The sequence below is a fragment of the Adiantum capillus-veneris genome, chromosome 1, assembly GCF_014529385.1.
Source record: "Adiantum capillus-veneris isolate H3 chromosome 1, ASM1452938v2, whole genome shotgun sequence".
NCBI lineage: Eukaryota > Viridiplantae > Streptophyta > Polypodiopsida > Polypodiales > Pteridaceae > Adiantum > Adiantum capillus-veneris.
This window is the reverse complement of record NC_140931.1, coordinates 75,662,273-75,806,451: the sequence shown is the minus strand read 5'-3', so window position 1 is coordinate 75,806,451 and position 144,179 is coordinate 75,662,273. Positions and strand designations below refer to the sequence as shown.

The following is a 144,179-nucleotide window of genomic DNA, read 5'->3' as shown; positions in this document are numbered from 1 at the left end:
TTATTGAGCTATAAGAAGTCCGGAAGGAGCTATCCCTCGGCAATTCTGTTATGTTAAACCCACCCCACTACTCTCTATAATTAACCAATTTGAGCCATGGGTGTAGATACTTAAGTGCTTATTTTCAAAGGCTAAGAGGAGTAGCAACTAAGGTTTTGAATTGCCAAAGGATACAATAAGTAAACACATAAGTATTATAATTAACATGGCTAACAATAACCAAGAGAGTAGAATGAACATTGATAACTTTGATTTTGCACATGAAGGTGCTAATGATGATGCTCCATGTTTATCAATTATCTTGTTACTAGGCTGCATCAAGCTATGGGCAACCCTACTTTGCAAGCCGAAGTTACCCAATAACTTCATGCTTATGGTATTTCCCTTGTTCTCTAAGAGGAGAGAGATTTTAGGAGGTCTCTTGATGAGACTCCCAAAAGAAGACTCTCTCCCATAAGAGAGGAGGAATCTAAAGAACGAGAAAGAAGTGAATCCCTAAGTTCTTCTAAAGATGTGGCTCCATGAAGACGGCGGTCTAGACTATCGTCAACTCTTCCCAAGAGGAAACGGTCAACCCATAGTCCTTCTCCTCGTCATTCCGAAAGGGAAGAGAGAAAACAAAGGAAGAAAAGGCAAGAAAGAGGTCACCCTCTTCTCCTTCTTCTTCTTCACCTTCTTTTGTAGGCGGATAAAGGATAGATACACATGTTGTTATAGTTCCCATTCATAGTACAGAACAATCTTTATACACAAGTGTTGAAATCAAGGGCCAAAATATATAATAGTCCGTCATCTTCAAGCCAAGGAACTTTGAAAACCATAGTTGAGAAGGTAACCCTCACCTTCACCCATGGAACCAACACAACTTTCAGTTAGCATTGGCATCGTATGCAGGCGATGCATGGGTATCCCACATGTTATAGATGTCACCCAACTAAATTGTTTTCAAATATCAATAATAAGAAATGTGAAGCTACTCATATATTTAGAGATGTTTTCATATACAAGGGGAAAAAACCATCTGGAGCCCATTTAGCTTTGCAAGCTCTCATGAGATAAGGCTAGACCATACAAGCCGTTGTTTTACAACCCACAAGTGTGTCAAGCCCACTATATAGGGTCATACACCAGATATTTAGGCAAAACCTCTATCAATACACACCTTTCAAAGAAAATCCTTTCAAGGTCATATTTAAGAAGATACAACCTATCAAAGCTTCTTTATATGCTTATAACAAACCGTAGAAATGCATCGACAAATATCCCTACACTAAAAAGTGAATTTTAAACCAAAATCATAGACACCGAAAGGGTGTTCATATACATGCATATGATAGGAAAAAGCAATTCCTAACTCACAAGGTGAGTAAAAAACCAGTGTTGTAAATACAAAAACATCTCAAAAACCAGTGTTGTAAATACAAAAACATCTCAGGAGAAGTTGCCATTTAAGTACCTCTACCGTCATATGCATGAGAGTTTTCCCATACCAACACATGAATCACAACCCATCAATTAGTTTGGAGAACATTCCATTCCAATGCCAGAACGTCACTTGAGATTGAGTGGGAGCAACCAGCTCCACAATAGCTTGCTTATCCTTTCCCTTTGCCGTAGATCGGACACTTAACATTACCTCTTGCAGGTAAAACCTTCACAGTTCTAATGTACAAACAACAACTCCCAAGAACACACACAACCAATGCTAAGTGATCATGTAAAGCTCACCTTTTTATAGGGTTTCGAGTAGATAGCCACCGTTCTTCACAGCCGAATGGCGGGCCCGGTTTCAAGAGGGGACGCCGCCTTGCATAGAGAGAGGGGGGGAAAGGAGAGAGAGAGAGAGAGAGAGAGAGAGAGAGAGAGCTAAGGACGCAGTATTGCAGACCTGTCAGGAGGGAGCCACCTCGCTATTAAGCAAAGGACAACTTCATTTACAAAGTCGGGTAGCCCACCCATAAACCCTTTAATAACTAAGGGTTAGGTCCCATTAAGGTACCACCTAAAAAGTAAATAAATAAATTCTAGTGAATTTAAGACTATTATTCATCAAAGGTACCCCAGGCCAATGGTTCCAAAGAATTATACCAAGGAAATGGCAACACGTAAACTAGCCATATGAGTGTGTGTGTGTGTGTGTGTGTGTGTGTGTGTGTGTGTGTGTGTGTGTGTGCCATTACCAATACCATTACAGTCCAATAGTAGCAGTAAGTACCAATACCAGTACAACCAGTATTACCAATACAAGTATAGCACTATCAGTATCAGTAGTGTGTAGTACCATTACCAACACCAGTATAGTTTAGTAGTACCAGTCAGTACCAAAGGTACCCCAGACCAACAGTTCTAGCGAATTATACTAGGGAAATGGAAACACGCAATAACCAGCTATGTGTGTGTAAGCAGATCCAGTATGTACAGTACTAGTACAACAAATCAGTACCAGTACTATTATAGCAGTATAACAGTATCAGTATCAGTAGTGTATAGTGTCATTACCAGTACTAGTATAGTCCATTAGTACCAGTTAGTACCAAAGGTATTCCAGGCCAGCAGTTCCAGCGAATTATACTAGGGAAATGGCAACAAGAAATAACCAGCCACGTGTGTGTATGTGTGTACCAGTATCAGTTCCAGTATAGTCCAGTAGGATTAGTAAGTATCAGTACTAGTACCAATATATACAGTTCCTAGTGAATTTGAGTGAATTATTCACTAAAGGTACCCCATGCCAACAGTTCCAGCAAAATTATACCAGGGAAATAGCAACACACTATAATCATGCATGTGTGTGTGTGTGTGTGTGTGTGTGTGTGTGTGTGTGTGTGTGTGTGTGTGTGTGTGTGTGTGTGTGTGTGTGTGTGTGCGTGTGCGCGCGCGAAAGAGAGAGAGAGAGAGAGAGAGAGAGAGAGAGAGAGAGAGAGAGAGAGACAGAGAGAGAGAGAATTAGAGAATTGTCATCTTCTTGGAGTGATCACAAGGACTACAATCCACCCTCTCCACTTGTGTGCATACGCACAATCACACACCTATGAATGGGGGGGGTTACCCAATGGCCATGCTTTTCTTAGCCACAACAACACGCGGGTCACGCACTAGTCCACTTCAATAGTATGTCTTCCATTCCCACTTCATTAGTAGTGTGCAAAAGTCCCATTTTAGTAGGTTCAATGATTTGTCAATGCAAGTAGCCTCCCCCATATCATACCATACATAGGTAGTAGAGCAAGAAAAGGCCAGATTAGTACTTCACAAGGTCAGATTAGAATCTAAGCCAATGCTTTTTTTTTAAAATACCAGTTTATGTATGAAGCCAAACCAAGAAAAATCCAAACCATGTTTTAATCCTTCAAAACCATAGAGGCCAGTAAAAGGATTTAACAACAGTTTAGAGAAGAAATCGCTAGAGTAAGAGAGGTGTCAGAGAAGTGCCAACCAGAGCGAGAGCCAAAGCAGCAATGTTTCAGATATTTTGTAAATTGAATGTATCATAACCAGATAAGCAACTACAACATTCCAAATTCAGATTTTGGTAGCATAACCAGCAATGCCACTATACTCACCATGAGTATCAAATTTAATGTAAAGAAAAATCAAATTTTCAATAGTTTCCATGATAAGTTTCCATGTTAAAAACCAGTAATGCCACTAGGCTTTTAGAAAAAGTACCAAAAAAACCATAGCAGTGTCGGTCAGATTTCATGTCAACTAGAGTATGTATGTATAAAGTCTACATACATTTTAAGGCAGTATCCCTAAGAGTCAGATGAATTAGAATATTTTATGCATGAAAATGGTCAGATCTTAGCCAGATAGCCAATGCCAACCAGTAACCAGTCCCTGGTTGTAGTTAAATCAAAGGCAACAAGCACACCATATAAGTTTACAGAAAAAAATCCTATTTTGTGCTTCAAGTCATCAGTGAGCATGTAGTTTCACAAGTCCTACTGCAATAGTTGTAATAATGCTAGCAAATATCAGTAGTAAAATACATTATTTCATTGCCTTCAGCAACCAAAAGGGACATAGAGCATCCCCCTTCTAGGAATCAAAGTTCCAAGGTAAGAACCAGAAGTTGTAGTACAGTCAAAACAGTCTCCCCCATATTACAATATCACAAAAGCCCAGTTAGACCAAGCCAAATCAACAAGTATTAACTCCCTTTTTTTTCCAACTTTGAATGTTACATAAACAACTACGACTATCAGAATATGGCAGTATTAAAAAGACCATCTTTTATACATTAACAGAAAAAGCTCTGTCACGGAAAAAGGCAATGTGGAAAAAATGCAAAGTATACCCTAAAGATAGTGAACAGAAAACCTTGAAATAGAAGCCCTCCAATAGTCAACACAGTAGCAGCAAAAAACAGTTCTTACTATAGAGCCAAACATTAGCTTGTCTTGTAGACTATCCTATACACCAAGAAAGTAAGCACCAAGACCTTGTCTAAGTGAGGGGAAGAGCCCCTCACCCTATATGCTAGAGGAGGCAGGGAGGATTGCCAAAAGTACTCATTTGCGGGGGTGCTGCATCAGCCAAGAATCAATTATCCATAGTAAAAGTGTAGGAGATATAATAGCTACACATCCCTCCAGGTGAGGTAGGCAAAGAACTCAGGCCAAGTAACCCTAACTTCCAGCGCGGTTAACAGAGCAGGTGTTATGCACGCCGTGACATAATGACAAAGAAATGCATCGATCAAAACTAAAATCACCACACACTCCGAGGTAAGGGCCCTAAAAGGGTTTTAAGTGAAATTGGTAGGAGCTGGGTAAGAGGTGATACCCATATGGTATCATTTTACTCAACCATGCAAAAAGTAGGTTAGCAGTACCATTTTCGAGTTTTTTTTCCCTTTTCCCCATGGAAATCTTTAGGCTATGAGTTGGTTAACCATGGTCAATTGCTGCAAAAAAGTGTGTGTGTGTGTGTGTGTGTGTGTGTGTGTGTGTGTGTGTGTGTGTGTGTGTGTGTGTGTGTGTGTGTGTGTGTGTGTGTGTGTGAGAGAGTGAAAGAGAGTAGGATCAAAAAAGCTTTTGAATCTTGCTTTCTTTTAAGAAGAGTAAAAGTAAACAACCATTACAACAGCCCAAATCTTTATTCTCATCTAGAAGCAGTGACAAATATCTCAAATAGATAACTAAAAATTGAACAAGTTATGGAGAGATGATGACTTCCTTTTCTTGATGCATTAGAGGTAGAGAAAAGAGAGTCATGTTACCTGCCACCATCACCCACAAAAAAACATTCAAGTTAGTCTATAAGGTGGAAGGCAGGTGGTGTGAGTGGATGCTCTTACTTGTTATCAATGTCACTCTATCTCAAATAAATAAAAAACGAAACAAAAAGTTACACCATCTACACCTGGTTAGAAGGGTCCATGGATGATCTTGGGTAAAAAGTGTGCAGCCTTTTTGCAAAAGTAGGTGTTTGTCTTTTTTGGGTGAGAGTCTTGAGCCTTATATAGAATCTCTCCTACTTGATAACCTCCAAGATTTTTTTGTTCGTGAAGAGGAGGGAGTGGTGGGTACTCAAAACAAGGTGAGTGGGGAGTCAGAAAAAAGGGAGTGGTGTATTAAATTGTGAGTAGTGGGGTATCCTCTAGACCCAAGAAAAGATCACACGCATCTTTGTTTTGACTCAAATTTTTTGTAAGGTTTGGGGGGTATGAGTAAAGTACCGAAAATTAGAGATTTTGGGATTGTTTCCATAAGGGTTTTTTTGTCGTTAGAGAGATCGAGAGGAACCCTCCTCCACCCACACTAGGAACAAGAGGTTTGTATTTTCCCTGGATTCACTCTAGGGGGCACTAGGCCCCCTAAGCGGTCCTAGTGCCCTCCAATCATAAGATGCTCTAAGACTTCTTCTACTGAGCAAGTGTAAGATGAAGCTGCAAACTTTTGAAGGTGCCCTCTAACCAGTCTCCATAACCTGGCTTTTTCAAAGCCATTGTAACAAAAAGCTTGGATGAGAGATTTAATATTTTGGGCTGCTTTTGTGGGGTGGATGTTGCAAAAAAGGATGGGCTTAATTTGGGAGAGTATGACCTTATGGGCCCAATCTAAGGGTCTATTACTAGCCCTTTTTAGGTATTTGATGGGTTGGTATGGAAGGTTATCATCTTTGTTGTGGAGACTCTTGATGAGGAAATTATTATGGATTGCAAGGTTGAGATTAAGAAATTTTGTATTGTGCCCTACTTCACTTTCAATTGAGAGGCAATCAGGGTAGATGGATGTTTTTCCATAAAGAGGTGAGGGTTTTTAGAATCTATGATGAGGATGTCATCAAAGTATCTAAAGGGGATTCCCAGTTGGGAAAGGAGAGGTTTTGGGTTGGGTGAGTTAAGCGTGGTGGAAAGAAATTCAAACTCTAAAGAATGGAGATAGAGATTACACCATAGGGGGGAGCAAGCTAGCCCCATAGGTATACCATTAGATTGTCTGAAGCCTGAGTCTTGATGTTGTATAAACATGTTGTTTATGAGCCAAGAGTTAAGGTCAACCATTTGTTGTTCATTAAAAGAGAGTCCTGATTTGTAGGAGTAGGCTGACCAAGTGCCTTCCAAGCAACGGAAGGGGAGCTTTTTAAAAGAGATGAAGGGGAGGTGAGACAGGGAGAAGGCTACTTTTATGATTTTAGAAATGTGAGCTATAAGGCCGAGTGGGCCTTCATGGGGGATATTCTTGTAACACTTTTTTATGTCTCCTGAATAGAGAGAGTGAGCTTGAATTGGGAGGTTGAGGACACAATCGTAGATTGAATCCACAATCCACCAAGATTGGAGGTGAAGGTTGTGGCAAAGGAGAGCTTTTTGATTGAGATGTTTTGCTCTTTGTTTTCCATTAGTAGGGAGATTTCTGAGTAGCAGCAAGATGAGCCACAAGTTATCCATCTAAAGGTGTTTTTCTGGCTTTTGAATGATGCCGAAATAAAGGGGAGAGATAGATGTTGAATAGTGAGAAGGGAAGAGAGGTAAGATTGAATAACAGTTAGCATGGAGTCAACCTTCATAGCACAAGGTTTAAAATCCAGGCTCTGGAGTCTTTTTTTGGCTTCCGAGATGATGAGTTGTTTACATATAATTACCGGGTTATTAGCCGCCTTATCGAGGTAAGTTACCAAGAACTGCTTTTTGAGAGTATCAATTTTGAGCGATATGTTTGGGTATTGGTTGTGCTGCTTTTTGGAGGGTAAGAAGTTTGAGCAATAACCATAAAGGGCTTGGTCAATTTCATCCTTAGTTAGGATTGGGGGGGTTTTTATGCAACCCAGCCAAGTAAGGTGCTCCAACACATTGGATAATACTGAGCAAGCTTCAGTGAGGTTTGGGGGTTGATTGGGGATGTGACCTAGTCCGTTTGACAGGGTTTTATCAAGAGCAGGACTAGTAAAGAGAGAGTAGTCCAAAGTTAGGACATGGCCGAAATGAGGGTTAATGCCTTGCTGAAAAAGATAACAATTACATTTCTTGGAGTCCTCAGTAAAGCATGATAAAACTGCTCTTGCATTGCATAAATTTAGTTTCAAAGGAGGAGTGAACGCCCAAGTGAAAACTACCTCTTCCCAGGTTGGGGTGGTAGTAATATTAAGGCCAAAATAGAACAAGAGAAAGAACTGCCTTACATTAGGGATATCCAGAAGGGGATTTGCAAAAAAGATGGGAACAAAAAGCGAACTTGGGAGGGGTTTTTTTGAGAGGGAGAAGCGCCCATGAGATTCTCTGCAGATCTGCGAACGAGAATTGCAGCCAAAAAAAACTTTTAAGATCAAGACCATGAGAGGGGTTGCATCTAAATAAACCTATAGAAAGGTTATAGCGCTGAAATTCTTGCGCTCAAAAATTGAATTCAGAAAGAAACATTCAGAACCCGAATAAACAAGGGTTAAGCGCTGTAATTCTGCGCTCCAAAATTTGCTGCCAAAAAATAACCTTCAGGACCCGCACAGGGAGGGTATATGCTCAAAAATCGAAGCCGAAAAAAACCCTACAGAACCCGAACTGCAGAACGATTGAGCTGGTTTAATCATAAAGTAAGGACTTGGCGCTGGAAGCAGAGTTCTGTGATAGTAATGATCTGATTTTAGCAACCGGGGTAGAGGGTTGAGAGGAGAAGGCGGGGTAGGAGGGTGAGGGTTGGGGGGTATAACTGCTGTGGGAGGAATCTGCAGGAATTCGATGAGGAGAGGGTGAGTATCTTCCGTGACCCCTAAAGTGGTGAGAGGGTTCGGGCCGTTGTTTCTGTCCAGATCGAAGATCCCCACCTCTGAGCAGGGCAATTGCTTGCATGATGAATTTCTCTACTTCCAAAGAGAGGTTTGCAGAGGGTGCCTGCTGGTTGAAAAGCACAGAACTTTTGATTGCTTCTTTTAATTTTTGCCTGTAAAAGAGGTGAATTAATGTTAACCCTCACGGCACACTGACACCCTATGATCTATAAACGTTGTATTGTTTAGAGTCAGGTACCGGGCTTGTCGAACCAATAGGAACAGGGTAAGGGTGATCGCCGATGACAGGCGCACTCTAACTGGAATATTCAAGGAGTTAGTTGGCTAAGTATGGGCGCCCAAGTGTGAATGGGGTGAGCTCATATAAAAGCCACTAAACCTAATTTTTACTCATTCTCTCATTGTGCAATAGAAGCTGCTCTTGCTCCATCTCCACCATCTCCTTGTGTGTGTGTGTGTGTATATGTGAGAGAGAGTGTGTGAGAGTGTGTGTGTGATCGAGCATTGCGGCGGCACGACGGCGGCGAGGCGGTTGAGCGCGGCGTAGCGGCGTCTCCCTCTTCTTCGCAGCGCAGGAATCCTTCATTCGCAACTACGCAAGAAGGTGAGTGACACACCATTCTTCCTTGTGAGCTTGTTTGTTGTATGACTGTGTGCTAGGAGCCTTTGTGGCTCGCACACGGCGTGTAGCAAGTCCCCAGTCTTGACATTTTTGGCGCCGCTACCGGGGAGCTGCTGCGCGTGAAGCTCCAATGGCGACCCGTAAATTGTATTGAAGCTATTTTTTATGTAGGAAAGGCGCGGCTTAAGTTTGATTATTGTTGTTATGCAAAAAACAGTAGAGAAAGACACAATGTTGTTGATTGCATTCAAGTTTTATGTGTTCTGTTAAGCTCTGATTTCAGCTTTCATAGTTAGCATTTCTTGCGTTTTCTGCATTTTCTGGTTTGCACTGCAGAGTTCTGTCATGTTTCAATTTTCTGCATTTTCTGTGTTTTCTGGTTTGTGCACAGTTAGGCGCACAGTTAGTTAATTAAGTAGGTTAGTAATTAGGTGAACCACTGATTAGCAGGTCAGTAGGTAGGTGAGACAGTAAATAGTTAGGTGAGGTCAACGCGCACCAAAACGCGTACCAAATAATATCCAAATAATAATAATAATAATAATAATATAATTTCAAAAAAATTTCAAAAAATAAAAAATAAAAAAACGAAAAATAAAAACGCGAGTGAGAGATCATTTCCCCAAGCCCAAGCCCAAGCCCAAGCCCAGGCCTCAGTCCTCAATCTTATGATATATACTAGACTCACTCTTATATATATACCCTACCCCCTCAAGAGGGAATGAGAGCATGTGGGGTAAGTCCTCCACTCTCCTCCCTTCTCTTCCCACTTGCACCCTTAGACTTGCTATTTGGAGCCTAGTTCCCCAGCTAGGAAAAGACTGTTTCGGGCTTTTCTGGAGCAAAATAGAACCAAACGGTGGGCTGTAAAGCACAGTGCGTCCCTCCTAGCGATACGCTTGTTTCGAGCTATCACACGGCCCATTCCACGACACGCTCTAAAAAATCTAGCAAAAAAACAAACAAAAAACACGCAAAAAACTAGTCACAAGGCCTCCTAGAGCAGCTTTTTGACACCTTAGGGTATCAAAAGCACATGCACTTACGCTCTGGGCGGGTGCTAGAACACGAGCATATTGAGGGTGCCTCTGTTCATACGGACAACCATTACCCATCCACGATAGGCTATAGATCCTCATCGGGGACACAAGGTAGCACCACCCAAGACCCTAAAATAGCAGCTAGTGATTCCTCCTCCGGCTCAAAAATCATGGAAGCATACCCTACCCAAAACACTGAGAGAGAAGGCCATGCACCTCCCGAAGCTCCACAGCCTAGTACTAGTATGTTTAGCCGTTTCATGGAAACATTAGGTAGAGCTACTCGCTCGGAACCTGATGCAAATGAAGCACACGAAGGGGGTGGGGAAGTGGACTCTCCTTTCACATCTCACGTGGACCCCACACCCCCAAAGAGTGTCCATGTGGATATCCTGCCAACTTCTTACCAAGAAGGCCCTGTTGAGCTGCCTCCTTCAGAAGTTCCCTCTAGAGTACCGTTGGTGACAAGTAAAACCACGGGGAGCAACATTGCTTCTACCTCACAAGAAACCGTTAACACGTCGACTCTAGAAGGATTGTTCATTAATGATCATTGGACATACGACCTCCACACTGAGGTGTTGACGGATCTACACTCTGGCCACGCCTACCATGTAGGATGGATAGAGATTGTACAATCCACCTCTAGTGCCACGAGCATCGAAGATCAACAGAAAATGATCTGTAATGTTATCCATGGCATTATTCAATCAGAAAGGCAAAACCGAGGGGTAAATATACTCTCAACTGGCCCCATGAGATTTCTGGATACGAGCAAGGCTCAACAGCCTACTCTATCACAAATGGAGACTCCTCTAATGAGTCTCATGGACCCATCTTACGTCATTTCACCTGGGGTCTCTATGCAATCTGAGCCTCCGAGCGACAACTTTAGCTTCCCTAACTTGGCTCAACCCTCTATTAAGGAAAACACAGTGCTCACTCCAGGGATAGGCGTGACAGAGAATGTACCGATGACATCTACGATTAGCGCAGTGCCACTACCTAGTGTCGTAGTACCTAATATGGGGCCTCGACCGTATGTGCCTCTAGCCCCTTATGCACACATGGCCCCCACACCTCCAATTGTACCACTTGTTTATGCTCCTCAAGTGCCGCTCCCTAGCCCTTATCCGAGTGGACCTATGCCCGGTTATGTTCCATATCCTGCATCATCCACACATATGCCAAGACCGATACCCGTCCCTCTCCCACATATGATTCCAAGAGTACCTCCACCGGCCCTGCCTCCTCACATAGGTGACTTGGCAGCGTTTGCTCAAACCATAGGTCGATGTATCGCGGAAAATATGCGTCATGCATCTGATAGTGAGCCTAGAAGTAAGGCAGTACAAATTGCCAAACTCACGCAAAAATTCAATGGGGATGAAGATGCTAGAAAACACATTGAAGTGTTTGAACAAATATGTGATTCCTTAGGGGAACGCAACGAACTACATAAGTGCAATGCCTTAAGCTTGACATTAAGTGGGAAGGTTGGAGATTGGTATAGAACCCTAAGGGTGGACGAGAAAACAATCTACCCTACCCTTCAAAGGTTGTTTCTAAAGGAGTACATACGAGAAGGTGTGCTTTGGGGTGTAGCATCTCAGCTAGAGAAGGCCGAACGTAAGGAAGGAGAGTCAGTAAGGGACTTCATTAGTCGTCTAAAGCACTTAAACTCTCGCTGCCCTGTAAATGAGCGCTTCAACAATAACCAACTGCTTGATCGATTCATTCGAGGGTTGAGGAATGAAGGAATCTATAATGGACTAGTGATTAGAGGTATCACAACCTGGGAAGATGTCACTGCCAATGCAATCCAATTAGAGGACAACTTGATGATAGCAGGCATGAGGGTGTCTACTAACACGAGATCCACTAGCTCACAAGCCATTGAGTATGAACCCATGACTGCAAAGCCCATTGCCAATGAGCCAAAGGTATTTGAGACATTCTTGACAGACCTCACCAAGGCAATCCAAGAGTCTCTTAAGGATAATCGACCCCCTCAAAATAGTCACATGTATCCAAGAAGGGAGCAACAATGGTGTTCCATTTGCTTAGGTCCACATAGCACTAGTGAGTGCCCTACGTTTAGAGTAAAATTTAATGGAACTTGCAACGCATGTGGTAGGTATGGTCACCAAGCTAAGGATTGTTTAATGATCAAACGTATGATGGCAAATAGACCACCTGTAGCCTGGACGGATGCACCTCGAGCTCCTGTATTGATGCCTGCTCCACCTGTTGAGCAACTACCGCAACACATGGTCCCTAGATCTCAAAATGTTGTACAAGCTACACCGCTACCACCTCCTGTGCTAGGACCGTAGCCCCCGCATCCAAGAGTCGCCCCTATGAACCAAGTGGGTTGTGAGCCATCTAATGCTTATGCAGATGGCTGTGAGGAGGAAATAGACACTAGTATTGCCTACGGACTTGATACATTGGAAGAGTGTCCTATATACTACATGGAAGATTGTTGGGGGCAAGTCAAGCCGGTTTATCAAGATGCTGCTCTCGCATCCAGAGGTCAAAATATCAACACCCAGGCTAGGAGGCCACCTCTTCAATGCTACGAGTGTGGTGGACCACATCGGGCAGCAGAGTGCCCTATTAGGCTGCAAAAGAATGTTGCACAGATACAAATGAATCAAGGGAGCACGTCTGCAATGCCAATACTCACATGTAATCGTTGTGGCATAGATCACTTGATTGCCCAATGCCCCTATAACCCAAATGCACCTAAAATCACACCCCTAAATTTGGTTGAAATTGCTAGTGTGACATCGCCAATACCACCCGTCGCACCCGCTTATGCGATTACACGGTCCATGCTTCAAGGGCCAGGCCATATCCTCGAAGAGAGAGATACCGCGTCAGTTATCCAAGCAAAGAAAAAGAAGACACGAAGGAAGAGGTCGCAGAATACGGGAAATTCAAAGCCAAGTTCCAAAACAAACATAGGAACAGGGGATGACCCCGTGTATATGAATGACCTCGAGGATGATTCAGATTCAATCAAGACAATGGAGACTAGACCCAATACCACAAAGGGAAAGACCGACAAAGAAAACCGTAACATGGAACCAAATGAAAACCGAATAAGAGAAAACCATAAAGAGCCTCTGAAAACACCACAAGTGTTTCCAAATCCAATCCAAGACCCCCAAGATAAACCGCAGGGGCAAAAAGGGAAGAATCGTAAAAAGAAGATTGGGACGTACCCAAACCCAGTAGACGAGATTGAGCAGGTGAAACATCTAAGAGGTTTAGTGGAGGAGACTCAAAGGAAACTGGAACCAGAACCCATGCATGTCAAAATTCATGACACAATGTTTTTCACGCAAGTTCATCCACCCCACATGAACCATAGACCGTTAGCCATATCTAGTATCATCCAAGAAGGGAGTGAGGACGGGACATCAGAAAGTGGGCATACACCTTTCTTGTTGGAAAGGATGTTTAACGAAGGTATACCTGATCCCATTGAGGAATATGAGATTCATCCTCACCAGTTCCTAGTCAAGGACCTACACCCTGCAAAATGCCAATGAATGTTGCCAAACTAGTGGACTTCATGTCTTCTGAGGTCCGAACCACGATCATAGCAAAGTTGTATGGAGATCCTGAGTTATTCTTTGCACTTCGAGCATTCCTTAACGGAGAGCTACAAACGGGATTACCGCAGTTTGCGCAACCAAATAGGCCTGACTTGATTATGATTGATGAGGAAAATCATGTGCAATCACTTGACTTAGATGGACACGAGTCTGTGATCGAGGTACCCATTAACGAATTAGGGCAGTATTTTGAAGGCGACGAGTCTAATGCGACCCTACCCATCACTACCAAGGGATTAACTATAAAGGGAATTCTTGATGGTGGTGCGGGAGTTAGCATCGTTACAAAAGATTGTTGGGAATCCATGGGAAAACCCCGCCTCAGTGTTACTAACATTGTGGTAAAGATGGCAAATGGTACCATAGCCAAACCTATGGGGATGCTCAAGGATCTTAAGATCAAAGTTCTAGGACACAAGGTACGACATACGTTCATTGTAATGGATTTCTCTAAACACCTTATGTCATATGAAATGATTTTAGGATGACCATTCATGAGGGAAGCACAAATGGTTCATGATTGGTCTAAAAAGTATGTCTATTTGCAATTCCAAGACTCTGTCCTTAGAGTGGATTTGGTGACTGGTAAGGTACACCCCTTAGGGAGTAAAACCATTATTGATCATCGCTCTGACACCACAGTTCACTCAGCCCCACTACAATATTGTTACACTTGTAAGAAGGATACAGACATTGGCCAAGATTCTCCTTACATGGATGTGTTACCGGGTATGACGGAATCAGACAACGTAGACTGGGTACACCTAGGTGCAACCATAGATACCTGGGGAAATAGAGGAACCACTTGGGTCACACCAGAGGGGGAAGATGTTGGGTTCAAGCCCTTATTGGTCAGCTTATTGGTCAGCCCGTAACAAGTCTCAAGGCATGCAGGTATAGACCATTAGTTAGTTGAGTTTGCATGTGGAAAAAGGTGAGGTAGACATCATCTTCCAAAGGCTATGTAAAGGATTCCATTAATAAAAATTAGTATAGCGTGTTCTTTTGCTTCAAGCTGTGTCGAGATCTCTCTCTCTCTCTCTCTCTCTCTCTCTCTCTCTCTCTCTCTCTCTCTCTCTCTCTCTCTCTCTCTCTCTCTCTCTCTCTCTCTCTCTCTCTCTCTCTCTCTCTCTCTCGCCTTCTGCTATGCTCAGCACCACGCCATGGCCCTTAGGCTGCATCCCCCATAGCCTTAGGTTCCAACAACTAGTATCAGAGCTTTGGCTCAAACCTCGGCTCTCGACTCGACACGGCGTGGGTACAGCTGCTTGCAGAGAAGCAACCCGTTTCTGGGTCTGCATGTTTTCCGCCCTGCTCGCCATCAACAGCATCGCCCAGACCTACTGGTCGACCTTCGACACTGTGGCCTCTCCCAACTCGCCCTCTACAGCCTGCTACGACAGTTTTTGCATCGGCGCTGTTCTGCCCGCCATTGCTACAGAGAAAAAGTTTTGTTTTTACACTATTTAATAATAGTGGTCAACCTACAATTACCTTCTAAGCTAGTGGACAGTCACACCTTCCGGTGCCGAGCTCGATGCTCCTTCGAGTAGACAGCCGTTGTTTTGGCATCTTAGCCTACCTTACAGCTGTGATTCTCAAGCTTCAGTGGATTAAATTTTCTGGTTTGAAGCCACAAATCCATGAACCCTTCCTCCTCCAAGCTCTTGTGATCGTGGACAATCTCTTCATACATGCGTGTAATTTAGTGCTAGTGCACATAAAGCTCAAGAAGTCTTCATCATCTCTTAAAGCATGCCTCTTCAGTTGGCAGAGATCTCTTCGAACTATTTCAGTTCGCGATGTGTTGAAGGTTGTTTCGGAAATTTCTCGATTTACATATAAGTTGTGCTGGAGACACATGAAGAAGCGGAGATTTTGGAGCTATGTTGGTATTATGCCTACACATATTGGTATGTATGCAACCTTTCATTGTTCAAGAATTACGAGACATCGATGCTCACAACAACCAAGACACATTTCCTTTGAGATGAATTTACATCGATTTGTTTGGTTTTTCGAAACCGATTATCATCATCATTATTTTTTTTGTCCTATTTTATGTCAGCTTTTCTACAGTCTATTGTAAAAAACAATCATATATTTCCTGTCAAAATCCTTGTAGTCAGTTATTGTCATGCTTTTTCACTATCATGCCAAATTTTGTACGGGTTATAGACACTGCCACAAAGATAAGTGGTAAGACCTCCCATTTTATCAGTTCTCAGCCCATTTTTGCACGCTCATGAGGTTACTGGGTACACCTTAAACCCAAGGTTTGGCAGTGAACCAAAAACTCAATTTTTGGTAGCTAATGTTTTGACCTACACCCTATCTGTTCAAGGGGGGGTTACTGACCTAGCACCAGGTTATGGCTAAACCAAAAATCCTTGGTTGTGAGAAAACCTAAAACTCATTGTTGACGAGTATACCAAAAACTCGAGGTATCATGAGATGCTTGTCCAGTTCGGGCTTGAGGGGGGGATTGTTGGGTTCAAGCCCTTATTGGTCAGCTTATTGGTCAGCCCGTGAGAACAAGTCTCAAGGCATGCAGGTATAGACCATTAGTTAGTTGAGTTTGCATGTGGAAAAAGGTGAGGTAGACATCATCTTCCAAAGGCTATGTAAAGGATTCCATTAATAAAAATTAGTATAGCGTGTTCTTTTGCTTCAAGCTGTGTCGAGATCTCTCTCTCTCTCTCTCTCTCTCTCTCTCTCTCTCTCTCTCTCTCTCTCTCTCTCTCTCTCTCTCTCTCTCTCTCTCTCTCTCTCTCTCTCTCTCTCTCTCTCTCGCCTTCTGCTGTGCTCAGCACCACGCCATGGCCCTTAGGCTGCATCCCCCATAGCCTCAGGTTCCAACAGAAGAGGTACCACAAATTGCACCTCTGAACATGATAAGTGCCATACATGCATCTTCTAAGGGCAAGGCAATTGTGGACCAATTTGACAGTGACACCGATAGCTCAATAGAAGACTTTGACCAACACGACTCAGACACGGACTCTCGGAGTGAAAGGGATTCTGAATCTCATGAATTAGAGAGTGGAGCAAGTTCAGAGTCAAAACATTCGGAAGGACCGAGCACATCAACCGATGATAGCTCCTCCGAGAGTGAAGAGGACACCAACGAGGACTCCTTTAGTGAGCCAGATCTAAATGCAAATCAAAAGCAGGTCTCAAATAAGAAAAAGAAAAACTTTAAGAGGCGTCGATATCGAGCCAATGTACGTGCTAGGATAAAAAAGAAGAGATCCTCAGCAGAATGGCTCAGTTATATAGGAGCATGTGATGCTCATCGAAAATTGGTAGACGATTGGGGTGAATATCTCCAAAATGTTATTTGGTGTACACCACGACCCCATGACATAGCCCAATTAGAGATCATAGACAAGCCAAAGTTGAGCCGCTCTGCAAGGAGGCGTCAAAACCAAGAGTTAGCTCGACAACACAAGAAAGCAGAAATAGAAGCACAGACCAAAGCACAACCAGAATCCACAGACTTGCATCCTGCACCAGAACATTTCAAATCTTACACCACAGGGGAAGCAAAGGTTGTATACACAAAAGCCCAAAGAATACCTATCGATGGGAATAATGGAATCTATGATGGTCCGGCAATAGTTAAAGAAATAGAATTAGCCGACCCCGGTGAAGAATCAAAACCTGTTTTTATTGCCCAAGACCTCACAGAAGTTGAAGAGGCGGTCCTCAAAGAGCTTCTCAAGGAATTCAAGGACATATTCGCTTGGACATACCAGGATATGAAAGGTGTTCCACCTTCTGTGGTCCAACATACAATCCCTATGATTAGCACTGCGAAGCCGGTACAACAAAGACCCTACCCGATGAATCCTAAGTGCAAAGATCATTCAGGAAGAACTAGAAAAGCTTATCAAATGTGGGTTCATATAACCTATTGAACACTCTGAATGGGTGTCTCCAATAGTTATCGTGCCAAAAAAGAATGGAAAACTCAGGGTGTGCGTGGACCTCAAAAAAGTTAACGCAGCTACTAGAAGAGACCATTACCCCCTACCATATTCCGAACATGTACTCGAAAGAGTTGCAGGCAAGGAAGCTTATAGCTTTCTAGATGGGTACTCAGGCTACAACCAAATCACGATAGCGCTAGAGGACCAAGCTAAAACTTCCTTCATCACAGAATTTGGCGTGTTTGCATTTCGTGTGATGGCTTTTGGCTTAACAAATGCCCCTGCTACATTCCAACGATTAATAAACATTGCTTTTAAAGAATATTTGAGAGAGTTTTGTGAAGCTTTCTTAGACGACCTTTGTGTTTACTCTTCTTGGAAAGAACATCTATCATGTTTGCGGAAGGTGTTTGAAAAGTGTAGGTTATATCGTATCTCATTGAACCCGTTCAAATGCCAATTTTGGGTCAAGCATGGAGTTATTTTAGGGCATATAGTATCTAAGAATGGTATCTCAACCGATGAGAGCAAAATTAAAGTGATTCTAGAGTTACCACCACCAACCAATTACAAGGGAGTTCAAAGGTTCATGGGACACGTGGGTTATTATCGACGGTTTATTTTATTTTTCGCTGAGATAGCACGTCCTTTGTACAAGCTTCTCATTGAATTTAAATGGACTGAAGAGTGTGACCAGGCCTATGAACAATTGAAGAAAACACTAGCAAGTGCTCCGATTTTAAGGACACCTAACTGGGATGTCATTTTCCATGTGCATATTGATGCATCAAACTTTGCTATTGGGTGTGTTCTCACTCAACCAGGAGAACATAAATTGGACTATCCCATTAGCTTTGCAAGCCGTCAATTGAACGATGCTGAAAGGAACTACACCACTACAGAGCGAGAAGGTTTGGCAATGGTTTATGCAGTAAAGAAATTTCGCTACTACCTTCTGGCAAACAAGTTTGTATTTTATGTGGATCATCAAGCGTTGTTGTATCTGGTAAACAAGCCATGCTCCACATGAAGAATCACACGATGGTTGTTAATTCTTCTGGAGTTTGATTTCACGATTGTAGTGAGACCCGGTAAAAGGCACGTCATGGCTGATCATTTGTCTCGCATACCCAATGGTGAAGCCCCTACAGGAGTTGATGATGAATTACCCGATACTTCCCTATTCATAGTTGAGACTATGCCTGAATGGAGTGAGAACATTGTTAACTTTTTAGTTAATGGTTTTCCACCCAAGGAACTTCGTAAGGATATCGCTCGAAGGCTAGTAAAAGAATGTGAACCCTATTGTTTGATTGCCGGAACTCTGTATAGACTAGGCAAGGACGATATTCTTAGGCGTTGTGCCCGCGAGGATGAATATTTGTATATCTTGCAAGAAGCACATATGGGCATAGCAGAAGGACATTTTTCAGGAGACCTGACTGCTAGAAAGGTGCTGCAATCAGGCTATTGGTGGCCAGCTTTATTTAAGGATGCATCACTTTTTACAAAAGGGTGTGATGAGTGCCAACGTTACAAGACCACACAACGCAAAGACAGAATGCCCTTACATCCTATTAAAGTAACCCAACCATTTGAAAAATGGGGCTTAGACTTTGTAGGTCCAATTAGTCCCGCAGCTCGCAACACTCAATCTCGATATATTCTAGTTGCTACGGACTATGTAACAAAGTGGGCTGAAGCTAAGGCTTCACAAAAAGCTGACGCGAGGACAACAGCTAAGTTTCTTTTTGAGAACATTATCACAAGATTTGGTTGCCCTTTTGAAATTGTTAGTGATAATGGTACCCATTTTATAAATGAGGTAATAAGAGAGCTTACCACGACCTTTATGATATCCCACCATAAGTCTACACCTTATTACCCGCAAGCTAATGGACAAGCCGAGAGCACCAACAAGACTCTAATCTCTATTTTAACCAAGACGGTAGAAGCTCATCGCACTGATTGGGATTTGAAGTTGACATCTGCTCTATGGGCTTATCGTACTGCTTATAAAGTGGCTATTAATTGTATCCCATTCAAAATGGTATACGGCCAAGAAGCGGTTATGACTTGGGAGTTTGTCATTCCTAGTCTTAGGGTAGCTTCACAGGAAGGATGGAATGGTAACCCCTTAACCGAGCGTTTGTATATCTTAGAAAACTAGAGGAAGAGAGACAGTTGGCTGTGCAAAATGCTCTTGTGGAAAAGGATAGGAGAAAGAAGTGGTTTGATCGCCATGTGAAGAACAAGGACATCAAAGTTGGTGATAAAGTCCTTATGTATGGAGTACGTAAAGAGAAGAAAAAGTTGAAATATGCTGGTAAAGGACCATATAGAGTATGTGAAATTACCCCACAAGGTACCCTTCGTGTGGAAACTCTTGATGGAGTTGAAACCATTGGATTCCTCAATGGGAGTAAATTCAAAAGATATTATGATCCTTTAAGCCAAGAAGAACTACGGGCCATTCATCAAAAGAAGGCTGCCAAAGCACAAACCGAGTTAAAGAAGATACAAGCTCAAGCTGAGGCTAAGGAGCGACAACAACGTAAGACAAAAACGAGAGGCTAACCTTGGAGTCACAAATGCATTCCACGTGGAAATCGAAGAGGATTGGTTGGACTCTGACACACCTCTACGATACCCTATTGAGTTAAATAGTGCCTATGGAAAAGTGCTATATAACGCCTTATTGGACACGGGTGCTAAATATAATCTGCTATCCTATGGGGTGTGGTGTCAGTTAGGGAAGCCACCTCTATCTGAGAGTATTATCCAAGTCAAGGGTGTCAACAAGAAAAAAACTACGGTTTTTGGAATCTGACACACTTCTGTCAGTTATGACAATGGAATTGTAGCTCAAGACTTTTTGGTCATGCCTACTAGAACTATGGAGGGTAATATAAACCTAGGACGCACGTGGATGATAGCCACCAAATGCACTATTGATTGGGGGACTGGGGGTGTCACAACGCAAAAACCAACTCTTATCCCTACCACTCAAGCCATAGTCCCTGAGATATTGCCTAAGGAAATAAAACCCAAGACATTGCATGTCCAGGAGGTTGAACCATACGTCCCCATAGCCCAACTCTCTAGATCTTCAACTGATGTAGTTGAAAGAAAGCTTGAGACACACAAGAACCATCCTAATATAACAAAGAAAGCATACAAGTGGGTCCCTAAAGCTTCTTTAGTAACCATGGCTGATGCTAAAAAACGGAAGCCTCGTAAGAAACGTCCCACTCACTCCAAGAAATGTAAGAAAACGTGGCGTTGGATTCCTAAACGACTATTAAAAGCCCAAACGTAAATTGTACTCTTACCTGTCACCTGACCCATGTAAACCAAATCCTGTGGCTCCAAACAAATTGAAAATCGTGGAAAGGAAAAAATCACGAAATGCGACACACCTGCTCCAGAGTTAGTTTGGGTACCAAAGAAAGAACGATTTGTTCCACCTAGCTCAGGAACAGGAAAAGCAAATGAAGCTTCTTGCTCTTCATGTAGTTCCTATACGGAAATAGAAGCTTCGACACAACCTCCACCACCATTGTACATATCCATACAAGCAAGAAAGAGTTTGCACCTCCCGTTGTAGATTCACCACCTCCAACAATGTTGCAAATAAAATCATGGGAGAGTACCTTACCACCCTTGCAACTAGATGAAACACATAGGGTGATCGAAAACTATTGGTTAAAGCCTTTACCCATAACAACTTGGAACAATTGGTTTCAAAAGGTGACGACATCATTCCAAAAGGTATGATCTACCCAAGGAAGGGGGGAGTGTTTGCTAACATCCGTCATTCACTTGCTTCCCTCTCAACCTTCCTCCCTGACCTCTCAATCTCCAATCTTAGGGAATGTATATATAAAGCCTTATACTCACAAAAACAAGATAAAAAAGTAAAAGAGCAAGAGCCATAACACAAAATAATAAAAACAAATTATGCACAAGAACACGACCCTTGTAATATTTGCACTCTAACCATCATCTATTTGCGTGTACAGATATGGCTAGTACGCTAGAGTCATCCACTCCTGCCTTGGGTAAGAGGTACCCTCGTTACTTTTCACAAATATTTCACATGGTCTTTCCAGTGCTTGCATGTGAATGGGACTTGATAGGTACGCTAGCATGTGAGAGGAATTTTGAGGAGTTAGAATGGTTGATACATCTCTTGACCACGTCTGATCCATACTTAGTAGAGAGCGTTTCTCCCATTGCACAAGCCTACCCTTTTGACCAAGATGACTATAGGCGTCTAGTGACCTTCTTAGTAAACATGGGCACCTATGATGAAGAAGAAAATTTACATGACTACACGGATGGCACATATGGTCTCATGGATGATGACTTTGTTTATCTCGACGACGAGGATAGGGGTTTAGCCTTAGGGTTTCCCCCCAACCTCTACAATATCCTATTCCCTTGACTCTTTAGGGGGAGTGCAAATAATTAGGTTAGGGTTCCTTATGTTTTTTGTTGTGTTCAATAAGTGTTGGTACCTTTTCCCACTAATGTGCCTCCTCGAGGTATTCCTTTTGTTTCCTAGTGTGTACAGGAGCGTGTTGCTATTGATAGGATTTGGACCTTCATGGAACCTTTCTCTCGTTCACACTTCAAATCAAGCGCGACCATCAACACAAAGAGGTGTTTTATGTCCATTACCATTGCCCTTATCTTTTTGCATCCATGTTTGTCTGCTTTGATTGTGATTGGTATCATAATATTCAGTGCATTTGCTTAGTATCAAACATTTAATTCAATGTAATGTTTTGTCATAATCACTTGTCTAGGTTTAAAAATCAAGCAGTCCGACTAAGCTAGTTTGACCAAGCTAGGTATTAGAAATCTTCTCTTAATACCATGGGGAATGCCTTAGGTTCTTAATCCGATTTAGGCAGCATTGTGTGAAATGTACTAGGGCTTTCTAGTGGGCTTAACCCTATTGACCTTTAGCTTAAGTATTATAAAGGGAGTTTACTAATGTGATGAGCCTGGGGAGGGTAACAGTGTTATATGACCCCCCAAAGTTACAAAATTAAAATGCTGAAAATGAACAAACAAAAAATCAAAGTGCCACAATGTAAAATTTTAAGCTGGAAGAGAAATCCCTGCTTAAATTGGTACTTCACTCACATGTATCGCCTATGGTACTAGAGCCCTAGAGGTTCCCAGTGTGGGCGCTTTTCCTTGAAAAGCAAAAAACCCAAGGCATACACAATAAGCACACACATCAAAATTGAATCAATGTGAAAAGACTTTGGGGGGTCAAAGAAAAGGTAATCAGTCAGGCGATGATTTCATGAGAAATTCCTTTTATCGTAGCTTAACTACAAGGTCTTCTAGGTATAGCCTCTAGTCAGCCCTCGAACATCAAATACTTGGCTCTCGCGATTAAACAACTTAATTGACCAGAAAAAATTGAGAAGTTACCCATGATATTAATAGTCGAGCTCTAGTGCCTTTTGACCGTTAAATTAGCGACCCCGAACTTGTTTAATTTTTTACCTTTACATATGTTTATGCATTTGATTATATTGCAATTTAATGTTTATTGCTGACAAATTGTCTAAAATTCTGTTACCAATCAATTTGTCTGTCTAAAATTGCATATGATTTTTAATTGTATATGAGAATGCAAATACTGTGGCAATGTTGTTTGATTTTGCAGTGATTGAAGAAGGCTACGCACAACCATGTCGACTACTCTCCCATCTCGACGAACGAGCTTCAATTGGATAGCTTTGGAGGACGGAATCTACATCAGGAAGGGGGGCATGTTAACCCTCACGGCACACGGACACCCTATGATCTATAAACGTTGTATTGTTTAGAGTCAGGTACCGAGCTTGTCGGACCAATAGGAACAGGGTAAGGGTGATCGCCGATGACAGGCGCACTCTAACTGGAATATTCAAGGAGTTAGTTGGCTAAGTATGGGCGCCCAAGTGTGAATGGGGTGAGCTCATATAAAAGCCACTAAACCTAATTTTTACTCATTCTCTCATTGTGCAATAGAAGTTGCTCTTGCTCCATCTCCACCTTCTCCTTCACCATCTCCTTGTGTGTGTGTGTGTGTGTGTGTGTGTGTGTGTGTGTGTGTGTGTGTGTGTGTGTGTGTGTGTGTGTGTGTGTGTGTGTGTGTGTGTGTACGTGTGTGAGAGAGAGAGAGTGTGAGAGTGTGTGTGTGATCAAGCGTTGCGGCGGCACGACGGCGGCGAGGTGGTTGAGCGCGGCGTAGCGGCGTCTCCCTCTTCTTCGCGGTGCGGGAATTCTTCATTCGCAACTACGCAGGAAGGTGAGTGACACACCATTCTTCCTTGTGAGCTTGTCTGTTGTATGACTGTGTGCTAGGAGCCTTTGTGGCTCGCACACGGCGCGTAGCAAGTCCCCAGTCTTGACAATTAACATTGCTTTTATTGCCTCTTGAGCTTCTTTTTTTATCCAACTGAGAAAAGCTATAGTAGACCGTTTGAGGGTAGGGCTAGGGAAGAAGATAGGGAGGTGGTTCATGATCATCCAGAGAGCATGATCAAACCATAAGATGTTCCCATCTTTGCAGAGCTCCGCTTGGCCAACATAATCATAGCCGCATTTGAGGAATGGTCGGTGAATATTCCAGATTTGAGTCGTGTAGTTTGTGTCTCTGTTTGTGGTAAAGATGACACCTTTAACTCCTACCATGCAACCAAATGAAGCTTTGCATCTGTTAGAGTCAAAGCAAGACATGGTAAATGGTGTTGCAACTAGTGAGTTCTCTATTAGATTGGAGGAGTTAGATTCCAAGATCTACTGTAATCCAATCTTCAAGGCCAGTTTGTCTTTGCCATTAAGTAGAGTTAAGAGTAAACCTTCTGATAGAGGAGCCTGCAAAGTGAAATTTCCTAGAGCCCAAGGTTTGTGGTGAGCATCCCCCAAGAGGATTTCCAAGAAGCGGGAGGGGATGTAAGGGTCGGAATATGTTTCCATTGGCTTCTTTTGGATTGAAAAAGAGTCGGTGGTGATGGCAAAGCTTTGGTTAGCTATTTGTTGCTCTTCGTCATCGAGGTCATTGGGGATGAGGGACCTTGAAGCTTCTTCTTGCGGGGAGAGAGAAATTTCATCAAATCCATTGAGCAGGTGTCTTTTTCGTTGGCGGGCGATAGGGTCGTTGCGAAGTTTTCTTCCATGGCTTTCCATAAATCTTCTCATCGGATTTAGAGATTGTTCCATCCACTCCTTCCTTTCTCTGTCATCTTCATCCGCAATGCTTTGGAGGTTTGATGTAGTTCCCTCAAGCGTTTGACAGCATTCCTTGGGTTATCTCTAGCCAAGGAGTATAGCCTAAGCCATGCAGGTAGGTCCAACATGTTTAGGAGAAGCAATTTAGATTCGCTATCTGCCTTTGATGTTGCTTGATCCAAGTCTATTAAGGTGTTATAGAATAGGGGATCTTTGATACAAGTAAGCAGACCCTGGACCATGGATGAAGGCGCACGATTCATGGCACCATAGCCAAGGGAGATAAGGGTCGTCGTATCCCAAGCTTCAGAATTACTCCGTACATAGATGTCAGCAAGAACAGAAGGGGAGTTAGATCACAGCTTGATTAGAGGTATACTTATGGCGTTAAAAGCTATGAAACACATGCGGGAGAAAGGAACCTCTACAGGTGCAGGGGAGCGAAACTGGAACAGAAGTCGATAATGGAATGGAAGTTGAAAGAAAGGAGCAACCAAACTGGGGTGTAGGGGCGACCAGACTAAGGCATAGAAAGAACCTGCATAGGGTTATCCCGAAAGATATCTGGCAAGAAAAATCGAGAGTAGGTAAGGTCTTTTTTTTTTTAAATAAACCTGGACCATTAAAAAACTTCAGAGTATGGCTTTTCAATAAAGACCTGAACATAAGAGTCTAGGTGGTTTAAACGTGAGTAGAAAAAGGCTGTAGCCTACCTTCCATCCAAGATAGAGTTTTTCAAAACAGATGGGATAACTTTAGATTCAGAAAGCCAAGAAATAAAATACTTGAGAAAAAATATAGGTCATAGGGAGGGACCTCAATCCAGAGGGAGACTCCTATACCACCAGAGAGAGAGTAAGATAAAAAAAGCTTTTAAATCTTGCTTTCTTCTAGAAGAGTAAAAATAAACAACCATTACAACAACCCAAATCTTTATTCTCATCCAGAAGCAGTTACAGATATCTCAAATAGATGACTAAATATTATACAAGTTATGGAGAGATGATGACTTCCTTTTCTTGATGCATTAGAGGTAGAGAAAAGAGAGTCCTGTTACCTGCCACCATCACCCACAAAAAAACAGTCAAGTTAGTCTATAAGGTGGAAGACAGGTGTCATTGGATGCTCTTACTTGTTATCGATGTCACTCTATCTCAAATAAATGAAAAAAGGAAACAAAAAGTTACACCATCTACACCTGGTTAGAAGGTTCCATGGATGCTCTTGGGTAAAAAGTGTGCAGCCTTTTTGCAAAAGTAGGTATTTGTCTTTTTTGGGTGAGAGTCTTGAGCCTTCTATAGAGTCTCTCCTACTTGATAACCTCCAAGATTTTTTTGTTCGTGAAGAGGAGGGAGTGGTGGGTACTCAAAACAAGGTGAGTGGGGAGTCAGAAAAAAGGGAGTGGTGTATTAAATTGTGAGTAGTGGGGTATCCTCTAGACCCAAGAAAAGATCACACGCATCTTTGTTTTGACTCAAATTTTTTGTAAGGTTTGGGGGGTATGAGTAAAGTACCAAAAATTAGAGCTTTTGGGTTTGTTTCCATAGGGTTTTTTTTGTCGAGAGAGAGATCGAGAGGAACCCTCCTCCACCCACACTAGGAACAAGAGGTTTTTATTATTCAGAGAGAGAGAGAGAGAGAGAGAGAGAGAGAGAGAGAGAGAGAGAGAGACAGAGAGAGAGAGAGAGAGAGAGAGATAGTTCTATTATCGTCCTCGGAGGTCAAATATGACCTATGCGACCAAATGAACATGTCACATGGTGTGAGTGGAGGTCATAAGTGACTCTCGATGCTCAAAAATGGTTGAAATGAGCGTCGCAATAGAGAGAGAGAGAGAGAGAGAGAGAGAGAGAGAGAATAGAGAATTGTCATCTTCTTGGAGTGATTACAAGGACTACAATCCACCCTCTCCACTTGTGTGCATACGCACAATCACACACCTACGAATGGGGGGGGGGGGGGGGGGGGGGGGGGGGGGGGGGGGGGGGGGGGTTAACCAATGGCCACGCTTTTCTTAGCCACAACAACACACGGGTCACGCACTAGTCCCACTTTAATAGTATGTCTTCCCTTCCCACTTCATTAGTAGTGTGCAAAAGTCCCATTTTAGAAGACACTATGAAAGAATTGCAAGATTGAAGCATTATGAGAGAGCCACTTTTATCAATTAAATGGCATGCGTACATATTGTGGCATGGAAAGAAATCAAGAATTCTTCTCACAAAGTCAAACAGATTGATTCTTGACCATTATGGCTCGATAACTGATTATTTTTTGTTCTTGTTGTTGTTGTTGTCGTCGTCGTCATTGTTGTTGTTGTTGTTGTTGTTGTTGTTGTTGTTGTTGTTGTTGTTGTTGTTGTTGTTGTTGTTGTTGTTGTGTGTGTGTGTGTGTGTTTGAAATGAAAAATCTAACAATAGTTGATAATACAAACTATTGAACCATACAACGGAGTAGATCAGATTAGCCATATGTAGAAGGGTAACGACAAATCAATAATAAGGACATTACATAGCAGGGTAAGTAGATGTATACAACACCATGTCACTTGTTTATCTTATTTGTTTACAATAGCCTGAAATACTAATGGATTTTTTTTATGTAGAACTTTCTTTCTTCCAGTATTACTATTTTTATGTTCCAATTAGAGGATATCCAATCCATAGAGAAAAATCTCCACCAAACCTATAAGGAGAAGATCCGCATCCATACAAAAGCATCCAATGAGAACTGGCTATGCTTGTGGGTATTATAGGTATCAAAATTGGGTCCAGCTATTATCCATGTCACAAATGTAGATTTAGTTTACAGTCTAACCTACGGACTATTATTTTTTCTCACCATATACCAAAGTAAATATATGGTGAATGTATCACTAGAATCAAGAAGTAGTCTTCTTTTCCAAAAAATCCACAGTATCTTGTTTGTATTTTGAAGAAGTTGTCAAAAAGAACCCGCTAATTGCCATCTCTATGGAGACCCTCACAAGAGGATTGAGGCTTTTTTAAATTAAATTGACTATTTTAAATAGTCAAATAATCATTATTTTCTAACTTATTCAATGCCAATCATTATGTTAAAATCCAAGTAACATGTCTAAATTTCCACAAGAGCAGGATACATTCTATGGTCTATTTGTTCAAGTGTAGACTTCCCATTGTTGAAATGTAGCTTCTTGTTTTCTACACAAACGTTAAATTCATACATCTAAGTGTCTATGAAGGCAATTACCTCCAACTAAGGACGTTTTTTACACTAACTAAATTTATCTTAGCACATCATGTTATGACAGAAAGGTAGAGACTTCAATCTTGGAGCACAGCAACCATTATCATCCATTATCCCACAAAAAAATTTATAACCCACATCAGCTGCTGATGTATATTCCAAAAAACATTTGCAAGCATCTTGTTGGTTTTAATGACTAACTGTCAAAAAAGGTTCGGTAGGTATATCTTTAAGCACTCAAGTTCAAACTGATTGTATATCAATATATTTGAAAAGGCCATAATCAAACCAATTTAAGAAAGGATATTTTTTTTTCTATAATAACGTAAAGGTCTGATACCAATCTCATTATGAGGTAGCCATCATATGGTCCCTCAACTTCAACTCAAAGCTGCAATCTAGCTCGTAGGCCACCACTAATGCTCATGCATTCACATGCACATCTCGGTGCTTAGAAAAAAGCGAAAAACCCAGTTTTCAAAACCAGTAGTTGAATGGGAACCAGTTTTTAAAATCAGTAGTTGAATGGGATTCCAAAAGATTGTTGCCTCTTGTTTGATTTAGCAAAAAATTATCAAAAAAAAGAATCAGTACACATAACTTTGATGTGTCGACATCAAGCAGAATGCATAATGTCATATTTGAGCTATTGTAAGGACCATTACACACATCTTTATTGTGTCAGTATCCAGCCGAATACATAACAATGTAATCGAGCTAGTGTAAGGGCCAAAAACTCCATTAAGAGAAAACCATTTTATTTCTTAATATATGAAGATTAGATAACACATGAAGATTAGCTTCAATGTATATTCCAACAGCATTTTGTTTGTAAAAGATATGAATAAAAAATACTCAGTAAGTCTATACAATTTCGGATCTAATGCACAGCCTGTGAGACTAAAATCACCATAAGACATGCATCATGTAATTCCACAAATATAGATTATACCAATCCTACACAAGGAGAATACAAGATGCAAAGTGTCCAGTCACACAAGAATAGCAACCTATATGGTTTAAGTACTCATCTTTTGAGCAGAGCACTCACTTAATGTGCTTAAAAGAGAGCATCAATCACCCAGACAGATCAATATTAACTACCTGATTAAGTCATAAAAAAGCAAGAGTATTCCTAGATGAAATTGTATGCCAAGGATGTAGTGTCTCCAATATTCTCAATAGGCATGGTGGCCTACCTGGTTAGCTGTTGACAATGTCAATCTGCAAGTTAGCCAATGTGTGTTATGATACTTGGGATCCAGATCCTTACAAATGTACACTACCACGTAGCAGCCAAATGTAGTCGTACTAAGCGGACTACACAAATGGGTGCAAGGTTTAGGCACATAGAGAACGATGCGGCCACTCTGCCTCAACCAATATTATCGCAAAAATGTGTGTGTGTGTGTGTGTGTGCGCGTGTGTGTTTGAATTCAAAAATCCATCACTTAGAATCATATATTGAGAGACTTAAATTCTGATTAAAAAGGGCTTTTGTGTAAAGCAACAAAATGAAGCATTTCTTGATTAAAAATTCATTACAAAATACCCTGATACATGGCAAAGTAGGAGCTTAAGCCGGAACTCCTATCACATGAGAGTAGGGATCTTTACCTGCCAACCAACCACAAGTAGAATTAATTAGTATTAATTTGCACTAAATGGGTGACAGGTATATCAAGCAAGTTAACCTTGTCAGAGTACCTCTTTAAAGGATTTTATTTTAGGAATGATCCTTACCTTTTAACCCAGATGTCATAGTGAAATGTTTTTTTTTTTTTTTAAAACCCGTATTTGGGCACTTTATGTAAAAAACCTGCCATTGCATCTGATAATTTTGGTTTTTATGCTACGCTTGCGATGTATAGTTAGTGCATGCTTTTTTTTTTAAATTCGGGTATGATTTTCGTTATGCATTGCATACTCAGTTGTAAAGAAACGACAATATCTTGACCTCGATGTCTTATCGGGCAATGTGCTCATACCTTCCTTGATGTAAACATGGCCATTTTTAGGAAAATAATACCACCTTTATTATTTTAGGGGCACCCCCTTTGCACTAATTCAAGGACCAATGCGATACTATCATTAAAAATTGAGATTTCATTAAAAAAAGGGGGGGGGGGGGGGGGGGGGGGGGGGGGTACCATGTTTTCCCTAGAACCTTGCTCCATGTGTGGGTTTATTATCAAAAAACCATGGCTTTTATTTAGCACACTTGATGTATTGCTTGGGGTCTCCATCTTCTTCCAATCACTACTTGTCATTCGTCTACCAATGAAGTAGTTGCCTATTGCAAAGTTAATTGATTTAATACAATTGTGGTGTCCTAACCTTATGTGCACTTGCATAAGTGTGTGTGTGTGTGCGTGCGTGTGTGTGTGTGTGTGTGTGTGTGTGTGTGTGTGTGTGTGATTGAGTACTAAATGTACACTATTGTGTGTGTTCGTGTGTGTGTGTGTGTGTAGAGAGAGAGAGAGAGGTCCTTATTCTTGACCATTGTGGCTCGATATGTGATTATTTGTGGTTGTGTATATGGAGAGAGGGAGAGAGAGAGAGAGAGAGAGAGAGAGAGAGAGAGAGAGAGACACTTGGCCATCAACTCATATGCCAAGTGGTAGCCAAGGCACAACCAATACCCCTGGATTTGGAGTGGCCCCTCTTGACCTCCTTTGCAGATTTTGTGCGGCAAGATCTAATTACACTAGAGCATATGTCATTGTTTGAAGTTGGCCATCCTCGTCCTCTTACTAAGGCTACATTTTGGTAAAGGTACCGACAAAGGTCTCCTTTTACCTACCTCATTTATCTTCAATCCACAAGGAGGTGGAGGCAATCTTGTGCAAAAGCATTGGGGCTTTGAGGTGTTTTGCACTAAGCAGGGGTGAACTCTTGCCAAGGATTTAATATTTACGTAATTACTTAAAATTTTGTGTGATCTTAAGGTCTTATTGGCATATTTACATAATCACACTTAACATGATCACAAACAAGCCTGTTGAGAGCAACCTTGAAACCCACAAAAAGCCCGCCATGCAATGCAATCTCCTATGTGGGCCCGTCGAGCATCAATGTTTTCTTTGTGGGCCCGTCGGGAAACTCGAGATGCCCGACGGGCCCACAACATAATATATATATATATATGGCCCCGATTGGGCCGTCCGGGTGTTATTTCTTGAGCCACTCTGTGTGTGTGTGTGTATGTGTGTGTGTGTGCGCGCGCTAGAGAGAGAGAGAGATAGAGAGGACTACCTTCACAGGTATGTCGAGAGGAGAGAGGGAGTCGTATGGAAGCATGCTCTCCATAGCAGTGCACGGTAGCAGTGGAGTACTTGACCACACCACCTGGGTGTGTGTTGTGTGCGTGCGTTGTGTAGTAGCATGCCTTTTGTCGCATTGCATAGAAGTCATAAGTTACCTGACCACACAATGTGAGTGTGTGTGTGTGTGTGTGTGTGTGTGTGTGTGTGTGTGTGTGTGTGTGTGTGTAAGCTCTTCTACGGAACAGTGCTTACCACGGGGACATCAGCTTGATCACGCAAGAAATATGGTGTCCTTGTGGTAAGTATTGGCTCACTACGTCGGTAACACGACAATTCTAGTATCCTTATGGTAAGTCAACTTCCCTTCCCCTTTCCCAAAAAAATATCGAAATCGGTCGTTGACGTAGCTATATGATGCTCGCATGCAAGCCTGCGCTTTAGATTCGGGCGGCACTCGATCGGTAACGTGGCTAAGTGAGTGTCCTTTGTTAGAAGCATTTGTTTTTCTATAAATGTGGCGTTCAGGTCGTTGACCTGGCCATATGATTGCCATATAATTTGTATGTGCATGTGCATTTCATTTTTAAAGTATTAAGTGTATGAAATACTTAGTCGGTAATGTGGCCGTGAAGACTATTTCATATACAAATGTTTGAATTGTCTGATATTGTTGTTTTTAAGTGTTCTTGTGAAAATATATACTATCTAATCATATTCAAAAGAATGTTTTATTCATCAATCATCGTTGCTATTTTAAATGCTACATCTACATAAGTTAATATTCACACTATGTTAATTCTCTATGTCTACAAATAGCTAATATACTTTCAATTTAAAAACGTATATGCATACATTTTGCATGTAAAACATTCATTTTAATCTTTTTAAAGAGCAAGATTTTCTCTGCAATTTATGAGTGGTTTGTATACTTCCAATGTTTTAAAATGAGCTAAAATGAAATTGGCAATATGTACAACACGATGCATATGTCTTCTATTGGCAATTCTTTTTCAAGTGATAACGTGCAAAATATAAACTCACGTCTTATATTCTATCTCACTACAACACGTCGCGCAAAAATCGGTGCATATACCGACGAGACAAGCTTTCTTTTTAAAAGTAAAATACGATGGAATAAGCATCATATAATGTCGATATCGAAGCGTCGATATATATACCAGTAATCATCATCGAAATATACGTAGTTATAATCATCGAAATATACATAGTTATATACGCCTGTATACATGCAATTATACGCGCTAGAAATTTTATCTGATATCGACGGTTCTTTCGAGGTCTATAATACCAGCGCATATACCAAACTTTGTTCCGAGACGACCAAACCTGCAAAAACAAAAAGGGTAGAGAGAGCTGGGAACTGATGTTGCATGTACTGGGCAACAGAAAACAGCCCTCTCTACCCAATGGAATAGTGCACAAGCAACCGCACTCCACCTACAAGTTGACACTAAAGAACGGGTGTATGCAGATTAGCAAAACTATAAAAGGAACAAAACCACAAAATCAAAAGCTTAATCATGACAAGTTCTCAAAAGCATAACCTTAACGTCGACTCCCAAGCCATAGGCACAATGGCATAACCATAACCATAACCATAATCTAATTTTTAAACCATAACTATCACATGATTGCCATACCATCACTGAAAACCATAACCATAACTTGATTGTGTTGTCAAACCCTAACCATACCATCATTGCAAAACCATGTTCATAACTTGATTGCCAAACCATGACCAAAATCTATGTGCCATACCATAACCATAACCTCTATGTCATACCATAATTGTGATACAAATCATAATCACAAATGGAATACAAAACCATAAACATAAGCACTACAAAACTGTACATGCAAACAATCACTGAGTCAGACTGTATCAGGAAGACCACAGTTACAAAAAAGACTGTACAAAGAAGACTGTATGAAGATGACTGAGTATGATTGTATCAAGAAGACCGTCATGGTAATGCCTCCCAGTCGATGTCCTCTCCCTTCTCCTACAGCTGGGTCAAAAGGGCCACAAATCCATGCTTGTATCCATACTTCTCATCTCAGCATATCGAAAGGCGCTTCACAGCAACTTCCTACAAAATTATGGTTTAATCATGAGATAATCTTCAAACTTCATATATATTTTCAACAATGCAAAGCATACGTATAATACTTACAAACTCATGTCAAAGTGTATCATAGCCTCCACTCCCAAGATGTGACACTCCAGCAAACTCCAAACGTGCTATGGCTGCATCTCTCTGCTACTGAAATCTATTTGGATTGTCTTGTGTCTCTCGTGCAATCCCCACCCACTCCTCTGCGTCCAACCATGGCAGCTTTGCACTGTCGGCATTGTACCTGTCTCTCACCTCTGACCAACAGTGTGACATTGTGGCCTTCGCCACGTCCAAAATCTAGCCATTCAAGACTTCATCATACCTCTCCTACGTCATGTACTCTCTGTGAATGGCCTCAACGATGTAACTCTTTCTTTCATCGTCGAGATTATCCCAAACCTCCATCACAGAGTGACCAAACTGAACTGTACAGAGTTGTCGAATCCTCTGTTGCATGGTCTTTCTGACCCTATCCACCACAATAGCCCCATCCATGCTCTTGTACACCTTGCTAGGATCATGTTCGTGTGATCCCCAAGGTGTACATGGTGTGCCAATCAGTGAACTATCTACTGAAGAGAGTGGGGAACGCTCTCTCGGTGGTGTGGATGCATCGGTAGAACTGCTACCACAACAACCACCACCTCCAGAATGCCGCCTACCTCGTCTCAAGATGAACCACCCGTCGGTGTATGGGACACACTAGTCCTAGGCGTAGGGGGCACACTCGACTGAGGTGTGGGCCCGGTCAGGGTAGGGACCACACTAGTCCTAGAGTAGGGTCGATCGTAGTAGGTCTAGAGGAACCTGCTACCCAACGAATCTGTGCCATCGTAATCTGCTCTAGTGTGAACTGTGTCAAAAAGAGACCCATCTACTCAGGTGACATGCCGGCCGGAGTCACAGAAAAACTAAACCTAGGAGAGTATGGCTCATCGTCATCAGCCATGGCTACAGATACACAAATAACACCCACAAAATACGTTAGTTTATAGAAGAAATGCTTAATCAGTACAAATAACAAATAAACAAATCGTCAATGCAAATGAATGAATCTAAAGTGTATTGTAGACTAATAAAAAGAGTTTTACATAAGAGATCCTAGCAAAAATCATTAGTTTATCTCTCGTCTTGATGCACCAAAGATGTCTATCTCAATCTGTACTTCTGCATCTTTGTCATGAAACCCTACTTCTTTGTCGCTCTCCGCATTAGCCTCAGTATTTGATACTTCATCTCTAGGTTCAGGCATATGCTCACCACTGACCTCCAGCTCAAAATCCAAACTTATATCATCCGTCAGCCCTGCACTTTGTTCATGAATCACCTCTTCGACCTCAATGTCCAATCCTTCACACACTTGCTTGCTCCATGGAGCAACTTGAACAACATAGAGCTAGTGCCGTTTAGACAGATCATTTTCATCATTTTCTCTCCACAGTGTATCTAGTGTGAACACAACTTGTTCACGATGCTCCGGAAGTATGAATGTATCCTGCGCATTTGTCCACACCCGCCTAGAGTTCACTTGAATCAATCAACTCTTGTCTTTGTGCACATTTGCATTAGGGCCGCTAGTAATAACTTTGAACCACTAGTAATAACTTTGAACCGTTTGCATTAGGGCCGCTAGTAATAACTTTGAACCACTTGAAATCAAAGATAAAAATATCAAACTTTCCAAAGCTGATCTTCAAGATGTCTTGGATGTAGCCAAAATATTCAAGTTGGCTAGTCTCTGTGTTCTCATTTCTGGCACTACTCCTACTTTCTTGGACGAAGCTTGCCCTAACACCACTATCAAAAGTGACTCTTTGTTCGTCAATCCGTTGCACTCTGAAGTGTTCCCCATGTGACCACAAAGCTCCATATTTGTGATACTTCAGCCACAAAGTTGAAACAGACTTAAAGTTATTTAAGTAATGTTATCATGTGGAGCTTGAAAAGGAAGTTGTGAAAATATACATGCCAATTGCAACCCCTTGACATCTCCTCTTCCTCTTCAGTAATCAACACTACATTCCTCTTTGCCTCTGAGATTGTCGCATCTAACCACCACCCAGTTGGAAAGTCAGGCAATTTCTGAAGATGATCTGAAAAAGGAAAGTTTCTAGTGGCACGGTTGCGCTTGACTTGCAGGCGATCTGTCAAGCATTGTTGCTTTTCCCCTTTGTATCACTCTAGCCATTTTTGCATAATTTTTGAGTTGAGAAGGAAAAATCTCATAACCTTTTCTCGCATTGTGATGTCCATCTTCCTAACAATGCCTTGTCCCTTCGGCTCGTCCCCTCTCACCTTTACGTTGACCTTAGTAGTCCACATTCGGGGCATCTCTGGATCAATTGAGACCAAAAATTCACTGATGAGGACAAGAGACTCTTGTACAAGCCATCCTTCGGCCATGCTACCCTTGGGGTGAGCCCTTTGACAAACGAACCCCTTTAGCGTCTTCATAAACTTCTCCAAGAAGAACATCCACCTGCTATGGACTACCCCAGCAATTGCAACTTCGTCGACCACATGCACAAGTACATGCATTTGGATGGTAAGAATGTTTGTTGAAAAGTACTTCTTCACCATGCACATTGCTTCAATAGCATTTAAGCGTGCTGCATCAATGCAATGTGCTGCATCAATGTTATCTTCTCTTATCTCTTTTGAACTGATCCAGCATACCAACTCACTGATTTTGTAGATTGTTCTTATGATGTCATCTGTCAAGCAATCCTTTATGGAAATTGGTAAGATAAACTGTGAAAATTTGTGCCAATCATGGGACTTAAGACCACTGAGATTGTCATCTCTCGTAAAAGCCGTTTTCAAACATCACTGCATCCAGTGGGAGTCTTGAATGAAGATATAGTATTCTTCACTTGTTGCTCTTTTGCACGACTCAAAATCCATGGTCCTTTTGATATAGCAAACTTCCCATTCGGTTTAAGTCGAGGCCACATCTTTGGCATTTGACCCACAGCCTGCAGGTCATCTCTTTGGGCCTTGCTCTCCCTTTTTCCAGTGATGGTTTTCCATATGATCTCCCCCACATTCTTGAAGATGTGCATTGGGTCGAGCAAATGATTAATGAGCAGGTCACTCCAGTACGGGAGTTCATGCAAAATAGAAAGTCTTTTCATTCCATGTGGCATCCAATCTCCCTCTCCAGGCACATGTTTTTCCAATCGCTCGCTTTCAGCGAATGCATGTTATGTTTGCATATGTAACATTTAATGGCCTAGTAACTTGTGTGTAGCGGAAAATAGCATAGACATAGTGAGCATTTCATTAGAATAGATTCCTAATGAGTATAACAAGAGTGCTTGGGTGGAGAGAGAGCAACAAAAAGCATAACACCTACTTAGATAGGCATGAACAATACTTCAAAAGAGAGAGAGAAAGTAAGCTATTGACAACAGTTGAGGATCGAGTTTATATGGAGCCGGTCCCCCCTCCAAAAGGCTTTGTATTATAGGTTTCCCCCATCAAGAGAGACATTTTACAATACAATTATTTGTGTTCCTTCAATAACTAGCTAGTGCAATGAAGATGGAAGCTTCAAGCACTAAGCAAAACACTTATAAAACACAACATCAATTCCCTCACGGTCTCAGACCCATCTCACACCTTCGAAGATGGTGAGAGCTAGCAAGGTATGAGAGTAGATTGAGAGGAAGAAGGAGTAGTCTTACGAGAAAGATGTACATCTCCTCACATAATCACTCATATGGCGCTTGGTTGGATTTGCATCACACAGCCAAGAGTTGTTGGTGTAAGCCTCCCTTCTCACAAGCTTGGAGTAGGTGATAAGATTTCCATTAAAGCTTGAGAAGGAGACAGAGAGAGTCTTCTTGCTTCACACATGAGCTAGTGTGAGTGTGTGTGTGTTTATGACTTAACAAATTCAGTCCCCCTCTCTCTCTTGGTCGACCCCTCTTGCAAATTACTCTTGATGGCACCCATTGGCCCATGTCAGGCTTAGCCAGTAAGAATTAAGTAGCATAAGTGATAGCCTTCTGATATGTGTCCCCCTTTCCCCTTTTGTGAGAGCTTTAGGTAATTAAATAATGCAACTAAACTCTCATTAGACCCCTTTGTCTTCTTGCCAATAGGAATCAGGCAAGCCATTGGGCTATTGAATGTTCATTGGACCCCTTGAGAGACTGTCCAATAGTCTTCTAGAGAGCTTAATTCTTATTGGTTCTTTTATCAAGTGTTTTTTAATTAATTAAATTAGATTTACTCTAGCCTAATTCTCATTCGTCCACCTCCATGGACATCCAATAGGATTTAAGTGCACCTTGTGGGCAATTGGCCTAGGGAGCTGACATGTGTCCATTATGCCCTTTGTGTGTGTGTGTGTGTGTGTGTGTGTGTGTGTGTGTGTGTGTGTGTGTGTGTGTGTGTGTGTGTGTGTGTGTGTGTTTCTCTCTCATCCCCTACTTGCAAGGCTTGCCCCCTCCTTTGTGGAGTTTTGAAGAGTTTTTGGCACACACACAAAGCATCCAATTTCCCTAGTGTTTGACCTTTGGACACAACCTTTGAATTTTGGAACCTTAGCATTTTGGAAGTCTTAATGGGCTGAACCTTAGGGTCTTTCAAGCCCATTGTTGCACATTGCTCTTTTGCAGATGCCCCCCCCCCCCCCCCCCCCTTTGGATCCCTACTGTGGATGGTCTGCCAGCTTAACCAATATTCTAGCTTTTTCTCCCCTGGTACTTCCCCATATTAAATGATCAGTTTAACATGAGAAAATCATTTAGGAGGATTAGTTATTAGTTATTATGATAGTTTGGTCCACGTAGCTCATGTCCTTAAGGCAAAAGTCTATCATGCTCCTCGTAAACTATCTTGCTCAAGTGCTCAAAGCGGCGAAGCGAAGTCGAGGACCACATTTTGGACATGCATGATTGCCCGAGTAACTCAAGCCTGAAACATCACATATTTAAAATATAAAAGCGTTGGCATAGCCAAGAATAACATGTGTGTAAGGGTTTTAAAGGCACTTACCTGAGCACTCACAGAAGCTTGGCCAATCGTGCATGGTCCACATGAGAATGCCTTGCACATTTACATTCCATCGTCCGATTGGTTGGGACATATCAACCACATCGATTCCTATCCACAGGATTTGGAGCTCTTCTATAATTGGTGCCAGATAGACATCCATGTTCTTTTCTTTGTACTTTCCTGGGATGATCAGTGACAACAACAGATGGCCCTTCTTGATAGCTAGCCATGGTGGAAGATTATAATTAACCAGACAAATAGGCCACGTGCTCCATGACGAACTCCGTAATCCGAATGGGTTTACTCCGTCCATCGCCAAACCAAAGCGGATACATCAAGGCTCGTTCTTAAATGTAAGCCAACTTTCCTCTATGTGCTTCCATGCACGAGAGTCAGCAGGTACCCACATCACATCATCTATCGATCTAGTATTTGAGTGCCATGTCATCAAAGCGGCTATGGACTTTCACTGAACATGCTCTTTATTCTTGGAATGATAGGAAAGTGTCGAAGGACCTTTGTACGGATAAATTTTCCTTGTGTGTCATGTTATTACCTGTTTGATCCACAATTGGGACATTGTTCCAAATTTGCATACTCATTGCAAAAAAGTAGACAATCATTAGGACATGCATGTATTTTGTGATAATCTAGGTCCAAATTAGTAAGAAGCTTTTTAGCGGCTGGACGGGTAGGGGACATGTGATTCCCTTCTAGCAAGATTTGCTCGTTGAGCAACCTTTTGTTACATGAACAAGTCAGCCCCTTGATCACATTATTGAACTATAATTTGCACTTTATCATGCTTAGGATACAATGTATTTACTTGAAAAGTTCTATGACTGAGGCTTCAGACCACCCGTAGACAGACTGCAAAGCTCAACTTTATCATGCTTAGGATACAATGTATTTACCTAAAAAGCTCTATGACTAAGGCGTTACCACCCGTAGACAGATTGCAAAGCTCAACTTTATCATGCTTAGGATACAATGTATTTACCTGAAAAACTCTGTGAGACTCAGGCATCAAACTACCCGTAGTAGATAGACTGCAAATTAAGCATTGCCAATGTGGTCTAGAGAACTGAGATTTTTGCACCATTGTAAAGCGGCATGCGTGCAAGAGTTTGCATCATCTCACCCTCTTTATCGTTGCTATCATGCCGTCAATATGGACGAGATGGTTGAGATTGGTTGGTAGTATTGCCTTGAATGTTGTCGTCTTCTATGTTTTCAATGATGGGATCCATGTCAAAGAACGCATCTAATATCTGCTCCATCTCTACTTCTCGAAATGCCACATCAGGTATTGGTTGGGAGGACTTTGTCGATGGCTGTTTGTTTGAATCTTCTCTGGGATGAAGTTGGAGCAATATCTACTTACGGAGTTTGATCTATTGTCTCTGGACCATGTGATCGATAATGCAGGTCTTGTAGTTCCTCTATCGGAAAGAGACCGTGATTGCATACGTGCAAGTCGCAGATTTTTTGTTTTTGGAAGATCTGATGCTTGCAATGCGCATAAGGACACGCCATCCTATCGTCCATACTTTATCTACCAATGATGCAAAAAATAATTAAAACACTCTAGTTGTTATAACTACACCCTACTAACTACATGACAATACATGACAACCTCACATTCTCTAGCCAGGCCCGATCCCCCCACACCTCGGTCTAGAGGTGCACGGAGATTAGGACCACAAGGTAAGAATCTTGTCTTTATTGGTCCATGACTATATATTAAGGTTTTTGAAGTCTGTATGCGTCTTTGAAGTGAGATTGTGTTATTTTACTTCGTTTATCAATTTCCGTTTGCATTTTGAAGTACACAAGGTGCTTTTGAAGTCCGATTGTGTTTTTTCAACTATTTGCCACTAGCTCTAACAACCTCACAATCTCTAGCCATGCTCGATCCCCGCACACCTTGATCTAGAGATGCATGAAGATTAGGAACACGGAATCAATGACTATATATTAGTGTTTTTGAAGTTTGTGTGCACGTTTGAAGTCCAATTGCGCTAGCGCTTTTCAAAACTATAACCTAAACCTAACCTATAACCCATAACCTAACCTAGCCTAGCCTAACCTAACCTAATCTATAACCTAACCTATAACCAAATTAAACCTAACCTATAACCTCACCTATAACATAACCTAACTGAGGTTCGTTTGCATTTTTTGAAGTCGTTCTTGAAATCCGTTTGCGTTTTTTCTACTTTTTACCGCTAGCTCTAACCTAACTTATAATCTAACCTATATAACATAAACCTAACCTACCATAACATAACCTAACGTATAACCTTAACCTAACCTAACCGAAGTCCGTTTGTGATTTTAGAAGTACACAAGTAATCTTCGAAGTCCGTTTGCGTTTTTTCTACTATTAATTTGCCACTAGCTCTAACCTAAACTATAACCCAAACCTAACACTGCATTTTTTTAAGTACACGAGTCATCTTCGAAGTCCGTTTGCGTTTTTTCTACTATTAATTTACGGGGGTTTCTAATCACCGCACAAAAAAAACCGAGCAAAGACAAATTCGAGAAAATTGATACAATAGCAACAATGGTGGAAGGAAAAAATTATGCCATGCACATCACTTTCACTACACAAATCCAACACTCAATCGACAAAAAATGAGATTTTAGAACCAATATAAAAATTGAATACCTGAGGCACATGCAATCTCTTCATACTTGAAACATATACAATTCAATTCCATGTGGCATACCTCCTCTCAAAATAGGTTGTAAAAATTTTGGCAAGTTCCATTTTACTAATTACCAAAAGTTCAAGTCAAAACATCTTGTCTCGCTTAAGTTCGTTGGCAGCTTGGGGAGCATTGGCTTCTAAGTTGCCTCTTAATTCTCTAAGCCCTCCTAATTGCAAATTTAAGGATAAAATAAATCTTTAAGAGGTGCCTTGCAGGACCTCCAAATTGCTGCTTTATCGGATCATTTTGCTTTTGGAACCACTTTCCTTGAGACAGTTTCTTGCCTAACGAGTCTATTGTGAGATCAATAGACAAAAACGATACGACCAAGAGCCAAATGCAAGTTCTTCTACACAGGAAAGGCCAAAGTCTCAGGTGCATTTTCTTGTTGGATGCAAAGATAAAGTCATGAAGCAACAATTCCTTAGAAGCCTCTATAATGTGAGTGCTCTCACTGTTAAAAAACACCCGAAAGCCATGGCACGACTAGAGAATCATCTAATCCTAGGATATCCAGGCAAGATTGAAAGAATCTTTTAGTCCTAGCTCAAAGAATGGTGATTTACAACTTCCAAAGCCTGCCAGATGTTTTGCAGCAATAGGTAAACAAGAGTAACTATCACAGAAACAGAGGTACAATAGAACTGTTTCTTCTACATGTCGACGTCTATGGCTACAATCCAATGTCCCTCCAATCTGTCACAGTATTGTCGTATGTGACTTAGGATAAATATAGGACAGTAAGCGAATGTCATAGTGCTATGGGGTATATCATGTTGGAATGAATCAAGACTGCTAGTTCGAATCTTGACTTGTGTTGAACAGAGTTTTGTGCTCATTCGCAGCCCGCCCTAGTTTGGATCCCGAGCTATGCTGAACAGAGTTCGTGTTCATTTGTAGCCTATGTTCAAACATGTTTGGTGGAATGAACTGTTGACTGGTTAATCTACTAAGCAGGTTGTCCCTGCGGCTACATGGCAGGCTCTCAAGGATCCCATATCCTTGAGAGTCTGATATTTAGCAAGAGCCGTATTGTGTGGGTGTGATTCTATGGGCAGGAAGCAGCAAATGGGCAAAACACAGTAATTGTAGGTGCAAGTGAGACAAACGACAACAAAAACTAAATCATTCACAAAAGGTTGGAATCCAACTCATTTTGACAAATGCTATTTTTTTCAAGGGAAAACTACCAAAATACCCCTCTAATTTGTGGAAATTCTCAAAATACCCTCTAATTTTAGAAATTCCCGAAATACCCTTGTATCTATTTTGGCTGGATTCTTCAAGATTTTCTAATCTTTATTCCTTTTTGACAATAGCATGTAATTTGTCACAAATTACCTCACAAAAAGGGCAATTATGTTCAAAAAATAATGAAGCAATTCGTTTGCAGAGCCTACATAACCAATTCAAATTCTAGTTTTAGCATCTTGTATTGATAGACAATCAGTGTTCTTATGAAAGCTACAAATTTTGTTAACTTTGAAGAAATTTAATCTCAAAACCGGTGTATTTTGGGAATTTGGAAAATCTAAAGGGCATTAAATGGGAATTTAGGACAAAATATGGGGGGTACTTTGGGAACTTTTGAAATTTGAGGGCAACTTTATTTTGGTAAATTTCCCTTTTTGTAGATGACCCTACCCACACAGGTTTGCTACTACAACCAGTCCGCACCAACGCCGAATGGTTGCAGCAGCAGACCAGGGTGTAGGTGTGAGAGGTGGGAGGCAAGAGCGGCAACAACAGACCAGCACGAGACCAGGGAGCAGCACACCATGGCATAGGTGTGAGAGGTGGGAGGCGAGAGCGACAGCCATGGTGACCCCCCTCAACGTCAAGCCCAAGATTGTGAAGAAGCGTGTGAAGAAATTCAAAGGGAAGATATTATAGTCGTCTGCAAGGGTAGCAACACCATGGTCGACTGTTGAGCAAGGGGCTTCTAGTGGAGCAATAAATGCTTCCATGATGGCGGTGTCAGTTTCGACCTGCAACCGATTTGACCAAGTTGGCTACAAAAATGTCAAGGGTCCCGTCTCTGGAGTTTTGGCATGTGGCATGGGATGGTCAAGAGCAGGTAGGGACTCGCCATAGTTGGCATCGCCTACAACAGGCTGTGCTTGAGCGGGTTTTACCACCTACGCGGGGAGCGTGGCTCGAAGCACCTCATGGATGTGTCGGCACCGCTAGCGTCATTGGCAAGAGGCGTCAGCACCTTCAGCGTCTGCAGAGCTTGTTGAGTGGATCTGCATAGGAGATGGGGTAAGGCTCAGTTGAGGGCATGGCAAGCTAGCTTGAGGGCTTCTAGAAGAACCATGAGAAAGTTCGTTGCCAAGAGTTGCAGTAGCGCATGGGGTTGCATGGTGAGGCTGCTGTGACAGAAGTGATCGCAAGATCTGTGTCAAGCCAAGCTGGCGCAAACCAAAGGGTATTGATTCACTTGTTAGGAGGAAATTCAAAGCGTGCAGTTTGATGCCTAACAATTGGGTAGGGCTCAAACAAGAAGATAAGGCATGTGCTACCCAATGGTTTCACAAAGTTTTTGGTGCACAATTTTGTTGAACTGGACCTTCTTATGATGCACAACAAAAAGTTTTATGCTGAGAATGCTCACAATGTTTCCACTTTGAAGCGGAAATCAATTGTGAAGCGAGCCGCTTAGCTCAACGTTGCAATTACCAATGGTTCTACGAGGCTTCGTAGTCAGGAGGATGAGTAGGTGTTGGTGGTGCTAATGATGACAACATTAAGGATGAGATAGTTTAAGAAATTTTGGAATTGTAATTGTAATTATGTAAGAAGAGGCCAATGATTTCAATAAAAAGCTGAAAGCATCAAACGAGGGGCCAATGATTTTAAATTAAAAACTTAAAGAATCAAACGAGATACTAGCGGTTCAACACCATTAAATGTGAAGAAGAAAGAAGGCCAGTCGATGCAGACAAGTAGTATTGGGTGAGGTGGGGGGCAGACAAGGAGGGAGCGCGTAAAACTAAGGGGTCGTGGCACCATGCATCAAGCATGTGTAGTCTTGAATCTTGTCTGAAGGGACTTGCTCAATTATTTCATTGCTCGGAAATACCTGCCCGCCAATTTGTATAACCCTTAATTTGCCGCTAGCTCTAACCTAGCCTATAATCTAAACTACCATATAACCTAAACCTAACATAATCTATAACCTAACCTATAACCTAAACCTAACCTATAACCTAACCTAACCGAAGTCCCTTTGCGGTTTTTGAAGTACACTAGTCATCTTCGAAGTCCATTTGCGTTTTCTTTTACTATTAATTTATCGATAGCTCTAACTTAACCTATAATCTAGCCTAACATGTAACCAAAACCTAAACCTAACCTATAACCTAACCTAACCTATAACCTAACTTAATCGAAGTTCGTTTGAGTTTTTTGAAGTACACGAGTCATCTTCGAAGTCCATTTGCATGCGTTTTTTCTACTATTAAATTGTGGATAGCTCTAACCTAACATAACCTATAACCTAAACCTAACCTATAACGTAATCTAGCATAACCTATAACTTAACTTAACCTATAACCTAACATAATCAAAGTCCGTTTGCAATTTTTCTACTATTTGTCGCTAGCTCTAACTTAACCTATAGCCGACACAATCTTGCATGGTGAATGGTGTGTATTATAATCACTACAACAAAAAAAGGTGTCATCGACGCAGATATCAACGCACTGCGTTGATATCTGCATGGAAAGGCTTTATTTGCGATGCAGTTATACACACAGATAGCGACGCAGTTATAGACGCAGATAGCGACGCTGATATGGACGGATATATAGACACATATATCGATGACCATAACAAAAAGAAAATTCTTGGGCAGAGGGTAGGTAGCCTGGCCTGTGCCAAGTGAAAAGATGGACACAGCCACAGCCAGACTTCCTGCCCTCTGCCCAAGAAAGCGAGCAGCACCAAAATCAACCGTGCTCCCGCGCACAGAAATTTCGACAGAGTTCCCTTTGTTTTTACATAAACTTTTCAAATAAAACCATATCATGTATACGCCTCCTACATGCTATCCATGTAGGATCTCACATGAGATTTAAGGCCAATGAAAGAAATGAAATGAACTTTGTGCAAAACCATAACCGTACCAACTTAAAACCATAACCATAACGAACTTAATTTGTGCAAAACCATAACCAAATTAAAACCATAACCGGCCATAACCATATTGATCAAAACCATAATGCAGATAACCATAACCACAAACAAAAAAATAACCATAAGCATAACCAGAAAGGTAAACATAACCATAAACAAGCCATCCTTCGGCCATGCTACCCTCAGGACAAGCTCTTTGACGAATGAACCCCTTTAAAGTCTTCATGAATCTCTCCAAGAAGAATATCCATCTGCTGTTGACGGTTCCAGCAACTGCAAATTCATCGACCACAAGCACAAGCAAATGCATTTGGATGGTAAGAATGTTCGTTGGAAAATACTTCTCCACCATACACACTGCTTCGATTGCATTCAAGTGAGCTGCATCTATGATGTCTTTTCTTATCTCTTTTGATGAGATCCAATGCACTAGCTCACTAATTTTATAAATGGTACATCTAATGTTATCTGTCAGACAATCTTTTATGGCAATTGGTAAGATAAACTGTAAAAATTTGTGCCAATCGTGCGACTTAAGACCACTAAGATTGTCATCTCTAGTAAAGGCCGTTTTCAAACATCGCATGCATCCAGTAGGAGTCTGGAAAGAAGATATGGTCTTCTTCACTTGTTGCTCTTCAGCACGACTCAAAACCCATGGACCTTTTGGAATAGCATACGCTCCATTGGACTTTAGTCGAGGCCACATCTCTGGCATTCGACCCACAGCCTAGAGGTCATCTCTCTGAGCCTTGCTCTCCCTTTTCTAGTAATGGTCTTCCATATGATCTCTCCCATATTCTTAAAAATGTGCATTGGGTCGAGCGGATGATTAATAAGCAAATCACTCCAATATGGCAGTTCGTGAAAAATAGACAATCTCTTCATGTCGGGTGGGTTAAAATCTCCACTTTGTTTAGAGGTGCACGGAGATCAAGACCACCGGGTAAATCATGTCTTTATTGGTCAAATTAAAGCCTATATTTGTGGGTGCAACATATGTACACACACACAGACGTGCTCTTCAGACAATCCATGTAAACGGTCTCAAGAGTTCTCGTTTTATCTTCGAATCCGGATTTGACCTACGACTTGTGTATTTGGCGTTTTTTTTGTCCGTTTGACCTACAGCTTGCCATACGCGCTTTTTCTGTCCGTATGACATTGCCTAAAGACTACCTAATCGACTACGGATGGTTTCGGTAATCGTAGAAGCAGTTTTCGAAGTCCGTTTGCGTTTTTTCGTAGAAAAACGTAATCGTATCTGATCAATCCCTTGTGTATTTGGCGTTTCTTCTGTCCGTTTGACCTACGGCTTGCCATATACGCTCTTGAAATTGCTTTAAGACTACCTAATGGACTACGGATGGTTTCAGTAGGCATAGAAGTCATTTCCGAAATCCGTTTGCGTTTTTTCGTAGAAAAACGCAATCGGATTTGACCTACGGCTTGTGTATTTAGCGTTTTTTCTGTCCGTTTAACCTACGGCTTGCCATACACGGTCTTGACATTGCCTTAAGATTACTTAATGGACTACGGATGGTTTTGGTAGGCGTAGAATCAGTTTTCGAAGTCCATCTGCGTTTTTCCGTAGAAAAACGCAATCAGATTTGACCTACGGCTTGTGTATTTGGCGTTTCTTCTATCCGTTTGACCTACGGCTTGCCATACGCGCTCTTGACATTGCTTTAAGACTACATAATGGACCATGGATGGTTTCAGTAGACATAGAAGTCATTTCCGAAATCCGTTTGCGTTTTTCCGTAGAAAAACGCAATCGGATTTGACCTACGGCTTGTATATTTGGTGTTAATTCAAACCCATTGACCTACGGCTGGCCATACACGCTCTTGACATTGCTTTAAGACTACTTAATGAACTACGGATGGTTTCGCTAGGCATAGAAGCCATTTCCGAAGTCCGTTTGCGTTTTTTCGTAGAAAAACGCAACCGGATTTGACCTACGGCTTGTGTATTTGCGTTTCTTCTATCCGTTTGACCTACGGCTTGTCATACGCGCTCTTGACATTGCCTAAAGACTACCTAATCGTCTACGGATGGTTTCAGTAGGCATAGAAGCCATTTCCGAAGTCCGTTTGCGTTTTTTCGTAGAAAAACGCAACTGAATTGGCGTTTCTTCTATCCGTTTGACCTACGGCTTGTTATATACCCCCGCCCAACCTTTTTTGAGGAGTAAGCTTGTCTCTAAGAGCAATGACGGCGCTGTTGTTGCTCCCAAGAGGACTTTAATGTGTAAAGGTGAGAGTTGAGCTTCGAATGTATTTTGAGCTGGGCAAATGAAGTCAAAGAAGCTCAAGAGGAGTGTCACATGTCGGCCGGTTATTAAAAATGCTAGAGGAGAGTGAGAGAGAAGCTCTGTGGAGCGATGTGATGGTTTTTTGAGCAAGCAATGAGCCACAATCTTTGCCTTTTGTGTTTTGTCGCTCCTCCCTTCCCCTTTTTGTTGGTCATGCAGGGATATGCAAACTTTTTGTTAATGAATTTAATGCTTTTTTATTCTATTTTTGGATATACAAAACCCTAAAACTAATTAACTTTAACCCTAAAATTAATTTCAAGAAACCCTAAAATACAATTAACAATAACAAATTTGAATATAAAATTAAATAACAATAACAAGTTAAAATTAAATAACAATAACAAATTAAAATTAAACAACAATAACAATTTGAATTTTAAAAATTAAATATAAAATTAAACCAAAATTAAAATTAATGTGTGTGTGTGTGTGTGAGAGAGCAATGAGATTGTGCACTCACATACACTCGTATGTGTGCACAAAGCTTCCGGAGTAGCTTCCACATCTTCAAAAAAAAAAAACACACACACAAATAACCAAAAAACAAGGATAAAAGGCTTACCTGTAGCAAGTAGAGAAGATGTGATGGTGTTTGCCCAAGCCCGTAGTAGTCCAAAGGTGCAGATCTGGCCGCGAGTTGAGCGAAGAGAGAGAATGAGTTTTTGGAAACGCGCAGAAAATAAGCCCGCGGTTTCGTTTTTACCAGTCGGCGTCGGTATACGCTACTGTATACGCGTCAGTATACACTGTTGTATACGCGTCGGTATACGCTGCTGTATACGCGTCGATATCTGCGTCGGTATACGCAACGGAAATTGAAAATTGATTTTTTTTTGTTTATTTGAGCTCCCTCCAGTATTGCCAATGCACATACCGACGCCCGCCAATGACGTCGATAAGTTGGCGTCGGTATTCAAGTGATCTCTAGTAGTGTCTCTCTCTCTCTCTCTCTCTCTCTCTCTCTCTCTCTCTCTCTCTATATATATATATATATATATATATATATATATATATATCACTCTCTATCTCTCTATTTCTCTCTCTCTCTGTCTACGTACCCTATCTCTCGCTCTCTCTCTCTCTCTCTCTCGATCTCGCTCTCGCTATCTCTCTTTCTCTCTCTATTTCCCTATCTCTCTCTCTATATCGCTCTCCACTTCCCTATCTCTCTCTCTCTCTCTCTCTCTCTCTCTCTCTCTCTCTCTCTCTCTCTCTCTCTCTCTCTCTCTCTCTTTACTTCCCTATCTCTCTACTGATCGAACGAGCGACTGAGCTAGGGAGATCCAGATGCCCACGACTACGGAGGACTACACAACATCGACAGAGGCTGCATCAGAGGATCCAGGTCACTTTGGCTCGACATGCACAACGCCCGATCAGACTATTGACCATGGAGGAGATTGATGAGATCCGCCAACGACAGATGCTGGATCTCCTATGATCTACCTATCCCAGCTAGCTGTTTTAGCCGTTTAGTCCACACCTAGCAGTTTAGGATTCCATAATATTTTATTTTGTCATCTTTTTACTCTGACATTGTATCAGATCCACCACATTGTAACTTTCTTCTCTCATAGGTCACTTTGGCCTTTCGAAGGCGTTAATATAACATTTCATTTCATTTCTCTCTTTAATTTTAATTTCCTACGCATACATTAATTCTCTCTCTCTCTCTCTCTCTCTCTCTCTCTCTCTCTCTCTCTCTCTCTCTCTCTCTCTCTCTCGGATTACCTCTACACACACACACACACATTTCTCTCTCTCTCTATTTCCTACACACACACCTCTCTCTCTCTCTCTCTCTCTCTCTCTCTCTCTCTCTCCTACACACACACACACACACACACACACGATGTAGAGAGAGAGAGGGCGGTTGGGGGGGGGGGGGGGGGGGGGGGGGGGGAGTGACATAATACCTGCGCAACAGGTTTCGGCCAAGATTTGAGCAGGCGAAAATGGCCCCTGCGCGCGTGGGTTTTTCTTTTTTCCTCCAAATTTTTTTGCGTTGCAAACTGCGTCGATATACCCGTGGGAATTTGCATCAATATACGCGTGGCAAATAATGCCTTTCCACGCGTATATCTACGTGCATTGCGACGCCTATATCAACGCATATATCGACGTGCTCTAATTACGTCGATATACGCGTGGAAGGCATGGCCGCCGATATATGATGCGTCGATATCTTCATGTTATGTTGTAGTGAATCCAACCATTGTTGTCTAGGTGTTATCTTAAATAGATCTTCCTTTGATGAAACCTTGTTGGTGAGGAGTGATACCCTTATCCTTATCCAGAGTGAGAGAGAGTTTTAGGGTAATTGACTTGGCAATAATTTTGTAAGCTATATACTGACATCATGGTTATGGGCAACCAATGTTTCAGTTGGGAGCATCATAGTTTTTTCGAACCAAACCTATAACCTAAACATTAGTTAACTTAACTTCTAACCTAACCTAACCTTTTACGTATATACAACCTATAAGCTAACATAACCTAACCTAACCTTTTACGTATATACAACCCATAACCTAACCTATAACCTAACATGTTGCCTAAACCTAACCTATAATATAGCCAACCTAACCTATAACCTATAACTTAACATAACCTATAACTTAAACCTAACCTAGAACCTAACATATAAGCTAATCTAACCTAATTAACGTCCTATAACCTAACATATAACTTAAACCTAATCTAACCTAACCTACGACCTAACCTAGCCTAACTTATAACCTATAACCTATAACCTATAGCTTAAATTAAAGTTAATGGAAACCTATAACCTAAACCTCATCAATCGCATAATTTCAAAAACGGCATAATTCAAATGAAATTTCTTCAAAACATAATTTCAAAACAAGATTTTTTCATAGCATGATTTCAAAACAACATAATTCCAAAACAACATGACAAGATGGTAGCGTAATTTCATAACATAATTCCAAAGCATAATTTCGAAATAAAATTACCCCAAACCATAATTTCACAACACAAACCATAATTTCAAAACAATTTTTTTTCCAAAGCATTATTAACTTAATATGAATTAAAATTTTGAGCACTCACATGCGGCCTATTTGAGCAATAAAGGGTCTTGTAAACGTCCTTGAACCTGCAAACACACACACACAAACACACACTATGTTAAACCCTAAACCTTAAACCTACAAGCAAACTTGAAAAGAATCCCACCTTGGTAATCCACAAGCAATATTTTCACCTCCGGCAAGTTGTTAGGCACCAGATCTACAGTAGGTAAGGAGGAGGAGGGCAAGAGAAGAGGCACAAAAACTAGAGAAATGCGCAGGGAAAGACCCACGGGTTCGTTTTTTGCAGGGTCGGTCTGTACAGGCATCGATCCAGGCGTCGAAAAACTCATCTGTCAGGCGTCGAAAGAGACATCGATATCTGCGTCAAAAATTCAAAAATGAAATTTTCTAAAAAAATCATCTCCCTCTATACTTAGCTACACATATACCGATGCGCGCTCGTCATTGACGTTGGTAATTTGGCACCGAAATTTAAGCGACCTCTTGTAGTGTCTAAATATTTTGAAATGTTTTGGGTTTTTTAACCTGTTCTGTTGGACCTAGATGATTTTCTTAGGAGTTACTTATTTTTATTTTATTTCACACAATTAAACATAGCATTTTAAAGTCAAAATGATTATCAACTTGAATGAATATAATCTTGCACAATTTTTCAAAAGTCTTTAAGTCAGAATATGGTTTGTTTGAACTAGTGTGAGAGTGCAACGTGCAAACTATAAACTCATGTCTTGTGGTTTCCAGACAATATGCTGAAATGTTTCAGGTTTTTAACATGTATTGTTTGATCTAGATGGTTTTCTTAAAAGCTACTTGTTTTTTTGCATTTTACACGAGTACATAACATGTTAAAGTGAAAATGGTTTTCAATCTGTATCAATATAATTGCGCACATTTTTTGAAGTCTTCAAGTCACGGTTATGGTTTGTGTGAACTAGCATGAGAGTGCCAGTGCACCCATGAAATTGTATTTAATATGTTTTTTTTTATTATCCATTGCAAAAATGATGCCATATCAAAAGAAAATTATTATGTGTGCCATTTGAAAAGAATGTATTTTGGCAATATTATCATGTGCAGATGGTCACATACAGCAGATTAGTGAAAGTGACATCTTCATTAAAGACCTCACTAGCGCTATATGTGAGAACACAGAGCGCATATTGCGAGTGAAGGCCAGTATGAGTTGTCGATTCCTACAAGGATCCGAGAATTTGACCCCATCACAAGGTCAGGACAGTGTTGGGCAATATGAAAGTCTATTAGCAGAGACTTAAAAGAAGATATCCCTCCCATCTGCGATATGGCAAAAATAGAGCTATGGAGCAGAAGGTCAAGATGAAGCGGGTGAAAGCTCAAGACCAAGCTTCCTTATCCAAGAGATTGAAGATGGTCCAAGATGTGCAAGCGGCTGTGGGTGGTCGATCAGATGCCAACGGCACCAACACAATCATGCGCACGGCATTGAATGCCAAGTGCGCTCATCTGATCGGCATTCCCCACAAGGCCCTGGTGGAAGGTCGAGGGTTGGAGCAGGCTCTTTTGGTATGTGCACATTATACACCATTAAAGGCATCTCTTTCTTTCTAGAGCACATTACATATGTAGAAAAATTCTACAAGGGAGGGAGTGAGACAAAATTTGATAGCTTTCGACAAAGCAAGGAATGCAAACACTTCACCCCTCCATTGTAAGATGCATTGGCTTTACCACCGAGGCTCCGTGGATCACAATCTCTCCATACTACAATGGGGGCTCCTTGGGGGACATGATGTGTCGTTTTCCATTCGCCCATGGAGTGTTAGACGCTACATGCATAGGCTACAATATGGGGCTGGAGGTCTCTGCCACCAGTAAATCAACGGTTACTAGAGATAGAGATTACATGGATCAAAGCAGTGATTGAGCAGATGCCAGCAATCTTACATACTTTAATTGATGGCATTGTGGATGCTCACTCAACTGGTATAGTGCACAGTGACTTTCACCCTATCAACATAATGTTAGACTTTACTCACGCAAATAAACCTCACGTCGGCATCATTGATTGGGGCATGATGCTTAGAACGCCAGTCAAGCGTGTATCAAGTAATTATTTGCATCCGAGCGCACAATCAGACTTTGCAATTTTGGAGGCACAATCAACAGGGGAAGGAGAGATTCCAAAGCGATTGTGGATTGCTCCAAAAATATATGATCCACGGTGCGTAGATGCATACACAAAAGTAAGAGACATTTATGCATTAGTTTTTCAGCTATTCGACATGTTGATAGATTTTTGGAGTGCAGCCAAGAAAGTCTATTTTCTAGAAGAAGTATTTTACCACCCCGATCAAGATGCCATGAGGGCTATTCAACTAAAAGTAGATTGCTGGATGAAGTTAAGAGAGCGGTAAGCTAGAAGAAACGCATCATATGTTTTGATCTTTTTCAAAGAGCATCTAAACACATACCCTAATCCTTTCCAGCAACTGCTTGTTGAACTTGCACCGTCTTTTTACCCGGCCTGAACATTTTGTACTTCGTACTTTGTCTTGTTGTCTGGGTATTTTATTTGCATTGAAGTCTATTATTTTGGCTTGGGGTGGTTCACCTCATTGAGTCATTTGAAGTATATTTGAATCTATATGTCTCTAGTCAATTATCTTGTGGTTCAATTGGATCGATTGTCTTTAGTCAATTGTCTTGTGGTTCAATTGATTCGATCAGTTGTCATTTTTTTTTGCATCAATTGTAGAATATTTGATTGAACTAAGATACGACATGTTGTGGAGTGGATGAGACTGCTGCATGTTGTGGTATCTTTGATTGAGATTGTTGAATGTGAGAATAATTTATGTCAAAGATATTAAATATTTATCCATTGCAGTTCTAAGATACTATAGCTGATGAAGAACAAGTTTGTGGTACCCAAATGGTGTCAGGATCAATAGCAAGTGGCTATTAATGCGTTTTAGTGCATGAAATCTCTAGCGCACGGTATGTCGGCACAACAAGTGATGCACACTACTCGACAACTATCAAAATGGGTAGATCCAAACCATTTGCAATGGAAAGATATCAATTACAAAGTGACCAAGGATATGATTAAAACAATATGGCCATGTGAAGATGCGGAGATAAAGAAAGGACGGTGGAAGTATCATAGTGCCTTCACTAATCGATCAAAGATAACACTCAGAGAATCTTTATGGCCATATTCCATTATACAATGCAAATTTTGCATTATATTTTGCAAAAATGTTGTATGTACATTTTATGCACCAACGACCAGTAGACTTTTCCTCGAAGGAGACAATTATAGCCACCCATGATAACAGGGAGAGTTGTGTCACTTTCACACGGAATGAGCTGGCATTGATAATTGAAGGGGCTGACATACATTAAAAAAAGGAGAAAGATATTTACATGAGACAACTTGCAAAGAAAGATGCACAAATAATACGGCTATCTGTAGCCACCCAAACACCCCAAGAATCCCAGGTCCGAATAGAGAAAAGTATTCATCGCTTAAGTCAGGATGTTGAAAATTTGACACAGCAAGTAAATCCTTCGCGTGTACAAGGGACACACATTAGTCACCTTGGCCTGCATCCAGAGTTGGTCCCCGCGTCACAATCGGATGCATCTTCATCTTCCGAGTGTCCAGTTTGCTACAAGAATTTCATGGATGGAGTGGATACTATACATTGGCATGTGGTCATTATTATCATCTCGTGTGTTTAATTCATTTAATGAAAATAGTAGCCGATGTGCAATCAGTTCACAAGATATTCCACAAAGAATATATTATATGTTTGGCATGGCAAATGAGTATAAATTCGAGCAAGCCCGCCAAGACACCCCTAGCAAAATTAGAAATCTATTTGGTAATGAAGATGCAGGTTCTAAGCATAACAATTGAGATCGACAGATTATGTATAATTGCTACTATGAAGCATTGTATATGATCAAAACACATTGACTACAAGCTCTTTCATAATTGTTTTTGACACAATCTTCATTCTACTCTCAAGCTATATTGAATCTCTGAGGTCGTTATCTGGTTTTGAGTCCAAGTGTTGTGGGTCTTCTTGTAATTTAACTTCCACATCTATAATCGGATTCTCTTCTATATCGTCTATAGTGTATTGGGATACACCGACATTAAAATCTTCTTCATCTTTGTTTTGACAATCATACAACCAAAGTGGCATTTCCTCCTCATAGCAAGCACTTTTGGTGTGATGCAATATCTTTTCGTTGCAAAACATATACACTATTTTTTTTGCTATGTTTGCTAATAATTTGTTGCAAATAGTACTATAAATATACTTAACATACTCTGGACAGTTTCTCTCTGAACCTGATTTTGTTGCACATTGTGCTAGTACTTTCATTGCAAGTGGACGTAAGATCGAGTAATGCTCTCCACCATTCATCATCCACCACTTCCATGCAGGTTGCTCTTTTGTCATTGACTATACAAAATCATTTGCAAAAGAATCTTCTTTTAGTCTAAATGCACTCATTCCTTTGATACAATCAATTTGGTCATGAATATTGGAGCAGAACATGTTGACCACATGATAGAAATCGCTGACCACCTCTGTAGTGGACATCAGATCTAAATTCCAATACTCTGGATCGAGCATGTAAGCCACACTATGAAGTAGATTATGAGCGCTCTTCCATCTTACATGAAAATACTTGGCCAAAATTCTCCATTGTTTGACAGAGAATGGTAGTCGCCACTCCTCCTCTACTACAAACTCTTTTAGCTCCTCAAGATTTTCTCAAGACTTTGTTGGAATGACCACCACGTCATCCACACTTTGCCCATATTTTGCGCCTTCTGATCAAGGTTGCGAATCGCGAACATAACAGGCATCATTACATGGTATGTATCCACTACATCCTCCACCAAGAAACCTTGTTTATGGACCCACGTAAACATGTAATTTTCTCTTTCACTTTTTCTTTCTACTCAAGCTGTGATTCTTTAAAGGCCGTGCAATTGAAAGTGTCAAGCACAATGCACTTATTGTAGAGAAGTGATACCAATGTATAAAAGTGCGTGAAAAACCGAGTTTCAGTAGGAAGTTTCAACATCACTAGTAGACGCGTTCTGTACAAATCGAGCACTCTTTGTTGTTTCAAGATAAGTTTCACAACTTGTTGCGTTGTGTCAATTATTTTGGTAAACCATGTGGTTTCTTCACTAGTGTACCAATCCTTCAGCACCAAGTTTAAAATAAGTGTATTACAACCATTGGCGTAAATGTGTGGATAGCACTTTTTTATTAATTTGCTAGCATTTTTATAGTTCTTTGCATTGTCCATGACTACTTGAACGACATGTTCAGCTCTAATTTCTTTAATTACATTAATCAAGACCTCAAAAACGTATTTGTTGCTTTTAATTATACGAGAACAATCGTCTTTATGAATGTTTCTCCCCTTGGACAAACCATCATTACATTGATCACTGGTCTTCTTTGAACATTAGACCAACGATCACTCACAATTGTGCATTCCGAAAGAAAAATATTTTCAAGTATTATTTTGGAAACACGCTCTTTGACTTCGATGTAACATTTGTCCAAGAGATCATTTTGTATTGTGTGATACGAAGGGGTTGAAAATCCTTGGCCAAATTCTCTAATTTTCTTTCAGGCTGCCTTCCAATGATTAATGTCTACCATGACCAAAGCACTTCTAGTGAAGAAAATCACTTTGACGAGTGCAATTTGTGCTGCTTCTAGAGACTACATTCGAAAGCTTTGATGCAATGATTTTTGGCGCATTTACCCAAGTCCACCTTCATAATGGCGCTTAAAAGGAACGCTCCTTGACATTTTCTCTCTCTGCGCAGGCTGTTCTGCAAGGTTAGTTGGTGTCACCACAAGGTCAGCAAAGTTAATATTTGGCTATGACTACTCTTGACTTGCATCCATGGCACAACTATGTATTTGTTGTCTCTTGCCACCCTTTTTGGCGAGCTCTTCTCTCCAACGCTTTGCAATTGCAGGTGCTTGAGGATGTTCACATTTCTTACAATTCTTTTTAATGCTACCCAAAAAATGGTCCTTAATACGTGGTGCACCGCCTAATTTTGTAGTGAAGCAAAATTTACATTGCCACTCTATATATTGACCGCATATGTTGTGAGCATAATGCCACTCTTTGTCAGGGGCTTTTTTATTCTTTGCATTTTCCTTACCACTCGTGCAGACATTTTGCTCCATTGCTCTCAATTTAATACTAAAGGCATAAGAACTAAATGTTCAGTTTTAAAAACATTTTTCTTATTTTCAATATATATTAGAAAAACATTCACTAAGAAAGTAATCAAATCTGCACAGTATGAGATTTGTAATGCAATCTAGTCAATCCACATTCGATCACATATGTTGTGAGCAAATATACACATTGCAATGCACTCTCTACATGGCATTATGAATACAACAATGCTATGAATTTGTCAATGCAATTATAAATATGATGATTATTTATACATCCTCTTCGATTTGCACACAATAAGACACATTTATTTTAAATGCTACAAAGAATAATCAACTTCTACACTGAAAAGATGATAATTATTTACAAAAACACACACGAAAGTAATAATATCCATGATTGGTCATGTCATGCACTAACAATCTTTCGTAATACATAACGCACTCCCTATATAAACCAATGCATAAAACAATGCAATGAAATCTTCAATACAATCACACAATTGAGGACTACTTGTATCTGGTCAAGGATTGTAGCCCCCTTATGCATCCAATTTAATATATAAAAGCTATTTTCACCCAATTAAGAATGATAGGTCTTATATTGTGCAGTGGCAATATATCAACTCAAATCTATGATGGTGAAAAACACAAGGATTCAAGGATCTTTATATACCCAGTACACTAGTACAGGGCATCCGACCCTTGACTATCGATTCGTCATTTACATATGCTCATCTTTTAAAACCAGCTTCATTCCTTTTATGGACCAATGGTTTCATCGCAATGAGCATGACTCTCCAAATTCTCAATCGTTTTGGTTTTGTACCTTTATGTTCGGTGAATAGTTTAAATATTTTTAAAAGTAGTTACCGTATTAAGAATCACGTTCGGCCCAAAAAAAATGACATGTGACTATGTAACCTTAGGTCAATTCACAAGGAGATGATTGTACCTGGCGCTCGGATACAGTCCCCAAGGATTTGCCTAGTCAAAGCACCACGATTAGAAGTGATTTGTTTTTTTATTTTTTCGATAGGCCCATCGGGCAACGTCCTTTACCCGATGGGCCCATCGAGAAAATAAAAAAAAATTCCGACGGGCCCTGAGGGAACATTTTTATACCCGATGGACTAACCAGACCTATTGGTTTTTACAGGTCATCATCAGGATCACGTTAACAATTAACGTGATCATGTTTTTTTCTTGTGTGATTGGTGTTATTAACGTAATCACACGATCGTGATCACGTCAATGAAATCCTTGAGGTCCCTGCTACAGAGATTATCTCTCATGTTCTCTACACCCGCTCTCTATCAATAACTCTACCAAAAGAGGCGGAGTTACACAAACCCCCGCCACAGGATGCGGTTTCATCAGCAAGAAAACATAGATGATGTCGCACCTCTACCCCCACCCTGCTGTGTGCGAAACGCCTCTTTGCCCAAATGTTGCATGTCACCCATGATTTAAATCCATGCGCTCGTCTCAACTTAGCCTTAGATAGTATATGTGTGTAATGTTTGTGGTTTTAAAGCGGCCTTAGACCCCTGTCACATTGGGGCATGCGGCTATCCCCCTTTTCGAAAGATGTTCAGCCAACTCAAGTCACACTACATTTTCTTTAAACAGAAGTCCAACTAAACCAACGAATCCAGTATAGCCAAGCGGTAAGGCGTCCGTATTTCACGCTGCTAGGCAGTGCTAGGCATAGGTCAAATCGTATTAGCTTCGTTCGCACGCTACCTTTTAGCAATTGGCCGCGAGAAGAAAAACTTGGCCGACCTCGCTTGCCCGTCCCTATGACAAAGTCCCGAGGCCATGTTCACGTTTTCTATGGCTCTCGCCATATCAGCGTGGCCTGTTAATGCCCGTCTCAATGTGACAGGGGCCTTAGTATTCATTGCGAATTGACACATTAGGAATACTGTTGAAGCCAGGTTTGAACTCGAGACGCCTCAGGTGACAATATCACAATCATGGACGACGATACCCACGGTGAGGCGCCAATGCACCTACCTCGCTCGCTCAATCCTCCAGCCACAACTACGACAGCCCCTGTAGCCTCTCTTTAAGCCTCTTGTATAATGTGCAATTCTGCTGGTCTTTCTCTCTCTCACACACAACCTTGTGTCAAAACTTGTATTTAATGCTTGCGAGCACTCATAGCCGCCCCTGGTGAAGACATACATAGAGTACCAAACTCTCTCTCTCTCTCTCTCTCTCACACACACACACACACACACACACACACACAAACCACAATCTCCATTAGCGCATAGCTGGATTGCCAGCAGCAGCTGCTAACGCAACAAGAGTAATCCGCTGCAGAAATGGGAGTCGCTTTGTCAAAGAAAGCCAGGAGCAAAGAAGGACAAGATGAGGAAGAAGAAGAAGCAGCCCAACAAACAAGGAAAGCAGTAGAACATGGAAGATGTGGAGGCCGTGCAGGCGCCGCCGCCACCCAAATCGCAATGGATATACAACATGAGCCCAACATGTTCACAAATGTGAAGCTCATGCAAGGAGCTGGGGGCTTGAGCCCCTTGAGTGAGAGCTTGTGGAAGATGACTACTGATACACAGGCGCTTGGGGACGTCTCGGCGAGACTTGCTTGGAAAGACTTGACGGTTCAAGTGGTGTCACGACGCGGCGGTCGCCCCCCACATACTGTTTTGCATAGCCTAACCGGCTATGCTGAGCCGGGCCAACTCATGGCCATCATGGGTCCCTCTGGCTCTGGCAAATCCACCCTCTTGGATACCTTGGCAGGTAATATTGCTCAAAATTTGGTCCCTTTAGATTGAGCAATTAAGGTGCTCTTTTGCTGAAAACCCACTTTTGTTTTTCTCGTAAGGTTTTCACACAAGGATAAGGTTTCTTCACAGGCTCATAGCGAAAATTATTTTGATTGCTTTACTTAAACCATACAATGCTTTCGCTCTTAGTAGATAATTTATAGAAGATTGCAAGCATGGTCTTTTATACTTGGAATAGTTGCTAGAGGCATATTAGAGCCCCATCCTGCACATTCCTTGTACAGGCTAGAGTGCAACCCTCCATGTATTGCAGTGCACATCTAGTGTGTACCTTGTTCCCCACATCAACCGGGAGTGCCTGACATCAAACACTATCGGCTCTAAAATTTACCTAGAGCTTTAAGTAATCACTATTTTAGCAATGGCTACAGAGCAAACTCCAAACCCCCCTAAATAATGCATTGCTTTCGGCATGACATCATATCTTCAACGCATTGAGCCGCGCCTCCATGCTCAAAGATGTCCCAAGGGATCTTATATGCTTTGTAATAGTGATGATCTATCATTGACGTGCGAAATAGCTATTGCATCTTAACTCCAATTTCATTCGATTGTAAGGTTGGAGGTTGCAAGGACTAGCATATCGTCAAGCTCATCTAAATCATCAATCTTAGGTGAACCATCAATTTTGAACTTAATTGAGAGATTATCACTAGAGGTACAAGATTTTCATGACGCTTTTGTTGCAACCATGGTCTTAACTTGTGCATTAGTTTGCTAGGCATATTATATGTCATAAACCATGATGATCTCATCTCAATGTGCAAAGTAGATCATTACATCTCAACTCCAATCTCATATAGTCCTCATGTTAAAGGTTACAAAAAGGACAGAATATCCTCAAGCTCTATGTTAATCACTTTTGGCCTTTCAAGCTGAGCAACATGAGGTTTTGAGCTTCAAGATCATCTTTATTATTCCATGACAATTGTGCCGAAAATGATCAAGCAATGCTTCCTTGTACATGTCATAAATGTCATCTTGCCTGCACATATAGTGTTCTATAGACCTTTGTGCACTGCATGGTTAGAATAAGATTTAAATAGAATATAGCGGATTTGCTTGGCTTTTGAAAATATGAAGCTAAAAGCACTTACAACTTTTTCCACTATATGAGTTCCTTCGGTTTTAGAGAGATTAAATGAGTCATATTAACTTTGATATCATTTGAAATGGTTATAGGAAGGCTTGCATCCAATGCAATGCAAAGTGGAACCGTGCTTCTCAATGGCAGGCGAAGAAAGCTTTGCTATGGGACTGCGGTTAGTACAATCTTTGCTATGTGTGTGAGTGAAAGTTTTTGTGCATGTTTGATAGATAGAGATAGAGATAGAGAGAGAGAGAGAGAGAGTAAGAGAGTAAGCTTTGCTATTGGATTTATTTGATATACATGATTTAGGTCTGCTACTATGTAGATTTCATGTATACTTCTTTACATAATTTTACTTTTCATTTACCATTCACAAGTTTTTTTAAAATATCTTTCAATGACCTATGAACGATTCATATGATAAAAACAAAAAGTTCAATTGTTAGCCTCATGTGCTATGCTTACACAAATAGTAGCAAAGCCGTCAAGTCCATGATACCACTTAAAACATAAGTTGAGTTGAGCTAATTAAACAAGCTATCATCAAACAAGCCATCTCTATTTATTGTTAGGAGTAAGAGAGAGAGAGAGAGAGAGAGAGAGAGAGAGAGAGAGAGATGTGCATTAAAGATTGAGCAAAAAATTAGCATTTTTATATGTCTCTTTTGCATTTAAAAAAAACACTTATTAAATGTAAAAGAAGTGGATGAGTACCACTCACTAACCAAACAAAGGCACACAAAAGTCTTTATGAATAGGATATTAAAATCACAAGCTTTCAGTTCAATGTATTAGTCCAGGAGAACTCAAAGCTTTAAACAATTGAAGGGAGGTTTTCATTAAGGAGAGAAGGGGGAAATAAAGATGGATTATAATAAAGGACACACTTGAAACCCCCCAAACCCCCCCCCCCCCCCCCCCCCCCCCCCCCCCCCCCCCCCCCCCCCCCTCTCCCTCTCTCTCTCTCTCTCTCTCTCTCTCTCTTACACACACACACACACACACATTCAAGTGTGGTAGACTGGTTATCTCACTTCCTCGTTCAATATCAAGTCTTGAGTTCAAGACTTGACACTGTAGTTCAAGACTCATTGAATGGATCTTTGTCTCTTGGGATTGTTCCTACCACGTTAAAAACTTCTCTCTCTCTCTCTCTCTCTCTCTCTCACACACACACACACACACACACACACACACACGTCAAACAACATTTGTGAAAACTTTTGGATTTTTAAAAAGAGGAATAGTCTTTATATCTAGCATAAAAGTAATATTTCATTCATCAATTTCATATATCTATATCTATACTAGTATCTAAAAAGACATGATATGAAAAATTAATACTTTTGTGGCATTGTTTACTGGATGATGCAGGCCTATGTGACACAAGATGATAATTTGATCGGAACGTTAACAGTGAGGGAGAGCATCCGATATTCGGCAGAGTTGCGACTACCTGATAGAATGGAACGAAGAGAAAAAGGGGCCATTGTAGAGAGTGTTATTAGAGAGATGGGTCTTAAAGAGTGTGCAAATACCACTGTGGGAAATTGGCATTTGCGAGGCATAAGTGGAGGTGAGAAAAGACGTGTAAGCATTGCTATTGAAATTCTCATGAGGCCTCGCTTGCTCTTTTTAGACGAGCCCACTAGTGGGCTTGATAGTGCTTCTGCTTTTTTTGTTGTCCAAACCATTCGAACACTTGCTCGTGATGGGCGGACCGTCATCGCTTCCATACATCAACCTAGCTCTGAAGTTTTTGAGCTCTTTGACAACCTTTTTCTCCTCTCTGCTGGCCACACTATATATTTTGGTGACACCTTTGAAGCTTGCAATGTAAGTCTCTCTCTCTCTCTCTCTCTCTCTCTCTCTCTCTCTCTCTCTTTGAAATGTTCGGTTGAGGTAAATGTGTGCTTAATTTTGCGTAGTTGTATTGATTGTGCCATGCTTGATCCAATAATCATTTATAGTACTTGTTTAGCAAAATCAACTCTTTCAATTATGAGATCATTTTTACAAGATTTGTGATAATATATTCTAAACCTTTAAAAAAAGAGTAATCATTAAATTTAAATGGTACTATTTTTGAAAAAATAAAAATCCTTTCTAAACATCTTAAGTGCATAAGGAAAGGGTGAGTTTAGAAAATGAAAAGAAACATGAAGGTGAAAAGTCTCTTCCTTTATTTTTCCTTCAACTAGTTGGCTTTCTAAAAGAAGCCTTGAAGGAGAGTTGAGTTAGGCATCCTTTCAAATGTTTTCAGTGATGATGGAGACTTATCTTAAACGTCATTTTGGTTTTAAAATATCAAACAAATCTTTTTATTTCACCTTTCATTTCACATCCTCACATGGTTTGAATTCTCTTGCATTCTATTCTTTTATAATAATAAAGTGAAGCTTCACCTTGCATAATTCTAGTAAATTCTATACATACATACATACATATACACATATACTTATTTATTTATTTATATTTATATTTACACACACACATACATATATATATATATATATGTGTGTGTGTGTGTGTGTGTGTGAGAGAGAGAGAGAGAGAGAGAGCGAATCATGGTAAAGGGAATAAAAATCGATGAAATATATGAAAATTTAGTTCAAAAATTTTGTAAATTTAAAAAAAAAATGCTAGTATTTTCCGTTTGCCTTTTTGCGAGAAGGAAACTCCATCGCTTAATAAAAGAGACATTCTTGAACAATGCTTCACTTTATACAATTTTAGTTAAGCTCAATATAATGTTTTTATCACTTTCTTATTGTTTTAGAAATCCATCGTGACCATTTCACTTGTTCTTCTCTTTAGAGTGTCTTTGACTATGTAGGTAGTGAAACGTATCCTACAAAATTATTTATTTGCATTCATTGACATTATGGATTTCTCTAGAAGTCTCTCTTGGCATTTTGAAGAATGGTGTCCAATTTCCCAAGAGTTTCACACAATTTTGGTTCCTAGCACTACTCATTGTCTGACATTTAACGATTGATTGAGCATTGTATGAATAGCATGCCCTTAGGATGAGTGGTGTAGAAGCTATATTACTAACCTCCAACATGAGTCATCATTTGAGTAGGCTATTGAGATCGTAGAGTTCTTTCTTCCTCTTTGTGTCTCACGTTCACCTTCTCTCATGTAAAGTCTCCAAATCAGCTACTCAAATCAATGCATCATAGTTGTTAATACATTGTGTAGTATTTAAGAAGGCAAAGCCTTTTGAAATAAGTTTAAATTGATGATACTTCACTTGAGCTTGAGATCTTATTTTGGAGGGTTAAGATGTTTGCATAGTGGTGTAAACCCAAGCATGAAATTATCCCATATCATCATCTTTGTTTTGGGTCTATACAACAATCACCCAACAAAGTCTCGCTTTTATTTTGATCACTATAATTATTTGTAATAAATACGACTACTACATGGAGGTAATAGCTTCTCTAGAGGCCACTCATCCCAATACTATTCATACACATACACATTTAACTATGATGTTCCACAAATTGGTCTAGCCATCCAAATTTCAAAACCTTAAGGTAATACTAGGGACCTCCATTCTACCCAATTTATGCAAGCCTCACAGTTAGGCACAAGTGATAGTTCGCAAGCCTTATAAGTAGGCACCATTGATAGTTCACAAGTTTGGATCAACATCTTAGGATGCAAGCTCCCATACTTGCGCTATGCACATATCTTAAGAAATCATTATATTTTTGGGTCTGGGTGTATTCACTCAACACGGGTGATATATGATTCATCTTCATGGAATTCTCACACAACCAACTTGGGATGGTCACATGGCTAGCTTGCTTAAAATAATAGGCCATTGTTGACCCACAAGTTGGTCAAAATTCGTGGCCATTTTGGTATAGTTGGGCGGATTCCAAGCATTATACAAACCAGCTCACAGGTGCTTGGTGGGTCCGCAAGCGGCACCTCACATGCATGCACCTCTTTTCTTGCTTCAACCCAACATGCTTATTTTGGACTCCATTTCCACTGCAGGCAGTACTACGCAGGCAATTTTGTCCTTTTGTGTAGAATTTTTGTCATGTAATTTTTTGCAAAACAAGTCCCTTACAGTCCTCTTTGGGTTGTGTTATATAGCACATATTAGTACTACTTCATTTTCCTCTTTCTGGGCAGTCTTTACATCAGGTGTAGTCATTCGTCATGACTGACAATAGTTCACAGATGTTTTCGAGATGTTCGCTACTATACTGAGGATAAATTGGATGGGGATAACTATCCAATGTGGGATTACATGATGACACATGTTCCTGTGTCAAAGGGCGTATATAGTGTTGTGCAAGGCATTGATGTACATCCGCCTTCTATGGATACAGGCTCTATTGAGGATGGTGCAAGTTTTGGCAAGTCTGTTGCTACTAGAGTTGTTTTGTCTATGACTGAGCAATCTCGTTGGGATGTTAGAGACGTGCAGGCTCATGCATTGATTGCATTGTTTGTGAAGCGCATTGTTACTCCTCACATTCGCTCAACAAAATAGGCTTGGGATATTCTGGCTAGTCTTCATGCAAGTTGCAATGAGGCATAAAGAGTTGGAGTCAAAGATTATGCAAGAGGAAGATGGCATCGACACTTTCCTTGCTGGTATCAAGGATATCAATGATGAGCAACTCATTTCGGTTACATAGACGGATCAAACGAGTCATTCTTGGAGAGAGAGAGATCAATCTCAACTTTTCAATACTAGACTTTGACCCTGAGGCTAAGGAAAACGTTTGCACCATTTCTAGAGCCTTCTTGATAACCTCAAGGCAAGCCTTAGGAAGAGTAGGGAGTCATCCGCAAAAATCTTTGACAGTAGTTGGTCATTATTAGGTAGAGCCAATACTTGAATCTCTCCTTTAGCAACAGTGTCTTCCAGTAGCGTAACTAGAGGGTGGGATCCAATGGCCAACATTAGAGGGGCATCCCTGTTTTATTGATCTTCTAACTTCAAAAGCACCCACAATAGTTGGGAGAGACAGACTTGTTTGGGGATAGGCTTAATGAGGCCTCTTTTGATGCTTAGGTTCAGGACCCCATCACCAAGGGCTCCGTTAGCCATTCTCATGATGGGACACTTAAGATCATCCCAAAATTCCAAGAAGAACTCAGTAGTCAGCCCATCCTAGCTAGGGGACCTCTCTTTGCCTAGAGCATGCAGCGCAAGGGAGCATTCATCCTTGGTGAACGCCTTCTCCAGGAGGTTGGTTGTAGAGTGGGATACCATTCTTTTGACGCTCCCAAGGAGAGTCGATCTGGCGTCATCTATCTCAAGGGACCATGCCTCGAGCTGGCGTATGATCTATTGCAGGTGGCTGGGTATTAACAATGCCATTCTATCAAGATTTTCAATGTCATTTTCATCCGCATTTGTGAGCAAGTGGACCAGGCCCCGAATTCTTTTGCCTTTGAGGGCCCTAAAGAAGTGTGTACGATTAGACTCCTCTAGTTGGAGAAAGGTTTCTCTAGAAAGGATTTTTCCCTTCCTCACCTCCTCTAGTTGGAAATTGGTTAATTTTGCTTTAGCTTCTAGCCATCTTCTGTGCTCGGCCTCTAAGGCAAAGCCTTTCTGTTTTTTGGTGGTTAAGATCTCAACTTCATCAATGAGCTAATAGAGCCATTTCTTTTGGTTTTTCTTTCTTCTAAGACCTGCAATTTGATGCCTTTTTTAACACTATTGGCGAAAATATCCCAAGCCCTAGGGCTTTCCAAGTCCACACCTTTCTGAAGCTTGCTCAGAGCTTTGAGGGCCAACCTTCTGGAAAGAGGGTCTTTTAATAGGTGGGTCCCTGTTGAAAGTAGCTTTTTAGACCCTTGTGGGAAGTGATCTGCTCCTTTGGTTTTTTTCAATTTTATGCTTAATAGGAGGTGGTCTGACAGGAATTGTGAAATTATCACCTTCATTTCCAGCCTTGCAGGTAGCCAATCATCTTGATGAGAGGAGTAGGGGAGTAGTAGCAGCGGTCCAGTCGAGAAGTCGTCTCAGCATATTGCAGGCTAGTATATGTAAACCCCGACATGCTGCTCCATGGGCCTAACTCCCACATGTCTACCAATGCCCACTTCTCACACAAACTAATTCACTTGGATCTCTCAGATCCAACTAACATGTTCAATGTACCAGTTATGTCCCTTCTTTTCTCCACCATATTAAAACCACATACCAAGAGCCATTCTCCTTCAACCTGGATACCTTTTAGGTGTTCCCATAGTTTGGCCCTTTCCTTCGTTGTACACAGTGCATACACATTGATAGTATTGACAACATGATCAATCCATTTAATCCTTATTCCCAGAGGGATGATTAAAGGCCACCTTTGGCTCAAGATCCCTATCCACAATAGAGAGGACGCCATTGAATCCATTAGCTCCCTCTCCATAAAGGACCAATTTCTTACCAACTTCTTGCTTTCTTTTTCTTGTGGCATCTAGGTTATGCTCTTGGATGGCCCAAAAGATGATACCCTTGCCTCTTCTGACTTCCTCCCAAAAGAGTGAGCACTTCTTTTGGGTTTTGATCCCCTTCATATTGTTCCGAGAATGGCAGACCAACTCTTCCCTTATTGAGAGAGGGGCACAAACTCCTCAACTTCAACGAATTCTTATTTACTGCCCACTTTCGTGCTATTTTCTTCCATTATCTCAATCCCATTCCCCTCAGTGACCTTGAGGTTTTCAAGGTTCTCATCCCGAAGAACCTCAAAGATATTATCATGCAGGAAGGGGAATTTGGGGGTATCTAGTGGGGCTTCTGTCATCTATCACAGTACCTGCGCCTGGGATTTGAAGTGCCTACATGAATGTGATGGTGATATTGATCGCTACAAGGCTCGACTTGTCACAAAAGGCTATGCACAATAGAAAGACATAGATTATGAGGAGACTTTAGCTCCCACTTGTCATATGACTACTGTTCGTTTTCTATGTGCATTAGCAGTTGACTTTGGATGGGATGTACATCAATCAAACATTACTATTGCTTTCTTGAATGGTAATATATTTGAGGAAGTTTATGTAACATAGCCTTGCGGTTTTGTCATGAAAGGACAAGAAGATAAAGTGTGCAAATGTAAGAAAACTTTGTATGGGTTGAAGCAGTCTCCTTGTGCTTGGTATGAGAAAGCTGACACTCATTTGGTTAAACGAGGCTTTCGTAATAGTCCAGCTAAAAGCACTTTGTATGTCAAGCGGGAGGGTGATGTATCTCTCATCATCGCTCTATGTGCATAGATTTGTTGATTACTGGCCCAAATGAGACAAAATTGCTGAATTTAAGGCTGATTTGAATGCTTCTTTCAAAATGAAAGACTTGGGGCTTTTGCATCTTTACTTGGGCTTACAATTTAAGCAGTGTGTTTGAGGTATTGCCTTGTGTCAAACAAGCTACATAGAGACTTTACTAGTAAGTTTGGCCTTAAGGACTATAAACCTATTGCTACTCCAATGGAAAAAGGTTTGAATTCAATCTTCATGATGTTGGTGCTATTGCTGATGTCATTCTTTATCAAAATGTTGTTGGATGCCTTATTTTTATATGCAATATGAGACCGCATGTTCAGTTTGCAGTTTCACAAGTTAGCAGATTTATGCATAGCCCAAGGTCTAAGCATTGGCAGGTTTTTAAGAGGATCTTTTGCTACTTGATGCACTTTACATCTTGGGTTGTTTTATCCATGGGGGATCATTGCCACTAGATTTGCATGCTTTTTTGAACTCAGATTGGGTTGGTTGTTATGACACGCCAGTGTCCATAAGTGGCTTTTGTTTCATGCTTGGCAATTCATGCATATCATGGTTGAGCAAGAAGAAACCTGTTGTGGCCACTTCTGGTTGTGAACTTGAGTATATGGTAGTCTTCACAGCTACAATTGAGTGTGTATGGCTCAGACTCTTTATTGGCTGATTTGGGTGTTAAACATGACACTGCCAACATCATCTACACTGACAGTCATAGCGCATTGGCAAAAGCAAGGAACCCAATTTTTCATGCTTTCACAAAGCGCGTTGAGGTGCATTATCACTATGTCAAAGAGATACTCTTAGCTAGAGAGATCATCTTGGCTTATGTGTCGACATAGGACAACCTTGTAGATCTATTCACAAAGGCATTGCCTGGTGAGAAGTGCTAAGCTTTCCTCAAATCTTTGGGCTCCTATACACTACTTGTCAGCTCTCGTTCACCGCATCACTCCCAAGGGGGATTTCTCACCATATATGTGGTAGTGACCGTCGCGGCATTTATCCGAGGTTTTTCCCCCCGTGCATTGTATATACGCCCATCTTTCTAGGGATAACTTATCTTTCCATTTGCACTAAGCAATATACTCTCTGCTGTGTGCTTTGAACTTCTTCATCTTCTCCAAGTTGTGTGTGTTTCTGTGCAACCCTAATTCCAACACATCTAAGGCATGATAAAGGATTAAATGGTGTGTATGGATGTGAGGGGTCTAGACACTACCATCCCTCAATGGTAAGACATGCCCCATGACATATTTTCCATGGCATTTTTTCATGAGGTGAAAAGTCTAAGTAAATCAAAACACTATGAAGAAGAAGCCCATATCAACCATGTAGCAAAGGAAGAACACAAAGACGGCAACAAACTCTGAATATTTGTACCTGCTCTAGTTCAAGGGGAGGCTTTGTCATCCTTAGTGGATATTGTCATTATTTAGTGGATATTGTCATCTTGTGTGGATATTGAGTTGTATTCAACCCAAACCCTAAGCGGAGGGTTGCAAGGTTCATGGACTTTGTCCTAAAGTCACCATGGAGCATGTCCCTAGTATGTTGGGCATCCTAAGTGATGTATGGCATGTGTAGCATTTCCAAAAGAGGCCTTGGTCCTAGGCTACCCCATGCAGAGAATTTCTAGAGCATAATATCACATGTAGGAGCCATGTAGGCATGAATAAACCCCCCTAAATATGCAAATTTGAGTTTGGATCTTGAAATAGGTTGCTCCAAGTTGTCATGCATGAGGTAGTAGATGCTACCTCTCTAATGCTATATAAGCACCTATTTTCAACCAAGTAATTAAGTTACTTTGTGCCTATACTCCATTCAATTTCCATTGAGAAATTAGTGTTGTGATTAGCATGCCATTAGCATCAATGCTACTTTCTTTTATCCACCCTAATCCTAACACCAATAGCCTGATTAAAGAGTGCGACATCAAAGTAATTTCCATCATCATGAAGATTTGTCTCCATAGAGGTAGCAATAGGCTTGCAATCCTCAAGGTTGAATCTATGCAATAACATCTCAATATACTTTGTTTGACACAAAGGAATACCTCCATCAACCTTATTAAATTGTATGCCAAATAATGATGCAAAAGCCCCAAATTTAACATCTCAAAAGAGGCATTCAAATTGGCCTTATTTGGTCTAGTGAGCAATATGCCATCCACATGGATAAAATATGGTCACAGTGGATTAGAGTGAGCAGGGGTGATAGGGAAGATGTCTCAACAATGCAACATATTGAACATGACAAGTCGACAGAAGAGAAGATAAGCAGTTGAACAAAAATTTCTACTTTATATACAAGGCAGTTACAAGGCGATTCAATCAGTTTAATAGAAAGAGGAATTGATACTGAAGAGGGGGTAGGAAACTTTCACGTTTAGATGGTCAAAAATCTATATGGTGTGAACATCTCTGGCATAGGGAGCTGTAGTAAATGTAGTCGGGTTCACTCAGTGACGCGTGATAGCATCACGTATAGAAGGCCAGGGGCGAAAACTTCTTTTACAATGAGCAAGACGTTGGTGTTGATTGTTGCGCCTTGGGACTTGTGTCCAGTCATAGCATAGGCAAGAGCTATTGGGAATGTGGATTTATGGTACCAGTGCCGATTGAATGTCCGCCTGCTATGCTTTGACCGTCGAAGTGTAAGTTCCTGTTTGGATGTGTCCAGTGTGACTTTGATTGCTTTGACTCCTCCTTCTTCATCTTGGAGGATTTTGTCTACGCGGCATATTGATCCATTGGCTGCTCCAATTGTTAACTCTATGTTCTCTGTTATCAGCACCTTTGCTCCTTCTGCTATTCTGTCAATTGCGTGGAAGTCGGGATCTTCAAGCCATGCTTGGAGCTCAGGGACGTTGTGTGCATTCGTCTTGAGGCCGATTTGGATGATGTGACTATGCCGATGGAAGCGTTCCAAGAGAAGGTTATTATAATATCAAACGTCACTCTTGTGTTTGCAAATGATTGTCATATTCCTATCCATGTGTTGCTCTATTTGATCCTGCTTTATGATGTGGTCACCAAGTGCATCGTGGATCTCTTTCTTTGTGGGGAGCCCGACTCTTATTGTATTGAGGAACTCTATGAAAGAGATATCTTTTGCGTGGCGCAATGAGCAAAACGTAATGTACATAGTAACAATGGACCAATAAGTGGAGCTTGTGATGTGGCATGAGTAGCAGTGATCACTTTGATGCCTACATACAGGCGGCAACTGTGCCAAATCACCAAAAAAGAAGACCTTTTTATCTTTGAATGGGTCTAGCAGTGTGCCATTGGTGACATTCACAATTTGTCATACTATGAGATCAAAAGTTTGCTTTGTCAACATAGAAATCTCGTCTATGATAATCGTGTCTGCTTCTTTAATACTAACGTATCTGTCATCAGTTTGGGAGATTGACAGGGGATACTGTTGTGTGCACACTGGTATCTTGAATTGGTAATGGACAGTTGTTGCGATGATGCTTAACCTCGTGGCTGCTGCACCAGTCGAAGCAGCGAGTGTGACAATTTTCCCTTGCATTATGAGCTGGCTTGTGATATATCTTATGAGGAAGCTTTTGCCACTCCCAGAAGTGCCTGCGATCACATGCAATCCACCCTTTGCTGCTGTGAGCTTCTTGTAGATCTCTACTTGTTCAAATGTCAGTGACGCATTTTGGACGTTTTGAAGCTCGTTTAGAAGGGCAGAGATATGAGATGACGTGTCCTGTTGCTCGTAGTCTGTTTGCACATCTGGAGATTGAAATGAGGCAGCCTTTGTTGAGGATGTCTTCTGTAGTATCATGTTGTGAAATTGTTGTGTTTGATCTGTCATGAGCATATTTCGTTGTGTGTACTCTGTGATGTACATCTCAAGGTCCTCATCTGTCAGTATCAAATTTCTAAGTTTGCACTCAAGATAGTATGAGCTGGACGTGTTCTCCAGTGAGAGCAGCTGGGATTCATTTCTGAAGGTGATGCTCTTTAGCAGCACGTTGTAAAAGAAAGCCTCCGGATGATGCCCTCTGTGAAAGTCTGTGAAACGGACCAGTCGGTGTTGCCGCTGGCAGCAATTGGCCGTAGGTATTCTCCACTGAAATACTTTTTTTCCTTTCTTTTCCCTTCGTCACTATGTAATTCTTGTGGAAGTCGTAGAATGTAAGCTTCTCCAGAGTTTGTGGTCGTGCGCAATATAGATCAACAAGGTGCAGCACGACATCATTGTTTGTGAGAAATGATTCGTTGTCATAGTGCCGGGGGTGATGAGTCGACGTATTGGACGCTATCACTCTTTGAAATGATTGGGATTTGCAAACAATTTAATGCCACTTCTGTTGTTGAGATAGGTTTCGATAGTAAAGAGGCTGAGATCAGCTTCAATTTTCTAGTGTCAAGGCCACCTAGGCCTAAGCGCTCTACATCTTCTGAGCGGATGTTGAGATGGCCCATTGGTTCAAGTTTGAGTGCATACTTCAAGAGGTAGTAGGACAACGATGAATTGATGACCCGCTGTATATTCATATGTGCACCCCATAGCAAAAGCAATGTAGGGTGGTACGGTACGACATTTCTGTCTTCATGTCGAGGCCTGAAGTATTGCCATCTGTGATTTTGTTCGTTGAAGACTGGGTTTGGATTTGGCTGTGCATGAAATGGAAACCCGTGTTTACATACTCCATCTCTTTGACCGTGGTAACAACTTGTACGGCACTTGTGAAGTTGTTTCCTGAGTACGAGTTCTCGGAGCCGGCTTACTTCTGGCAAAACCACAGAGCTAGTTTCTGTCGGGATGTATGCAGCTATTTCAGCAGATAGTTGCTCTTTGTCTTCTTCATGCATCCACAATATGACATGAGCATGCAATGATCCTCTATTTTGGACCTCATATCTAACCAAGTGGTGTTGCACACGGCCCAACACGCCTTTCGCAAGTATATATTTGGACATAAGCATTTGGAACTTAGAGTGGAAGGTGAGGGCGCATTCGACTGGGCAGTCTGTCCAAGTGAAGGAGGCGTTCAATTGACGTGCAATTAGCTCGATCGTGTCAATCTCAGGCCATCTTATGTCTGTGACCTCATCGGCAGTGAAAGTCAAGAAGAAATCAGGCACTCCCCATTCGTCCACCATTGCTATCAAGTCCTTTAGGTTCTTACGGTGTTGGAAGGGGTGCTGTACCGAAGCACATGTCTCACAGTATCTTCGTCAGTTGTTGTACGATTGGCCCGCTTGTAGTTGTCAATGTCCTTTGCAACAAGCTCGTGTGTGTATTGTTAGCCAACATAAGTGCCCGCTTTAGTTGGTACATTATGAGCAGGTATGGCTTGTACAGGGTGTAAATGGAGAACAGAGTCGATGCACGTATCTTTACATATACAATGAAGTTGATTTTACCATCATATTGGCCTTTCCCAAAAGGGAACAGGAATGGAAACGCTGTTGTCTCTATTGTGATGTCATTCACAGAGCTTGATGCGGCTGGCATGCCGTTGGGCTTGAAAGTAACTGTTCTCTCAAGCAATTGTTGACGGCCACAGAGCTGCAGAGAAGCAAATTCGTAAGTATCGCTAGTGGTGAATGCTCTTCTCCTGGCTGGTTCAACGATGTTTTCAATGATACCAAACATCAAACTTGTGTCAAGCTGCGCCATCGGTGCAAACGGTGCGTTGTCTTGTTGTTGTTGAATGATCTTGCTCACACTATCTTGACTTAGTATGCAGAGGCCAAGCTTCTTATTCGGTTGTTCAGCCATCGACATATACTTCTATAGTACGAAATTGTTCTCAAGATTGAATGCAATTATGTCCGCCACTTGTGATGTAGCTAGATCTTGCTCTGTGAAGGTTGTTCTATGCTCTTTACTCCATGATAGCAGAGGGTTATCTAATATTGAACGTCTGTCTAGTGTACCTCATGCAATTGTTGTCACTGTTGAGATGGCATTGATAGATATGTCAATGACGCTCGACAGCTGTATGTGAAGCTGATTTCCGTTCCATATTCTTCTTGTGTAGTCTGGAAGTAAGGGCACACAATATCTGCGACGTGCATTTGAGTTCTCACAAGTGGAGCACTGCACCCATTGCGTTTCTATTTGTGTAGCCTCTAAGCTGGATACCAATAGATTGCTAGCAAACATTGCAATCGATGTCTTGTCTGGAGCTCGAGTACAATCAAAAGAGGCACTTCTTTGGATGAAAACTACACCACAAACAAAGCATATGCTTAAAGGTCTGAATATTGCTGCAACGTCTGAACTCCATTGGTATACTAAATTGACGATATCAATCCATGATTGTGAGCATGGTAGAAATCTAGCCTTCTTCTTGATTGAAGTGCGATGTCTCGCTTTCGATCTGCTGAGGTGTATCCTACGCTTTCGGTGATGGTCCATTGAAGGCTTAAGTCGGACTCAATCTTAATGATTCAATGCAATGAGAACCTTGTTATATTTACTTACTAGTCACGTCTAAGCAACGAACAGTTCAAGCGTTTGAAACAACCATGTACCTGGTGCTGGATTGTGCTGTTGTGGGGTTTTGAACTGGGAAGAGGTGAGCGATAGCTGATTTCCTGAATGTCCCTTGCAAAGAATAAGTATGAAGCGTTAGAAAAGTAATAGCACAATGTTGAAGGTTCTAAGAGTAATCCAATTATTTGTATGTGTTCTTTACTTCTTATGTTATAGAAAAAAAAGAAAACATGGTGGTGTCCCTGCACGGGAGAGTTTGCACAGTCCTCCCTAATTTTTATAATACGAGGGAACGTGCCATTCCCATGGCAGCATGCAATTTTCGGTGTGTTCCTTTTTACTGTGTCCTCATCGTTCAAGATTAAAATGTGGCACTTCTTACTCACCGCACGCTAGAATATGTTGCTGCTGCAAATGTAGAGGAGATGTGTCCAAGTTTCTCTTGATGTGTTTGCAGTGAAACAGGGTAGAGTTAGGCCATAACTAGTTGCGCCTGTAGAAACGAGCTGAGTAAGGTAGTTGAAGGTGGACATACACACAAAGCTGCTATGATTGCTACACCGGGAAGACGCAGAGGCTTTACTGCAGATGAAGGTCAATTCCAACATGGCGATGAGGCAAACAGTGACATTGTCGACCTTCTACTGCTGGAATGAATAGGGAGGAGCTTGGCCTTTAGAATCTATGATATTGAAGAATGCTCTCGCCATGTCGATGAGGTAGGCTTTTTTTCTATGAGCGAGAAGGCCTAGTTATTATCGTGAACACTACTGCCATTCATTCCAGTGAGACCCCTTTATCCTTAGCATGAACACCCCCTACTCGTGCATAATAACTCTCCCCTCCTAGTCGTTGCACAAGGTGGACATGGTCTCAAAACATCAAATAAGTTATCCATGCAAGATGCACTAGCAAGTAATGAAGATCTATAGGACAATTGGCAGCATTGTGAAACAAGTAATCACCAAGCAAACAATTAGAGCTGATAAGAGGGATTTGCCAGTAGTTTTGTGCGTTGTGACTAGCCCTGGTTTGCTAACGCCATCTGCGTACTCCATGGCCCTCGAGGTCCTCCAACTACTCCTACTGACAGTATGCAGTAGATCGTATTGCATCAACGCTAGTACCACACCCTGCATCATCGCCTCAAACCCCGAAGCATTGAATTTTCGAGAGATGTATAGTGCAAAGTGGGAGAACAAATTGCGCAAGAGCTGATTGGAAAAGCCTCGTGACCGATTGATTGGAAAGCCTTGAATGCAACCACATGGCAATTAGCCGGAAGAGGACATATTGCTAGCAATATGAAGTTGGACCTTTGTTGATTGATCCAAGATCATTCAATGGGACTCTGGAGTATTGTTTGTCTATTTTGGTCTATTATGTGATGCGGGCTTTTGATTAATTGCTCTTGAAGCAATGCTTTCAGATGTCAGACTTGTCAAGCTCAGGAGGAAACCGCCAGGCTTTTGCGTCCCACGAGAGTACTGCTCTTTGTGGAGTTGCAGGCCCGGACCTTCTTCTTTAACAAGATTGTATATTGTTTGGAGCAGTTGTGGATAACGGAGACGGACGGGGGGGGGGGGGGGGGGGGGGAGAGAGAGAGAGAGAGAGAGAGAGAGAGAGAGAGAGAGAGAGAGAGAGAGAGAGAGAGAGAGAACCTGCGAACTGCTTGTTGCTTGTTGCTTTTGCTTGAGAGAGAGAGAACCTGCGAACTGCTTGCTCCAATCGAGGGAACGTCTTGCGAACTACTTGCTGCTTGCTACTTCTGCTGTTTTTAATTTGACGGCGTAGCTTTTGGTCGTTGTTGTTTTTAGCGCTGTAAAGCGCTGGCCATGTGGGTGAATGACAGGGGAGGGATTGGGAAATAGCCACTACGCTAACGAAGTAACTAGCGCCATACGGCTAATGTCTCGCCGACACTTGCTCATACTATCATGACATTTTGCCTTTTGCGTCGCTGGATGCATTTTTTGTTAAGGAATTTATTCCCCGCTACTCTTGCATCTGCCAAGATTCGACATTCGTAGGGCTTTTTTGAAAAAAAGGGGACACTCGAAACTAGCGCCATGCTCTAGGCAGTTGCCTTGTTTATACATGCACCTTGTTTTCCCATGCAGAAATTTGGACTTACAAAATGTTGAATGCGTGCTGTGTAGTTCTTCGCGAACGCGGGCTTCCCCTGCCCTGCGATGAGGAACCCATCCGACCATTTCTTAAGATGCATCAACTCCGACTTCGACAGAGTCAAGGCCACCATACGCGGCTCTTTTCGAATACGGGTACGCACTCTGTTTTGTCAAAGAGTGTGTGAGTGTGAGTGTGTGTGTGTGTGTGTGTGAGAGAGAGAGAGAGAGAGAGAGAGAGAGAGAGAGAGAGAGAGAGAGATTTCCTTGCTATCGGTAGCTTGTTTTAGTTCATAACTGGTTTTCGTGGCCATTATTGATGCTATAACATGCATTTTTACTTCCTTTTACTCATATTGTAACTGATTTAAGTCCACACTCTGCGTTCAGGTAGCACATATGCATGCTTTGCTGGCTTATTTCATCTGCATGTAGGCAGTGATTTAAATACACTAAAACATCACCATATTCAAGATGTTTCAAAAACAATAGGATAGTGTAATGAACATTTTCATAGCCCCATGTATGCATTTGTGTGCGTGCGCGTGCTACACTTTGCTCACGCGTACATAACAAAGACTATTCAAGCTCCCATAACTTGTTTTGCTATGTCCTGTGCCAGGAGCATGAAAGCTTTGATCCGTTGGACAAGGTCACCACTGCCCAGGTTGTCAGTGTACTCCTTCAAGCCTACCAAACATCTGAATATGCAATGCAAGCAGCTGCTAAGTTTCACGAGTTCTCACAACATGTAAGTATATGTACACTTTTTTAAAGAAGCAAAATAAGCCTATAAGTACACTTTTTTTTTAGTTATATTAGATTGAATTACTAATGGGAAACCTCAAAACGATGAAAACACATTAAAAACATTATGTACTAAATCAGAAATAGTCAAAGTAGAGCTCATAATGAAGGGAGGAGAGCTCATCTAAGTCACGAACAAATTTAAGAGACTGTTGAAGAGAGGTTTTGAAGAGGAATACATAATCCACCCAAATCTACAGAAACATGAGAAAGGTACGTGCTCTCCAAATTGTCCAGAGCACCCAATATCCAACCCAAGCAAAGAAGTATGTGGCGGAAGCACTCCAAAAACCTAGAAATATCGACCAAAAGGCAGGGAAATGAGTGGGAAGGCAAGTAGAGATGTTATTCACAAATAAATGCATATGAGGTCAATACCACAATAAATGTGGAATAGTCTTAGTGCTTGACACCACAACGAACACATTGCAAGGAAGCCATTTCTTTGAAGCGAAGTAATTTGCCAGTTTGGAGAACCCCAATGATACATTTCTACATAAACAATCCCTCTTTTAGGGGAAGTTTAGCATGGCACTCTTTCATGACTTTATTGCGCCACCATGTAGTACCTTTATTCATATTCCATACCATATTGTAATGTTCCGCTAGCCAAGAAGATGATTGCAACTGGGAGACGCATAACACAATTCAACCCTACAAAGTGGGGTGTCCTTCTTTTTATAAACAAAGGGATTGGACAAATGAAAAGCCAAAGGTCGGACAATTGAAAAGCCAACGTCAAGGGCACCCAAAAGGCTAGGCTTTACCTATATAAAGACCTCTTGATGGCATTCGTGGGGATCATCAGCTCTCTCTCTCTCTCTCTCTTTGCTATTGTGATTCACCTTCTGTGCTTAACGTACATAAAGGTTTTAATGGTTTCAGAGCCCAGTTGGTTGTTCTTCTTGTTAAAGTTTTGGCATCTCAAGTGAACTGCCCAATGTGGTCCCATTATTCAGTTTGGCTTTTATGTATTTATTTTACTTATTTGTCAAAGTCTTGGGTAGGGCAATTTATTGGGATCGCTATATAAGCAACCCCTTGCCTTCATTGTATACACATTCAGTTATTCATTGCCAAGGTTGATTGGTTCAGGAGACTCTCTCTCTCTCTCTCTCTCTCTCTCTCTCTCGTGTTCTCTCCCCTTGGTCTCTATGCTTCCGCATCGTCGACTTTGACATGGTATCAGAGCGCTTGGTGCAGCTCCACGCGTGAAGAGCTTTGGTGGAGGAGCAACCCGCAAGAGGAGAGAAAAGCACACCCGCCGTTGGCGTTCCACTCTCCATCTCCCTTTGTCGTTGCCCAACCCTCATCAAGTTGCTAGTGTTCTAAAGCGCTAGCGTTTGTAGTTTTTTTGTCGCCATCGAAGACCCCCTTTCCTGCTTGTGTGTGTCCCAGCGTCCCCTGTCGGTTTCAACCCTCTTTCAACCGATCATCCTATTGCGCGCCCTGTCGATGGCACCTTGCCCCCTCCCATCAGCGTTTTGAAACGCTGCACCTAGGCAGAGAGTCCACAGTGGCCAGCGTTTTGAAACGCTGGGCCAGTGGCCCAGCTTGGCGACAGTTTGGGCATTGGGCAGTAGAGGAGGAGTCTTTTGGCCTAGTCTCGGACGGCCTTGGGGATTGGGCTATTGGAGTTTTTTTTGGTGAAGACTTGGAGATCTTGCAGCTTGGGCATTGCTGACGAGTCGACCGACTTGGAGTTCGTGTGGAGATTTGAATTTGTTCGAGGCCTACCATAGGATAAACGTGCGAAGCATCGGCCACAGAGTTTCGGACTCCAAAGAGGGAAAACAGAGTTCGCAGTGTGGATAGGGATTTGCAGACGATTGGATCGGCTTGGGAAGTGGCTTGGTTCGTGCGGCCACATTTTGGAGTGCAAGAAGGTTCCCAGAGTTCCTGATCTTGCAACTTCACCATGGCTCCCCCTTGCTCAAGCTCCAACGACAAATTGAACGAGAATAACTACGCTCATTGGAATTTAATTATGCGACTCCGTTCTCACGGAAAGGCTTATGGGATGTTGTCGACTGCTCGGAGCCTCATCCCACGAGGGATTCCCACAACAGGTACACCCGCCTTCAAGATGACGAATATCTCAAATCGTGTGTCGTTTGGGATGCGGCTAATGCGAAGGCAATGTTGGCCATTCCAGAATCTCTTACAAAGGACCTTTCTCCAGCTATTCAGACCTTGAAGACTGCCAACGAAATGTGGTTCAAGCTCATAGGTAAGTTTGATCGAGATTTTACGATACTATCAATTTCCCTTCTTGGACAGTTGTTTGCCATCCACTTTCCCTGAGGAAGTTCCCCCCAATCATTTCGTATGAAGACTAAAGTTATTCATGATCAAATATTTGTTATGAAGAGTGCACTAAGGAGTAACCGCTTTGGTTCAAGCTCATAGGTAAGTTTGATCGAGATTTTACGATACGAGCAATTACCCTTCTTGGACAGTTGTTTGCCATCCACTTTCCTCGAGGAAGTTCCCCCCAATCATTTCGTATGAAGACTAAAGTTATTCATGATCAACTATTGGCTATGAAGAGTGCACTAAGGAGTAACCGCTTTGGTTCTCACGAAGTTGCCTTGAGAGTATGAAACAGTGGCTAGGACACTTGGGCTACAAGTAACGAAGGAAAAGCTTGAATTTGATGATCTCAACTCTTTTCTCATTGAGGAGGAAGCCATGTTGGTAACTCAAGGCAAAATTTAGATTTCTGAGACAGTGGAAGCACATGGTGAAGCACTTGCTGCTTCGGATTCTAGAAAGAGGACGAAGTACCGTTGTTACAAATGTGGAAAGCGTGGTCATTTGGCCAAGGATTGCAAATCCAAAGGCAAAGACAGAGATTCTACAAAGGACAAAGGCAAAAGCAAGCATCAAGAGGAAAGCAGTGATAGTGACTCAGGGAAGGACAACAAGGAGGTTGCTAGTGTGGTGGTGACTACACTGGCACGGACTCCCGCCTTCTAGTCACATGAAGATCGGTGTCACAACTAGCTTCAGCCAGAGAGAGGTTTGTGAGCGGCAAAGAGGGGCAAGCAATGCTCCCTATATTTAATTTGGACCCTTGTGTTGGAGTTCAAGTTATTGGTGTTTGGACCCGTCGGTCGAAGTTCAATGCACATGCATCTGGTAGGGAACAAATCAGACATCTAAAACACTATATATGGGCGCGCCAATTCATTGTTGTTGGTCGGGGGATCATCGACAGGATGTGTTCCAACAGTTCATTATCTTTGGATTTTATATTTTGGACGTGATGTGTTCACAGTTCACGAATGGGGATTATTGGATGTAGTATGGTCTATTGTTCAAAGTTTCTACAAAGGCAAGCGATGCTCAAGATGGCATAAGTTTCATGTACAAAGTTGAGGAGAGCAACACCGAGGTGTATTTAGTAGTCCAAGGCCATCTATTGGGGTGTCCATGGTAGCTTCTTCATCGACTTGGTCTCACTATTGATGACCACTATGAGCTGCAGAGAGGGTGTTAAAATTTTGGCATCTCAAGTGAACTGCCCAATGTGATCCCATTATTTAGTTTGGCTTTTAGGTATTTATTTTACTTATTTGTCAAAGTCTTGGGTAGGGCAATTTACTGGGATTGCTATATAAGCAACCCCTTGCCTCCATCGTATTAACATTCAATTATTCATTGCCAAGGTTGATTGGTTCAGGAGACTCTCTCTCTCTCTCTCTCTCTCTCTCTCTGGTCTTTCGCATCGTCAACTTTGACATGGTATCAGAGCACTTGGTACAGCTCCACTCGTGAAGAGCTTTGGTGGAGGAGCAGCCCGCAAGAAGAGAGAAGAGCACACCCGCCGTCGGCGTTCCACTCTCCATCTCCCTTTGTTGCTGCCCAACCCTCATCAAGTTGCTAGCGTTCTAAAGTGCTAGCATTTGTAGTTTTTTTGTCGCCACCAAAGACCCCCTTTCCTGCTCGCGTGTTAAAACGCTGCCCCCAGCGTCCCCTGTCGGTTCCAGCCCTCTGCCAGCTGATCCTCCTACTATGCGCCGTGCCGACGGCGCCCTGTCCCCTCCCATCAGCGTTTTGAAACGCTGCGCCTAGGCAGCAAGCCCACAATGGCCAGTGTTTTGAAACGCTAGTCCAATGACCCAACTTGGCGACAGTTTGGGCATTGGGCAGTAGAGAAGGAGTCTTTTGGCCTAGTCTCGGACGGCCTTGGGGATTGGGCTATTGGAGTTTTTTTTGGTGAAGACTTGGATATTGTAACAGACTTGGACACTCCAAGTCAAGAATCAACCGCGACAGCACCAAATAACCACTTCAAAACAATTCACAGATCACAATAGATTTGCACTGGCCCGGCGGAGTTCCGTGCCTAGAGATATTGGCCCCAAAGACTGGCGCCCCTTTCGGTATTTCTTTTTATATTAATCAATCATCAAAGTACAAGAGAGCGGTTAGGGTTTCACTCTCAGACTCTGCGTCCAGATGCTCTGAGAAGTGAGGCCCTCACCACTAATTTAATGGTTACAAGGGATGCCCAAAAGCAGAGCCCCAAAAGCTTCAAATCAAAAGCAATTGCTCTCTCTCTCTCTCTCTCTCTCACAGAGAGTCAAAACTTGAAAGCAAAAGCATTCTCTCTCTCTTTCTCATTAAGTAGAGAAAATGCGAAATTTGCGTCGCTCATCATTTTCAATAATAATAAAAAAAAAAGCCTCTGCGATTTTCAAAAATCAGGGTTTTTGGCAGAAATTAGGGTTTGCAGGAATTTTAGGGTTTTTGGTAGAAATTAGGGTTTTTGTTGTCCGCCACGTTATCACTTTGTGACATACCCCCCTCTTGAAAGCATTGTAATGGACCGCGATTACGCCTGCAAAACCGACTAAAGCCATAAACCGTCTTAGCAGACATTGACTGTTAGTACCTATGTACTAGGAACACACATCTAGCACATGTACAAAATCGACAGTCACATCACACGACATCACAGGACATCACCAGACATCACAGGACATCACATGACATTCTACATTCATTCGGATCTTAGACCATGATTTATTGGCAATGTAGCTAGCAATCACATCTAGGTCCAATCGGGACCTCATCGATGTCCGATTGACTAACCCCTATTGCAACCATGTCTATTCGAGATCAATCAGACCAAAATGCTGCAGTCATTTCGGCTATCAGTTCCTACACTCAAAAGAAGTCAAGAACAAATCAGTATCATTATCAGGAATTCCATTTAGCAGAATACCGTCAGCTCTCAGTATCCTTGAAGCTCAAAGAGACATCAGTGACTTTAGTATCAAAATCAAGGCATCTGTTGACAAAGGAGCGGAGTAACTCCTCTCTTGTGCATCCCACTGCACCATATCTTCGGCCAAGCTGAGTTTCTGGGTTCCGTTTGGAGTAGACTATGCTAAACCAAAACATCGAGGTAAAGTTTCACAATCCGAGGAGTATCTGCTAGGTCCTCCTCCTCCTTCCACTTCGCATCAAATTCAGGAAAGTTCTTGAACTAAACCAAGAACCGCCTTCGGACTTTACCTTTCTTCGTATCGTTATGTGCCAAAATCTGTTCATGAACAAGGATCTCCTTCACTTCGGGTTGCTCATCAGGCTCCCCATCATCAGGCACATGACCCTTAACAGGGTTCAAGAGACTCACATGCAATGCATTATGAATCCTCCAAGTATCTGGCAGTTTCAATCGGAAGGAGACATCATGTATCTTGTCAGTGATCTGGAAAGGTCTGTTGTATCGCATACTAAGCTTTGGAAAAGACCTCTCCTTTCCCTTTTTCTTTCGTAGGCGTGCCTTCTCAAAAGTAAGAGCACCCAATCATCCTCCTTCAGTTTCAAGTCGCGACGATGGTGATCCGCTGCCTTTTTCTGTCGTTCTTGAGACTCCTGCAAAGTCTCGCGAACCTCGGCAAAAACCGTATCCAAATCTCGTGAATATTCATCCGCTTCAAATATCTAATCTTTTGTGCTCAGGAAGGATGGAACCTTCGCGGCACTTTCAACAATCTCACATGGCGTCTTCCCCGTCGAAGAGTGTATCGTGTTATTGTAGGCAAATTCCACCAAAGGTAAGTTCTTTTCCCATCGAGTCTTCTGATCCGAGATACAAGACTTCAATAAATCTAAAATCACTGAATTGGCAATCTCAAATTGCCCGTCAGTTTGCAAATGGAACGACGACGAGAACTGCAACTGCGTGCCAATGTTCTCCCAAATTGCCTTCCAAAACAAACTCATAAATCTGGGGTCTCTGTCGGAGACAATCGTCTCAGACGTGCCATGTAATCGGAAAATCATTGTGATCTTTCTGTGTTCTCGGGAGATCAAAAATGAAATCCATTGCAATACTTTCCTAGGGGTGGGTGGGTATGGGTAAAGGCTGTAACAATCCCTGTGCCTTATGCCTGTCAAACTTGACCTTCTGGCATACCAAGCAATTGCGCACAAACTCTTCCACATCCTTTTTGAGTCTCGGCCCAAAGAAGTATCTCCCTTCATGGTGGTAGCAATGCCGCGGTGACTCGTAAAAGGTGGACAATGGCATCAGTCATAACCTTATCCCTCAACGGCTGTGTAACGCACAACATAGTCTTTTTCATCAAGTAGTCTTCCCGAAGGGAGTATCCAGCTACCGTCTCCCCATCCCGTATTCGTGTGAAAATATCTGCAAAATCTGTATTTGTGGCATACTGATCGACCATATCCTCGAAACTCCTATGATGTATCGCGGAAACAGCCAGAACTAACGGTTTCCAAGACAAAGCATCTGCCACCACATTCTTCTGTCCCTGCACATGGACAATCTGGAAGTGGAACTGTGACAAGATGTTCGCCCACCGCATCTGCTTTTCCGAAAGCTGCTTTTGTGACAAGAAGTAGCGCAAACTCTGATGGTCTGTAAAAGACTGTAAAATCCGCTCCGAGTAGGTAATGCCGCCACTGAGTAAGAGCATGGATAACCGCCAAAAGCTCTCTCTCATAGATCTGTGCTGTCATCTCCGGCCTAGAGAACAAACGGCTCTCGTAAGCTATGACATGGCCTTCTTGCATCAAGACCGCACCTAGACTACGACCACAAGCATCACAATATACTTCAAATGACTTCTGCAAGTCCGACAAAGTCAAAATAGGTCCCGTAGTCAATTTCTCGTTCAATGTCCGAAAGGCAGTCACCTCTGTGGGTCCCCACGAAAAAGGTACTCCTTTCTGTGTCAAGGTATGCAAAGGGGAAGCAACCTCTGCAAACTTTCGTATGAACCGCCTGTAGTACGAACACAGTCCCAAGAAGCTTCTAACTTCATGGACATTCCTCAAATCGGGCCAATCACGGATAGTCTCTATCTTGGCCGGGTCCATTTGCACTCCTGCTGTGCTGACACAATGTGTCCCTGGTAGGAAAAATTCACTTTTCTTTGCATTAATCACTAACGTGTGATATCGTAATGCCTGAAAGACTTGAAGCAGATGATCTCTGTGTTCTGCCTCATTCTTGGAGAAAACAATGATGTCGTCAAAGAAAGTGCCAACAAATAGCCTGTACTCTCGAAAAATCCTGTCCATTGTCGAGTTAAATGTCGCAGGAGCATTGGTTAAGCCAAAAGGCATCACCAAAAACTCAAATAACCCAAAAGTCGTCCGAAAAGCTGTATTGTAGACAGCTCCTAGCGCTATCCTAATCTGATGATATCCACTCTTCAAGTCAATCCTGCTAAAGCACGAGGATCCCTGTAACCTGTCGAGTATATCATCGATCCTAGGGATCGGAAATCTGTTCTTGGTGGTGATTTCATTGAGAGTGCTATAATCGATGCACATTCTCCAAGATCCGTCTTTCTTCAAAACCAACAACACTCGAGAGCAATACGGTGAAGTACTAGGCTGGACAAGACCCTTTTCCAAGAGGTCTTTCACTGGGTTCATAATCTTTTCATTCTGTACTCGGCTCACACGGTAAGGTGGCCGATTCGGTGACGTGCTTCCAGGTATCAGATCAATGGTATGATCTTCATGCCCTCTGAAAAGCAATCGGCATGAGTGTGGAGAAAAATCTTGGCGTTCTTTTGATCAGGCTAAAACATATTCAACCTTTATCCATCGTTCAATTCTCTCCCAAAAGAATGAGTAAGAAACTGAAGTTCATCAAGTACAATCTCTAAGCCCTTCATTTATTAAAGTCGCTTTCTCGGCCCGGTAGTCAACCACAGCGTAGTTCTTGTGGTACCAAAGGATCCCGAGTAGAACGTCACTCGCATGCCCTGAACACCCCGATCATTGCAGACAAAGTTTGCCAATGCTCTGTGTAATGGCAACATCCCATCCGGGTGCCAATCGAACTACCTCCGCCTGTGGCGTCAGTCTGTTGGGTGTAATTTCCAAGTCGAGCCGCCAATTCCAAGTGAAAAGAAGTTGGCCTTGGCTCCTTCAAAAGAGCTTCCTGATCCTTCACTTTGCCCCAGAAGCGGCAAAGTTTGTACTTTCATTCATTAGATTCGGTGCAGGTCCCACGCCATGTGGTACCAGTTCTGCTTTTCTATCTGCCTTTTCTGCCACATTCCTCAGCTGCTCTCGAACTCTCAGACCTGTGGTCATCTTTATCATTATGTTCTTTCTGTGCCTTTTTAGGGCACTTCGCGGAGATATGTCCATGTTCCCCGCATCCAAAGCACTTCCCCTCTCTGATGAAGCGAGCTCTCTCCTCAGGAGTAAGCTTGGGTCGTGCATCCTTTTTCTCTAGGTTGCTCTTTTTCTTTCTACTTTCATTCCCAGAAGTCTGTTCGGCTTGTTGTGTCATGGTCTCATTTGTGGGGTAGGTCAGACTGCCAGAGTGAATGGCAAAGCCCCGCTTCGCATGACTCATCAACTCCTGAATAGAAGCTGACTTCTGTTCCAAGCAGTGATCTCGGATCTCTGTAGCTAGACCCAAGGTAAACGGCTCAATCCGTTCTCTGAATGAGATCTTCTTGAATGAAGAGGCGGGTAGAAAAGAGCTCCAGAATCTTTCACAATAAGCATTGATTGTGTCTTTCTTGGTCATCCGAAGATGGTTCCAAGCAGCTCGTATATCTCGTTCATATTCTTGCGTCAACCAAGAAGGAATAAAAAGCTTCTTAAATTTCAGCCATTTAACTGGTGCAGTCTTGTTTAAAAGAAGCGTGGACCCCCAAGTACGAGCATTCCCCTTAAAGTAAGAGGCATCTCTCCGAATCTTGGAGTGCTCTGAATAGCGTCCTCCCGCGAAAGCGATGTCAAACTGCTGTATAAAAGACAAAGCCTTCGAAGCATCTGAGTATCCTGAAAAAGTATCAAACTTGATCGAGTGGCCACCTTCCTTAAACTCTCGGACTTTCTTGCTTTTATCTTCGAGAAAGTCATACTGGTTAGCTTTGTAAAAATTCTTCTTGTTCGCATAAAACTTTCCGTCATCGGAATCTGAGCTGTCTGTAGACGAGTCCTCAGTAGAATTGTCAGTCTCTGGGCGAGATGTAGCCTTCTTTGCCTTTTTCTTGCCCTTTCCGAAGCTTTGTTTCTTGCTTCGCTTTTTACCTTTAGGCTTTTCTGTCTTCTTCGCTCGAATCCGAGGAGCTAGAAGAACTATCAGAAGAAGAAGAACTGGGTACTCCTTCAAATCGAACACGCTTCTTCTGTTTCTTTGCCTTGTCAAAAGTCGACTGACGACCCAAATATCCCGGGAAGTCAGCGCTTTTCTTCTGCTTTTTTTGCCGTGCTTTTTGGCTTTCTTTTGTGCGTCAAAAAGCTGAGAAATCCGTGCATCAACCACGTTCTCCATTCCTTCTCCGTATATTTTCTTGGAGGCAGAAGGTTTCTTGAGAGCGGATTTCGGGAGTGGTGTTGTAGTTCTTTGCCACTCCATTTGTACCTCTTCCAAAGAGGTCTGGTTCATATATTTTGCCATCTTCTGGTCCTTGGCAAAATTGAGCATCATCTTTGTTGCATCGCCAATCAATTGATGACGCTCCATCTCTCGTTGCTCCGCCTAAGTAGGCCGAGGCGGGCCATACTCTCTGTCTAAATCTTCGTTGTGATCCCAACCCGCATCTCCAGATGCAAAGGGAGTCGATTGATCATTGCCTGAAGCCATAGGTGCCGCGGAAAAAAAATTCGGGGATCGGATTTCACGTAGAAGAGAAATCGGCTGTGCTCTGATACCACTGTAACAGACTTGGACACTCCAAGTCAAGAATCAACCGTGACAGCACCAAATAACCACTTCAAAACAATTCACAGATCACAATAGATTTGCACTGGCCCGGCGGAGTTCCGTGCCTAGAGATATTGGCCCCAAAGACTGGCGCCCCTTTCGGTATTTCTTTTTATATTAATCAATCATCAAAGTACAAGAGAGCGGTTAGGGTTTCACTCTCAGACTCTGCGTCCAGATGCTCTGAGAAGTGAGGCCCTCACCACTAATTTAAAGGTTACAAGGGATGCCCAAAAGCAGAGCCCCAAAAACTTCAAATCAAAAGCAATTGCTCTCTCTCTCTCTCTCACAGAGAGTCAAAACTTGAAAGCAAAAGCATTCTCTCTCTCTTTCTCATTAAGTAGAGAAAAAGCGAAATTTGTGTTGCTCATCATTTTCATTTTATTTTATTTTTATAAAGCCTCTGCGATTTTCGAAAATTAGGGTTTCTGGCAGAAATTAGGGTTTTTGCTGTCCGCCACGTCATCACTTTGTGACAGATATCTTGCAGCTTGGGCATTGCTAACGAGTCGACTGACTTGGAGTTCTTGTGGAGCTTTGGATTTGTTCGAGGCCTACCACAGGGTAAACGTGCGAAGCGTCTGCGACATAGTTTCGGACTCCAAAGAGGGAAACGGAGTTTGTAGTGCGGATTGGGATTTGCAGACGATTGGACCCGCTTGGGAGGTGGCTTGGAATTTTTGCGGCTTGGTTCGTGTGGCCACACTTTCGAGTGCAAGAAGGTTGCTAGAGTTCTTGATCTCGCAACTTCACCATGGCCCCCCCCTTACTCAAGCTCCAACGACAAATTCAGCGAGAATAACTACGCTCATTGGAATTTGATTATGTGACTCTGGTTCTCACGGAAACGTGCGAAGCGTCTGCGACATAGTTTCGGACTCCAAAGAGGGAAACGGAGTTTGCAGTGCGGAGTGGGATTTGCAGACGATTGGACCCGCTTGGGAGGTGGCTTGGAATTTTTGCGGCTTGGTTCGTGTGGCCACACTTTCGAGTGCAAGAAGGTTGCCAGAGTTCTTGATCTCGCAACTTCACCATGGCCCCCCCTTACTCAAGCTCCAACGACAAATTCAACGAGAATAACTACGCTCATTGGAATTTGATTATGTGACTTTGGTTCTCACGGAAACGCTTATGGGATGTTCTTGACGGCTTAGAGCCTCGTCCCACGAGGGATCCCCACAACAGGTACACCCGCCTTCAAGATGACGAATATCTCAAATCGTGCGTCGATTGGGATTCGGCTAATGCAAAGGCAATGTCAGCCATTGCGGAATCTCTTACAAAGGACCTTTCTTCAGCTATTCAAACCTTGAAGGCTGCCAACAAAATGTGGTTCAAGCTCGTAGGTAAGTTTGATCAGGATTCTACGATGCAAGCAATCACCCTTCTTGGATAGTTGTTTGCTATCCGCTTTCCTCGAGGAAGTTTCCCCCAATCATTTTGTATGAAGACTAAAGTTATTCATGATCAACTATCGGCTATGAAGAGTGCATTGACCAGTACCCAATTAGCTGGTTTGGTTCTCACGAAGTTGCCTCAAGAGTATGAAACAGTGGCTAGGACACTTCGGCTACGAGTCACGAAGGAAAAGCTGGAATTGGATGATCTCAGCTCTTTTCTCATTGAGGAGGAAGCCGTGTTGGTAACTCAAGACAAAATTCAGATTTCTGAGACAATGGAAGCACATGGTGAAGCACTTGCTGCTTCGGATTCCAGAAAGAGGACGAAGTATCGTTGTTACAAATGTGGAAAGCGTGGTCATTTGGCCAAGGATTGCAAATCCAAAGGCAAAGACAGAGATTTAACAAAGGACAAAGGTAAAAGCAAGCAACAAGAGGAAAGCAGTTGTTAGGTGCAGCGGAATGAATGTTTGCGCTTTGCTCAAGATGAGTGCTCCGAACTGTGCTCAAGGTTCCTTATGTTCTTATGGAAGGGAGAGCCTTCCGTTCTTAATGAGAAAATGCTATGATCACAAACAAAGTGAATGGACACTGTGCGTGCAAGTGTATGAGACTGAGAGATAGAGAGAGAAGAGAGATACGACACCAGAGACGTTGTAAAACCCTCCTCCGAAGGCCCCACTCTCGTCGGCGAGAGGGGTCTACTTTTGATTGCACAATCTGGTACAAATGGTATGCATGAGACTGATGCAAGTCTAGGCTATGTCGACGATGACGACGGTGATGATGAAGTCGACCTAAGGGCTGAAATCTGCAATCTTTCTACTGCTGTCCAAAAACGCTATGGGTTGAAATCTGCTAATCTTCTATCTACTGAATTCTGACTCTATGTCGGTGACGATGTCGATGGCGACGTGCGACGACGACGCGCTGAAAACGCAGATGCTGAAATCTGCGTTTTCCGGGCTGAAACTGACCGTGCGGCAAGGAACTGCTGCGGGAAGGTGAGGTCTGCGAGGTTCGGGACTTGATCTGTGATGTCTAACTGCTGAAAACTGAAAACTGAAAACGCTAATGGTCCTTGACTTTCCGTCTTGATGATCTGCAAAAATGCTGAGGTTGTGCCGCAAATAAAAAACGCTAGGGGATGAAATTGGTCTTTCTGTCGCCGTGGTTCTGCAAATGCAAAAACACTAGGCTGATCTGCTGTGTAGCGATGGCGCCGGGGCTGATCTGTTGTGCACCAACACGCCAGGGCTGATCTGATCCCAAAACGCTAGCTTTAGGCTTCTGCTCCAAAAACGCTAGGTCTCTTGGGGGTTCTGCTGAGAAGTTGCCTGTTGAGCGTGGAGCTCTTACTGCTCTTCTGCCAAATAGTGCTAGCTCTAGTTTGCTCATATACAAACTTAGCAAAACTGCCCTATCTACTTTTTGTTGGAAAGTCACTTAAATTAATAAGTGAAAAATGTCAAAAATAGGTAAAATAGGCTAAATGCACTGGAAAATTACCTTGACTGATTCTGATGGGAATGCTTATGATCATGCTGTGTGCAACCAGAGGATATACATCTATACTAAGTGGCTGGGCATGCACGGTCTACGAAGACTCACAAAAGTACCAGATCACTTCTAATCTACACTGATTGGACTGACTGAACCCTAACCATGCTGCAGCTTGTCCACGGACACATAGGGTTGGATGTGTCACGTGACATCCCCTCCTTTTCAAAGTGAGGTATTGGTACCGAACTGTATGGCGTCGAGGGAGATCGCCAATAGCATCCGGAATCCTGGATGGGACTCTTCGTCGGCCCACTCTGATGTGTGGGTCTTGTTGTACTTGAACTTCATAAAGGTTTGAAACGCTTGCTTCTTTGGGCCGCGCCGAAAGCGACACAAAGTCTTGTGTGGCTCCTTCGGTGCTTCAACTTCGTCTAGAGTCCTTCTTCTTTCTTCTTCAAGAATCTCCATGGCTGAAAATTCCTGAAACCGTTTCCAACACAAAACCATGAACATACCCATTCCATGTAAAGTGAATGGAAAAAATCTTGTCTTCTCTAAAGACTGTGTATGCAATGTGGATGAACATAGAGACGGAGTGTCAACCCGTTCATCAAACACATGCAAACAATGAGATCGAATCTTTCTCTTTGATCTAGAGCAATCAACTTTGGCAATTCACCACGGAAATGCCCATGCTTGGTGCTCATACTTTCATGTGCTCGTTCGGAAACTGTGTCATGCCAAGGAAGAGACATGGGATGTGACTTCCTTACATACATACTTTTCAGCTTTTCATGAAAAATCTGCATACATTCGTGCTCATCCATGAGAGAAACGTGCTCAACATACAATATGTCATGCCTAGGAAAAGGGATCACATAAAGATGCTGACTAAAATACAAGAAACGATCACGAATGAAACACTCGAACAATGCGTGTGTATCAATCATGTGAACATGTAATACTTCCTGTAAGGGTTCTTTGGACTTAGGCTCGAGAGCAAAGATATGGTCTTCGGGATCTATCAAATCTTCTTGTGGGGGATCTGTGGACCTCGACTCGAGAGCCAAGATCGGTTCTTTTTGATTGATTGAATCTACAACGAGGTTAGCTTCGCTAGAAAAAGCATCCACTAACACATCATCCTTGTGAACAATCACATCATCTTCATGCAACTCATTATGCTTGTGAGAAATCACATCTTGATCATGCAAATCATCATGCTCGTCATTGTCATCCAAGTCATCATGCTTAGCAATATCATTCAAATCATCATGCTTATCTTTGTCATCCAAATCATCATGCTTGTCATACAAATCATCATGCAAGTCATTGTCAATCAAGTCATCATCATGCTTCACACAATCATGCAAATCCTGTGTATCATGCTTTGGAGAAGAAGAGACTGAGAGAGTCTCCTTTCCCCAAATCTCTTGTATCTGTGCCTGAACTTGAGAAAAGAGTCGCCATAACTCTTTGTTGTGTTGGTCGCTCTTTTCTTGGAGGGCTTTGTTCTCACGATCAAATTTGGCTTGACTTTCTTTTTCTTCCAAGTCGTACTTACGCTCTATGGCTGCCATTCCTTCTTCGTATTCACGATCTATGGCTGCCCTTCGTTCTTCGTAGGCCTTTCTTTCTGCTTTTCTTTCTTCGCGTTCTAACTTCCTTTCCATAAACAACTGCTTCAACTCCTCCATAGGAGTTAGTGCAATCCTTGACGTAGATGAGGAAGGGGGAGGGTCGGAAAAACCTCCCGGTGGGGAAAATTCTTCTTCGCCTCTGTCATGCTCATCACCTCCAAGCGAAGTATCCATTCCGCTTCGAGTGATGACCATTTTGAAGTCATGGGTTGTTGTGGGTTCTTGGGTTCTTAAGTTCACGAGGAACTTGGGTTCTTGCGGGTCTTGAGTTCTTGAGGTTTTGTTTCGCTTGCAAACCGTGTTTGAGAAGGATATTCTCTTCACCCGAGTTCTACCCTTTTCCGCAGGTGCACCCCTTGGTGGCCTTGCGCTCACACCAAGGTTGCTTTTTCCCACCTTACGTCGATTGGCCGGCCGCTAAGTGCACGGTCCGCTCTCAATGAGTGAAAAGAGACACAAGGGGAGGCTGGACAAGCCCTTCTTTCCTGGGATTCCTGTCACTCTTCAAAAACACGATTAGGAATCGACACGCCCAAGCGAACTTGGGTTCGTGCGACCTCAACAAGCAAAAAAAATTCTTGTGGTTCTTTCCTTGAGTGATACAGAACACTGCCAAAGCTCTGATAACAATGTAGGTGTAGCGGAATGAATGTTTGCGCTTTGCTCAAGATGAGTGCTCCGAACTGTGCTCAAGGTTCTTTTTGTTCTTATGGAAGGGAGAGCCTTCCGTTCTTAATGAGAAAATGCTATGATCACAAACAAAGTGAATGGACACTGTGCGTGCAAGTGTATGAGACTGAGAGATAAAAAGAGAAGAGAGATACGACACCAGAGACGTTGTAAAACCCTCCTCCGAAGGCCCCACTCTTGTCGGCGAGAGGGGTCTACTTTTGATTGCACAATCTGGTACAAATGGTATGCATGAGACTGATGCAAGTCTAGGCTATGTCGACGATGACGGCGGTGATGACGAAGTCGATTTAAGGGCTGAAATCTGCAATCTTTCTACTGCTGTCCAAAAACGCTATGGGCTGAAATCTACTAATCTTCTATCTGCTGAATTCTGACTCTATGTCGGTGATGATGTCGATGGTGACGATGCGACGACGACGCGCTGAAAACGCAGATGCTGAAATCTGCGTTTTCCGGGCTGAAACTGACCGTGCGGCGAGGAACTGATGTGGGAAGGTGAGATTTGCGAGGTTCGGGACTTGATCTGCGATGTCTAACTCCTGAAAACTGAAAACGCTAATGGTCCTTGACTTTCCGTCGCGATGATCTGCAAAAATGCTGAGGTTGTGCTGCAAATCAAAAACACTAGGGGCTGAAATTGGTCTTTCTGTCGCCGTCGTTGTGCAAATGCAAAAACGCTAGGCGGATCTCCTGTGTAGCGATGGCGCCGGGGCTGATCTGCTGTGCACCAACACGCCAGGGCTGATCTGATCCCAAAACGCTAGCTTTAGGCTTCTGCTCCAAAAACTCTAGGTCTCTTGGGGGTTCTGTTGAGAAGTTGCCTGTTGAGCGTGGAGCTCCTGCTGCCTCTTCTGCCAAATAGTGCTAGCTCTAGTTTGCTTATCTACAAACTTAGCAAAATTGCCTTACCTACTTTTGCTGGAAAGTCACTTAAATTAATAAGTGAAAAATGTCAAAAATAGGTAAAATAGGCTAAATGCACTGGAAAATTCCCTTGACTGATTCTGATGGGAATGCTTATGATCCTGCTGTGTGCAACCAGAGGATATACATCTATACTAAGTGACTGGGCATGCACGGTCCACGAATAGACTCGCAAATGTGCCAGATCACTTCTAATCTACACTGACTGGACTGACTGAACCTTGACCATGCTATAGCTTGTCCACGGACACATAGGGTTGGATGTGTCATGTGACAACAGTGGTAGCGACTCAGGGAAAGACAACAAGGAGGATGCCGGTGTGGTGGTGTCTACACTGGCACGGACTCTTGTCTTCTAGTCACATGAAGATCGGTGTCACCACTAGCTTCAGCCAGAGAGAGGCTTGTGAGTAATGTTCCCTGTATTTAATTTGGACCCTTGTGTTGGAGTTCAAGTTATTGGTGTTTGGACCTGCCAGTCGGAGTTCAATGCACATGCATCTTACAGGGAATGAATCAGACGTCTAAAACACTATGGATAGGCACGCAAATTCATTGTTGTTGGTCGAATCATGGACAAGATGTCTTCCAATAGTTCATTATCTTTATATTTTGGACGTGATGTGTTCACAGTTCACGAATGGGGTATGGTCTACAGTTCAAAGTTTCTACAAAGGCAACCGATGCTCAAGATGGCATTAGTTTCAGGTACAAAGTTGAGGAGAGCAACACAGAGGTGTATCCAGTAGTCCAAGGCCATCTATTGGGGTGCCCCTGGTAGCTTTTTCATTGACTTGGTCTCACTATTCATGTCCACTATGAGCTGCATAGAGGGTGTTAAAGTTTTGGCATCTCAAGTGAATTGCCCAATGTGATCCCATTATTTAGTTTGGCTTTTATGTATTTATTTTACTTATTTGTCAAAGTCTTGGGTAGGGCAATTTACTGGGATTGCTATATAAGCAACCCCTTGCCTCCATTGTATAACACATTCAGCTATTCATTGCCAGGGTTGATTGGTTCAGGAGTCTCTCTCTCTCTCTCTCTCTCTCTCTCTCTCTCTCTCTCTCCCCCCCCCTTGGTCTCTACGCTTCCGCATCGTCGACTTTGACACTTCTACGAACAATCCGATGCTTCCCAAGTCTTACCTCTCACGAAAGTGAAGAGGAGAACATCAATGAAGAAGTAGAGCCCGAGAATGACATCAAAGAGAAGGATCTTGAAGAAGTAGCTAAAACAGAAACCATGCAATCCATACAACAGTTTCTTGTTGCTACTAAGAATCCAAAGATTTCAATGTTCATTTCGACAAAGGATCTTGATACGGCGGTAAAGTAGTAGAAGGCAAGCAATCCACAAATTTTGGCAAGGGCGACTCAAGAAAGATTGGCTGCAGCAGGACGTGAAAGACAGAAGGCCCGACTCAAGATGGGGTCAGTTTATGGGGAGACAATCTGTTTTCCTTGAAGCAGCTAATGATTTGTGTTCGTCTTCGGAAAGACGAGGTTTCTATGATGCCCATTATGGAAATTTTGAAGACGAAGTAAGTGATCATTTTGCTATGCATATGGGAGATGAGCCACTTGGATTTGGAAATGCTTATGGACACATAATAATATTTGTCTTACAATTCCTTTTGATGGATTGAGTCTAGTGAGCCGCCTGAAAGACTACAAGGAAGGAGGCCAAAGTGTAAAGTTTTCCATCTTTGATGGCAAACAAGATGAGAAAAAAGCATTCACCTTTATTCAACAGTTTGATGCAGCTTTTTCAGGTGAGCACTTCACAGAGGCTTCCAAGATTGGAAAAGCAACATCCTTTCTCAAGGGAATTGCTTTAACATGGTGGAACACTTTGCTTACTTAGCACAAGGCGCCAGGAACATGGCTGGGATTTAAACAACTTTTTGCTTCATTATGGCTGACTGGAGAATTTGAAGCTGATATCCTCAAGATTTGGAATCATCTCAAATTGAAGAAGAGAGATTCACTCGTCGAGTACAATCAAAGATACTTGGAGGCGTACTGTCCAGTGGCATGTTTTAGACAAGTTCCGCTTGTAGGACAGATTGAAAAGTATTCTTGTGGGCGTACTATCCAGTGGCATGTTTTAGACAAGTTCCGCTTGTAGAACAGATTGAAAAGTATTCTTGTGGATTTCTTACGGAGCTTAATCATTACTGTTTGAAGCATAAAAGTCGAAGCATTCAAGAGATGATGCGACACGTAGCAGATGGTTTCGCTATTTTAAAGGACAGGATTACTTTCTTTTATGAAGAAAGTTATGGGAAGTTTAACAAGAACTTCTCCAAGGGGACGAAAATTTAACCAAAGTAACTTGACTTCCAAAGCTATTGAAGAACAGAGAAAGCAATGGAGCAAAGAGGGAAGGTGCTTCAAATGTGATGATCAGGGACATATGGCAGCAAATTGCCCTGACAAAACTAATAATAAAACAAATGATGACAAAAAAGATAGCATTCCGTACCACTTTTGGACTCTTTGAGTTTTTAGTGATGCCTTTTGGCCTCACTAATGCTCCAGCTACGTTTAACCAGATGATGGATCGAATCTTTCAAGAGCATCAGCAATTTGTGGGGACATTCTTTGATGATATCGTTATCTTCTCCAAGTCGGAAACAGAACATCAAGAGCATCTTGTAAAGGTCCTTCAAACTTTGCGAGATTATAAGTATATTATTAATGGCAAGAAAAGCGAGTTCTTCATGCAGGAGATACACTTTCTTGGACATATTATTTCTCTAGAGGGTGTCAGGATGGACCCAGCCAAGGTTTCAGCTATTCAGGACTGGCCACCTCTTAGGAATGTGCATGATGTGCGCAGTTTCTTGGGGCTATGTTCTTACTACAAAAGGTTCATTTTCAGATTTGCAAAAATTGCAGCACCTTTGCATCATTTCACCAAGAAAGGTGTTCCCTTTTCTTGGAAACAGACATAGATCACAGCTTTTGAGCGTTTGAAAGGAAAGCTTATGACTGGACCAATCCTTGTGCTTCCCAATTTGCAGAAACCTTTTCAAGTTCATTGTGATGCATGTGGCTACAGTTTTGGAGTAGTTGTCGGTGTAGTGGTTGGCCCTACAATGGGCAGCAGAGCACACACACACACACACACACACACACACACACACACACACACACACACACACCCTCCCCGGCTGGCAGCACGCTGAAATTTGCTGACGTGGCACACTGTACAGAAACGCGTGATTTGCGGCGCGATTTCTGTTGACAGTGCTTACGTGGCTGGCTGTACGGATCCCGCTTTTCACGCTGCAGTTGTACGGATTTCCAGCTTTTTGCCTACGCAAATCCTATGTAGCTGCTTGGAGAAGCTTTTGGGAACAATTGCTTTATTTTAAGATTGTTTTTAAAAGAAGCTTTTGATTTTAAAGCTTTTGGGGCTCTGCTTTGAGCATCCCTTGTAACCTTTATAATGAACCCAAGGGGGCTCCCTCTGCAGAGCATCTTGACGCAGAGTCTGAGAGCGAGCACCCGCGGGAGTTGTACTCTGCTCGAAGATTAATATAAAAAGAAAAGAAATACCGAAAGGGGTGCCAGTCTTTGGGGCCAATACCTCTTGGCACGGAACTGTGCCGGGCCATGTCGAATCAATTGTGAACTGTTTTAAAAGCGAATCTCTGCTCTGTCGTGGTAGAATCTTGACTTGGAGTGTCCAATGAAACCGGCCTGTTCAATCCAAAAAGGGCGGTAGACTTTACTTCAAACCTTGATTTAGCTTTCACCCATTATTAGTCGTCTATTTTACCTGCGCTATAGTGACACAAGAGAGGGGAATGGGATACAGATGCTAGAATGCACCTGTATGAGAAGACCGACACCAGATTGGTCCCTAACTTAGGCGCCCCTTTCGGTATTTCTTTATTCTTTAAAAGAGGGAATAAACGTTGTGGTTCTTTCCAAGCTGCCCCGCACAACCTTGGCTGAATTTTGATTGTTTTGGCTTGATTTCGGCAGCATAACTGTACTAGAACCCTTCAGAGTCAGTATTCCCACGCATTGACTGACCTTCCCGACGCATACGGGCGCTTTGCAAAACCTGGCGAGAATCTGCAGCACGCTGAATTCTCTGTTTTCAGCCCTGAAAATGCGCCAGATCACCTGTACAGCGGTCCCCTTGCGTCCCCGAACCTCTTGGGGGTATTAGGGTCCGTTTAGGGCCAAAACCCTAAACCTGCAAAAATACACAGCAGGCTGTAATTTGCTGTTTTGGGCTCCGTTTCGCGTGCCGGTCGCATCCGTAGCAAGACCTCGAGCTCTCGCACCTGTAGGGCTACTTGCCCTTTTAATCGGACGAGATTTCTAGCGTGAAACCTCTCCGAATTCACCTGTACCTGCGGGGGGATTAGCCGCTAGCTAATCCAGTACCTGTGCAAGAGGCTCTTGCCTCGGCAATCGCGCATGAACCCACACAACTGTACATTGGTCAAATGAAGAGCCCACTAGAGGGGCATAACATACTGCCAAAGGGGAGAGAGAGGGCAGTGCGTGCGTGCAGGGCATCACTCCTGGCACCGCATTGTGCATAAGAGGGAAAGCAAGCACTCCATAGCTCTTAACCTGTGACAAAACTGAAAATGAGGCTCTCCCCCTCCTAAATTCAGCGCCAACTCTTGTTGCATGAGGCAAGTGCACCAGAAGGTGCCACTTGGCACATTTATAAGCATTTTCCCGTTTTGGGGTTGCCGCCTAAAAATCTCCCAACCGGTTGCCCAGTTGACTTCACGGCAGAGTAAGAAAATGTTCCCCTTGTCATTCCGGAGGTAATGACGCCAACACATTTTCAGGTCCCAAAATAGCAGTTCCCTAAATTTTAGGAGATGTTGCCATTGTATCTTTCTAGGTCATCCGACCCTCTTTGTACACTGCGGCCACATCCAGAACTGAAATGTAGCCTCTGTAGCAAAGGATTCCACTTTGGCTAGTCAATGACCCCACTTGGCTAACCATAGTCCTTGTCCAACCTTAGTGCTCTCTTGCCCTCAGGCCTGGACTCCCTCTGGACAGTTCCACACTAGCTATGCAATGAAGGGCAGTTAGATTTCCCGAGGGGTGTTTCCAAAAAGTGAAAGTAAATAAATAATAAGAAAGAAATCAACAAAAAGGATAGATAGTAGTCACACGTTGGTGACATACCCCCCTCATGAAATCTCAAACGTCCTCATTTGCATCTATGTCGTACATGCTCACAGTCAACACTAATGTATTCAACACCTGTCGACACATGTACGACACATACATGCTCATTGTGAACCCTCGTGTATTCAACACCTCGTCAACACATGTATTGCCTGCGTGTGAACCCTGTCCCAATGACATAGTGGTAGCTTCGCACTCTGCCATTGCTTTGAGTCACTAACTTTCCAATGACAAAATGGCAGCTATACATTTTGCCACTGTCTTATAGTACACGTTGGGCCCAGTAACACTTTCGAGCATACCCAAACCGACAGTTCAAGAATGCAGTTACACATGTACCCTTCAATAGAAGCAATTACTGTATCCTTGACAAACTGACAAGAAATACTCACTTCTATAGCACTAACCAAACTTTTGAACATTCCATAAGAGCAATTGCCAAACTGACAATCTGTACAGCTCTAACATTCATGTAACAGGTATTTCATTTGAGCTCACTTTAAATACCATGTACATCATTTGTTTCAGAAGCCATTGTCACACTGACAATGCATGTAGCTTTGAAACTCAAGGGGTCAAGGTAGGTTGCAAATCGAAGGCTTCAAGGTAAAGTGATAACACACTTGGTGACTCTGCAAGTTCACCTTCTTCCATCCACTTGGCATCCATTGGTGGATAGTTTCTGAACTTTACCAAGTAACGCCTAGCAACCTTGCCTTTCACTTTCCTTTCTTTGTGTGCCAAAATCTGTTCGGGAACCAAGATCTCGTCAAGTTCCTCGACTTCCGGCTGATCTTCAACTGGCATATCTTCTGGCACATCACCCACATAGGGTCTGAGAAGACTCACATGAAACGCATTGTGAATCTTCCAACTGTCATACAATTTCAGCCTATCTGCAACATCACTGATTATGTCGCACACTTGAAAAGGCCCATAGTAACGCATGCTGAGCTTTGGAAACAGTCTTTCCTTGCCCTTCATCTTCTTTAACCTTGCCTGTTCAAAGCGTAGAAGCACCGTATCACCAAGTGAAAATATCACTTCACGACGGTGACGATCAGCTGCTTTCTTTTGCTTTGCCTGAGTCTTTTCTAAGGCCACTTTGACCTTCTTGTACATTTCATCCATGTCTTGAACATACTTATCTGCTTCAAATATCTTGTCCTTTGTATGCAGTATGGGAGGAACTTTCTTGCCACCTTCAACTATCTCAAAAGGTGCCTTGCCAGTTGATGAATGCATTGTATTATTGTATGCATACTCCACCAATGGCAAATACTGCTCCCACTTTCCTTTATGCTCTGACACATAGCACTTCAGCAGATCTAGGACAATAGAATTTGCCTCTTCTAACTGCTCATCTGTTTGAGGATGAAATGACGAAGAGAATTTGAGCGTTGTGCCCATATTCTCAAACAAGCCTCTTCAGAACAAACTTGTCATGCGTGGATTACGGTCGCTAACAATCGACTGTGGCATGCCATGATACTTGAAAATATTGCTCATAAACAAGCGTGCCATTTGATCTGGCTTTATCTTCTTCCTGACAGGAATAAAATGAGCCTGTTTGCTGAATGTGCAAATGATGGTCCAAATACCATCGTTTCCTGTCTGCGTTCTCGGAAGATCAAAGATAAAATCCATAGCAATAGCTTTCCCATGGTTTATCTGGAATAGGTAGTGGTTGCAATAACCCTGGTGCCTTTTGCTTGTCAAACTTGACCTTCTGGCAAATTAGGCATTCTCGCACAAAGGCATCCACATCTCTTCTCAATGTAGGCCAATAGAAGAATGTCTCAACCGCTTTAACTGTAGCATCAATACCACGATGCCCTGCATACGGTGGGACATGACTCTCTTCCATAACTTTGCGTCGCAATGGCTTTGTGACACACAATCTGCCATGCATCATCATGAACCAATCTTTGAGAAGATAGTGTTCATGACGTTGTCCTTGCATTAGCTGCTCGAAGACCCTTGCAAAATCTTCATCATTTTCATACTGTTCTCTCATATCATCAAGTTCATGATGATAAGGAATTGACACAGCTGAAATTTGTGGCTTCCTTGACAAGGCATCAGCCACAACGTTCTTCTTGCCTTCCACATGCACAATTTGAAAATGGAACATGGACAAGATATTTGCCCATCGCATATGCTTCTCAGATAACTTTGTCTGTGTCAAGAAGTACCGCAAGGTCTGATGGTCCGTTTGGACAACAAAGTCTGCACCTAGCAGGTAGTGTTTCAAACTTAAGAGCGCATGAATCACAGCCAGTAACTCTCTCATAGACCTGCATGGTCATCTTTGGCCCTTGCAAAATTCTGCTCTCATAGGCTACTACCCTGCCATCTTGCATTAGTACTGCACCAATGCTACTACCACAGGCGTCGCACTGGACCACAAATGACTTCCTAAGATCTGGCAACACAATGAGTGGATCTGAAGTCATCTTTTCCTTTAAGAGATTAAAAGCTGAAATCTCTTTCGTGTCCATCTAAAGGTGACTGCCTTCTTTTGAAGAGCATGTAAAGGTGAAGCAATCTCAGCAAAATTTCGGATAAACCTTCTGTAATAGGAGCATAGTCCAAAAAAGCTTCGAACATCGTGCACCGTCTTCAAATCTGGCCATGACTTGATCGCTTCAACTTTTGCAGGATCCATTCTGACACCATCCTTTGAGACAATGTGTCCCAGAAAGTGGATCTCTTCCAGAAAAAACTCACTTTTCTTTGCATTTATGAGCAACCTATGACTGCGTAGCTCTTCGAACACAATGGCCAAGTGATGCCTATGCTCCTCTTCATTCTTTGAGTAGATTATCATGTCATCAAAGAATGTACCAACAAACTGCTGGTGTGGACGGAAAATTCTGTCCATCATCCTATTGAACGTAGCAGGAGCATTTGTGAGACCAAAGGGCATCACTAAAAATTTGTAAAGGCCAAACGTCGTTCTAAAAGCAGTCTTGTGCACATCCTCTGATCTAATGCGGATCTGATGGTACCCACTCTTTAGATCTATCCTGCTAAACATAGTTGCTCCTTCTAATTTGTCCATAATATCATCAATTCTAGGTATAGGGAACCTATTCTTGATGGTATTCTTGTTCAGTGCACGGTAGTCTATGCACATAGGCCATGAGCCATCCTTTTTCTGCACCAACAACACTGGAGAACAGAATGGAGATGAACTGGGCTGAATCAGTCCCTTTTCTAACAACTCCTGTACTTGGCCCATTATTTCTTTCTGCTGAGCCGCACTAACCGTGTACGGAGGCTTATTTGGTGGGCTACTGCCTGGCACCAAATCTATCGTATGGTCCTCGGGTCTCTCTAGCGGTAATTGAGACGGTAATGAATCGGAAAAGCAGTCACTATACTGTTGTAAAAACATTGACCTTTCTTTATCTAACACAGATAAATTTGATTCATCACAATCTGACACTTCACGTGCAAAAACCAAGTACGCAGAAAGATGCTTTTTCATTACAAAAGTAATAGCAAAAAACTGATACAGTAGGAATAGACTCCCCTTTAAGCTTTACATCCAGAATGTGAGTCTTTCCCCTGCTCTGTAAAGTGATCTTTTTGTTGTAGGCATCCATGATCCCCTGTACACGAAACAACCAAGGAATACCTAACAACACATCACATCCGTCCAGTGGCATGATGTAAAATTCTTCAGCATCTACATAGGACTGGATATGTAGGCGCAACTTTCCAATGATGGGTGTCACAGCCTTTGTATGGCCAGGACATGCCAAACCTGCCTCTGCTGTATACCCCATCTCTTCAGGTCTGATTCCCAACTTTGAAGCCAATTCTGGGGAAATGAAGTTGGCTTTGGCACCTGGATCAAAGAAGATAAGCACTGTTTGATCCCTGACCTTTCCCCATGCTCTGCAAAGCTCACTTGCATCTGAATTTGGCTTGTCGCCCACCATATCTTGCACTAGACCAGCCATGGGCTTCTTTCCTTTCTTGTCTTCCTTGTCTTCAGAATCAGCTGGCCTTTTCTTTGTAGGACAATTGTAAGCAATGTGGCCAGGGTGCTCACAGATGAAGCATTTGTTCTCTGACCTCAGGACCTTCTTTTGCTCTTCCGACTTGCGAGGAAAGCGTCTTTTCCATTTCTTCGTTGGTCCCTTTTCTGATTCAGCCGAAGCTTTGCCTTTCCCTGCGTTGGCCGGCTCCTGAGTCACTTTAGGAACCTCTTTGGAAACATACTTCTTCGCTGAATTTTTCTTGGCTGATCCTTCCTTGACGCCAGTATTGAATTCACAATCTTCTCCCTCGAGCAAACCATTGCCAGTGTTTGCTACCTCGATGAGCTGCGTCAAAGTAGTGACTTTGGTCTTCGTACAGTACTTTCTCAATCCTTTAGGTAGGCCACAACAGTATTTTTCAATCTGTTCTGTCAATGGCACAAACCTATAGGAAGTTACTGGAAGTAGAGCTTTCCAAAACTTCCGATTGTAATCATCCAGATTCTTGCAACTAGCAGCATTAAGCTGGTGCCATTCTATCATGACATCTGCTTCAAAGTCATCAGATAACCATGCTGCAGCAAAAATCTGATTGAAGTAAATCCATATGGACGGAGCTTGCCCTTGAAGCAATAAAGTTGTCCACCATTGTCCCGCATTCCCTGTCAAGAAAGTGGCTGCCTTGCGAACCTTTGAAGCCTCTGTAAAGTTTCCCCCTACATAGGCCTTGTCAAACTGCTGGAGGAATGAGAGAGCCTTCTTCCTGTCATCAAACCCTGTAAATGTCGTGAAAGACACACCTTTGCCACCTTCTTTGTACGGAGTTGGCCTCTCCAGTGGCGTTAAATTGTCATATGGAAGTGATTGAAACATGGGAACACTATTAGGGTTCATCTGTGTTCCTTGGCCGCTATTAACTTGACCTGGAAATGCCATATTTGGCTGCTGATTTGTAATTCCAGCCATACCAAAATTTGCCTGTTGCATCCCAAATTGGCCGTGAGTGCTTTGAAACCTTGGTAGCATGCCCGTGACACCATACATTGGGTTACACATCATCGTTTGAGCACTCCCGAATACTGTTCCTAGCGTGTAAAACTGATTTCCAGGTGCATGACCAGCCATGCTCTGGAATACCAATCCACCTCCAAAATAGCTAGGGTGTACTGAAGGTGGTGGGAAGACCTGTTGCATAGCCTGTAGGTTGCTTCCTTGCCCATTAGAACCAGCTATAGGCTGCTGAAAAGTGGCTGGCTGAACTGGTACAGCTTGAAAGACTGGCATCTCAACCACCTGTTCTTGTTCCTTAGGCACAGGTTGTGGAGACTGCATGTTCTCCGTCAAGTGTACAGGTGTTTCCATTGACTGTGCAGTATGAATCACTTGTGCTCGAGCCTTAACAGGCTTTTGAATATGATCCAGTGACCCAACTTGCTGAGACGGAACAGGAGGTTGCAGAAAGGCCAAAAACCTCGTGTTCTGCATTACTTGTGTGAACATAGCCATAGCAGTAGCCAACTGGGTCCTGAATATATCGTCATGTGTTTGTGGTGGTCTTGCGGACTCACCCACTTCATGTGTCTGTTGACCCTGTGAAGAGGAAACCTCTTCAGTCACATCATCTGGTCTGTCAGCCATAATTGCAATTCCTTGTGTCTGGTCTATGCTCCCCTGTGTCTTCAAGCCCAAAACTGACCAAGGCTCACTTCTATGGGAAAAAGTGATTTAATCCCGTCGATGGAACCATGAAACCGGCCTGTTCAGTCCAAAAAGGGCGGTAGACTTTACTTCAAACCTTGATTTAGCTTTCACCCATTATTAGTCGTCTATTTTACCTGCGCTATAGTGACACAAGAGAGGGGAATGGGATACAGATGCTAGAATGCACCTGTATGAGAAGACCGACACCAGATTGGCCCCTAACTTAGGCGCCCCTTTCGGTATTTCTTTATTCTTTAAAAGAGGGAATAAACGCTGTGGTTCTTTCCAAGCTGCCCCGCACAACCTTGGCTGAATTTTGATTGTTTTGGCTTGATTTCGGCAGCATAACTGTACTAGAACCCTTCAGAGTCAGTATTCCCACGCATTGACTGACCTTCCTGACGCATACGGGCGCTTTGCAAAACCTGGCGAGAATCTGCAGCACGCTGAATTCTCTGTTTTCAGCCCTGAAAATGCGCCAGATCACCTGTACAGCGGTCCCCTTGCGTCCCCGAACCTCTTGGGGGTATTAGGGTCCGTTTAGGGCCAAAACCCTAAACCTGCAAAAATACACAGCAGGCTGTAATTTGCTGTTTTGGGCTCCGTTTCGCGTGCCGGTCGCATCCGTAGCAAGACCTCGAGCTCTCGCACCTGTAGGGCTACTTGCCCTTTTAATCGGACGAGATTTCTAGCGTGAAACCTCTCCGAATTCACCTGTACCTGCGGGGGGATTAGCCGCTAGCTAATCCAGTACCTGTGCAAGAGGCTCTTGCCTCGGCAATCACGCATGAACCCACACAACTGTACATTGGTCAAATGAAGAGCCCACTAGAGGGGCATAACATACTGCCAAAGGGGAGAGAGAGGGCAGTGCGTGCGTGCAGGGCATCACTCCTGGCACCGCATTGTGCATAAGAGGGAAAGCAAGCACTCCATAGCTCTTAACCTGTGACAAAACTGAAAATGAGGCTCTCCCCCTCCTAAATTCAGCGCCAACTCTTGTTGCATGAGGCAAGTGCACCAGAAGGTGCCACTTGGCACATTTATAAGCATTTTCCCGTTTTGGGGTTGCCGCCTAAAAATCTCCCAACCGGTTGCCCAGTTGACTTCACGGCAGAGTAAGAAAATGTTCCCCTTGTCATTCCGGAGGTAATGACGCCAACACATTTTCAGGTCCCAAAATAGCAGTTCCCTAAATTTTAGGAGATGTTGCCATTGTATCTTTCTAGGTCATCCGACCCTCTTTGTACACTGCGGCCACATCCAGAACTGAAATGTAGCCTCTGTAGCAAAGGATTCCACTTTGGCTAGTCAATGACCCCACTTGGCTAACCATAGTCCTTGTCCAACCTTAGTGCTCTCTTGCCCTCAGGCCTGGACTCCCTCTGGACAGTTCCACACTAGCTATGCAATGCAGGGCAGTTAGATTTCCCGAGGGGTGTTTCCAAAAAGTGAAAGTAAATAAATAATAAGAAAGAAATCAACAAAAAGGATAGATAGTAGTCACACGCTGGTGACATCCAAACTTGTTATAGTGGTATTAGAGCGCGGCCGATTTCTCTTCTACCGGGAAATCCAATCCTTTCCTCGCGACACTTATGGATTCAAACAAAGATCAGTCGACTTCCTCTGCATTTGGGGATGCGGGAAGAGATCACGAAGAAGATTCTCACAAGGAGTACGGCCCGCCTCGGCCTACTTAGGCGGCGATTGAAGAGATGGAGCGTCCACAATTGGTTGATGATGCAACAAAGATGATGATCAATATTGCGAAGGATCCGAAATTTGCAAAATTTTTGACTCATACATCCTTTGACGAAGTGCACTCTCAGTGGCGGAAGGTCACAGAACCACCCCTCAAACTGGCACTCAAGAAACCTCCTCTACTCCGAGGATGTTTACAGAGCAAGAATTAGAAGAGGTGGTTTATACTCGGTTTACCCAGCTTTTTGATGCAACCAACAAAGCCAAAAAGCACGACAAAAAGTAGAAGAAAGGAACTGACTTGCCGGGTTATTTGGGTCGTCAATCTACTTTTGCCTCGGCAAGAAAAGAGAAGAAGCATGTCAGATTTGAAGGAGTATCCAGTTCTTCTTCTTCTTCTTCTTCTTCTGACAGTTCTTCTAGCTCTTCTGACTCGAGCGAAGAAGACCGGAAAGAGAAAAAGCGAAGCAAATAGCAAAGCTTCGGAAAGGGAAAGAAAAAGGCAAAGAAGCCTAAAAATGAAAGTAGAAAGAAGAAGAGCCCCCAAGATCAGAAAGATAAGGTTGCACGACCTCGGCTCACTTCTCGGGAGAGAGCCAACTACATCAAAGAGGGGAAGTGTTTTGGATGCGGGGAACAAGGACACATCTCCGCAAAGTGCCCCAAAAAGGCACAGAAAGAACAAGATGAAGAAAGGCGAGAGAGTTCAAAAGCAGTCGAGAAACGTGGACGGAAAGGCAAGATGAAAGCAGGACTGGTTCCAGATTGCATGGGTACTGACCCAAGCACGATTGATGAGAGTACAGAACTTTGCCAAGCTTGGGGCAAAGTGAAAGATCAAGAAGCCCTGATTTTCTTTGATAAAGGAGCCAAGGCCAACTTCATTTCACTTGAATTGGCGGCGCGGCTCGAGATTACACCCGATCGGATGGGACCACAAGCAGAGGTAGTTCTAGTGGCACCCGGCAGGGACGTAGCCATTACACCTGTCATTGGTAAATTTCAGTTGCATTGTCAGGGGTATTTTGGGCACGAGGACTTCTACATAATGCCCTTGGAAGGTTGTGATATCCTCCTGGGGGTACCATAAGAACAACGCCGTGGTTGACTATCGGGCGAGAAAAGCGACTTTGACTACAGAAAAGGGCCGAACCATTGTACTTGATGTGAAACTTAAGGGCGAGTTATCCCCATCGTATCGGCTTCGGCCGTTTCAAAATTAATGAAATCCAGTCTGTTTGTTTACTCGATCTTTTTGAAAGAATTGAATGATGATCATAGGACAAATATGTCTGATCTTGAAAAAGAACGCCAAGATTTTCTCCACACTCATGCCGATTGCTTTTCTGAGGGCCTGCCAGGTGAGTTGCCACCAGCTCGTCCTGAGGATCATACCATTGATCTGATACCTAGAAGCATCCCACCGAATCGGCCACCTTACCGTGTGAGCCGAGCCCAGAATGAAGAGATTATGAACCAAGTGAAAGGCCTCTTGGAAAAGGGTCTTATCCAGCCGAGTACCTCACCTTACTGCTCTCCGGTGTTGTTGGTTTTGAAGAAAGAAGGATCTTGGAGAATGTGCATTGACTATAGAGCTCTCAACAAAATCACTATCAAGAACATATTTCCGATTCCTAGGATCGATAATATTCTAGACCGACTACAAGGATCCTCTTGTTTCAGCAGGATCGATTTGAAGAGCGGATATCATCAGATCCGAATCGCGCCGGGAGATGTCTACAAGATAGCTTTTCAGACGACCTTCGGTTTATTCGAGTATTTGGTGATGCCTTTTGGGCTTACCAATGCTCCAGCGACCTTTAACCAAATGATGGACAGGATTTTCAGAGAGTACAGATCTTTTGTGGGCACTTTCTTTGATGACATTATTGTCTTCTCCAAGGATGAGGCAGATCATAGAGCACATCTGCTACAGGTCTTTCAGGCATTGCGGGATCACAAGTTGGTGATCAATGCAGAGAAGAGTGAATTTTCCTACCAGAGATGCACTTTTTGGGACACATCGCCTCAGCAACATGAGTGCAAATGGACCCGGCCAAGATAGAGACTATCCGTGACTGTCCCGATTTGAAGAATGTCCATGAAGCTGGAAGCTTCTTGGGCTTTTGTTCTTACTACTGGTGGTTCATGAGAAAGTTTGCAAAGGTTGCTTCCCCTTTGCATATTTTGACACAGAAAGGAGTCCCTTTCTCGTGGGGACCCACAGAGGTGACTGCCTTTCAGACATTGAAAGAGAAATTGACTACAGGACCAATTTTGACTTTGCTGGATTTGCAGAAGTCATTTGAAGTATATTGTGATGCTTGTGGTCGTAGTTTGGGTGCGGTCTTAATGCAAGAAGGCTGTCATTGCCTACGAGAGCCGATTGTTCTCAAGGCCGGAATTGACAACACAAATATATGAGAAAGAGCTTTTGGCGGTTATCCATGCTCTTACTCAGTGGCGACATTACCTACTCGGAGCCGATTTTACGGTCTTCACAGATCACCAGAGTTTACGCTACTTCTTGTCATAGAAGTAGCTATCGGAAAAGCAGATGCGGTGGGCAAACATCTTGTCACAGTTTCACTTCCAGATTGTCCATGTGCAGGGACAAAAGAATTTGGTGGTAGATGCTTTGTCCCGGAAGCCGTTGGTTCTGGCTATTTCCGTGATACATCATAGGAGCTTCGAGGATATGGTCGATCAGTATACCACAGATACAGATTTTGCTGATATTTTCACTCGGATACGGAATGGGGAGGTAGTAGCGGGATATTCCATTCGGGATGGCTACTTGATGAAGAGAACGATGTTGTGCGTTACACAGCCGTTAAGGGAAAAGGTTTTGACCGAATCCACTGTCCACCATTTACGGGTCATCGTGGCATTGCTACCACCTTGAAAGGTGTGGAGAGATACTTCTTTTGGCCGAGACTCAAGAAGGACGTGGACGATTTTGTATGCAGTTGCTTGGTATGCCGGAAGGCCAAGTTTGACAGGCATAAAGCACAGGGATTGTTACAGCTTTTACCCATACGCACCCGCCCGTGGGAAAGTATTGCAATGGATATCATTTTTGATCTCCCAAGAACACAGAGTGGGCACGATGGTATCTGGACTGTTATTGACAGATTTAGCAAGCAAGCTCATTTCATTCCAGTGAAGAAGACAGTCAAGCTGGATCACTTAGCAGGTTGTTCATTGCCCAGATCTTCAGATTACATGGCATGCCTTGGACAATTGTCTCCGACAGAGACCCCAGATTCACGAGTTTGTTTTGGAAGGCTATTTGGGAGAACATTGGCACGCGGTTGCAGTTTTCATCATCTTTCCACCCGCAGATAGATGGGCAATTGGAGATTGCAAATTCAGTCGTACTGGATTTATTGAAGTCTTACATCTCGGATCAGAAGACTCAATGGGAAAAGTATTTGCCTTTGGTAGAATTTGCCTACAATAACATGATACACTCTTCGACGGGGAAGGCGCCATTTGAGATTATTGAAGGTGCTCCGAAGGTTCCACCCTTCTTAAGCACGAAAGATAAGATTTTTGAAGCAGATTAGTACACTAGGGACTTGGACACAGCTTTTGCCAAGGTCCGGGAGGCTTTAGAGAAATCTCAAGAAAGACACAAAAAGGTAGCAGATTGACATGGTCGCGATTTGAAATTGAAGGAGAACGATTGGGTGCTCTTACGTTTTGAGAAGGTTCGCCTGAGAAAGAAAAAGGGAAAGGAGCGGCTTTTTCCAAAGCTTAGCATGAGATACTATGGACCTTTCCAGATTTCCAAAAAGATAATTGATGTCTCCTTTAAACTGAAGCTGCCCGATACTTGGAGAACTCACAATGCTTTTCATGTGAGTCTCCTGAAGCCTTTTAAAGGCGATGTGCCCGATGATGGGGAGCCAGATGAGCAACCCGAAGTGGAGGAAAACGAGGAGATACTCGTTCCAAAACAGATATTGGCACATAAAGATAGAATGGTAAAAGGTAAAATGATAAGGCAGTTCTTGGTTAAATTCAAGAACTATCCCACATTGGATGCGAAGTGGATGGAGGAGGAGGACCTGGCAGATACTCCTCAGATTGTGTGTCACATACTGGTGACGTGGCTGCCCTGTACACACATGGCTGCCCGGTACACACACACCCGCCCTGCTGTCTTGCTGACGTGGCAGGCCCGTACAACACTCACGCGGAAAATGCACTAAAAAGTTGACGTGGCATTGGCTGCACGGATCCGCAAATTTCGGCGTTGTTTATGGAAGTTCCTGCAGCTTTTGCGTGGCTGAATTCTACGCAAGAGAGAGGGAGCAGCTTTTGGGAAGAAATTGCTTTATTGACCAAGCAAGGAGGTTGTGAGATAAATTGCTTTATTTAGGCTTTTGATTTGCAGCTTTTGGGGCTCTGCTTTTGGCATCTCTTGTAACTCTTTATAAGTGCAGTTGGGCTCCCACTTCTCAGAGCATCTGGACGTAGAGTCTGAGAGAGAGACCCAACCACTCCGTGTACTTTGTGCAACAAATTAATACAAACAGAAATACCGAAAGGGGCGCCAGTCTTTGGGGCCAATATCTCTAGGCTCAGAGCTCCGCCGGGCCGTGTCGAATCAATTGTGAACTGTGCACTGTTTTGAAGTGAATTCTTGTTGTGGCACGGTAGAATCTTGACTTGGAGTGTCCATGTTTGTTACAATGGTATCAGAGCGCGGCCAATTTCTCTTCTATCGGGAAATCCGATCCTTTTTACGCGGCACTCATGGATTCAGACAGAGATCAGTCGACTTCCTCTACATCCGGAGATGCGGGAAGAGATCACGAAGAAGATTCACGCGAGGAGTACGACCCGCTTCGGCCTACTCAGGCAGAGCTTGAAGAGATGGAGCGTCGATGATTGATCGACGATGCAACAAAGATGATGCTAAATTTTGCGAAGGACCCGAAATTTGCAAAATTTATGACCCAGACCTCCTTCGACGAGGTGCACGCACAGTGGCGGCAAACCACAGAAACACCCCTCAAACCGGCACTGAAGAAACCTCCTTCTCCAAGGATGTTTACTGAGCAAGAATTAGAAGAGGTGGTTGATACACGGATTTCTCAGCTTTTTGACGCACAGAACAAAGCGAAAAAGCACTACAAAAAGCAAAAGAAAGGAACTGACTTCCCGGGTTATTTGGGTCGTCAGTCTACATTTGCCTCGGCAAGAAAGCAGAAGAAGCATGTGCGATTTAAAGGAGTACCCAATTCTTCTTCTTCTTCTTCTTCTGACAGTTCTTCTAGCTTCTCTAACTCAAGCGAAGAAGACAGAGAAGGGAAAAAGTGAAGCAAAAAGCAAAGCTTCGGAAAGGGCAAGAAAAAGCTAAATCTCGCCCAGTTGTTGACAGTTCTACAGAGGACTCGTAATCGGGTGGTTCGGACTCTGATGACAGCAGCTTTTATGCAAAGAAGTTCTATAAAGCCAACCAGTATGACTTTTTGGAGGATAAAAGCAAGAAAGTCCGAGAGTTTAAAGAAGGTGGACAATCACTTAAATTTGACACGTTTTCTGGATATCGAGATGCTTCGAAGGCTTTGGCCTTCATACAACAGTTTGACATAGCTTTCTCTGGAGGGCGTTACTCAAAGCACTCCAAGATTCGGAGGGCTACCTCTTACTTCAGGGGAAATGCTCAAACTTGGTGGTCCACGCTTCTATTGAACAAGAAAGCACCAATTAAATGGCTGAAATTTAAAAGGCTTTTTATTTCTTCTTGGTTGACTCGGGAGTACGAATGTGACATACGAACTGCTTGGAACCATCTTCGAATGACCAAGAGAGATTCATTGGACGCATATTGCGAGAGATTCTGGAGCTCTTTTCTACCAGCCTCTTCATTTAAGAAGATCTCGTTCAAAGAACAGATTGAGCGGTTTACCTTGGGACTTCCTACAGAGATCCAAGATCATTGCTTAGAGCAAAAGTCAGATTCATTCAGGAACTGATGAGTCATGCGAAACGGGGTTTTGCCATTCATTCAGGCAGTTTGACCTACCCCAGAGATGAAACCACGACGCAAAGGACCGAACAGACTTCGAACAATGAAAGTAGAAAGAAGAAGAGCAGCCCAGAAAAGAAAGAAAAGGATGCACGACCCAAGCTTACTCTTCAAGAGAGAGCTAACTACATCAAAGAGGGGAAGTGCTTTGAGGATGCGGAAATTTTCTTGTCAGCGTTTTCAAGATTTTGGTTTTTTGATTATAACAAAAATCTAGTCCCATAACTACGTTATGAAGCTCGATTTCTTGGTATACTAAGTTTTTTCCTATCCATACACATCGAATTCTATGAAAAATCTTATTTTGATGAGAAGTTATATTCAATTTATGAAAATTTTGTTAAAACTGCACTAAATTTCTATGGTTTCATCTTAAAACTTATCATCATATTCATAATTTGGTATTAATTCTGGGAAAGTAAAATTTGGCTATGTTTTTCACCTCATAACTGACCTAAGGTATGAATGATTTTTTTCTAGATTCACCAAATAATTATGACAAGTTGCTAGAAAAATTGGACACTTCAGTGTCTCAGGACACTTAGAGTGTCCGATTACAGAAAGTAGTAGAAATCAGCCTCGGTCCTCTTTTCATTGTGAGAGAGAGAGCTCCTAGTGTTTTGTTTTGTTTTTCCCCAAAGACATTGGTAACAAAATGCTTTTGTTATTTTGCAGGAAGGAACTGTCTTAGAATCGAGTGGCAGCCAAGCTAGTTTTTGGAAGCAGATGACTACTCTCACAAGAAGGTCCTTCACCAATATGTCTAGGGATGTGGGCTACTATTGGCTACGTGTTATAATGTATGTGCTCGTGAGCATCTGCGTTAGTACCATATATCTCAATGTGGGAACGAGCTATGAAGCAATTTTGGTTAGTGTCCATATTACTTGGCAGAAGTGCTACGTATTGTGGGTGGGTTTTCAGGCAAAAATGAATAATCTAGTTGGACAGAAAGAGTTGAGAAATGTTCTTGTTTTTATTTTATGCAGGCAAGAGGCTCTTGTGCATCTTTTATTTTTGGCTTTCTCACATTCATGGCCATTGGTGGATTTCCATCTTTTGTTGAAGACATGAAGGTTCAAAGTTTTTGCCAGTTGTTTCTTTGTAGTCCCTGCATGCACAATTGTTTTTTCTTTGTTTCTTTCTTAGTTAGCAATAGTAAACCCGATCAATTATTTTTCGGCAGGTGTTTATCAGAGAGAGATTGAATGGGCATTATGGGGTTTTCGCCTTTGTTATGGGAAATACTCTATCTTCCATGCCCTTTTTGTTTCTAATCGCGATTTTGTCTGCTACCATATGCTACTTCATGGTTGGTTTGCACCCTGGATTTTTACACTATTTGTATTTCACTCTCATACTCTACGGATCTCTGCTCGTGGTAGAAGGCTTAATGATGGTCATTGCCAGCCTAGTTCCCAATTTTTTGATGGGTATCGTAACTGGAGCTGGAATTCAGGTTCACAATCTCTATCCTTTCTTACACCTGTATATGCATAGACACTCTCAAATTAGGTTTCTTTGTCGTCTCATGGAATGCTTTGTATTTGTTCTATTCAACAGGGCATTTTCATGCTTGTAGCTGGATACTTCCGTTTGTTGAATGATCTACCAAAGCCTATTTGGAGATATCCATTGTCGTACCTTAGCTTTGATTATTGGGCCTTACAGGTAGTGTTGATCTTCAACTCTGAGTATCTCTGTGTCGTTCTAGGTGTCTACTTGTTGCCCTATGCTACCCTCTTCCTCAAGCAGTGTCGCTGGAAATTTTTATCCAAACTGCCTTTTATTTGTGTCCGTGTGTGCGTGCGCGTGTGTGTTGGAGACGTAGTCACATGGAATACAAAATGGGAATGGAGAGCCGGAACGGTAAAGAATTGCATTCCCTGTGACAACATTCGAGCGTCACATGGAATGTGGACTAGATGGAAAAGGGGAACACGGAACTTGGAACGGGGACCCTAAAGATCGCCATTTCTTGTGACTATGGTTGGAGAGTGTGGGTGTGGGTGTGCTGGTGCTTGTATGCTGGGTGTGTTGGGCACATGTATGCTGCGCATGCATGTGCTCATAGATGCATGTAGGCATGCATGCATGCTCATAGATGCATGTAGGCATATGCATGCATGCATATGCAGGCGAGCATGTTCACTTATGCACGCGCTTGCTTTGTGTAATTAAAACTAGCAAGTGACCGTTGGCCAATCTTGAACATTTTAAACAGGGTCAATTCAAAAATGACTTGCTTGGAATGGAGTTTGACAATCAGGCTTTCGCATTCCCGCCTAAGATAACGGGGAAGTATATATTGGAGCACTTTTATCAAATAAGCACACAGAGGAATAAATGGTTTGACCTTGCTATGATAGTGGTCATGGTGATTACGTATCGCTTACTCTTTCTTGGTGCCATAAAAGTGAAGGAGAGCATCATTCCACAGGTAATGGCAAAGCTTACACACCGCTCTTTGCAAATGGCAACATCCATTCCTGAACCTCCCTCGCCCCTAACACCAAGCCCTATCAAAGAGCTTAGGAGAATGTAGGCCTCAGTAAGCAGGCCCCCCTTTGTAACATACATAGTTTACCACTTGCTCAAATATACAGGTTCCACGCTGCTCCTAAGGGGTTAAAGGGCTGATGTGCCTCGGATGTCTGGCCGCCCACGAACTCACTCATTATCTTTCCATTATACCTACGAGAAAATAAGGGTTTGACCTGCAAGAGCTCCACAAGTCCTGCGGAGTCTGTTCACTCTTTCTATCCCTCTTGCTCTCCGTGCACACAATCATCCATCATTAGCTTTAGCCATTTATCTCTATATGACGCTAAAGTTTATGTTCTTTCTGAGATTAGAGATCAAAACCTAGCTTCAGCTTTGAATCAATCCTTAACACTACATCACGTGCATTAAGGGCGACATTATTAAAATCGCTTGTCTATGAATTTTCCATGACTGACATATCCTTTTCCTATTCAAGCTGTAAATATTTTTTTGAAGTCCTTTGCTGAGTCTATGTAGAACTAAAATAGCACATGCATTCAGGGGCCAGTATTAAAAATCTCATATATGTGATTTTTCCACACCTACAACACAGCCATTTCCTTATCTGTCAAGGTCCAGGGTTGCGGGGCAGGGGATCTCGGCCACTCATCTACTGTCCATTACTGACAGTAGATGAGGTGACAGTAATTTCAGCATGGGCAGTCAGATGTGAGACAAGTCAGCACGCGTAATCACGCATAGCAATGATTGGCGATCGTTTTGCGACACCTCACCATGCGGAAAAATGGCTGCCTGTACTTGCGTTGCAGGACTGCATGTGCTCGTCGTTAGAGTCCAGTGATTGGCCTCCCTCCCCTAGACCTTGACAACCGGGAAAGGTCTTTTATTGACCTTTCCCTCGTAAAAACTACTCCCACCATGGCTCCCGGCTCCCCGCCGGTTGCCATGGAGTAGCACTTTTTACGAGGAAAGGTCAGTAAAAGACCTTTCCTACAAATGAAAATGACAATTTTTGGAATTAAAAAATCCTTCTGTTGAAGCCATGCAGTAGGTACATGTCTCTATCAACGACCAAACAAATAAAGAATGATATTAAGGATTGTGGAAAGAAGTGCATCCATCAAATCCATATTCATTGCTCACTCTCACATCCCATCAAAATTTTCTCTTTTTGAAAATATATCAAAAATCCCAGTTAGAGTGAAGCAATGCTAAGGCTTTGCCAGAGAGAGAGAGAGAGAGAGAGAGAGAGAGAGTCTGTCATCCATTATAAACAAACATGGCATGGCGCACATTATGCTTTCTTATGAATGTCTTCAAGGGTGCGAAGTGGAGCCATAAGAGCACCACAATTAGGGAGGCGGGGAGACGACTAGAGTAGATTGGGCTCGGTGTGTGTGGTCATCGAGAGACATGCATGCCAAGCCTAAGCCAGGAGGGGTAGAGCATAGAGAGCGTCCCTGGTTTATTAGCACCATACCTTGCATAATGCAACCCATGTAAGGTGGCACACGGCAATCCATTCTCACGGTAGAACTCAGCTGAAATGATAGCTAGGAGCAAGAGCTGCAATGAAAAATCATAAGCATTGTAAGCTCTCTCTCTCTCTCTCTCTCTCTCTCTCTCTCTCTCTCTCTCTTATAGCAGGGCTTGAGTTCAAGCCCCATCGGATATATCTGTAGGTCTCTTGGAATTGTTCCTACCACATTAAAAACTTATCTTCTCATGGGTGTGTGTATAGGAGTGTGTATGAAGAACAAGACAAAACTAGAATAGCCTTTGATATGGAAGACTAGTTATCGCACCTTCCTTGAGTAGAAGGTTTTGAGTTGTTTAAACCTTGTTGGATAGATCTTAAGAATTATTCTCACGATATTAAAAACTTTTCTCCTTGGATGGCATTGAATGCACTACCCGCATGTTGCGAAGCTTATGCATGGACCACTATGCATGAGGTGACGGTATTCTTTAGGGGGAGTGCATATGTGTTCTTGCTTTCATTGGTCGAGAAGGGACATGCTAAGAGAACTAGATTGAGAAGATACTAATTACCAATGCTTGCATTAATTGGTTATCATGCAAGAAAATTGAAGATTTAGGATTGGAGGCATGTAGACCGCCCAAAAGCAGTATGAAGATGGGGTAATCTAGTACACTGTCACTTTAGAAGAAGGATAGTCTTCCAATTGGAGGAGGAGTCCAAGTAAAAAGAGATACGTTGCACGTGATGATCAGAGTCTTGAGATATTTATTTCCTCTCCTTGGCCCCCTACCCTATCAAGGTGGACGATGATCAGAGTGTTGAGATATCGAGTGTATCCATGGTTTTCTTGAATGACTACTTGCCCACATTTATCACTAGCACAAGGTAGCGGACACAAGGAGCAACACAAATAGTACCACAACTTGACCTCACAAACATGGTCTACCTAGGGAGAGTGATAACTCTTATCTTGTCACCTCTCTCACTAGCGGTTTCAAATCCACCATTGCACATAGTCACTTTGTTATGTTGTAGTTTCCACTTATGTTTTGTAAACCAATTATTAGTTTGACTAGTGAACAAGATGAAGTATCTCTTAGCCTCCATCTCCAATGCATGCGCTCTTTATTTTGTGTGCGTGTGTGTGTGCGTCCCTATGCTTTCAAGAGTTCAAGCCCTATCCTTCTCTATTATCAAAATTAAACCACGTTCAAGCTCTATCCTTTTGTATCTCTTGCATGGTATCATAGCCTGGCTGTGATTTAGGAGCTGTGAGCAACAAGCAAGAGAAGTGGAAAAAGTGGTTAAGGGTAAGGGTTTCTTGATTCTCTTCCCTCTTATGTTGATACTAAATCCACCTTGAAATTATCGAAAGGAATCATTCAAAATCTTTGATTTTAACGATTTGGAAATTGTACAATTCTAGATTCCTATTTCATGTGTGTTTTGGCCTCTATTTTGGAGTTAAGAGTGCATGATATGGTTTAAAGTTATAATTAGCATCCATATGCTTTTTTGAAGTCAATTGACTTGAAACTATGTTTGGTTTGGTTGACTCTGTTACTCTGGCATAGGACTTTTTCAACGAATATGTCTAATTCTCTATAAGTATGCTTGGTTAGTGTAGTCCAAAGTACATGGTGATTGTACCTTGTTCAAAGTGTGTCTTGATAATTTTTCAAAGTGTGTTTGGTAAAATAAATTGGGCTAGTTGGAAAGAATGCACTAAGGATTTGAAAAAAGGTGTCTACTTGTGAGTAAACCCAAGTTGACAATCGAACATGGGTAGGCTGGCTATTATGTATTTAAAAGGAAAGCAAGGCGTGTGGGTTTGGTTGGGGATGGGGCTCTAGGCAACGCCACTAGCTGTAAGGGGAGAGCAATGTGGTACTCAAGGGAAACCGAGTTGGCAAAGCTAGTTGAAACAGGTGGATCAAGTGAAGGTATCTCATGTGGTTGAAAACTTTGTAAGGGTTTATCGGGCCTATAATAGATTTAAAAAATTAAAAGATATTCCTAATGGCTTCAAAAAAATTAGAAGGTATTCCTAATTCAAAGATTCCCTCAATAACAACAAAAACGATGCGCTAGTCTATAGCACGTAGCAACGGACAATGACGAAGCATGTAGATTTGCAACAGTATCAGCTCGATGTAAGAAAGACGAATACAACTTTGTACGCACGTGCGAGAGAGAGAGAGAGAGAGAGAGAGAGAGAGAGAGAGAGAGAGAGAGAGAGAGAGAAGGTATTCCTAATTCAAAGATTCCCTCAATAACAACAAAAACGATGTGCTAGTCTATAGCACGCAGTAACGTGCAATGACGAAGCACATAGATTTGCAACAGTATCAGTTGGATGTGAGAAAGACGAATGCAACTTTGCGTGCACGTGCATGAGAGAGAGAGAGAAGACGAATGCAACTTTGCGTGCACGTGCATGAGAGAGAGAGAGAGAGAGAGAGAGAGAGAGAGAGAGAGAGAGAGAGAGAGAGCACTTTAAAGAGAAGAAAATGCTAAGGGAAAATAAAGGAGAAGAGAAACACAAATATACAATGTGAAGTTCAACACCTCTCACATAAGGTCTTTTGACACCTACATCTGTCTTTTCATTCCCTAAAGTCACCCTTCACTTAAGCACTTAATATGTTTTGAAAGACTTTTTATTTTTCAGAGATTGGGAAGACCTAATAGATAAATAAGGAGAATAATGGCTCAACCAAACAGAGTACTAGGAGATGGTAGGATAGAAGTAAGTGCTAGAGAATACATGGATCAGGATGAACAATGGTTATAGATTGGATCGGCTACAAGTGGAAGGAGTTAAAGAGAGTATAAAATCGAAGCCAAATAAAAATTGATAACTAGATTGACCCATATGAATGCGAGACTAGTATTGAATTGACCAACATCAGTACACACAAAACAAAAGGTAATGGCGTCTTGGATATCTAAATTAGAACAAAGAGTATCTAGTGGGCATAAATATACAACATATACAAGATGCTTAGTCAAAGAAATTTCTTCCGAGAGAAATAATTCAACATGATAGGAGGGAGAACTTCTTTTGAGAGATTCAATACAAGATACCTAGTCAATGAGAACTTATTCCGATAGAACATAGATAGGGTTAGAAATAGGTAGGCTGAAAGGATTTAAGTCTAGAGTTGGTCACAAAGGGTAGAGTCTATCAAAATAAGCATGATTAGGGCCACAACACCATGAGGGAGGATGTTGGAGGCAATAAAAGCCCATCTAGCTTTGATAATAAGAGGGGAAGAAGGGAGGGTCTCTCATCTAGCCCATGTCTGCTAAGCCTTAATTGTTTTAAGCATTGGTCATGAGAATCAACCCTCAAGCATGGGAGATGCATGCAAACATATGTTTTTAAATACTCACATAATAAACTTATGTTATTAAAAACTCACATAAGAGACCGCCAAATCCTTGTATTTGGTCATTTTGATGCCCTTGAGGAGAATAATTTTATCATATGGTATGGTTATCACCCACATAAAACTCTCCCATAACATTTTGTAAAACTTGACAAAAGTAAATGACAGAACAAAAAACTCTCATCATCCAACCTGAAGAGCTTTGTGAAATTCTCATTCAATCATCATACCAAAAGATATGTAAAACATTGAAAATAGCAATTGCATTGTAAGAACAATTTACTATCTTTGACATTACTTGTTTTATATTGAGCTCCTTATCATTCCACTATACTCAATAATCCAACACTATATTCAACTCTTTGAAATGGAATAAAAATTCATTAGATTGGGTTTATGTGTGAACAAACAACCTTTTCGAAACAAAAAAATCTTCCCCAGGGTTCTTCATAATGATTTTTAAAGAAGAGAATAATTTTTTGATACTAGTGTCAAGCTTCAATGAAGACCTTGTTACCAAATTAATTGACATAATTAAGAGAGCAGATCGAATTGAGTATGGTGAGATGAAAATGAAGGCGGGATGATGATGCCACTACATGAACTCTAACAAGACAAGAGAAGGAGAGGTGATTTCCAGTAGATGTTTCTTAACCTTGATTTTTCAAGGCAAACCACTTAGACAACCGGGATTTGTACAAAATCTAAACTATTTACTGGGATTTATAACTAAAATGCCCAAATTTTGACCTTGAAAGTTAAGGTCTCATGAGATTACAACCAAGACTCTTCATTTTCAATCGGGAAACATACATTACAAACTGGGCTCAATTTTGAGGCAGTAATTGCTGGTTTTTTTGAGAGTATTGCATGATAGACAAGTGGCCAACAATGAGCACCTTTTACATCAAAAAAATGAATGAAGAATTTGATTTCAAAGTATTAACTCAAGATAATTCAAGGGATTAAAACAAACATTTAACATTATTCAAATCAAGTTTAGGCTCCAAGTGAAAAATGTTGACTGCTTTTTTCTTCATCTACCAAAGGAAATTTATCAGTACTATGCAACCTCCTTTTGGATGGAAGCTAAAGGAGGCACATATATTGACACCTCTCTCTCTCTCTCTCTCTCTCACACACACACACACACACACACACACACACACACACACACACACACACACACACACACACACACACACACACACACACACACACACACACACACACACACACACACACACACACACACACATGAAACCATACCATCCTTTATTTTCAAAAGACAGTTTCTAGTGAAAACATGCATAAGGTAGAAACATATACAAGAGTAACACTTTAATAATACCTAACAACCCATTGGAATGTTACAACTACGATGATAAAATTATCTAGAAGATGGATCATTTAGCCACTTTTTAAGAGGCAATCCACAAGTAAGTAGTCTTGATGAGTGTAAAAGCTTGGATCTTGATTCATATCAAGCAATCTTAGTGCAAGTCTTAAATACGCAATTACAAGCTAAATGTGGATCAAAATAAACATGCAAGAAATTGGTAACGATCATGAGTGCCACATTTTGTCTTGTATTATTCAGGAAACTAGTAGCCTACTGATAGAGGGTACCATTTGAATAAATCTCTAGCATCATGAAGGCTATAATTTCAAACCTGTCTCCATAGGCGTAGCAATAGATTTGCAGTCCTCAAGGCTAAATCTATGCAATATGGTCTCAATATACTTTGTCTACCACAAAGAGTTACCTCCATCACACTATTTAATTTGTATGTCCAAATAATAATACAAAAGCCCTAAATTTGACATTTCAAAAGAAGCATTCAAATTATCCTTAAATCAAGAATATGTCCCTCATTTGGTTCAATAAGCAACATGTTGTCGCGTCTCCGCTTCCACGATGGGAAAGAGGGATAAAAGATGCAGATTAAACTTGATTGAAGTGTGCATGTTAATTTTGCAATGTAGGGAATGATGCTTATAAAGAAAACATTGGTATGGAAAAATCCTCTTAAAACATGCAAGACAAGTTGGGTAGTTGGAGGCCATGTGGTCATCAATAGAAAGGATGATGGGTGAGAGACTAAATGTACTGCATGAGGAAGGATGAAAAGTGCTAGAAATTTTTTGTGAAAATGGGTTACCATTGAGCAAGGAAAATGCCGTTTTGAACATTTTTGTGTCTCGCGCACACAAGCCAATTCTGCACCGATTGGGAGACATTGAATTTTTTGTGCGCAGGAAGAGGAGATGTGCTCTCTCTTTCTCTCTTCATATGCCTAAGCTTCTATAGCTCTAATCTCTCTATCTCTCCCCATATACCTAAGCTTTCATAGCTCTAAGCTTTATCTCTCTCTAACCATATTTTGTAAGCTTCATAGCTCCCAAACTCTCCATTATCCTAAGCTCTCTCTCTCTCTCTCTCTCTCTCTTAAAGCCTAAATGGACATAGCCATGTTAATCAAGCCATATCTCCCTCATAATCAAACTTCATGAGCTCTAATCTCTTTGATATCTCACTCACTTTCACATATTCAAGGATATTTATTTCCTTGGGATTGCAATTGAAAGCGAACAATGGGTTTTTAATTTATTAATAAGCTTTGGGGAAAGGGCTCTACAGTAGATGAACAACTCATGTTTGAAGTACGAAGGCCAATTTACATTCATTGAGGGCTCGAGTGCAAGTAGGTATGAGGGTGTGGACATTCATTGAGAATATCATGATTGATTGGGAGCCAAACAATAGTTTCAATTGTTTGTAAATGTTGGAGCTATTGATTAATCTTTACCAGAGTTTTTCTTTTACCACTGTGGTGATTGTTAAAGGTTGATTAGACCACACCTTGTAAAATTTATTCTAGTTTCAATGATATAGTGTTCATTTTGGGTTCTTGGTAGTATTCATCTACTTGTGTGTGCTCTTTTTTCTCTCTAGCATCTTTCACAACCAGCAACGTCGTGTTGTGCCGGCTCATCTCTCGAACCCATATCCCCCTATAATGTGATCCACATAGAGAACAATGATTAGAAGTACAGTATTTGCACTCTTGAGATATATATTTATTTCTGCAAGACTTTTATGAAAACCATTCAAAGCCAAATAAGTACGTACCTTCTCATACCAAGCATTGGAGCTTGGCTAAAGCCATAGAAAACATTTTTCATCGTGCACGCCTTATTTTCCTCCCCTTTTTTATTAAATTCATGAGGTTGTGCTACATACACTTTCTCGTGCAAATTACCATTAAAAAATGCACTTTTTATGCTCAATTGATACACAATTCACTTATGAGGGTTGGTTGTAGAAATCTTTGAAATCGAACATACTTTGGGAATGTCGATACAATGGTTGATATATATGTTAAATATGATGGAACAAGTTGGAATAATTGATATATATGTCTTAAATGATGTCACAACATGAAATCTAGAGACCAAGGTCAAGCCAATGAATTTTTGGGGATCGATGGGGTCAAAAATGGCCCCAAAAAGGGCCAAAAATGATACTTTTGAGTATATTTTTGGTGATTTTGGAGGTCTGAGGGGGAAGGGGGTTGGGGTGGGTGGGTTTGGGGGGGGGGGGGGGGGGGACACTTTGTCCCATATGAAATTGGAGTCAAATGTGGTCTATGATGAAAAAGTGGACTCTCTTATGGTCATCACAAGAGGTAGAGCCTCCCTAGAGGGAGCTCCCCTCCCTTGGCTATGGCAGTCGTCTCCTCGTGGACATGCACACGCTCATCATGGGTGATGTTGTTGTGGTTTTGTTGGTGATCAACTACTTCACATCTGACCCATAGTTGGTGTTGTTTCGATTGGAAAACATGGGCGGCCATGTCTCTGTAAGAGGTTTTCGCAGGTTGAATAGTGAACATTCTGTGCCATGATTGTTTTCATAGGGAAAATTGAGGGGCGAAGCTCGCTAAAAACAAGAAAAAGAATAATTTTTTTTGGCTATTTTGGGAGAAAGCAAAACGACCAAGAGGGACGAGTTTTTGCACGTTAGTTATCATTAGCTTTTGGCAGCTGGTGTGTGTGCTTGAAGAGGAAGAAGGGTAAGAACGAGTGGGAAATGAGAAGCTCTCTCTCTCTCTCTCTCTCTCAATTGCTATTAGTCATCATCACTAACGAAGTGGCTTTTGTTGCCATCCTCCATCTTATCATTATCACTGGTTTGAAGTAGGTGTGCACAAAAGGAAATTTAATTTCAATTGAAGAGTTTTGGAGCGGGATTAGAGTTTTACACATAGTTTGATCTTTCTTTATGGTCGGCTTGAGCCTATCAAGGTGTATGCTGACTAGATCTCGAGCATATGGTCAATTTTTTCTACTTTGGTTATCAAATTCTTAGGTTTTGAATCAATCTATGACTGTTGGTGGCTCTTATTCCTCCCTTAAATCATCTCTATCTATGTATGAGAGTCTGCAATTAGTCTTTAGATATTCTATTTTACCGGACTCTCAATACTCTTACTTAATCTAATCTAACTCCTTTCATAGACAAAATCTTGGTGACTACTTGATCTCCCCATGTGAAACAACATTCCTAACAACATACAATTTGCACTAGCCATTTTGGCATACCTCTAGCCTTCTAGTTTTCAATCCAAAACGCTTGTGGGAGAGCTTAGCTTTTGACCATATATCATACATTCCTATAAGTGACCCATTTCTTCTTTGATTAATGTTATTTTTTTGAGGATGTATATGAAACTTTACCCTAGTGTTTTATCCCAAGACTCACCAAAAATGGATTGAAATCTCTAGATATATATTTCCCCTTGATCAAAATGCAGGGTGCTCAACTCTTTAGATATATATTCCCCCCTCGATCAAAACGGAGGGTGCTCTCATAGTACAATGACATATATTTTTAGCCATAACATAAATGGATTGAAGCAAATAAACAATTGAAAGTACTTATGCAAGCATGAATAAAATTTGCAAAGTAAAATTATTCCCAAAAGATACCCATGCATTAGGCCACAAACATCAATATGGACAAGTTGCAAATTTTGAGTAGCATGTACAAGCCACCTTAGGAAACTTAGTGTAAGGTGTGATATTTGTCCTAGAGTAAAATAGAGTAGGAGTCAAGGAGGGAAAAGGTGGAATTATCCCACATGTATTGGTGCAAGGCTGTAGAGCTACTTAAAGCTCATTTCATGAATAAACAAACCCATTTCATTTTGCATTAAATCTCTCTTGTTTATGGAGATCTTGTGATGACTTAGCAACTACTCAAGATCGTGTTTATGAGTCTGATTGCACAACAAAAGGAGGAAAGAAGCACTTGTTTGAAGGGAGGATATGAAGACAAAGACCATGAAGCAGTTGAAGACAAAGCATTGAATAAGACGAAGGTGCTCTTGGATTAGATCGAAGCAGACATTTTTCAAGATTTTTCTCTTGGATTAGAGTGTGGCTCCTGGATTGGACTGTTATGCTATTTGTCTCCTGGATTGGGGATGTATGTTGTATGTGCTCCTGGATTGGAGCGTTGTCTTTCTTCATCAAGTTGTAGCCCAAAGTTCAAGGGGAGGATTCCTCTTTTATTGTCATCGTGTGTGGATACCATGTGTCATCCTTAGTGGATAAAGAATCTTCATTGTATTGTCCTAGTCCAAACCTCAAGGGGAGGATTGCAAGATGTGATCTTTGTCCTATAGTAAGTAGAGTATGAGTCAAGGAGGGAAAAGGTGGAATTATCCCACATGTATTGGTGCAAGGCTGTAGATCTAATTAAAGTTCATTTCATGAATAAACAAACCCATTCCATTTTGCATTACATCTCTCTTGTTTATGGTGAGATTGTGAGGGTTTAGACCTACTCAAGATCATGTTTATGAGTCCAAGTTAATTCATCTTGGAACCTAATTCACTTGAGTGATAATCTAACCTACACACACTCACTTGTGTGCATGATGTTTCTCTTTCATCCACCCTAGCTAGCTTGATCCCATTCCCACCACCTAGAATCCATTTTGCCCAAAATATGGCATTTACATACATGTTTTCATGGTGTCTCAAGAAGGGGCAACAAAGAAATCATATTAGACTTTGCAAATGTGGCACACTAGCAAACGTCAGATGACCAAAATGCATGTGACAAAATTTTGCGCTTGAAAATTTCTTAGAATTGAAATTTATGCATGTTAAATGAGCCACGCCCTTATTATAAGCATTGAGATTATAAAACCTAAAAAACAAAGTGTTAGATGCCATAGTTATATCACCAAATCCACAAAATAGACTACAAGATGAAGTTTTGTAATTGCAGATATAAACAAAAAATTCTTCATGATACAAGATTCATATAAAGTATCGGTGAGTGTTAGAGAACTACCATTTATTCGCCCATGTAACAATATTCTTGTTAGAGATAGTGAGAAGTGAACAAATTACAAGGAGACGTAATGTTCTTAGTTGCAACATTTTTGTTGAAATACCATACATGATCCATAGACTCTACAATACTTTCATAATGAGTAGATGATTTATATCAACATTTTGCATTAAAATCCCAGTTTGTCTCCTCCATAAAATTTGCCAAATTCTACAATAGAAGAAGCATTTACAATGATTGCATTTGTCTCTTTCTTATGAGCCTTTGAAGCCTTAAGCTTAGGGAATTGCCCAATAAGAGCTCATTTGACTTACATGAATGGAATTCCATCTTCTTCTTGCCTTTATCACTAGACTTCTTGTATCTGTTGCTATTATAGCCTACAAAGAACATGGTTACTACGTGGTATAATCTGCAGGAGGAGCCTTACAACCAAATTCAAAGAGAGATGTTGATGCCATAGCCACAAGCTAGGAACATTTCTCTTCAAAGGATGCTACTTCTCAATGAATATTTAAGTATCTTACAAATTTGGGTACCAAAACCCCATTTGGCATCAAGGAAGAATATCTACACTAATATAACTAGCATAGTGCTACAAGTATTATTATATTAATGAAGCTACTTTAAACATATTAACACTAGGTTGGTGATGGGACACTTTTATGTCATGTTACGTGACCATTTTGCTTGAATTATTTGAAGAGTTTGAAAATGAATTTCCAAGTGCTATAAATCCAAAAAGTTTCCTTATGAACTGAAAAAAGCTTGATGTTTTTTGGAATATTTCTCTCACCATTAACCTTACTCTTACACAATATTTTTGAACCTAAATTGTGTGAAAAAACGTGTCCTATTTTGGACTTTTTTTCAAAGTTTTGCAATTATACCACTCTAAAATTCATGTTTGTGAGGTTTAGATTGATAGAGGATTAGCCTTAGTAGTTCTCAACATGTTCTGATACTTCTTGGGAGAATTAAGTGTTAAAGTTGAAAGTTATGACCAAATTACAAGAATTGCCTAATCTTGTTTTTTGGAAAAAATTAAGCACTTTTATGATTTTTTTGGTGGCCTTCTTGATATCCAAATGCAATTTTGAGTGTGTAAGTAAAATGTGTAACATAAAACTAATCTTCCTTGAGTTTGGGGCACCTCAACCCTATATAGCGTAGATACAATCATGGTTAAGTTTTTCAATTGCAAAAGAATACGAGACATTCTAGTGTAGCAAGTATAGCTTTCTCAATATTTCTAGTTTCTTAGGCCAATTATGTGAATTTTGTAGGTAGTAACCATATCTAATCATAAACTTCAAATTTGGCTAGATATTGAGTAGTTTCTGTGGGATTCTAGAGGTCATAATGCTACACCCACTATTTTAATGTTTGTTGTATTTAGCACTTCATGCTTGTCCCCAAGGTTCCACTTGGTAAGAAATCTATTATTCTTTTGACGTGCTCCATGGATCCTTTTGAATCCAAAGGTCCAAAGGTAACTAAGAAAACATGTATATAGTATCTGTATTGAGCATGACCATAGAAACATAGGTCCACAAAATGGCAAAAATGCAGCTTTTTTGTACCTATTTTTTTGCAAAAAAAAAAAGTGAGGCAAAAGCAACCATATGTTTTGATCTCCAACCCACTCCAACCCATTGAAGTTAATGGAAAATTTTACCTCATGTCCTACAAAAATCCCTAGTCTCATTTATATGCAATCAACCATAAGAAATGGCTGTTTTGGACAAAATGGGATGGTCCATCAACTTTGGAGGCTTTTTGTGACCAAGAGATGAGAAATTTTACAAGTTTCTCATTTTTGTGATATGTAGTAGTCCTTGAACTATAAGTTCATGAAAGGATTTTCGAAAATGAGTGGATCTACTATGGTTTTGGAATTTTTTTCAAAACCCTGAAAGAAAACTTTTATGTCCTTTTAGGTTACCAACCTAGTGTTAAGGGTACTACGAAAGCAACAAGAAAATTTTCCTACTAACAAACTAAAAGCCAAATTTACCCATCATAAAGCTATAGATGGTGCAAGAAGAAGAATCCACCGAGTCAAAAAAAGTGTGGAGATCAAGAGCCTCTTAATAGCCATAGAGCGAAAGTCACACATCTTATGGGTCTAGAAAATTCAACTTTGCATAATACTGACAAGGTATACTTACATCAAGAAGAAGGTTTGAAATCATATCCAACTCTATCAGCATACCAAACAATTATAAGATAGTCAAAATAGATCTTGAGCTTAGCCCAACCTTCGAAACTCACAATTAAAGAGAGAGCAAGGCAATTTCAAGTTTCACTACATTGTCAGACATCTCTTCTTTGTTCTAAGAAAACACTCTTTTGCAAAATCAAAATTGGGTAGTCAAAGCCATTAAATGAGCAAAGTGTTAGTCCAAAAGCTGTAATGTCTTTAGGAACTCTATCCTAGGATTCATATTTGATAGGCTTATGCTCAATTTAGAAGAGTTTTCACATCTAGTCTTATTGCTCATGCTAGAACATGGGGGCATAAAATTCAATGTCTATTAAGTTGGTGGTGTGGCATAAAGTCCCACACTCATGCACAGTGCACAATGAGTGAGAGCACACATCCTCCACACCAAAAAACCTTCTTAAAGAGGTGCCAATTTGTAAAGCTATGCCATATTCTTTTCCACCTATATTCTATTTTTGCAAAACTCATAAATCTCTCTTACACAACATATTGCTCTCCATAAATTTATATCTATGCATATTGGATATCCCATCATGGACAGATGCATTAGACACTCTTCTTTGCTTGGGTCCATACACCAATGGCTGACCACAAACAATGGGCAAAATAGAAGTCTAATTATGGTATACTTAAACTTACTATTATCCATTGTGCTCTCATTTTTGTAACATTTTAGTGGCAAATATACCACCTTCATGCATACTTGATACTTTGCCTGCTTTAATGGCACTCCACCATGCATGTATGCCAACAACACTTTTTCCCATTTACTTTTCTTCCTTTGTACATCAAGTGTCTAAACATTAACATAGTTAACTTGTTTACATTTCCTCTTGTATATGCTCCTCCATAACAATGTACCCGCCATTTATTGTTATAAGATGAAGACTCCTTAAAGCCACCCTATACTTCAAAATAGATCAACAAATCATGAGCATATGACATCCATTCTGTCGTTACAAGGTGAAAACTTATCTAAAGTCACCTTGTACTTCAAAAGAATTCAACAATTTTAACATTTGAAAGCTCTATGTACCAATACAATAGATGAAGCTGAATAACTTAACAAACTTCATTATTTTGGACCACCAAATATAAAAATACAACAGGTCACAAACACTGAGTTAACAACTTGCTAACCTCCACGGACAATATTTGGCGGTGCCCAAGAAGGATGGACACTAGATTAGGAGGGAGAAGGCTAGATAATCTGAAGGAATCCACGAATGCAGTGCGCATGCGCAAAGAGAGAGAGAGAGAGAGAGAGAGAGAGAGAGAGAGAGAGAGAGAGAGAGAGAGAGAGAGAGAGAGAGAGAGAGAGAGAGAGAGAGAGAGAGAGAGAGAGAGAGAGAGAGAGAGAACACACAATGTGGGGTGGAGTGGAGTGGTAAGAAGCAGTATTCACTCCTTATTCTTTAATGTATATAAATAATAAGTGAGTAAGTTAGTGAAGTCAATGGGCGATGGACGTCGGATACTTGACATCCATCTTTGGGAAAGGCACATACCTCCTTTACCTCAACAACCTCCCACTTAAAGGCAAATGTGCTAATAAGTGGGTCATACTAGCTAAACTACTAGTATGTATAAGAAAATAAGTGTGAGACTCTCAACCTATGCCCACTAGCTTGCTTACTCGATCTACATGCATTTGTATCGGCTCTAGTGATAGATGAATGTGTGTATCCATGCTAGAGCCTTCATGCAAATCTTGCAGACATCTCTAGTGATAGATGAATGTGTGTATCCATGCTAGAGCCTTCATGCAAATCCTGCAGACATCTCTGGTTTGTATAGCTCCATCATGCTAGCATTAGTCATCGTACAATTGATGATCCTTGCTTCAAATGCTTCTATGACCGAAGTTGCTAAGTCGGGCCTCGACACTAACAAGGAAAACATGAGACACTCGAACATTGACATAATATGTGCAAACCTAGTTGTGCTAGCTGTTGGAATTAGGGTTGTAGAGAAACACACACAGCTTGGAGAAGACGAAGGAAGCTCAAGGAACACAATAGAGAGTCTGTTACTTAGTGTGCAATGGAAAGATAGATAGCCCTAGAGTGATGGGCGTATATACAATGCACGGGGAAAAAACCTCCTAAAGAGGGAAAAAATGCCCCGGCGGTCCTAGTGTGTTCACACACATCACTACCACATGTATATGGTAACAAATCATCCCTGGAGTGATGCGGTGAATGAGAGCTGGCACATGAGTAAAGGGAAGTGCCATGCCCTGAGGACAGGATCAGTCCACAAAGGGGAGTAAGCCCAAAGATTTGCGGAAAGCTTCAAGCTTCTCACGAGACAATGCCTTTGTGAAAAGATCTGCAAGGTTGTCCTGTGTTGGCACATAAGCCAAGCTGATCTCTCCTACTGAGCGCCTCTCCCTGACATAGTGGTAATGCACCTTAGTGTGCTTTGTGCGAGCATGAAAAACTGGGTTCCTCGCAACTGCCAATGCGCTCTGACTGTCAGTGTAGATAGTGTTGGCAGTGTCCTGTCCAACACCCAAATCAGCCATAAGGCGTCTGATCCATACACACTCAACCGTAGCTGTGAAGACTACCCTGTACTCAGCCTCACAACTCAGAGTGGCCACAGTAGGTTTCTTCTTGCTCAACCATGATATACATGAACTGCCAAGCATGAAACAAAAACCACTTGTGGACACTCGCGTGTCAAAACAACCAGCCCAATCTGAGTCCAAAAAAGCATGTAAGTCTGGCGGCAATGATCCCCCCTTGGGATAAAACAAGCCAAGATGTAAAGTGCCACTAAGGTAGCAGAAAATCCTCTTGGCAGCCTGCCAATGCTTAGACCCTGGGCTATGCATAAATCTGATGACCTGTGAGACTGCAAACTGAATATCCGACCTCGTGTTGCATACATAAATGAGGCAGCCAACAGTAGTTTGATAAAGAGCGACATCAGCAGGATCACCACCATCATGTAGACTCAACTTCAAACCTGTTTCCATGGGAGTGGCAATAGGTTTGCAATCCTCAAGTCCAAACTTACATAGCAATGTCTCTATGTAACTTTTCTGACACAAAGTAATACCACCATCACACTGCTTAAACTGTATACCCAAATAATGATGCAACAATCCCAAATCTTTCATCTTGAAAGTAGCATTCAAATCAGCCTTAAATTCAGCAATATGTCTCTCATTTGGTCCAGTGATCAACAAATCATCAACATAAAGAACCACAATGAGAAGTACATCACCCTCATGCTTTACATACAATGTGCTTTCTGTTGGACTGTTACGAAAGCCTTGTTTGATCAAATGAGTGTCATCTTTCTCATACCAAGCATGAGGAGATTGCTTCAACCCATACAAAGCCTGGTTACATTTGCACACTTTGTCCTCTTTTCCTTTTATGAAAAAACCGCGAGGCTGCGTTACATAAACTTCCTCAAATATGTCACCATTCAAGAAAGCAGTAACAATGTCTGATTGATGTACATCCCAACCAAAATGAGCTGCCAATGCACATAGAAAACGCACAGTAGTCATATGACAAGTGGGAGCAAAAGTCTCTTCATAATCTATGCCTTTTTGCTGTGCATAACCCTTTGCAACAAGTCGAGCCTTATGGCGATCGATCTCACCATCTGGCTTGCGTTTCAACTTGTAAACACACTTCGTACCAATGGCCTTTTTGCCAGGAGGCAAATCACATAAAGTCCACGTGTCATTCTCTATAAGTGCATCATATTCTGATTGCATGGCAGCCATCCAATTTTTTGAATTTTGTGCTTCATCAAAAGACAGAGGCTCCTCAACATCATGTAAACTAGACATAGCCAAAGCATAACAATCTGATGCATAAGATGCATGGCAAGACCCTGAACGAGTACGACTAGACAAAGGTGCAATTTACTGTCACGCAAAGTGTGCACTAGCCATTTTGGCATACCTCTAGCCTGCTCATTTTTAGCCCTTTCCTCATCAAGTACATCATGTACATCTACATCAGTAATAGGCTGATCTAAAACATTTTCAGAAACCCCCATAGGCTGTACATTTGCCTCATTGGAACTTACATTCGTATTTCCACCACTGAAAAGAGGCAACAAAGTGTCATAAATGTCCTGTGAGCTTACATTACTGTCTCTAGTACATGACAACAAGGGCTGAACAGAATCTTCCACAAACACTACATCCCGTGAAACCAGAATACGTTTTGTTTGCGGATGATACAACCTGTAACCTTTGCTTTCAGCACTATAACCAACAAAAATACATTTGACAGCCTTATCATCCAATTTTCTGCGCTGCACTTGTGGCACCAAAGCATATGCCAAACAGCCAAAAACACGCATGTGCTCAATAGAAGGCTTTCTATCATGCCATGATTCATATGGAGTAATAGACTGCAAAGCTTTCGTAGGACACCTGTTAAGTACATAAGTGGCACACATGATGGCCTCAAGCCAAAAAGAATGTGGCAAAGCTTGACTTTTGACCATACATCGTGCCATTTCCGTCAGTGACCTGTTTTTCCTCTCAGTAACACCATTTTGCTGAGGTGTATAAGGCACTGTACATTGGTGTTTTATCCCACGACTAGCCATAAATGCATTAAATTCATGAGACATATACTCCCCCCCTGGATCGGAACGGAGGGTGCCCATAGTACATTTCGAGACATTTTCAGCCATAGCCAAAAATTGTTTGAAGCACATAAAAACTTCGGACTTCGCTTTAAGCAGAAATACCCATGCATGCCTGGAGTAATCATCAATGAAAGTCACGAAGTACAGGTAATTGCCCAAGGACGGAGTTTGCATGGGCCCACAAACATCACTATGCACAAGCTGCAACCTGCATGTGGCCCGAACTGAACCATCCTTTGGAAACTTAGAACGCTGCATCTTACCCAAAATACAGCCTTCATAAACATGTTTGACAGGTGCTTCAAGAGGCGGCAAAGAAGCAACCATATCAGATTTCTGCAAACATAGCAAACTGGAAAAAGTCAGATGACCAAAACGTGCATGCCAAAGTTTTGCATCTGAAACAGCCCTTGAATCTGCAACAGCATTTGCAAAATTTTTTCCACACTTGTCATACAAAGTGAGCTTATACAGCCCACGGCACAAAAGGCCAGATGCAACAATTTCATCACCAAAACTGAGATCATGAACTGTACATCTGTCATCCACAAATTTGACTGCAAGTCCAAGTCTAGCAAGTGCGGATACAGACAAGAGATTCTTCTTGATCCCAGGTACATAAAGTGCATCAACAAGTGTGAAGGAATTTCCATTAGCAGCAGTGAGCACAATCTTTCCAACTCCCTAAACTGGATAAGAGGCGTTGTTGGCACAAGTGACTGAATTCCCATGAGGGACTGACTCGAGAGAGGTAAACAATTCACGATGTGAGGTAATGTGCTTTGTAACATCACTGTCGAAATACCACACATGTGAATCTGCAGCAACTGACAAGCATGCATCATGGACAGCAGGATTGTAAGTGCACTCTACGCTAAAAGCCCATTCTGCATCAACATCAGCATTACAGTCTCCTTTCAGAGAAGACTCAACAATGGCTGCATTTGTAGTGGAACCAACATTTGCAGTGGAACCACCCTCTTTCTTCTTAGCCTCTTTGGCCTTCAACTTAGGACACGACTTGATCAAGTGATCATTGGCTTTACAATAATGGCAACGCATCTTCTTTTTGCCCTTATCACCAAAATAACCAGACGAAGTACTGCTAGCAGAAGCATAAGGAAGAGAATTTTTGCCACTCGCAGCAGAACCATAAGAAATGGCTGCATTACTGTTACCACCCTTTCTTTGAGAAGCAATAAAAGCTTGTTCAACTGCACGCTGCCTAGTCCTGTTTTTTCTAGAAAGTGACTCTTGCAACAACAATGTGCATAATGCATCAAACTTGACAACTTTAGGATTTCCTTGGGTCATAAGTCTCCAAGTACTAGCAAAAGTCTGGTAGGAATTTGGTAAGGCATCAAGAATAGTCTCCACAAGGGAATTGTTTGAAATGACTTCACCTGCAGAAATAAGCTGCTCATTGATATCCTTGACACTAGCAAGGAAAGTGTCCATATCATCTTCCTCATGCATAATCTTCTACTCCAGCTCTTTACGCAGCAAAGCAATTTTAGCCTCATTGCGGCTTGCATAAAGACCTGCTACATCGCCTACATCCTCAGAACCAGGACGTACATCAATGCCCTACACAATGTTCCAGACACCCTTTGACACAAGAACATGTTACATCATATAAGCCCACATAGGGTAGTTGTCCCCATCTAACCTGTCCTCAATAGCAAACATCTTGAACACATCTGTGTTGTTGTTGTCAGCCATGGTAAATGCTGCACCTGATGTGAAAACTGCCCGAAAATAGGAGAAACGGATCGGGAACAACCTGTGCTATATAGCACAAACCGTAGAAGACTATAAGGTACCTGTTATGCAGAAAACGGCACTGACAGAAATTCTGCACAAAATGATGAAATAGCATGTGCAGTACTGCCTGTAGTGGAAACGGAGGCCGAAATGAGCCCAAATCAAAATTCTGAGCAGACCAAGCTCTTTGAGCTTGCACAAAATTTTTGTCGACCTGCGAACGCTCACCAAAGCTCACTGAAATCGGAGAAGGTGAGCAGGCGTGTACTGGAGCAGCTGGTGACTAAGCCTGGGAGGACGTGACCTACTCTGATACCAATTGTTGGAATTAGGGTTGCAGAGAAACACACACAGCTTGGAGAAGACGAAGGAAGCTCAAGGCACACAATAGAGAGTGTGTTACTTCGTGTGCAATGGAAAGATAGATAGCCCTAGAGTGATGGGCGTATATACAATGCACGGGGGAAAAAACCTCCTAAAGAGGGAAAAAATGCCCCGACGGTCCTAGTGTGTTCACACACATCACTACCACATGTATATGGTAACACTAGCCTCCCCATTGCTATGTGCATGCTCTACATGATCAAGACTATTGGTAACGTATGGATGTGTTGTCGTCGAATTGGGATGTCTATATTCCTCTCATCCATAGGTGAAACTATGTGTTCTGGCATCAAGTGATCAGCCTCTAGCATGAACATATCAAAGAAATCCATGTTTGTTATATTTGTCTTTGTTTCTAAGAAGAAGACCTGCTCTACCTCACTCCGCATAGACTTTGATGACACCTCATCTGTCTCACTAAAACACGACCACTCTATCTCTATCTCTATGGAGTCTGTTGACATGTGTTGCATAGCTACATGCTCTGTCTCGTGAGCATGGTGGAGCTCACTAGTGAAGGAGACATTTCTTGTCTCTTGCTCAATGCATGCCAATAACAAAATCAAGACTATGTTTTCTCGTATCTCAGATACATGCACTATGGGCTCCCCCCTGGCAATCACTAGTGATCTACATGTATCTAAAGAACACTCTCTAAGAAATTCCTGACACCCACAATCTGCTAACTGTCTTACAGAGATCAAACTATTTCTGGCTGAGGAGCATAGCACACATGTTGTAGTGTATAGGATGCACCACTAGGTAATGACAAGCAACATTTCTTGGACCTGCAATGTCAAACACCAAACCATTGGCCAAGTGCACATGAACAAAGCTCCCATTAGAGAAAGTATTAAACCACTCATGATGTGGTGTGATGTGGAAAACTGCATCCTCATTTATGGAAAGAAGTGCTCCCCTTGAAGACTTGTAAGCAAGAGGAACGCTAGAGGTAAATGTGACATCATTGTCACTAGTGTGCACCATCACTAGCATGCAAAGTCACCTCTCTAGCATGTGTCAAAACCATATCTGCATCATGCATACATCTCTATTGCTACCTCATACGTGTGAAATAGTAGGGCCTATTGTGCCCTTTGTGACCCCAATGCCAACAACTCAAGTAATTGGCATGAACAAGACCTCCGTCTCTCATGAGTCATGTCTACAGACTTTGACTGTCACTCATGTTTGTTATACGGATGTCAAGAATATATCAAAGCTACAGTGAGAAATCCTGGGAGAAAATTGGCAGAGTCTCCCCTGTAATGTGAGCAAAATCTCAATCAAAATCTCAACCATAAGCCATGCCAAAGTGGCAACAAAGTGGGAGATCACTCAACCACTACACAACCATAACCATGATCAAAATGCATCAATTCGATGTTTGCATATGCAATTTGTAGTTCAATGTAGGTCTACCAAGAGATGTACAAGAGTAGTGTCCAAAACCCTCAACGCATAAACAATATGGGGATAAACAACTCTCAAAAGAGCATAAAATGCATAAACATATGCATAAGTGCAGAGCAAATGGGATGCTCAATATGCATCCCACAAAAACTTCATGCACAATCTGATAACTACATGTAGCTTATAACATGTACAACCTGTAACATGTGACTACTTGTAACCCATAGCCACAATGAGTATACACAAATCTCACTCCTACTAGAGTGGATACAAGAACACTAAATCTATGTCCACAATGACATAACCTTTCAAAGTGAGAGTCAAAACTCGATCATTGTCAAAGTGAGAGTAAATCTCAACCACAAAAATCTCCAAAAAAGGACTCAATACCATAAACTGATAAACACTACTCAATGCCAATGCGTAGAAATGCCAAAAATGGCTCAAGAATGTCACATACAATGGAAATCCATGTATGTACATCAACAGAGTTTCAGTGCATAAATGAGCACCAAAACCATATGCCATTTGCCACCAATGACCATAAATCAAAGCATTGAATCAATGCCAAAATGTCTTGCAATGATTCTATGCACAAAGATTAGAGAACAAAGTTTCTTGGAAACCGCAACATACATCAAGGCCATATCAAAATGGCTACCAAAAAATCTCTTAAACCTCAGAGAAGAGCACAAGTATGTTTATGTCGGTGAACATAAATGCATGCTAAGTAAATGAGTCCAGAGATAATATGTATGCCAAAACGTGAAAGAAGCTCTACTTGTAGTGCTAATGCTTAAGACTTTGCCTCCGAGTTTGTGTGTGCTCGAAAAATTGTGTCTCTCAAGAGACCGCAATGAGGGTGTGTAAATGCATCTGTGCTTCATCACCCAAATCTACTAAAAACCCTCAAACCTTAAGCTTTGCACAAGCTGAAATGGCATCTTTAACCTCGAAATTTTTGCACCCAACTTTGAGCACCTGCCGTGCTTTCAAAAGTGAATTATACTTGTAGACTACACGAAACAAAAAACCTAAAATTTCATGTATACAGTGAGTTTGAGCTGAATATCAGCAAAACGGTGAGGAATTTGCAAAAAGATTCTTCCATAAACCTGTAGACCACATCAAATTTTCAAATCTGCATTCTACAATGTAGAGTGCGCATGTGATGGAGAAGGTAGGAAAGAAGACCACACACACACACACACACACACACACACACACACACACACACACACACACACACACACACACACACACACACACACACACACACACACACACACACACACACACACACACCAACACACATCGAGACACACACACACAATCGTTACCCTGCAGCAGCCATTCAACGAGTTGCTCTTCTCTTCTTCTCTTTTGAACTATTATCCAAAGTATATTTACAACATAGTATAGTCAGTGTCCAGCCGCCCATAGCACAATGGACATATTCTTTAACATCATATTCTTTAACACTCCCCCTCAAGCTCAGAGTGAGCTTGCATATGATGGATTCCCAATGCTTCACGAAAGTAGCAAAACTTCTCCTTTCCAAGAGCTTTTGTGAATATATCCGCAACTTGATCATTTGTCTTCACATACACCAAATCAATCTCATTTGCCAAAACTTTTTCTCTAATGAAGTGATAATGTACTTCAATGTGTTTAGTGCGAGCATGGTAGACTAGATTCTTTGCCAACATGATGCTGCTAATATTGTCACAATATATAATGACACTGTCAAGATAGTCAAAACCAAAGTCTACCATAAGTACTCTCAACCATGACTCTTCACATGCTGCCAAAGCTGCTCCACGATATTCAGCTTCTGTACTTGATAATGCTACAGTTGATTGCTTCTTCATACTCCAAATTATCATACCATTGCCAATGGAAAATACATAACCACTTGTAGATCTTCTATCCATAAAATCTCCTGCCCAATCTGCATCTATGTAACCATAAAGACAAAGCTTCCCATTCTTTTCATAAAACATTCCATAACTGACAGTGGCTTTCACATATCTCATAATCCGTCTCACTGCATCAAGATGACTTTTACATGGATTTTGCATGAATTGACTCACAACACCCACTGCATAACTCAAATCTGGCCTTGTTATTGTCAAGTAAATAAGGCTTCCAACCATCTTGCGATACATAGTGACATCCTCAATGTAATGTCCATCATCAAACAACTTCACATTTTGATCAAGAGGTGTATCAACCGGTTTGCACACTGTCATTCCATACTTCTCAAGCATATCCAACGCGTATTGTCTTTGTATCATCCAAATTCCTGATAAAGTATTGACAATTTCAATTCCCAAGAAATATCTCAACTCACCAAGGTCCTTCATGTTGAATTCTCTCAACAAACTCTTCTTGACATGCAAAATTTGCTCAGCATGACTTCCAGTGAGAATCAAGTCATCAACATAGATAACAATAACGACGATCTCTCCATCAACATGCTTTAAAAATAATGAGTGATCAGCAGTAGATTGTTTAAATCCAATCTTCTTCAAGAATCTGGTTACCTTTTCACACCAAGCTCTAGATGCTTGCTTCAAACCGTACAATGCTTTCTTCAACTTACACACATAATATGGAAACTCTGGATATTGATAACCCTCTGGCTGTATCATATAAACTTCTTCTTCCAAGTCACCATTCAAGAATGCAAGCCTCGCTTTGTATCTTTCCACACTACCATCTAACTTGCACTTGAATTTGTATACCCATTTTGAACCAATTGCTTTCTTTCCACTTGGCAAGCGAACCAAATCCCAAGTGTCATTCTTCACAAGAGCATCCATCTCATCATCCATAGCTGACTCCCATTCTGATTTTCCAATTGCCTCTTCAAAACATGTAGGCTCTTTATGTTGCACACGTGAAACCATGTATGCATAATGTGTACGCATGTAACCGTTGTATGTCAATATATCAACTGGATAACGCACCCTCTCTGATCTTCTCAACTGTGGTGCACTCTTCTCTTCAACTCTTGCATATGGGGGTACATATTTCTCAATATGCTTATTGCAAGGTGTCCTCAAATGTGGTAAATCATGATCTTCATTGAGGCTTTCATCTCCAGAACTCTCTTCAACCATTTTCTTCTTGCCTTTCTCGTCTTGCTTCTTATCTCGCAAACGACCGCTCCATGGGTTGACACTTTCTGTACTCTCCTCTGCCATATGTGGTCCTGAAATAGTTCTTGTTGATGGTCCTGGCTTATCAACAACATGATGCACATTCTCTTGCTCTTCATACTCATCTTCTATCATCACTGGCTTTGGTTTATACCATGGTTCATGCTCACAAAATCTGACATCTCTATTGACATAAACTTGTCTTGTCGTAGGATCATAGCACTTGTAACCTTTCTTTTCAACTGGGTAGCCCAATAATATACACTTCACTGCCTTTGGCTCCATCTTCTTTCTTGCTTCATTTGGCACATGAACATAGCAAACACATCCAAAAACTTTCATATAGGAAACTGTTGGCTTGATCCCATAAAGTCTCTCATAAGGTGAAATTTCATGAATGGCAGCTGTTGGTGTTCGATTCATAATGTGTACAGCTGTATGAACTGCTTCAGCCCAATATGTTAATGGCATATTCATCTCATTCATGATGGCTCTTGCAATCTCTGCTATGACTCTATTCTTTCTCTCAGCAACTCCATTTTGTTGTGGTGTGTATCTGCAAGTAATCTGTCTTCTTATGCCTTGTTTACGTAAGTAATCATCAAAACTGTGTGACATGTACTCTCCCCCTCCATCTGTACGTAGGCATTTAATTTGACAACCATTCTCTTTCTCAACCATAACTTTGAACTCCAAAAATACCTCAAATGCCTCTGACTTTGCCTTTAGAAAGTAAACCCATGTCATTCTGCTGTAATCTTCCGTAAATGTGATAAAATATCGACAACCATTTGGTGTAGCATGATCACAAGGTCCCCAACTATCTGATTGAACAATTTCCAAAGGACTTTGGCTAATTCTCCCCCTCTTTGGAAATGGTAAACGAGATTACTTTCCAAATTGACAAGCTTCACAAACATGATCAAAATTCAATCTGCCAAACTTTGGTAATCCACGTACAATTTGATTTGATTGCATATGCTTGAATCTTCTAAAATTGACATGACCAATTCTCTTATGCCATAACTCTGCCCAATCATCTTGAGTGGCTAATTTGTTTGCATACATACCACTGTGTAAACATGGATCTCCAGCTTCCAATGAGAACAAGCGACCTTTCTTTCTTCCACATGCCAATATCTTGCCTGGTCTGCCTTTGTGAAACTCCTCTATGAAGCATCCATAACAATTAAAACAGATTTGCATCCCTTGATCTGTCATTTGTCCAACTGATGCTAAATTCTTTGTGATTGAAGGCACATATAGAACATCTCCCAATGTGTTGTATGTCCCATCTTTTTCTAGCAATGGAACTGAACCAACATGTGTAATCCGATGCATAGTATCATTACCTGTAGCGACAAACTCATCCTCTTCTAATTTCTCTTTTCTGTCAAACCATTCACTATGATATGTCATATGATTCGTGGCACCACTATCTAAATACCAATCATCTGTATGATGTGGCTCCACCATGCTTCCAACAACATGCTCCATAGGAAATAAATGTCCACTCGACCTATTGTCATATATATTTTGATCATGAGGATTGTTTCCAACAAAGTTTCCTCCATGTTTGCCATAACCTCGGCCTCTTCCACCACGATCACGATTTTGATTTAGCCTTGTGTAACATTCTCTTTCAAAGTGACCATAAATGCCACATCTGTTACAATATCCATCTCTTTGAGGATGTACAAATCGTCCACCTCCACGTCCACGAGTTCGGGCTCTCCCCCTGCCTCTTTGGCTATAATCATTGTAACTTTGACTTTGTTGGTTTTGCCATTGACCTCTTCCAACATTGTTTCCACGACCATAGTTTCCTCTTCCACCTCTATTGTTTCCACGACCTCTAGAGTAAAAAACCTGATCTCTGGAATTGATATTTGATGTAGAAGGACCTGACTTGCCTAACTTCACCTCTTCTTGCAAACAAAGGTTTACTAACTCTTCAAAATCAGGCATGTGTCCTCGAACAGATATAGATGTATCCAATGACTTGTATTCCGGTCCCAAACCATTCAATGTCACTGAAACTAAGTCATCATCTGGAACTTCAACATTAATGCTCGCAAGATCTTCCTGTATTATCTCTGTCACATAATCTGATATGGATCTATTTCCTCTCCATACACAATGTATTCTTTGCTTCAAGTGAACTTTTCGTGGTTCTGTATTGGAGCTGTTCATTCTTGCTAGTATCTCCCATGCTTCCTTTGGAGATTGAGCCTTCTTCACATGTGGTATAAAGAAGTCACCAATGCATAGTGAAATCCAATGCATCACTTTCCTTGAATTATCGATCCACTTCTTGTAAGCTTCTACTCCTGCTTGCCATGTTTTATGTGCTTCAACATTCTCTCTATTTGGTTCCAAACCAACCTCGGGACACTCTTGTTCACATGTAATATAATCCCATAAACCTTTGCCCATGATAAAGTTCTCCATCCTGTAAGACCATATGCTGTAGTTCTCTCTCGTCAGCTTCTCTCCGACAATCTGTGTGACTTGAGTTGAACTTTCTGCCATCTTCACTCTCTCAATTTCTTTCAATGGATTTTGATAAAATTTCGTCAGAGTTTCGTTTGTATTTGGACAATATCTCAAGTGACAATCTCAACCAAAGTGCTCATAAACACTGACAGAAAATCTCTCACTGCCAAGGGAAAATCCACTGACTCACTTTGCCACAGACTGACTTAGTACTATGCATAAATACTTTAAAACAATGTCCACATGGACCTGTATGCAAATGCAATCCATACGCTGTCCTGTACCATATATCCATACATCCACCTTCTTCCCATAGTCGTAAACGACATATGAGGTCTTTCGCGGGGCCAGTCGGGGGTTCGCTCCAGTACCTAATCCACCTTGCCAAGGTACCAAAGCTCCCAAGGCAAGGCTTCAAAAAACCTCACTCGACCCTCACAAAGGCTGCAGTTTTTCAAAATACATTGACCGCATATCCATACATAACCACAAAGTACTCAATCTGACAATATAACCGCCTCAACTTCTTTCCACAACCTTTCTTACATAGGCGGTTGTCCATAACGGACCCACAACAACCAAGCATAATCTTCGATAACACAATATCATATGTAAAAGCTCTATGTCGCTCTCCAAAACCTGTGTAAATGCTGAATTCTTCACCTGTAACCTGTAAATCTACTGTCGAGTGCAAAACTGGACATCTCCTATGCTTGTGTGAGCTGGCTGTTTGCTGCAGAAAATTGCATATTTTGGCAAATCTGAGTATGCCAATGCGTCCGGAATGCTCAAAAACATAAAGATAGACTCCTGGATCACTGTATTCCGAGTTCGGGTGAGGGAGTTATGACCAAAAAACCTCTCTTCTTTGCTGTTTTCCAGAGCTGCGGAAACCTGTGTATTGACTGTAGCTCCTCAAACTGAGCTCTGATACCACTTTGTAGAGTGCGCAGGTGATGGAGAAGGTAGGAAAGAAGACTACACACACATACCAACACACATCGAGACACACACACAATCGTTTCCCTGCAGCAGCCATTCAACGAGCTGCTCTTCTCTTCTTCTCTTTTGAACTATTATCCAAAGTATATTTACAACATAGTATAGTCAATGTCCAGCCGCCCATAGCACAATGGACATATTCTTTAACATCATATTCTTTAACATACAAGGAGGAAAACAATTTGCAAAACAATGTTATTGCACACACATAATTTTACGGTAGCACCTTCACCTACACATTATCTTCCACATTGTCTTCTAAATTTTCACAAGAGTATACATCACTCTCAATTGAGCTCACAAGCTCCCATTGCGTTCTCACAAAGCTTCCAAGCTTTCTTGATCTCTCCACCTCCAAGAGGGAGCAAGCTATCGCCTCAAAACTCAAGACACAGTCGTGCTCCTCGAATTGTCATGCACTCTGATACTAGTTGAAAGGATGTGTGAATGCGGTGTGTGTGCACGCGCACACACACACACACACACACACACACAGAGAGAGAGAGAGAGAGAGAGAGAGAGAGAGAGAGAGAGAGAGAGAGAGAGAGAGAGAGAGAGAGAGAGAGAGAGAGAACACACACAGTCTGGGGTGGAGTAGAGTGGCAAGAAGCAGCACTCACTCCTTATTCTTCTATGTATATAGAGTAAGTTAGTGAAGTCAATGGGCAATGGATACGTGGCATCCTTCGTTTGGAAAGGCATATGCCACCATTAGGAGAAAGTTAGACTCACTTTTGGGCCGTGTAAGAAGTGCCACATCGGCTTGGAGAGAGAAAATAAAAATGTTAAATTGTGCATTTTATGTGATACTTTTTTGCGCCAACAAAAAGCCAAAATGACATTCTTTGGTAGGTAGCCACCATCTTTATCATTCTTATCCTTCATTCTCTTGTCAGGAATCCAACTAACCGTATGACTAATGATTTGAAATGCCAACTTACAAGCGTTCCCTCCAGAAACATAAGTCACACGAACTCTATCAACTCTAACATTGAGAATATGGTCT

General features: G+C 41.9%; 1 protein-coding gene and 1 pseudogene across 1 annotated transcript; one reads left to right on the top strand and one right to left on the bottom strand.

Annotated features, from left to right (window-relative positions):
* Positions 1–7,625: 7,625 nt before the first annotated feature.
* LOC147464995 (uncharacterized) lies at positions 7,626–15,092 on the bottom strand (annotated as a pseudogene).
* A 43,784-nt stretch (positions 15,093–58,876) lies between these two features.
* Positions 58,877–120,931, top strand: LOC147464994 (ABC transporter G family member 11-like). The gene is made up of 10 exons (XM_086517381.1): positions 58,877–59,547; positions 60,777–60,856; positions 62,059–62,520; positions 76,572–76,694; positions 77,161–77,289; positions 113,023–113,217; positions 113,337–113,423; positions 113,534–113,806; positions 113,911–114,018; positions 114,572–120,931. Exons 1-10 carry the CDS (start codon positions 59,109–59,111, stop codon positions 114,890–114,892), a joined length of 2,217 nt encoding a protein of 738 aa, XP_086373507.1. The 5' UTR covers positions 58,877–59,108; the 3' UTR covers positions 114,893–120,931.
* The last annotated feature ends 23,248 nt before the right edge of the window (positions 120,932–144,179 follow it).

Bases quoted from the DNA above. Each gene is read 5' to 3' on its own strand.
- LOC147464994 (XM_086517381.1), top strand. From the start codon at position 59,109: ATGGGAGTCGCTTTGTCAAAGAAAGCCAGGAGCAAAGAAGGACAAGAT. The intron at 113,807-113,910 runs GTTCACAATCTC...TCTATTCAACAG, and splicing joins TAACTGGAGCTGGAATTCAG to GGCATTTTCATGCTTGTAGC. The intron at 114,019-114,571 runs GTAGTGTTGATC...CATTTTAAACAG, and splicing joins TTGATTATTGGGCCTTACAG to GGTCAATTCAAAAATGACTT.